The sequence below is a fragment of the Equus przewalskii genome, chromosome 1 (assembly GCF_037783145.1).
Source record: "Equus przewalskii isolate Varuska chromosome 1, EquPr2, whole genome shotgun sequence".
Classification (NCBI taxonomy): domain Eukaryota; kingdom Metazoa; phylum Chordata; class Mammalia; order Perissodactyla; family Equidae; genus Equus; species Equus przewalskii.
The window spans coordinates 58,984,819-59,128,389 of record NC_091831.1 but is presented as its reverse complement, the minus strand read 5'-3'; the positions used below and the strand labels follow the sequence as shown (position 1 = coordinate 59,128,389).

Below are 143,571 nucleotides of genomic sequence, written 5' to 3'. Positions count from 1 at the left end.
GACTGACCTTCATCAATGGACATTGACTAGTGCCCAGGCTCACCCTGGGTCCCGTTGGGACATAGAGAAGTCTAAGGCATGGTCTCTGCCCTCGGTTCCCTTAAGAAACAAAGCCACGTCTAATCACAAAGACGGGGGATTATCTTTGGGTTTGGTTGAATCTATCACTTAGTTTGCGTAAAGAGCCCCACTGCTTCCTGGGAGTAGCCAGATGTGATTAGAAGAGTCGCTAACCTTCGGGTGTTGGGGCATGGCCAGCGTAGAAAAGTCCTTTTCTCTCTTCTCTGGGGTTGGGTCGGAGTGAGCCCAGTGGAGATGAGAGCAGGGAAGAGAGGGCTCCGTCAGCTTACAAGGATGCGGGTAAAGTAGTCCTTGGGTGTGTCCTGAGAGATGCTTGCCTTCCCTCTAACTGAGCTCCCACCAATGGGGGCAGCTTCCCTTCAGTGGTACCAGGGGCCTAGAGAGACAGGTCCACCGGCCTGATACGTGGGAAGGGCCCTGGGCCACCCGGCACCAGCACAGAGCAGTCTTCGTGGGTTTAACAGATCCTGACTTGCAGACTCAGGATGTTGAGTTACCCCTGTGGGGCCTCCTGCCTCCCTGACTCATGGGGCTTCCGGGTGGGCAGTGAAACCTTCCAGACAGGGTGGATCCTCAGGGCAGGAGAAATCTGCCAAGCCCTACACTAGCCCTTCGTGCTACAGTTGTATTGACGTCGGTTTCTGGAATCGAGCATGTGTGGTGCTCAGGCTCCAGGTGTTGAAAGAAGAGAGATCCCTGGGAGTTAGAACTGTCATGGGTGGCCGTCCAGTTATCTATTTCTGCATAACAAACTAACCTAAAACTTAGTGACTTAAGACAACAAGTTATTATTATTGCTATATCTCACTATACTGTGGGTCAGGGATTTGAACAGGGTACAGTGGGGCTGACTTGTCTTTGCTCCATGATGTCTGTGGCCCCAGCTAGGATGACCGAAATGGCTAGGAGCTGGAACTGGCTTGGCATCTCTCTATCACCACATGGCTAGCTTGGGCTTCCTCACAACATGTCAGTCTCAGTACAGTCAAATTTCTTACATGGCAACTCATGCCTCCAGGAAACTGAGGTGGGAGAAGCCAGTGCTTTTAAAGGCTGGGCCTGGATCTGGCAAGCTTCATTTCTGCTGCCCTCCTTAAACAAAGCAGTCACAGGCCAGCCAAGATTCAAGGGAGGGGAAACACACTCATCACTCAACAGGAAGAGGGTCGAGGACTCCGTGGCCTTATTTAATCTACCCAAATGGTGTACTAGCTTTCTATTGCTCCTGTAACAAATTATCACAATTTAGTGGCTTAAGATCACAGCATTCTCTCACAATTCTGCAGGTCGGGAGTCCAGGCACAACACGGCTCAGCTGGTTCTCTGCTCTGGGACTCACAACACCAAAATCGACGTGTCGCCAGGGCTGTGTTCCTCTCTTGAGGTTATGGAGATGAAACTGCTGTGAAGCTCACAGCTTCAGATTTCAGTTCTATGTGCTCATAGGATTGAGGTCCCCGTTTTCTTTCCAGCTGTTTTCGCCTTCCAGAGGCTGCCCGCATCCTTTGGCTCACGGCCCCCTTCCTCTGTCTTGAAAGCCAACAACAGAGGGTCAAATACCTCTTGTGTTTTGAATCCCTCTGACCTCTCCTTCTGCTCCATCTCTCCACTGCTCTCCTCCTCCACCACATCTCTCTGACTGTCCTTTCTGCCTTCCTCTTCTGCTTTCAACAGCTTACGTGATTACGCTGGACCCATCCAGGTAATCCAGGATAATTTCTCTATTTCAAGGTGAGCTGGTGAGTAACTTTAATTCCATGCAAAGTCCCTTCATAGCAGTGACCAGATTCGTATTTGAGTGAACAGCCAGGGGCTTGGGTTTCACAGAGGGCATGATATGAATTCAGAATGTCGTAAAGCTTCTTGGAAAATACTATCTGTACATGCATCCATGCATTTTTCTAGGGAGAAGCTTTCATCATATTCTCCAAGAAGTCCATGACCTACAAAAGGTACAGATCATTGAACTTTCATTCTACTAATTCTTTTCAGAGGCCATCTCTGAGGCAGGCACCGGGGAGACCAAGAGGAACAAGAAAGTGTCAGTTCTTGCCCGTTCGTGGACTTAGAGTCACGTGGGTGTGGACAGGTGACTGGGCATTGACAATTCCAAGGGACGCTTGCTGAGACAGGGATGCACAGAGTATCCGGGGAGTGTGCGGAAGGCACGCTCAGCTGAGGCTCAGGGTTGGGGAGGGGGCTTCCTGGAGGAAATGAGACCTGCGGGATGAAAGAAGTCAGCCAGGCGTGAGGTGGCAGGTTGAGGGCAACAGAAGCGTATTCCAGGTAAAAGGTCGCAAAGGCTTAGAGCTGCAGAAGAACACGGTGCCCTGGGGGAATGCAGCCATCCCGCTCCTCTCCTGGGCATTCCTGAGCCCTTCCTCCCATAGCTCCCAATCCATACGAGTCCTGGCTGTGCATCGTTCCATTAGTCCATCCCCACTCTCCAGGCCTGGCATGTTAGGAAAGATAGCACATTTCACTTGTGTTTTGTGACCTTGTGCAAATCAGTAACCCAATCTGGACCTTGGTTCCCACTAGTTGAATAAAGCAGTCAGAAAGTTCTTGAAGGCCCTGGAACTCAGTCTATGACCTTGTTCAGCCAGGTGAGCCCTCTTTTGGGATGCCCTTGCCCTGTTCTAATCCTGCTGGAAGAGCAGAACAAGACAAGCTGGGCTTGTGGAGGGAGAGGGGAAGCCAGGCTGTGACCTGGTGGGCTGGAGGGGTGGGGTGGCAGAGGCAGCCTGCTCCCCACCTTCCAGCCCAAACCTGCCACTAATGAGGCCTGTCTTCAGAGTAATTAGCTGCAATCATGGTGCAGTGCATTAGGCAGACACGGCCTTGGTGCGGCGGTGGTGGCTTTCAGGACGCAGGAGCCCAGGGCTTTGAACACTGTGTTACGGTGGGGGATGCGTCCTAATGTCACTTAATTACCCCAGACGGCCTCGGATGTGATGGAGCTGGAGGTGCTGGCAGGAGTGTGCAAACACCCAGAGGAGGCTGATGTGTTTATAATGATGCCACTTTTCAAGACAAATCTGGCCTTGGTGGAGGGTGAGGAGGATGAAGTGGCAGTAGGAGGGAGCAGGCTGTGGTGGCATCCAGACAAGGGGCCCCCATTCCCCCAACCCTAGGAGATCTTGACCCCAGATTGTCCGGATGTCTCCATTCATCTGCCTGAGGCAGCAGGAAATTGTGGGGAGGGGAGGTGTTTTACTTCCCACCCCTCCTCCAAGAGGCTGTAGGGGTCAAGGTTTTCCGCTTGGTTCTTCCATCTCCTTTCCTGCCAATGGTGAATGATGGGTAAAGGAGGAGCATGGCAGGTGGGGAGCTGAAGACAGAGCATTGTAGATGGATGCTGTAGATGAGTTTGAGAGAAGGCCTCAGAGGCAGGAGGAAGAGCTCTGAGGTACAAATCTGGACACGGTGTTTCAAGGGCAGACTCTCAAGACAGTGCTCCTGTCAATGCACATCCCTCCAGAGGCCAGGGGCCCAGAGATGCAGGAACCTAGGTTCTCTGAAGGCCCTTGAAGGCAGGGACCACGTCTGCCTTACTTACCTTCATATTCCCAGCACCTAGCATGGTGCCTGCTCATAGTAGGTGCTCAAAAAATATTGACTGACATGAATAAGTAAAGGACTGCTATCCCACTTATCCCCCTGGGCTAGTCATTTCCCTCGCTTGACATCAGTGTCCTCGCCTGGGAAATAGAGCTAATGATTCCCAGCTCACCTCCCAGGGCTGTGATGGCACCTGAGCTGTGATGGCAGGTGAGCCCATGACTGGTTATGAGCCCCTAACAGAGATGAAGGGAGCAACCACATCGGGGGTCTATTCTTTCTCCTGTCTCCTCAGGAAAATCCCCAGGCCCACCCCAGGCCAGAATAACCACCTGGACCAGTGGGAAGTGAAGATCTCGTGGCCAGGACTGAGGCAACACTGCTCTAGGCTTAGAGGGGCCAAGGACTTGCTAGCCCTTTCCTCTTCAATCCCTCTCTCCCTTTAGGGCCTGACTTGTTCCCCGCACACCAGGAAAGCAGGCCTCTGGCATTGCAGTACCGGTACCACCAATAATTTCAGAAATGGCTGCCATGGAAGAGAAAGTCTTTGGGGAGTTTCCCCCTGAATAATAACGGAGGGGCATCAACTGTGTGACATGGTGATGGAACACCGCTCAGGTGGGGGCTGACGCAGAGGTCACTTCAAAACGCCAGGTAGAATATGTGACTAAGAAGGCACTGGGGCTGATGCTTCCCACAGATTATCAGACAGACAGGTGGGAGGGGCTCGGAAGACAACCTGTCCCCATGGGGCATGAGCTAAGGCTCAGGGGCTGGGGAGGTGGGCAGACGGCCTGGACGGCAGAATGAGGAGGAAGAGAAGATACAGACGGATCATCAAGGCCTTGAAAGCAAGTCAAGAAGTTGGGACCATACTCTCCCACCCCCCCAGGGGGTGAGAACAGTGATACAGTGATGCATCCTGAGGGCTCTCTTTCTCCTCTCCCTCTCCTGGACAACCTAGGATCTTTTAAGGAATCTCTACCCCTAGCTTGCTGTGTGACCTTGGTTAATTCACTACCCTTCTCTGTGCCTGTGCCTCTGCACTTGGGCAATGAGCCGGCTGGACTATGTGGTTGCCATGTCCCTTCTAACTTTGACATTCATCTGCCTGTCACACAAAGGGGGCTATGGGAGGCACTGGCTCTCCTTGGGATCCCTGTCAGTGGACCCCAGAGCCCACACACCCCTTCCTTGGGGGCCCAGCAGTCATTGTGACACACAGTGACATTCAGGGACATGCTATCCTTTATCCTGCCCAATGGGCCGTGTGCCAACACCTGCCTTCTCCCCATGAGCCATCCGTCACTGTCTCAGCGTGTCGGTGCGAAGACAGCTTCATTAGCTCCTCCTGAGCCATCCGTTCCCTGGTGCAGAGATGAATGAAGCCCTTCCACCCCATCAACCTGGGAGGGCTCAGAGCCCTAAGGGAAGTTTCTAAAGGATCATCTCCAGTTTCTGCTACCTGTATAGTTCTCCCGCCTGAGGTCATAGGCCCTCTCTGCAAGGCAGGAGGCACGAGCCCCTCAAGATGTATCCCCAACAGCCCCCTCACCACCTGTCACCATGCCTGGAGTCCCACCATTAGAGGAGTCCCTCCACAAGCCAACTACAACGCAAACAGCTTCTGCATAAGGAGGAAGACCACGGGACAGGAGCCAAGAGTCGAAGGCTTTCCTTTCTCTGCTGTGTGACCTGGGGCAACTGGTTTCCCCTTCCTGGGCCTCAGTTTCCCCATCTTTAAATGAAAGAGTTCATCTAGAACCTAGATCATCTCCAAGCCCCTTGATCTCCTATAGAGTGAGGTTCTATGGGGAAACTCTGGGGTTCTGAGAAGATGCCAGTACATCTGGGGGAAAAGAAGTGCTCTGTAGCCCACTTCCTCTGAGGCCACCAAGCACATGGCTCAGCTTTGTGAGACACAACCAGAGCAGATAATGAACATGACTCTCCCTCTCTAAATCACTTCTTGAAAAATAGTCCCCATTTTGGAACTTCTAGTGACCAGCCACAGCCTCAGGGGCTCTGTCAAGCCACAAGGAGTGGGCAGAGTTGAATCCAAGCCCTGTCTTGGTGTCTGGGCTGATAACAAGCCCAGGAAAGAGGGAGATTTCTTCACAAGGGTTCTGCTAGACCCCTGAGAAATGACTCTACCTCCTGTGCTGAGATGAAGAAGGGAAGCATAACGCCCACCTCTGGGCCATCTTGAGTTCTCCGTGGGTTTGATGGCAAAAAAAAGTCACCCTCTCCCCACCTGCTTGTTCACTCCAACAGCTTGAAGCCTCTTGGTTTTGAGAGCACAGAGGGTGAGGCAATTCACCCATATTGTAACAGTGTGCAAGGGAGCTCCCCTATCTCCACTAATGAAATCGTGTTGGATCTTCCAAGGTCGAGCTCTGAGAGAAAACCTCTCCATGGAACACGCTGGGTTCTAGTGGGGTGAGTGAATGGGAAGGCCCCTGAAAGGTCCATAAAATTGAAGCTGAGGCAGCCATGTACCTGTGCAAAGAGGATGTTGGGTCAACTCCCAAAGGCTCCGAGCAAACAGGGAGATGGAGGCTTGTGTACCTGATCTGGCATGTCTTGGCCACTCCAAGGGAAGATGAGGCAGGGCCCTGTGTCTACATAAATGTTGACCTTGCCTACTAATGCTAGTGTGGAGTGGGAGCCCAGAAGATTCTCTCTCAGAGAGGGGGCCACAAGCCTAAGCTAACCTCCTCTGGGAGTAACTCTTTCTTCACTGATAATCTTGAAAGAGTGATAGTGGTTTTATTAGAAGAGCTTGATGGATCAAAATACCACAGTATTCACCCATGCCCCATACACATAGAAACTCTGGTGAGCCACCGATCCATGACTCATCACGACTCCAGCCCTCAAAGCCATAGACCTTCTCTCAAGACTCTGGCACAAGAAGCTGGAATCACACTGAGCGTAGGGCCGCTGTTGTCCAATGAGAGGCCCAGATGGTCAGTTCCCTTAGACGTTAGGAGTGGAGAGAGTCAGAGGAGAGAATTGGGCAGTGGGGATGGCAAAGGCTCAGGGCTGAGAAAGAAGAGTGTGTCTGTGACTGGAGAGGAAGTTCTTCTGGCTGGAATGAGAATAGTGTGAGGAAGTGGAGAGGGATCAGAGAAGGCTTTCAAGGCCTGGTTAAGGAATTTAGAAATTGATCCTATAAGCAAAGGGAATTTATTAGAGTCTTTCGGTAACAGAAAGGGCTAGAGTTTGGAGGGCCCTGAAAGAACATCTAATCCAACCCTTCATATTATAGGTGGGAAGCCTGACACCTAGAGTGGGGAAAGGATGCACTGGAAGTCATCTAGGGTTTTTAGAACCAGGGTCAGACCTAGTAAATTTAAGCTGCTGTTCACTCCATACCAGAACTAATTGTGTTCTATGTGGAGGAGGTGCACTCCTGTCGCTCCAACCCTGGGATCTCTGTCCCTTCTGGGGCTGGTAGATGCTTTCAGTATACTCATGTTGTGAACAGCTCCCAGTCACCCAGCTTCACCGGTGGAGCCAGAGAGAGGGTGGGATGTAGTGGCTTTCAGCACCAGTCATGTTATGGACAGTTCCTACTGACTCAGCTTCCCTCTCAGAGGGGGGTTGTAGGTGCTTTCCGCACCACACAAGGACAGCTCCTGGCCACCCTGCCGGGAAGCCTTAGAGAAGGGATGAAGGAGCAGCGGGGAGAGGGGCTGGTGTGTTGACTTCTATAATCAGGGGGCCCAGATGTAAAATGAATGCCTGTGATATTTATCCCTGTCATCGCTAATAATAAATGGCCTGATTTGTTAACTGGGGACAAATTCAAAGATGTCAATTAAGAAAAGAAAAAAGCCCAGTTAAACTATATTTATCTGCTGTTCAGATGCTTGATGGAAGAAAGGAATCCAGAGCTTGGAGATCCATGCCCCAGCCCCCACCCTGCTCCCATCTTCCTTCTACCTCGCCTCCGGTGCCTCACCTTCTTTATCTCTCTTGCCTGCCTCCTCTCTCTCTTTTCCCTCATGTTTTGTCCCCTCATCTTACTGCACATGAGTCTCCCTTTCTCCTCTTTTCTCCACTATTCCCTCTCCTTTTTTCTTTCTCCTCTCTACTCTCACCTCCTACTCTCTCCTAGCCTACTGGATGATCCACCTTTCACTGTCACTCTTTGGCTTGCCATACCTTCTCTTTGCCTCCCCCACTGCATTCCTGTATCTCCCTTCCCAGGTTCCCCTCCCCAGATCTCTGGCTGCTATGACTCTTGTCTTTCTAAACAGGCCTCCTCTGTTATCTCAGTTCACAAAGCGTATTCTGGATTCAGAGTGTTAAGTGAATGTAAGCCATTGAAGGAAAATTGGAAAAACTACAAATCTGAAGGTTTTTAGTTAAACTTCAAACTAAACTATTACTTCAGAAGTTTTTGCTTTGAAAATTAAAGTAAGATCCCAGGGAATAAGTTTGACTAGGTCCATGAATATAGATTAAAATTGAAACTAGCACCTGACCCTAAGCACGAACTTCTCAATACTGCCTTCCCAGGCCCTGATCAATGAGGTCTGAGACCTGCGGTCCCCTCTGCAGGGCTTTCTTGGGCAGCTGAGGGCTTCTAAATAGCATTAAGAATCCTCCTTCTACAACTTACATTTCTCCAATCAAGAAGCCACAGAGAAATGTAGCCAGGGTGGAAACCAGCTCTACAAGGACCATTGTACTCTAAGTAGGGTCCAGGAAGGACAAGGACATGGGATTTGTCCATTTGGGTACCTTTTATGGAGCCAAGGTAGCTCAGAGAGGGCGACAATGCATCAGCCTGGTGTTCTCCACCCACTGGCATTGTGGGAAATAGTTGGCCTCTTCTACAGCATACATCCCACCCAGACAGCCCAAGCTGGGGTCTGCACTCTTTCCTGTCTCTGCTCCACTAAAGCCATGACTTTCCTTCTCTGGGAAACAGTGAAAATGGTTCCCTGAATTATAAGATTATGAACTATAAGAGCTGCTTGTGTAAGCAGACACCCCTCTTTCTTGGCGTCCAGCCCCAGCCCCACACCCTCTCCAGTCCACTATGACTTCACATTGCAGAGCATCAAGACTGACCATTGAGATGAGGCTAACTCTGGATTCACTCTGGCTTGGGTCAAAGACTAGATCCAAGCTGATCCCAGGGTGGGTCAATCTATGTTCAAGGAGAAGGGAAAGCCACAAGGCCTCCAGGAGACTATGGGTATTGCCAACCTGGCCAGAGTCAGCTTCCCAGGCCCCACCAACGGGGTGTGGACAGGAAACCCTTTAGCCATATCCTGAGATGTCCCTATAAGAAAATGATGAAACCTGTCCCCAACTGATTATAATGCTTCTCAGATGACCACCTTACCTCTTGGTTTAATAGATGCCCAACTCCATCCTCCTCTGCCTCTGCCCCCCCTCCAGGAGCCAGCTGAGAGAGTCCCCACTGATGTCTCTGAGCAAGAACTTCGGGCCTCCCTTCCAAGGACCAGGGTTCCCCAGGTACTTTCTTTTTCCCAGGCTGCCTGTCTCAGAGGCCTGGCTGAGCCATCCTTGGTGTGGATGATGGCCTCTCTGACTTCCCCAATGGCCATGATTACTTAGACTCTTTGAAAAGAGCCTCTTTCAGAAATCAAGCCACCTGGCTCTAGCCCCAGCTCTCTGCCACTGGTGAAAATTTTGGATGGTGATTTGTAGTTTTCAAAGCAGTCCCACACTCATGACCTTTTTCCCCCCCTCATGATCTTATTTGATTCTCAAACAGCCCTAGGAAGTGATGGAGATGATGTGGTTTTATCCCCACCTTCCAGATGAGGAATTTGACATTCATTCTGGAGCCCAAATTAGAATCCAGACTCCTTGCCCACTGTTCCTGCCTCTGTTCCACATCTTCAAAATCTATTCCAGGGACAGTCTGAGGATGATAAGAGGGTGACAAGATAATGTCTGAAATTGATCTTTGAGTTCTTGGGGAGACAGATGTTAGACAAAGGAGTGGTTTTCATAGTCAGTAGCCATGTGAACAGATATATGAAGTCACTTGCTGATGGCTCAATTTGAGCTCATGAAGTCCAGAAATGCTATAGAGTCTGTTCTTTAACTTCTGAGAACACAGCTGGCCACTGAAAATTACTCTGGGCTGATCACTTGGCAGTGTTTTCTGCAAGCCTCTATCTTGCCCGTCTTTTCTTATGTATCACTGGAATAATAATAATAATAATAAACTCTTATTGGGCATATAATGTATTCAAGGCACTGGGCTAATATGTCCCATGCATTATTTTGCTTATTGTTCACAATAATCCCATAGTATATGTATTATCTCCCCTTTTTCAGAGAAGACTGAAGTTCAAGGATGTCAAATAATTTGCCCAAAGACACAGCTTATAAGTGGAAATCAGCGCTTTAACTCAGATCTGTGTTTCTCCAAAGGTGGAGCTTAGGACCAGATTTTTCCCTTCCTCCTGTCTTCAGGCCCAGCCCCCAGGCTGAGGCCTTGGAGAAGATGCACATGAAGGTGATTCTTCCATCAGCAGCTGACCCCAGGGTCTGTTCAACCACGTGGTTGATGACTGAGGCTTGGTGGAAACTGACCTCTGCTCTCCTTTCTGGGGAGTCCTCCCTGCTCTGTCGCTGCCGCAGATGCTATTGGTGCTCCTCCCAAGCCCCTCACCCTTTCAGAGCCACTGGCCCACCACCAACTTCTAGTATCTTCATTTCTTTGCCTGAGGATTTTCTCTGATTGCTGGGGAACTCTTTGCTGACTATGCAGGGAAGACCAGAAGTACCAGGGAATTAATACCTCTTGGGAGCAGCCTTCAACCAATGGCTGATGGGAGTTGGTGAATAAACACCCCGGCTCCCTTGCTCCTTGAGTGGTCCAAGTCTGGAGCATGTTCCACCCCAGCTCTCAGAGCTCCCCAGCAGGGCTGGGCTCCACTCACCACCACACTAATAATACTCCATAATAGCCCTGCTGCCTTTCTCTCCCTACTAGTGTTCTTGTACATCCACGTCTCAGGGTAGGATTCTGGAGAAATCCAAACTAACCCCACCCTCCTCCCTCTCAGCAGGGCATCAGTACCCAGAGCAGGACAGTGGCGGAGGTGATCTGATCAGGGTACAGATGGCTCCCCAGGGCCCTCCAGATGGGGTCCAGAGTCTCTAAGCTGATGAATGAGGCCCGCGTGCTCTGGCCCCTGCCCACCTTGTCTCTGGGTGCCCCTCTTTCATTAGGCTCAGCCATCAGGTAGTTTCACACCTCTAGGATTCTGTCGCACAGCTCCCTCCACCTAGAAGGCCCACCTCACAGCCCCACCCCTCTACCTGGTGAATATCTACTTCCCTTTCAAGACTCCAGGCAAAGGTCACTTCCTCTAGGGAAATCATCCCTGACCACCCCCCTCCTGCCCAGGAGCCCCCGACAGACCTGAGCCTGCTGCTATCCCAGCCCCTGTGACCCATCGTGGGACATAGGTTTGTGGGACCACCTCTCCCCCTAAATGCTGAGTCCCTTGAGGGTAGGGGCCAGTCTGATTCATCTTTAGTTGTCAGGCCAGTCGCCTAATAAATGGCTGCTGAGTGAATGACAGTCTGTCTGTGAAATGAGAGGAGCCAGCTCAGGCAGGCGGCTGCTGGAGCTCACAGTGTGGGCTGTTTGGTTCTATGATGGTCTCAGACCCTGTCCCTGCCATGCTCCATTAGCCTGATGGCTGGGCACCATTGGTCACACGGGGTTCTCTGTCCCCCTTCCCCTCAACCCTGCCTGCCCTGGTCAGTCAGCCAACATTCAAACTTGGGTCTCCTCTGTAGCCATCCCATCCCGAGTGATTGATGGAGATGGCCCGACAGTCTGGAAAGAGCGCCGACCTAGATTTAAGCCCACTTGGGACCTTGAGCAAGTTACTTAGCCTCTGTTTGCCCACCTGACCCTCAGTTTTCCCAATAGTAATAAGGGGGTAATATGAGGATCTCCCTCCCAGGGGTGTTGTAAGCATTCAAGATCATCCCTAAAAGGGCCCGTCATCCTTCTAGAATGTGATTGGTGCTCTCCACAAGTGATTTACAGGATATGGGAGATGTGCATGCATTAGAAGGGACTTTTGCCAATTTTAGCCCAGTCACTCCATTTCACAGATGAGCAAACTAAGACCCAGAGAGTGGTCATCCTCCCAAGGTCATAGAGCCTATCAGGGACAGACCTGAGGGTCTGAGCTCCTCGGCTATGTTCTTTCCATTGCACCAAGTGGCTTCCTTGCAGCCATCCTCGCTTAGCTAAAATAGTTTGCAATTCCTTCTTTTCCCACCCATCCACATGGCAGGTCCTTGTTCAGAGTTGACCCAAGTTTACTCCATCCACTTCCCTGACCCTGGCAAGCCTTCCCCACACCTGGCTGCCCACACCTGCGCATACGCCCCACCTTTGTCAGCAGAGACCTATCCACTGCCCAGGCATGGAACTCCAGGGCTACAAGGCTAAGGGGGCTGAGAGGGCCTGGGGACTGGGTGGCTGGGGGAGTCTCTCTCCCATGGCTCACCCCACAGACATCAAGGTCTCTCACCAGGAAGGCCAGACCTGGAGACTGGCTCGGGACAGCACAATCCCTTATCCATTCTGCAAATGTCTGCTGACCTTCCACCATGCCCCAAGCTCTGTGCAAGGCTTTGGGGATCCAGAGCTAACCCAAACACTATCTGTACCCCAAGATGCTCAAGGTCAGGGTAAGAGGAGCAAGCAAGCAAAGAAAGACCTCCTTGTGTGAGAGCAAACACTCCTCAAGGCAAACGCCAGGAATGTGGGGGCAGCAGCAGTGTGACTCCCTCTAGCGCCCACAGTCCGCTCATCACCTCTGCGTAAGTCTTATCTCCACCAACAAATCTGAATCACAGGGCCTGGTAGTGAACCCCACAACCCCCAGAGAACGTCTGCAATTGGATCCACTTGCAGAGGGGAGCCCACTCCCTTGGCCTTCTCTCTCTTTCCCATCCCCCACAGCCCCAGCTCCTTCCCCCTCCCCCTCTTGAATTGTCCTATTAATAACTTGTGATACCATTAGCTTTTGCTGTCACCAGCACTGACAACTCAGAAGCCCCCGAGAGCTGTCTGCAAAGACACAATAAATGAGAACTCTTAATTAACACCTTCCTTAACTAAATAAATTAATTTTATGCAGTCGTGATGTCAGCGATGTGACTTGCTGATGACTGAGGCAACTTGGACAGACTTGGCTAGGGCTGCAGGACAGCTCGGCTTGTTCCCTCTGCAGGGTGTCCGTGGCCGCAGGGCCCTGCGTGGGAGTGCCTGGGGACAGCATCTCCGGCAGGGCGCCCAGGACCAGGCAGCCGTTGGGCAGCTGTGCGGCAGGGCACCAGACGGAGTCAGAGACTCTCAGCTTGGCCTCTGCCTCCGCCTCCTGAGTGGCCCTGGGCAAGCTTCTTTGCTTCTCTGGGCCTCTGTTTTCCTCATCTGTGAAACAGGCACCACCTCTTGTCATGCCTGTTTCTCAGGACTGTGGAGAAGATTAAAAGATGTTGGATAGGAAGAGGTTTTATAAACCACAGAGTGCTGTGCACACGTGAGAAAGGATGATGACACACACACCCTTCAGGTGCTGGAGAGTCAGTGCTAGCTGGGTGGTTCTCCTGCTCGTCCCCTCACTGCACACATAGAGGAAGACATGGCCCCTGGGTCCCTGGGCAGCCCTGAGGTTCTGCCAGGAACCCTTGGGGACGAGGAGGACAGCTCCAAGTCCAATGCCCTCAGAAAGCCTCCAGCATCCACCCACTCAGTGGCTGGTGCTTAGAGCAAATGAGGCCAGGATGGCAGAGCTGCTCCCAATGGCTCCATCAGAGAGAAAACCTGCCCGGGCCCCAGGCTGACCCTGCCAGACCTGAGGGAATCTCTGCTCCAGCCCCAGGGTGAGGTCCTGAGATCAGCCCCAGGCCCTGACCCCACCCCGACCCTGTCTGAGAACTTAGCGCTGGCTCTGCCGGCCCCGACCAAGTCCTGCATTCAGGGTCCAGTGTGAACCCCCAGCCATTGCTGGAGTCAGCCCCTGACCACAACCCTTGGCCAAGCCACCAACCAGCCTGCTCTGGCACCCCTAAGCCCCAGTGCCAGCCCACATGCCAGTCCTGGGCCCCACCCAGGACATCTTCCTGCCCAGCCCCTCAGGACCACGCTGTGCGCCAGCCCACATCAGCCTCACCCTGCAGGAGGTGAGAGGCCCCACTTGCCCGGCACCTCACACTGCAGGCACCTTCCTCAGAAGGCAGCAGCTCCTCCCTACTCTACCTCCCAACACTGCATGTCATCAGCCATGCTCCCAGTTAGCACCACTCCCAGGGACCTGAGCACAGAGTCATCAAGCAACTCACCAAGGGCCACACAGGACAGCTGTGGCCCAGCCAGGACTGAGATGGTCTCCCTCTGAGAGGGAGGAAGCGTTCACTGTCCTCACCCTGCTGAGGGACGGGAGAAGGAGTTCTAATTCATTCACTCAGCCATCATTCACTCTACAAATATTTACTGAGTACCCGCCATGTGCCAGGCACCCCGGGGGCTCAAAACAGACACGGCCCCTGCTCTCGGGGGTTCACGGGCTAGACAAAGATATGTTCTGTGGTAACTGCACTGAACGTTTCACAGTTGCTGCTTCACTTCCTCCCAACACACACACTCACACACACACGCACACACACAGACACACACACACACGCACGCGCCAGGCAAAAATACCTTGAAAGAACATGGCAAGGGGAGGAAGCTGACCTCAGGGAGCCCTGCCAGCCCCAGCAATGGGAACAGGGGTGGGCGGAGGTTCCAGGATCTCTCTGTCCATCTGTGATGCCACCAGGAAAGAGGCCCTTGTTGGTGGCTGTGAGAACACAGAGTGCCGCATTAGCATTCAGGGCCAAACGGGGAGGGGATGAACAACGATGGCATTGTGTCCCAAGTACAGGGCTGAGCCACAGTGACCCTGCCCAGAGCCACACCTCTACAGCCTTGGCGGAGCAGCTGTGCAGAGAAGTGAGGCTGGGGCTGCAGAAGAAGTGCCACCAGCCCTCTCCACGCATGGGACTCTGAGCCCAGGCAGCATGTCAGAGAGGCTGAGGCCAGAAGCCCAGCACTGGGTGTGCCTGGCTTGTCACATCACTGGATGGTAGAACCCTACTGCCTTGGCTCGTTGGCATCGTGGACTGCCTGAGCTCAGCTCCCCTTTCAGCATGGCCCCCCATCCAGCCCTCCTGACTTCCTGGACGCCTCTTTCAGTCTTGAAGTAATTCCAATCAGAGTCTGGAGCCCTCTGCCTGGGAGGCAGCAGACGCAAGCTCAAATCCCAGTTGTGCACGAGCAGCTGTGTGACCTTGGACAGGTCACCGACTCATGCACTTTAGTGTCCCCATCTAAGAAATGGGACTAATAGCCCCTTTCTCACAAGGCTGTGGTGACATTAGAGACTGTGACTGTGCTTGGCTCAGAACTGGGGACACAGCGGGTGCCCGGGCTTTGGGAGTTCCCCCATCGTTCCACCTCCCTCTGCCACGAAGCCAACCTTCTGGCCCCAGAGCCCCAGGACACAGCCCCCTGAGTGGGAAATGCCCTCGGTGCCTGCCGTTCCTCACCCAGACCCCTCCAGAGCCTCCTCTTCAGGTGGGTCTTGGCGGCAGCTCGTACACCACAAGAGACGAGTGCTCACTCGACCCAGGGCAGACACGGGGAGACGGCTCTGCCTGACGGAGGGCTTTCCTGCTCAGCTGGCACGTGCCTCCTCGGAGCATCCACATGTCCCAAGTAGCTGTACCCTGCCTGGCTCCTGGTGACCCTCTGCACCTGTGGCCGCCACCACTGTCCAAGCCTGAGCTCAGCTTTCTCTGGGCTTCCAATTAGGGTGCCTTGGGGAAAGTGAACCAGAGGACCAAGTCAACTCAGGGGGCTGCTCTCCTTCCCCACGCCCTGATCTCACCCCCTCCTCCCTAGCCCTCCCCTAGAGCTCTCCTGATGCCCGAGGCCTCCAACACCCTCACTCACTCGGATCTGAAAAGTTACAGCCCTCACGAGGGTTCCTTCTCCTGTGCCTCCATATTTTGGAAGCTGTTGACCTAAATTCACCTAAAGGAATGACTTCCTAATGGTGGAATTACGGACATGAGAGCATCTTGGTAGGAGGGAGATTTGGGGTAAGAGCCTTCTTAACACCCCTCCAATCACACCCCACGGGCTGCTATGCTTCCCTCCAGGGTAAGGTTTTCTCTAAACAGAGACAAGCACATCTCGAAGGGGGTCACCAGCCCCCACAAGCCCTGGGCACGCTGTGGAACCCAAAGCCCACTCTTCAACAGGAGGGCTTAGCAAAGCAGCTGGGGCAGCTGCAGCTTTAAGAATAACTCTGGAGCCCAGGGAAGGCAGGAGTGGAGGGGATGGATTTTGGGTCCTCCTGGAGACTCCAATCTGAAATCAATCTGGCAATTAACACAAGGTGTGGAGCGGCCGCTGGACTTCAGGCTCCCCACAGCCCCAGGGTGGTCTCCCTTCCTGGAGGAGGGTTCTGCGGCCTCTGTGGTACCTCTGCCCCTGCCTTCTGGCCCTGGTGACAGCTCCTGAGGAGTCTAGCTGGCTCTACCTCTGCCAGGGCCCTGTCACCTGTGCAGGGTGGGCTGGGAGGAGGGGGCCTGGCTGGTAGGGCTGGACGAGGAAGCAGGAGGACCCTCCCCGGGCCCACAGCATAGCAGCTGGGGCAGTCTGAGCTCGTGGGCAGAGAAGGGGCAGCCTCTAGGAGGCTTTTCCAGCCCTGCCACCTCCACCTCCATGTCCCAGGTAGGGAGGAGGACGAGCAGGGGCTCCCAAGGACTCTGAATTTCCTGAGGGAAATTCACTGGGAGCAGAGATCTGTCTGTCCTACATTCTCAACCTGCCCTGCTGACCAAGCCTAGGGGATGCTGGCAACTGGGACGGTTTAGCTCAGCATCCCCATAACCAACCCCCACTCCACTCTCGTACACACACCTGGAGAAGGGAGTGGCTCATGGGGACTGCCCAAAGGAGGGGCGGATGGGGTTTCAGAGAAGTGAGGGCTATCCCAAGAGAGCCATGGCACTGCCTTGAGAAAGCTCAGGAAAATGGGACTCCATTTGTCCCTTCTGCCCCTCTCCAGTGCTGTGTGATCTTGGATGATTCTCCTCCCCTCTCTGAGCCTCCAGGCTCCATCTGTACCATGAGAGTGGGACCAGAGGACCTGAGTAGGTGGGTGGGGCAGGGTGAGGGTACTCTCAGGGCCTGGACCGTGGCACCATTTAGGGTTTTCCAAAGAGAGCCATGGGGTTTGCCAAATTCAGCATCCCAGAGGCCCCAGGAGAAACAGGCTGGCTGCTGGGGACGTCTGCAGACAGGTCCCCAGTGGGTAAGGACTCATTTGGGGACTTGCACCTCAACTCCCAGGCTCCAGCTCTCTCCGCTCCCTGCTAGACCTGGCTGAAGTGGGGGCCCAGACCTGGAGGGGTTCAGCTCAGCCCTGGGCTGCTGTACACCAGGACCCAGGGCCACAGCAGTGAGGGGCTGTGGAGCTTTCGGGCTTTGGGGCCTGCTGGAGCCACCAGAGCAGGGGGCTTCTCTTGAGACTACTCTGTCTCCCCAGGCTTCATGGGCCACTCCTCCAGGCTGAAGTCCAGGCTGGTGGCAGCAGTCTCCACCCATATGCAGCCACACAGGGGCTCAGAGGTTCAAATGCAGGCCCTGCCACCTCTTCTGCCCCTCGATGGACTCCCTGAGCTACCTGCAAACACAAGATCTGGGGAACCCCTGGCTAAGAGCCCCACCTTCTCCTAGAACTTAGTCACCTCCTGGCAGAGGCCAATGGTGAAAGCCCAGGGGACTTGGCCCGGGAGGAGGCAGGAAGGGCACCTTCCTCTTCTTTAGCAACCCAGCAGCTCACATCTAAGCTGGAAGCAACTGTTTCCTCTCCCTCCTGCCTTACCTCCTTCCTGTCGTCTTCTTTCTCTCTCTGTCCACCCTCGCCACCCAGTGAAGCATAGAATCACTCTAACACAGCTAACTGTGTCCTTTGCCAGATGGCATACAGGTGGTCAGATAGAATATACTCACCTATCTGTCCATCCATCCATTCATTCACCGACCCACCCAACCACCCACCTATCCATCTATCCACCCATCCACCCACTCATTCTCCATTCAGCATGCCCTTTGCCCATGGAGTCAGACCAGGAGCCGTGCAGATCAGAGAGGAATCCAACAGAGCCCTTGTCCCCGAGGAGCCCCAGACCACCTCCTCTGGGGCAGAGCAGGGTGGCCAAGGCAGCTAGTCACCAGCATTTACTCTTCCCAAAGAGACAAGGGTGAAGGCACCCAGTCACCCAGGGAGTGACTCGGGCAGCCCCGATACCCACCATTCAAGGGGCCCCAAAGTGGCTGAACAGAAGGACCCTTAGAGGTCATCTAGGACCAGCCTCCATTGGACAGGAAAAAAGTGGCAGGCCAAATGAAGAGAATAGCGTGAGCAGAAGTCGGAGGGGGATGAGCAAGTCAGAGTACAATGCCTGCGGTGGGGCAGGGGACAGAAAGGCCCAGCCGAAAGGCTGGAGCCCAAGAGTCTTCCCTGCAGGAGGTGGTCACCCCCATTGCTGTCACCCACATTCCATCGCCAACTCCTCTTTGCCCTGCGTGGCACGCGGGGGTCACCCCAGACCCACTGATCTGCATCTCTTCTTTGCTGTCCAGGAGGCCCCTCTCTCTGGCCAATTGGCTGCCAGTCGACAGACGCATTCACAGTCTCCATTACATCTGCTTTGCCCAAATTTCTTTCCCTCATTTTTCTTGCTAAGAGACAGTTTTTAAAAACAAGGCCCTGAGCTCAGCCCTTTCCAGCCTCGTTAATTTCATGCCCCACCTCGGTTGTTCAGGGGACCTACTTTCCCCTCACCCGCTGCCACCTGCCTCCTGCCAGCCTCCCGCCTGCTATATCGGGATCTCTGCTCCGTCCTCGGTAACCTTGTGTGCTGCTCAGAGTTCTGCGGGTGTATTTCTCTGCCAAGGAATTCTGGACTCAAAGGAACCGCAGAGGTCATGTGTTCATATCCAACCCCCTCGGCCCGCCCGAAGCTGAAATCCCTTTTCCTCCACCCCCTGCCCAAGGATATCTGGTCCCAGTTGCATTCCTCCAAGGACAGGCTGTTCACTGTCCACAAGACAGCCTGTGCCACTGCAGGGAGCTCTAACTGGGCCCAAGTTCTTCCAGAAAGGTGGAACCAACCTGAGACTCCTTGCCATTCCTGTGCCTCTCATGGCTCCCTCTGTGTGCTTTGTCTGAGTCAAGCTTCCCAGACAATACTGCCAGCCCGCAAGAGCGGGGAATCATGTCATGTGTTTCTTGGGTGTTCCTTGGACCACATGTTCTTTGGGTACCCTGGGTGTGCAAGACATATGGCAAAGCATCATCCTTTGCTTGCATTACTGTCAGTGATGGGACTCTCACACCTGTCCCAGTGCCTCCGGCAGCCGTTGGGGTCAGTGTGACCTAGAAACTTCTTCAGCATTTGAGCTGAAAATTGCCTCTTGTCCTTCCCCATCTGGAGCTAGCTCTGCCTTCAGGAGGCGCCCAGGGCAAGCAGAATTCCTCTTCTCTGGGACAGACCTTCAGACAGTTGAGAAGCACCATCACAGTCCCTCCAAGTCCCTCCAAGGAATTCCAGAATTCCTTCAGTCATCCTGCCTGGCCTGGTCTGTGTGGCCCAGGCACCACCCACTCCTCTCCGGGAGACACATGGCCATTTATTGACTTTGGTCCAAGGGTGAAGTTCCTTGGGATGTGGTCTGAGCAGAGCAGGACAGATGTCACCTGTTACTGCATCGTGAGCTTGCATAGTTGGGCTGCTCACACTGTTGGCTCATGTGTTCTCCCTCCCGCCTCCCCCAGGAGAGCCAGGCATTGAGCAGTGCCACCCGCCATCCATTTCAGGTGGACAGGCATGCAGCGGTCAGGACCCTTTCTCACTATAACCCCCCAAAGGAGTCCACCCTTTCTGTCTCCACCCCTCACTTTCCTCTCACTCCTCACCCCTGCGGTCATGTCAGGCCTCTATACATCACAGAAGCTACTTTGACCAGCATCACCACCAGCCTCCAAATTGTCATCCTGGGCCCCTTTACAGCAGCTGACAATTCCAGCCACTCCTCTTTGTTTGGGGACGCACAGCCCAATTCCAGTCCTCCTAGTTCCCAAGCCACTCTTGCCCAGCCAGCTGCTCTGGTTCCCACTTCACTCCTTCAGTGCAGACCTTTCACGGATTCGCACCCTCAACCCGCCCCCCTTCTCACCCTGCACCCACTCTGACTCATTCTATGGTTGCAAAGACCCTCTAGGTGGGCCATTCCCCAGTCCAGCTTTCTAGCGTCCCCTGAGCTAAGAACAGAACTTTCACCACTCTGAAACTCTGCTTCTCCTTCACGATCGACCTCTGGCTCCCCTCTTCCAGGAAGCCTTGCACAATGTTCCCATGTATCGTCACATCACTCAGGGTACCTGCCCTGCCATGTCCCTTTCAAGCTCTAACGGTCCCACCCACACCCTCCAGATGATGCTGCCTGTACCTCTGTAGGCAGCCTGGGGCGGCTCCTGTGGCCTAGTACCAAGGGCTCTGCACAGAGTGGGTAGACCATCAGACAGGGCTCTCTGGGATTTGGAATGAGGATATGGCCAGAATTAGAGCCAGAGTCCAGAGCAAGGAGGGCAAGCAGGCAGGCAGAAAGAGAGGCAGACCCGGGAGACAGAGGAGGGGAGGAAGATGGAGAGACCAACGAGAGAGAAGCAGCCCTGAGCTGCTGGCCCTGGCACCCCCTGACGTTCCTCCGATGACCCTGGATCGCACAGCCCCTTGGATGGACCTCTGGCCTTCAGGAGTCAAATGTTCTGGAGCCCAGGCAGATGAAAGCCCTTATTCCTGCAGGCTCGTACGCAAGCTTTTCAGGTCATCGCCTATAACGTAGGACCCTTGGAGCTCCTGAGCTGCTCGTGGGGGCTTCCTCCCCCTGTTGACCCAGGGCCCTCTATGGGGAAAGAGCACTGAGGAGACAGGCAACCCAAGAACCCCAGACAGGGGAGGTGGCAGACCTCAGTACATGCACTCTCACAGGCCCGTTCCTGCTCTGGGGGCCATCAGGAGGACCTGCATGTCCCTTGCACCCAAGGGGCCCCTCCCAGCCCACACCCAGGTACAACACAGGAGGCCTGGCTATGGCTGGGGGTGATGCTGAAGATTTCTTGGGGGTGGTGAGGCAGGAAAAAGGTTGAAAAGCATAGCCTGGCTAGACTCCATTGTTGACAAAGGAGGAAACTGAGGCCCAGAGAGGGTAGCTGCGGCCAAGGGTGGAGAGGGCTGGGCAGGGCAGGAACAAACGCCGGCTCCTGACAGAGGCTCGCTGTTTCCAGAGCATCTCGCAGCCTCTCTGGGGAGATCTGGTTTCTTCCTGATTTCTACATGACCTTGGGCCACTCACCTCTGCTCTCCCCACCTCATTTCCTCTTGAGTTTTAAAGCTCAGTGTCAGGGATGTGGAGCTCGGAGTGTGAGCCGCTGCCTGGAACCAGGCTGTGCAGGAGAAGCAGGGCAGGTGACCTTCCAGGGCCAGAGTCCCACCGGCACCCCTGCAGGGCTCCTGTCGGAGGAGAGAGAGCCTAACTCCCTCAGGGCTCCTCACCTACAGGGTGAGGGTGCCCGCTCACCTGCCTCCCCCCACCTGCTGCTCCCAAAGTCTCTGAGTCCCAGCGGTGCTCCAGAGCAAGCCTCTCCAGCAATTTTTCATCCTGACGTATCATCTCTCTTTGTCGTTCCATCGCTCTCCCTCGGAAGGTAGTTCTGGGGTTGGAGGCGTGTGTGTGTGAGGCTGTGAAGGCACGGGGGGATATGATGGTGCTCGAAGGAATGTATATGTGGATGCAGGTGGGTGTGGGTGGATGAAGGGCTGTGTGTGCGTGCATACTCAGGTGGGGGGTTTGCATATTGCTCAGGGTCTGTGTGACAAACAACAGGACCGGGGGCCCACTCCATTGGTAAGCTGAGCAAGAACTAGTCCTGTGGTAGGGTTTTCCTGTTGAGAATCAGCCCCTGCCTTTATCTGAGGTGTCAGAGCTACAGGTCCCGCCATCTCAGCCACACAGCAAATGGCAGGAAGGGAGGGCTTGCTGCCTCGCGAGGACCCCAAGGCTCAGAGAGGGGCAGTGGTTTGCTCAAGGTCAGGGGTGAGGTCAGCATGGGGCCTGAGCTTCCTGGCTCCTAGGCTGATGCTGCCCCTTCCTTGGGCCGTCTGTTCCTGTCCCGATGAATATGTTCAGCGACAGTCAGCACCCAGGGCCGAAGGCCAACTATGCTGGGCTCTGGGACCCCAGCCCAGGCCCTCCGAGGACTAATGTCTGATGAGGAAGCTCTGTGCCTTCAGAGGGGCCCGGGCCTTCCACACTCCCAGCCTGCCCTCTCACTGTGAAGAGCAGCCTGGGGAGGAGGAGGCCCCCACGTCAGCCCACCCCACTCGCCAGCCCTCCCTTGCTCTTCCTTCCTGAGAAGCAGGGAAGTTGGGGCAGGAGGAAGCAGGTGGGGTGACAGACAGTGGCCAGGGCCTGGCTGAGGACAGCCTGACAGACAGCTGGGTTGGGCAGCCCACAGGAAACTGGTGGAGGGAAGGCCCCTTGTCCCTCTGCCCACCTGCCAGAGAAAGAGGGAGGGGAAGAGCCCTGTGACTCTGGCTTTCACCACATCTGCCCTCTACCCACCCCGACACCAGCAAGAACAAGGCTAGCAGTTGGCCTTGGACCAGGGAGAAGACAGCAGGGGCGATGCTCCTATGTCAGAGGGTGAGAGACAACTATGGGCACAACCTCTCCAGCTGCCCATCCACTCATGTCCCCATTTTACAGAAAGGGAAAGAGAGGCCCAGAGAAGGGAGGCAAGTGAGAAGGGCCTCTAGCTGGCCTGGCCTATCGCCATGGAGAATTCCCCACCCAGGGGGCTCCATGTCTGCCCCTCCCAGCTAGACAACCTACCTTCCTGGGAGGAGCGTTCCAGAGCATTTCTGCCAGCCTCAGAGCTCGCTGTGAGCAGCAGAGCTATGCCAGCTTGGGAGAGGCACATTCCCACGAGACACTCTGCTAGGGGGACCATCCTGTGCCAGCTTGCCCAAGACTTTCCTGGTGTTAGTACTGACAGTCCCACATCCCGGGAAATCCCTCAGTCTGCGCACACCAGGACAGCCGGCCAGCCTGCTCTGAGCTCCTGGCAGAGCCTCCCAGTGACTTCCATCCAGAGCAAGGCCAGGCTGGAACCAAAGAGGGGGAGGCAGAGTCTCAGAGGCCACCCAGCCTAACCGTCTCACCCCTCAGCTTGTTCTCACCAGCCTCTGCTTGAATGTCCCCAGCTCCCGGGAGCTCACCACCACATCAGACAGCTTGTTTGTTATGGAATATCTCTAAGTGCTAGAAAGTTCTTCTCTCAGCAAGCTGACAGCAGCCTTCCTGTGGCTGCTTCTCCCCTTCCCTTCATCCCACCCGTGAGAGCACCCAGAACACACGGGCCTGCTCCTTCATCTAGGTCACTGCCCTTCAGACACTTGAAGGCTCAGCTCACACTCCCGGGGGTCTCTTGGGCATGGCTTCTCCAGCAAGTGATTTCCAGGCCCCTCCGCTTTGTCCAGCCTGGACGTACTGATGACAAGCAGAGTGGACACCAGGGCCCACATCTCAGCCCCTCTCCCACCCTGCTGTCCTCATGCCCTCCCCCCTCCACACCCTCCCAGGGCTCCCAGTTGCAGCCAGCCTCTCTGTCTGCGAGCTCCATCCAGCAGCCCCCTCATGCAAGCTTACACGTTAATTGAGCACCTACTGTGTGCTGACCTATGTCCTGGATGCCGGGGATACAACACTGAACCGGGTGGACACCATTCCTGACCTCGCAGAGCCGTGGTCTCCCACACTCAGAACACAGCCTCATGAAGTGGGGTTAGGAGACGGGGGGAGGTCTGGGGACTGTGAGGCCCTCACAGGGTGGGCATCCAATCCGTCTCCGGGCTCAGTGTCACCCTGACCCAGGTGAGAGAGGAAGAGAGGGCTCCAGGGAGGGGAGCAGAGCCGGAGCTGGAGGCAGGGTGAGTGGGGAGAGTGCCTAAGTGCAACGGGACCCTTTTGGGAGTGGCAAGACCTGGTTTGTGGGAAAATGTTTGCTCTGGTCACTGCCACTGGGAGGCAGGGATGGAGGCAGGGACAGAGGAGGCACCGCTGTCATCCAGAGAGAGACCACTGTGGCTCAGAGCAGGGTCATGGCAGAGTGATGGAGAGAGGTACAGATGCTAGATAGCTCTAGGAGGTAAACACTGTAGGATTCGGCAGTGGATTAAACATGGGAAAAGAGGAGAAGAAGGTGCGCAGGGGGGCGGGTCTCTGGCCCCCAGGGCCGCTCCACGCTCACCTGACGTCGCTTGATGCTGAGCATACCTCTGTGCCTTCCACAGTGCACCTCCCTGCCCCTACTTTACCTGGGCCGCAGGTGACTCTGGGAGCCAGGCGTGCAGGGGATGCCTAGGGGTTGCCCATGTTTTCAGCAGGTGGGGTTTCAGGCAAGCAGGGGACCCCAGACAGTGCTGCAGCCTCCTGATCTCACCAGTCAACTGGGCCACGGCCCTCCGAGATCCTCAGTGGTTCTCAGCTCTGGGCTGCCCAGCAGAATCATAGCAGACCCCTCACCAGGTCCCCTAGATCTACTGAATGAGATCCCCTAGGGTTGGAAGGGCAGCGCTTCCGTTCAGAGCCCCCAGTTTGGTCTGATGCACAGTAGGGTCTGAGAACCACCACTCTAAGTCCAACCCACTTGCCCTATGGATGGAGAAACTGAGGCCCAGAGAGGGAGAGTAATTTGCCCCAAGCCAAGTGTGTGTCTGCCACAAAACCAAGGCACAGACCAAGGTTTCTGGCGCTCCCCCTGCAATGTCCCAGCCCTCAGAAGCCCCAGGCATGGGTGGGTGGGCATGGCGTGGACCCCAGCCCCTGGGAGAGGGGCAGGGGCTGTCCTCCCAGACTTCACCTGCTGGTCCGTCATCCTCCTGCCTGAGCCCCAGACGGAGGCAGCGCTCTCCCTCCTGCCCTGTGTCTCCGGTCTCCTCCATGCCGTAAACCTGCCTTGTAAAAGCTGGTGAAAGGCCTGGCTGTCAGCCACAAACGTCTTCTTGGGCCTCCTCTCCGGTCGCGTGTGGTTCTTGGAGGAAGCAGGAGGGGGCAAGACGCTGGCATTCGGCTGCTCCGTAAATCTATCGCAGATATTTTTTATCACTTCCCGACATTCCACTGTAAAAGCCACTCAGCTGCGTTTACAAATTATAGAATTCATTGGATGTCAGAGACCTGGCCAACAGCCTGGGTAAATCCAGCAGGAACAGCGGGGGCCCTCCCAGCTCAGCTCCTGTCTGGCTGTGCAACCTTTGGCAACCGAGTCACAGTGTTTCAGCCTCTGCCCCCTGTCTGTAAAATGGGGATGCAGGTGGCTGTGAGGATTGATGAGACACAGATGTACATGCCCGGCTGGAGGCCTGGCACAGAGCGGGCCCTCAGCAAAGGATGGTGGCAATGATGTGTATTGGAGCCTGTTTGGGGCCAAGGGTTGGGGAAGGGCAACAGGTACAGAAGACAGGACCTGGGGTTCCCAGCCCCCAACTTGCACCTCCCTGCCAGGCAGGCCCTCCTATACCTCAGGGCGTCCTTGGGGTGACGATGCTCTGGAAATAACAAGGCTTATGCAAACGGGGGGTTATCAACTTCCTCCTCCTCCTCCTCCCCATCTTCTTCCTCCTCTTCTCACACAGAAAGCTTTAGATCCTCTCCCCATGTAGAATCCACCTCAAGACTGTCCCAGCCCTTAGAAGTTCAAGCCCTCCATGAACTGATTGGTTGAGGTTCCCTAGATCCTGGGTTAAGAAGGATTCTGAGGCTGCTTCAAGTTGATTAATGATGTCTGCCATTGGCCTGGGAGAGTGTGGTATGGCCCCAAGTATGGCCTCATGCTTTGCCATTCTTCCAAGTTCTGACCCCCTTACCCTATAGATAAGGAGGCTGAAATTCAAGAAGGGGAAGGCTTTGGACTAGGGAGTGAAGAAAGTGGGGCCTGATATTTCCTCAGCATCCGCTGTGTGCTCCATGCCACCACCACGTCCACACATAGACCTTCCCAACAGCTCCAGCCCTTTGATGGGGCTCTGAGGCTGGAGGAGTCACCAGCCAGCCGGCAGCATCACGGCTCCCAGGAGCCGCTGCGCTGGGTCTCCAGGAGCAGAGGAAACAAAGGACCAGCTCCTCAGAGCAGAGGGGGCCAGAGGGGCAGGGGAAGCTGGAAGGGGGCAGCAGGAGGCCCAGGAACCTCAGAGAGAGGGGCTGAATCACTTCAGGCTGGAGCTTCCTCTGGCAGGACTTTCTTCCTTATCCCCTGAGAGGTGAAACCGAGTAAAGCATTAGTAGTCCTGGAAACGTCCATCTTCCCCCGACTTGAGCAATGCCGGGGAATTCAGAGAGCTTTCGCATCTGTGACATTGTTTGAGCTGCTAGAAGGCCTTGGAAAGGTGGATGAGGATAGCTCGGCCCATCCGATTCCATAAAGCAGGACAGTGAGGCTCAGGGAGGCGGCCTCACTGAGGTCCTGCAACCCTACATCTCTGACTCCTCGTCTAGCATGAGGTGACACGCACCACTTGCCTCTAAGGTGGGAAAGATGGGACCACAAACTGTCAGGGACATTTTCCCATCCCTTAGCTTATCTTCCGGAGGAAGGGAGTCACTAAGTCTCCCCTCAGTCCGCCTCCTCCTCACCACCTCTTACCCTGACCCACTCTGTGCCGGCCTTGTACTGGGGCTTCACACGTACCATCTCACTTAACCCCACAGAAGCCCCATTATACAGATGAGGAAACTGAGGCTTATGGCAGTTGAGGTTTCAGTGCCAAGACTGTGACTCCAACAGTTTGCTCTTTCAGCTACAAGCCTCTTGCCTTCGGATTTCCTGCCCTGGTATCAAGTCAAGGAAGTTTCAGCCAAGTTCTGGCACAGAAACACGCCTGGTCAGAGAAAGGCATCACTCAGTCTCCTCAGCTGAAATGGGGGTAATAAGAAAAGCAGCTCCGTCCTCGGGCCATTGAGTCAAATGAGATCATAGGCACGAAAACGAGCAGGACACAAATGAGCAGCTTCATCATCTCGCCACCCTTCCTGCCCCTGCTTCTGCTGTGTTGATGTCACACAAGACGACAAGCAGGGTCTTGAGAACCTTGAACATGCTGTCCCCAAGACAGGGACCAAGGGGGCTGGGCTGCCGCTGCCAGGGTCTGGGGGCTCGAGGACTCAGGGGAGGCAGGCAGATGAAGGACGGCTGAGGTTTACACTTCAGCCAGCGGTTTGTGAGAGTGGAGCCTGCGAGGGGTGGCTCAGGGCTGGGACCAGACCGAGGCTGGATTCGAAGCATCCCGGTGCAGGCCCAAGTGGCCCTGCCTCCGAGCCTGGGTCCAGGGCAGCCCCGCAGGACCCCATCTCCCCGCACTGTCGTCCCCTTGGTTCGCTAACTCAGTTGATCCTCAGGCATTGATCAAGCTCTGCTGGGGTGCTCACTTCCACACAGGAGGAGCACAGGGAGAAGGAAGGCCTGCAGCACGGCCAAACCCAGGCCTCGCCCAGCTGGGCTGAGACCCAGGCTGGCCCCTCGCTCCCTGGCACACAGTGGGCTCAGAACACAGTGGGCCCTCCGTGAAGATTCCGATGAATGCACAACTGAATGACTGAACACAGGACTGACTGAGTGAAGCACTGGCCCCTGTTCCTTCATCTGCGAAACGGGATAATAACGACGGCCCCGCAAGTTGTTGTAAGGTTCAGGATCAGTGTACATAACAACACTTCCCACAGAGGGCCTGCGGTGTGCCCCATAAGCGGGAGCTTTCATTGTAAGGAGCGATCTTTGCCCTCTGAGAGATCACAAGCTAACTGCCTCTCCGGGGTCCACCTTCCCCCCAACTCCTGGATGAACCACAGGTCAGCCCACAGCCGCTAAAACTCAGTCACTGTCTAATAAAGTCCGGGGCTTTGTGTGCACGTGCGCACGTGCACACGCACACACACACACACACACACACACACATACACTATTGGGAGCAGATGTTATAGAAAATCAGGATGGCCTGGATTGGAAAAATTTTGCATATATTTCTGAGTTTTGTTTCAGAAAATGAAGTCATCGTGTGTGACACAAATCAATATAAATATAAATGTCCACCCACCTGGCCAGCCCACAGTGTCAAGGAGGTCACAGGGGTGTCAGCTCCCAGATTGCACCAGCTCACCTTCTCCACCTGAGTAATTGCAGCCCCACCCCACCCCAGGAAGACCTGGGAAGCCCAGGAGTGGGTGGGGGCTCTCCCATGTGCTTGTGCCCAGTCCACTCTTGTGGCCTCATGCGAAAGGAACTGGGGTGACAGATCTGATCCCTCCCAAGGGCCAATCTGGCTGGTCCTCTGCATCACGAGACCCTCTGTGTTCTGGGCAGGAGTGGGCTGGGGGATGCGTCTCCCCAGGCGTGGGCCACGCTGGGTCACCAGGGACCAGCAGGCCCACGTGGGAGCTCTATGTCTCCAAAGTCCCTTCAGTGTGGCCCACTACCCTCCCTCCCTCTTCTTTTCCCTTGGCAAACATTTGCTGAGGGGCTGCCGTGCACCAGGCAGAGGGGCCCAGCCGTGAACTGACAGGACAGTTCTGCCCCGTGGTACTGACGGCCCCAAAGGGGAGCCTGCCCCTCCAGGTCATGACATGAATCAACTCCAGCTGTGCTCAGGGCGTGGGAGGGCACTGAGCAGGGACTGGCCTCATTGCCTCACTGGGGCGGTGTGGTGTAAGCTGAGATGGATGGATGGCTCCAGGGGACACGAGGGGGAGGGAGACGGGGGAAGAGCCTGTGCAAAGGCCTGGAAGTGGAAGCAAACAAGACAGATTCAAGAAAAGGAAGGGAAGTCGTGTTTGGGGACACAGAGAGTCAGCCATAGGCCCTGTCCTGGGGAGCAGGGGCCGAATCTCATCTCGGGTTCCCAGTTCCCCGGACCGACCCCTCACCCCATCTCTGTCCATCACGACCACGCACAGAATTCTTCTCACACACACTCCCCTTGCAGATCAACTCCTGCAAACGGGCATCCGGGGCTGCTCCTGGCCTCCTCATCCAGCAGGGTCAGCGTGGTTCCGAGTCCCAGTTTAGACTCCCTTGGGACCTCCACATGCAACTTCCCCAGTGACATCCCTGCCTGCCCCATGTACACACAGCAGCCACAATCAGAGGGAGCCTGCTGTCCCTGCCAGCACCTATGACCCAAAGCAGTACTGCACAAACACAGTGACCCCTCCAAAGCCGTGGACACTTGTGGTGTGACTAGCAACTTGCTGAACTGGGCAGTGGGCACAGGACCAGGATGGGAAGAGTTGGTCAAGAGCTGAGTCTCAGCACCTCATATTTCACCCCCAAAAGAGACACGACAGGCACTTGAGGCCTAGGGTTTAAGACCTGCTTCGGCTCCTTCTGGAGCCAGAGCAGGGCAGGTAGTGCTCCAGGCTCAAGAACTCTGCAGTCTCACCTGAGTCTCCGTCGCCGCCTCCTCCAGGCAGGCTGTCCTCCCCTCTCCAAGCCCCTGGTTGCCCTTGTCAACCTTAGAGGCTGAACTGGGGACTTCATTAATTCTCAAGGGCCTGGGGACCTGGACTGAGACCTCCTTGGCCCCTAAGAAGCTGGCCAGGGGAGATTCACAGTGAACAACCCAAGACGAGCTCAAAGGCCACTATCTCCAGTAAGCAATCCCGTCTCCCATTAGGAAAGAAGGCTGCACTTCCCTGATTTGAGAGACAGAGAGAGACAGAGAAAGACAGAGCGGTGCAGGGAGGCGAAGAGATAAAGAGACTTGGCGGCAGAGAGAAATAAGCCTGGTGTCACCTCTCACTCCTTGTCTGTACCCCAAAAGGCATCCCATCTGCCTTCACTGGGCCCGACACCCAGAACAGAGAAGGACCCAGAGCAGGGGCCAATGAAGTCTTGTTAAATGAAGAAAGGCGGAAAATCAGAAAGCAAAGAAGGAAAATGAGATTAAAAGGCCAGTAGCAGTTCTGGGGAGGAGCTAAGTGAGTCAGTCCCTCTCTCTCTCCTCCTGTATCTGCATATTTTGGGTGGGAGTGGAGGGTGGCTATGTGACAGCCTGGCCTTCCCAACCAGGACAGCAGCTGTCTCTGCTGAAAGGGGCATCCAGAGGCCGCGTTCCTTTCTCCCCACTCCCCACCCACCCAGGCTACCTCTCACCTGCAGCTCCAGCCAAACCTCTGCCCAGCAGGGACCACGCCTGCAGACCCCTCCTCCTCCAGGTCTGGCCGCAGGTGGCCCCACTGACGCCAGGGCAGCGCCGTGACCCCGCCTCCCATATGCAGAGAAAACGAAGCGTCCACGTGGGCATGTATGACTTATGGTTTTAATCTCCCTGATAGAAGGCCCTTAAAGATTATTTCAGGGATGAAAAAAAATAATCCTGGGTAATGAATCACGGCCTTAAGAAGCTGATAAGCAGCAGGGAAGCCTGAGTTCCTGATTTAATTAAAGTCTTACAGATACTCCCTGAAACAAAATCCATTGTAGCCGTCAAGGTGATAAAAAGACTGCAGGTCCCTTTAAACCAACTCACCTGCCTCGTGAATCGTCTCTGGTGAAGAGGGCCAATGAGGCTGCGTCTTCAGGCCCCGGCTGCATCACCGAAGATGGCCCAGTCTGCAGTCTGCTGGGGACCCCTGGGGACAGCAGGTACCTCACGGAGACCGAGAGGTAGAGCCAGTCAGAGCAGGGGAATAAGCTCAGACAAGGAATAGGACACCGTGTGTCCTTGAGTCACTCTCTGCCCCTCTCTGGGACTCAGTTTCCACATCTAGCATCTGGGGAGCGAGAGATGAGGCCATCTGGTCTCCAGGAGGTCATCTGGGAGACTGGCCTTCTAGGTCCTGAGCCCCATGTTCCCCAAGAAGTTGAGGAGAGATGGATGGCGTCTTGATGTGGAAGGCCCTCTCCTCTGCACCCTGCCCGCAGCACTGGTTTCCCCTAGCCCTGGTTTCCTCTTCCCTTCCCCATCCTTCCTGGTCCTACTCATGCACCTGACTACCTGGCAAATGTGCAACTGCTGACCCTTTTGGGGACACTGAGCCACCCTGACCTCCTGAGCACCTCTGGTCCAATAAGGGGACAAATGGAGAGTATGTGTCTAGCCAGAACGCACCACAGAGGGTAGGGCCCTCAGAGCAGGCAGGAGCTATGGATTCCATCTGGCTCCACTACCAGGCTCTCCAAAGCTCCAGAGAGAAGCTGGGTGGGCTGGACCTGGCAGGACAGAAATAGAGTACATGAGAATGTGAGGACAGTGGCCAGCAGTCTCTAAAACCTCAGAGCATACCCAGTCCTCAAGGAGAAAATCAGAGAGGTGGGTAGATGGGTGGATGGATGGTTAGAAAGATGAGATAGATGGATAGGTGAGTAGATGGATTGATAGGTGGGTGGATGGGTAGATAGAAGGATTGATGGGTAGGTAGGTGGGTGGATGGATGGATGGATGGTTAGAAAGATGATATAGATAGATAGGTGAGTAGATGGATTTACGAGTGGGTAGATGGGTGGATGGATGGTTAGAAAGATGAGATAGATGGATAGGTGAGTAGATGGATTGATAGGTGGGTGGATGGGTAGATAGATGGATTGATGGGTAAGTAGGTGGGCGGATGGATGGATGGGAGGGTAGATGGGTGAGTGGATTGATAGATGGGTGGACAAATGGATGAATGGATGAATGGATGGGTGGGTGGGTGGATGGGTGGATGGATGCATGAACAGATGGACAGACAGATGGACAAGCATCCAGGGGAGGTGACTGTTGAGTTCAGACTGAGCTGAAGTTGAGTTCAGTCTGCTCTGTACCAGCTTCCCCTCTAACAGCTCTCAGACCTGGTGGCCTGGGCCAGTGTCCCATGCTCAGTGCAGACGTGTGGATGACTAGTCTTGTCCCCCCTGAGGGCCAGCACCACAGCGTCAGGGTTGCCAGATAACACTGAATTTCAGATTTATGATGAATAATTCTTAGCGTAACTATATCCCAAATATTGTATTTATCTGCTACACCTGGGAACCCTACACAAGGTGTTCCCTGAGCCCTATGCGTGGCACAGAGCCACCCCGGAGGGAGGTGGGCAAGGTCAGTGTACAGGTGAGTCCCTCTTTCATGGCCTCCCTTCTGAACTCGGAGGCCCCTGGAGCCTCTGGCTGGACTGGCGCTGGTGGGTGGATAAGGAGAGAAGATTTCGCCAGGGAACTGGAGGCTGGGATGGGGCAGCGCTCTGCCTGGTCCCTTCACAGCGACCTCCTAGCCCAGTACGGGGCTACAGGCGGGGCTGCGGGGGCTGGCTGCCACCTAGTGGCCAGCATGAGAATGGCATGCTATGGCGCCCAGAAAAACAGGGCCGGTCAATGCCCCAGAAAACAGCTCCTTATGTGAGGTTAGGATTATTAGCCACTTGACAGGAAAAGAAATTGAAGCCCAAGGTCACCCAAAAACTTAAATCCACGTCCAGACCCTAACAAGGGGGCCCGCCATTCACGTTCACCAAACGGGCGCAAGGCCGAGGCCAGGGGCGGCTCTCGTGTCCACGTCACCTCACCCGGACCAACACACAGGCCTCCCGGGGGCCTCCCCGCTTCCACTCTTGTCTCACACATTCATTCATTCATTCATTCAAGGACAGGCAAGGCCCTGGCTGTGACGGAGCTTCCATGGTGGGGAGCTGCATGAGACAGACACTAAACAGCCAATGAGACAGTGCCTTATTCCCCGGAATCAAGACCACTGCTCCAAGGCACGGGAGGGAGCCACGGAAGGAAACGGGCGGGGGAACTGCTGCGGGCCGAGGTGCGGGAGAGGCGCTTCCCTGAGGAGGGGCATTGAACCTATGCCCCAAGTAGGAGTCTGTGTCATCTAGATGAAGGAGGGGGCGGGGGGGACTCCAGGAGAAGGAGGCGCCTAGGGTAGCCTAAGGTGTGGGGGAAGGAGGGGGCAGCTGAAACTGGAGGATCAGGTCGGGGTAAGAACCTTCTGGCATTGCGGGCATTGGGAGGTGCTCCCGGGTTTATCCTAAGGGCCACCAGGAGCCCCTCCGCTGGGGGGTGGGGAGTAGGGGGCCCGGGAGGGGGAGTGCCAGATCCATCCTTCAGGATCCTGGGCCCCTGCAAACAGGCTTGCCCACCCATCCATAATTGTGGCCAAACAGAGGCAGTGGGAGGTGAGGGAGACACCAGAGACAGACACACTAGGTCAGGCTGCTGACTTTGGTACAAAAATCCCAAAGCTCAGCCATAAACTGGAAGCTCAGAGTCCCCATATACCACCTGTCCTGAGCTCTTGGGGGCGTGGAGAACCCTGCCAGCCCCCACCAGCCCAGACAACACAGAAGAAGGGCCCTTGCTGTGGACTTGATGGCAGTGCTGGCCTTCCTGGAGGCAGGGGTGGATCTAAGGACCTCAGCTGTCCCACTGGCCAGAAGAGTTCCCAGGCCCACCCATCCGGGGGAGTGATCTGGGGTTGCAAGGGCACCCGGGACCTGAGGGAGCAGCCTTCAACGGAGCCAAGGGCTTCCCAGGGAAGTCACAGGCTGACCCACAGGGCCGTGTGGGGAATCAGCAGAGGTTCCCTGGAGGAGGGGATGGGGAGAAAGTGCATGTAGAAGTGGCAGGAGTAAATCTTAGGGGGATTCAGGACCAGCAAGACGCAGGAGGACGGGGGCACATCTGCCTGGCGTGTGCACCACCCACCCTCAGGAGGGGCTCGGGAATTAGATATTGAAGGATGGACCAAGTGAGTCGGGTTTGACTGTCAGGGGGAGAGGCAGGTGGGAAGGACAGGTGTGGCTAGATGGGGAAGGTGGCTGAGGGTCCCCTAACTCGGGGTGTGGGAGGCACTTTGAGATCAGCTGGCCTTCTCAGTGGGGATGGAGGGATGACGTCGTCGTCACTGCGTCTGTCCAGCACAGTGTGGCTGCACCCGTGGGCACACATATCGAGAGGAGCTCTCTCCCCAGCAGGCCCAGCAGATCCCCAAGAAACCAGGTGATCGGTCTGGGCAGAGGGGAGATCACCAGGGCCCCGAAGAGGTTGGGGCTACAATAGGTCTTGCCTCAGTGCTCCCTGGGGAGACAGCAGACAATGGACTAAGGGCAGAGGGAGGGCACCTGGATGGGGTTCTGAGAGGTGACAGAGCCTAGGAAGCAACGTCAGAGCTGGAGGCACCTGGGATTCCGCCCTGGCTCTTCACCGCTCGGAGCCTCGTCTGCCACTGGGTCGATGACCCTCCTTCCCCGAAGACCATGGAGGGCGGGGGGATGTTGGCAGATAGAGCTGCGCAGGAATGCCAGGCCGCTCTGAGGGAGGGCTTCCTGATGAGGCTGGGGACGGAGTCAAGTCTTAAATAAGGCCTCTGCCTTCCTTCTCTAAGGAGAACCAGGAGGGCAGGGAGCCCTTCTATTGCCTGGCCTCCTCCCAGAACCCACAATGGCCCCATTGTCCCTCACCCGTCCACCCAGGCCTGCCTGACCCAGGCAAGAGCTGGTTGTGTCTTCCTCCTCCCCCAGCCACCCAGCAGGAGGCTGGATCTGGGCCTCTGAGGCTGGCCGGCCCAGGTGCTTCTTCCCAAAGGAGTTCCAAGTGCTTTGGTAGCTTCTGGTCGTTCTCATTTAGCAGGAGGAAAACTGAGAGTCTCTGTCCCACCCCTGGACCAGAGCTCTGATCCTTGGCTTGCCTCCAGGGGAGGAACAGGGAGCTCCCACAGGCTCTGGGGTAGCCCAGAACCTGCAAATCATCTTAGAACACACACGCTGTCTCACAACACGTAGGGTAGCCCAGGCTAGCCAAAAACTCTCTTGCAGTTTAGCCCAGACTCACCCATTAATTCTGAACACACACATTAGCCAAAGTTAGCCGAGGTTAGCCCAGAGACACATGGTATCCCAGAATACTTGGGTTAGCTTGGAATCCCTGCTAGCCCAGGATAGCCCAGAACTCAGAGGTCAGTTCAGAATACACAAGTTAGCCCAGGTTAGTCCGTAACACATAGGTTTCCTTGGTGCACCCAGGATAGATTGAAACAAATAGATGGATCCAAAAACAATGATTTTTCAAATTTATCTAAAGCAATAGAATGCTCCTTCAAAGGTAATCTGGCCCACAACCCAACGTATAAAACAGATAAAGTGGAGCTGCCGTAGTTGGAGGGGGACAGGGCCCAGGCAGCTGTGGGAGGGGGATGGGGCCCAGGCAATAGTTGGAGGGGGACAGGGCCCGGGCAGTGGCATGCTGGTAAATGCACCACACCCAGCATCCAGGAGAAAAGCCTCTGCCTTGTAGCACTTGCCGATTTCGGATTTCTGCAATGTAAATCCTCCCACTGAGGCTGGTTTCAGGCTAACAACCTCTAGTGGCTGCCCGGAAGCTGGAAAGAGATGTGCATAACTGACTCCATGAGCAGGCAGCCAGGGCCAGCACCGGAGCTGCCCGTGGCCTCCTGGGCTCTTCGGAGGACTTCCCAGGCCTCTGAGGACCTCCACGTGCAGAGGGCCAGCCAAGTCGGGGGTTTCCTAGGCAGCTTCAGGCTTCTGAAACCTGAGGGACTCAGAAAAATGCTTCCCGACCCCTGGCGAGCATGTGCAGGCCGAGTGAAGTTAGTGGAGAGGTCTGGACCCAAGCACTTCCCAGGTGACTTTGACCAGGCCCTCTCTGCCCTCTGGTCTCAGTCCGCCATCTGTCCATCCACCCTGTGAGAGACCTAAAGGCTGTGCGCCGGCAGGGCCCCACCAGGACCTCCGGAGGCCAGCCAGCTCACTGCTATCACTTCCCACTCTCACCCCTGCCCTCGGCAGGGCCCAGGGACTCAGCCAGCCCCTCTCACACCTGTCCTCAGCCAGCTGGCCCTGAGGGCAGGGGTGCGCAGCTAGTCACACGGGCCGTGTGTCCTCAGTCAGGGCTGAGTCCCACGTGCCAGGCAGGGGCAGCATGCACAGGCGGGCCGGTCCACATGCGATGCCTGGGTGGCCCTCACAAGCAACCTAGAGTACTGGAAGAGCCCCATCTGTGCTTTTATTTTTTAATTAAAAAAAAAATTAAGTTGTGAAATATTTTGAATGTTCAGTAAAGGCCATTTAGCCACCACCTGGGCTTAGCCGATGTTAGTATTCAGCCAGGTTTCCTGCATTGAGACAGGCTGTTCCCTCCTCTGAGCCTGCTCAGTGCCCCCTCCTAGGCCCCTCTGTTCTCGTCCTGGACGGTGGCAGGCCTCCTGTGTCAGACATCTCCCCTTGCAGACAGAGGCGCCGGGAGCACAGGAGGGGCTTCTCTGTGCCTCTGCATTGTGCTCCTGTCGCATGCTCATCGGGCGTCTCATTTACCCTTGTAACCACCTGGTAGGACACAGCTGAACAAAGATTTACTCTTCCCGTTTCAGAGAAGAGAAAACTGAGGCATAGAAGGTGAGGGATCATGGGAGAGAAACACCATGGTGGCAGGTCAGTGCTAGACCAAGTCTGTCCCTGAAACTAATGTTCTCTCCCCAGTCAATCCCTTGGTGCCTTCTCCTGCTCGCCTCCCCTCGGCCTCCCAGAGGGGCTGTTAATAACCGTGCTGTGTCAACAGGTATAAATTGGGACTCTCCCAGGCAAAGTGGGCCAGCATCAGCCCTCCCTGTGAAAATCCACCACAGAGCGGATTGAGAACCAGCACCGTGTGACCTACCGGGCAGCTGTGGTGAAGAGAAGACCCTGTCTGCCCCAGAGGTACGTACAGAAGGCAAGTCACCCGCTCCTTGTTGTTAGTGCCATCAAGTCAACTCCAACTCTCAGCCACCCTGTGGACAGCAGAGCGGAACCCTGCCAGGTCACCTTCCAGCACTATATCAGACATAAGTTCCCCTGCTACTCATAGGGTTTTCGTGGCCAATTTCTTCTGAAGTGGGTGGCCAGGTCCTTCTTTCTATCTGTCTTAGAGTAGAAGCTCCACTGAAACCTGTCCACCACGGATGACCCTGCTGGTATTGAAATAGCCTGGGCATAGCTTTCAGCATCACAGCAATATGCAGCTGCCACAGTATGACAACCGACAGACGGGTGGTGTGGTTCTCTGGCCGGGAAATGAACCCCAGGCAGCAGCAGTGACAGCACCGAATCTTAACCACTGGACCACCAGGGCTGGCCAAGATGGCCCCGCAGCGTCTGTTTCTTGCATCCAATGGGCTACCTCCCCTGACGCATACAAAACACAGCCAACGCCAACTATGGAGCAGGGAGCAGGAAGGGCTGACTTCCTCGAGGAGGTGGAATTTGAGCTCGATCTTGAAAAGCAAGCCCTGGAGAGGTGGGTAAGAGGGTCAATACCACGTGGCAGAGGGCACCCTGCATTCGAAGGCTGACCGGTGGGAAACTGCACTGTCCACTGGGAAGAGTGAGGGGTCCCGAGAGGCTGGGAACGTGGGTGATGAAGGTGGAAAAGCACATTGCCAATACACACATCCAGTAGATGAATCAAATCCAGAACATGGAAAAAGGGAAAAAACCTCCAAATCAAGAAGAAAAACTGACAACCAGACAAAAAACATTGGCAAAGCTTGAACAGGCCCTCTACAAAAGATATCCAGCTGCCAATAGGTGTGTGAAAAATTCTCAGTCATTAGGGAAATGCAAATTAAAATCACAGTGAGATCCCACTATACTCTCACCAAAATTAAAAAGCAGTGATAACTCCCAGTGTTGATGAGAATGTGAAGCTACTAGAATGCTCGCAGGTTGCCGGTGGGAGTGTTAATTGGTTCAACCACTTGGGAAACTCTTTGGCAGTATTTACTGAAACTACACACACACCTGTGTTATGATCCAGCTATTCCACTTACATGTATTGACTCAAGAGAAATGAAAGCAAATGACTGCCCAAGGACAGGTACAAAATTGGTCATTGCCCCTTCAGTCATAATAGCCTAAACCTGAAAACAACTCTAGTGCCCATCTACTGTAGAGAGGATAAATAAGTGATGACACATTCATTTGATGAAATACTACACGGCAAGGAAAAAGAACAAATTCCTGATACCGGCAACCATGTGGATGGATGTCACAGACACGGTGCTGAATGTAAGAAGGCAGACAGGAACGAGCACATGCTGTATGCTTCCATTTCGATGAAGCTCAAGGGGAGATGAAATTAACTTTGGGGGTTAAGGTCTAAATTGTGGGGCCCTCTGGGGAGATTATTGACCGGAAAGGGGCACATGAGAACCTCCTGGGCTGTTGGAATTGTTCTGTATCATGATGTATGAGGCATTTACATGGGTTTCTACACATGTAGAAACCCATTGAGCTGTACACTTAAGATCTGAGCTCTTTATACTAAGAAATATTCCAATAAAATGTTTTTTTAAAATCCCTCCAGATGAAGATTGAGATGGAGTGGGGAGGACCAGGGAGGGACAGGACAACCACTTGCAGGCGTTTGCAACACCCCAGGTGAAAGAGGATGAGCAAACCAGCAGGAAACAGGTGCCAGGTGTGGGCTCAGCCAGTCACGCTGCAGGAGGCCAGAGGAGGATGTCAGCAGTGTGGGCAGGTGGGGGAGGCTTCTGGAAGGAGAAAGAGGGACTGGATGAGCAGGTAGAGGCGAGGACTCCTTGGGGCACTGAAGCGTTTCAACATGCCAAGGTGTCATCTAAAATGGGCACCCCTGCTATCCTGTCCCGACACCCTGAGCAGCCTCAGAGGGGGTGAGGGCCCATCCCCGGCAGAGTTTAGCAAGAATAGTCAGCCCACTTGTGGAGCCCGTCTGACATCCCTGGAAGCCCTGTGCCAAGAGCTTTACGGGAGCTCTCTCATCAAATCTGTGAAGGAGGGCTTATTCTTCCCATTTTACAGATGCGCGTGCAAACTGAAGCTCGAAGAGCGGAGCGGTGGCGCCGGGATCCTAATCTGTTAACCCATCCTGTTAAGGATCATGACACACCAGAGGTGGATGACCACTTGGCAGGGACAACTTGGTAGGGATACAGCATGGTCAAGCCACGTGGGCAGAAGAGAGCTGGGAGAGTGGGACTCGGGGATCTGCAGCTTCTTGGGGCTGCCCAGGAGTCCTAGGCATGTCCAGGTTTGGGACTGGGCAGGTCGGATGACAGTGATGTGAACTCTGAACCTGGGCAGGTTGGATGACAGTGGTGTGTCATCATCTGAACCTGGGTGTGGAAAAGAGGGAGGCTTGGAAGGTGCCAGGCACTGTCCTCAGCCCCCGCTCACGCCCACCATGGCAGGTGAGGACTGTTATCCCCATTGTACAGATGAGGAGCTGGAGGCTGGGATGGGTCAGCCAGGGAATGGCAAAGGCCCAGCCTGCAGTCCTCAAGCCCAGCCTGTCACACTCGACACCTCCCCCTGGGTCCTGGGCACTGGAGGGTTTGGCACTGCCCAGTGGATGGGGCAGAGATGACCACTTCTAAGAGACCCAGAGAATGAGAGAGGGAGGAGAGAGAAAGAAACAGATGCAAAGCAGCTGAGCAAAGCAGTAGGCAGAGTGGGAGGGGACCTGGGGTGGAGGGGTACGGGGAGGCAGGTGGTACCAATTTGGGAGACGGAGCAGATGTTGGCCAGCAGCTGTGAGCTCATGAGACAGACGCTGCTAACACAGTCTTGGGGGGCAGGTCCCTGCTGCCGCCTGCCCTCCTGCACCCACTCGGGGCCCACCTGGGGTCCAGGTGCCTAGGGGTGTAAATGGGGGATGGTGCAGAGGACCAGGCAGACCCTCCCAAGGAGATCACCACCCACACTGTGTGACCTTAGGCTTCAGTGTTCTCATGGGGCAATGGGCCTCAAGGACCCTGCCAGCTCTCTCAGGCTCCGAGCCACCAAGGCATATCCCCTACACCCAGCCTCACTCCTGCACAGATGCCACTCTGCAGCGCTCCACCCCACTCACCCAGCCTCCTGGCTTCCTACGGAAGGTGTGGTCAACTCGTCACCACCAACCAGGGGCCTCCATCTTCTTCTTCAAAGGACAGGGCCAAAGACCGTCCGTCCCCTGGGGTCCTCCCCACCCCCCAGAGGCAGACCTTTTTTTTTATGAGGTCTGGGGAGGAGGGAGGTGCCTTATGACTGACTGGAGGGGGTGATGCAGAGTTAGGATGGGGAGGATGCCAGGGGAAATCCATCAACATCATTGTTACCCCTCCTAGAACTGGCTGGGCTCAAACCAAGATTTGCTGCTTAAGAGCTGAGTTACCTGAGGCAGGTCACTCAACCTCTCTGAATTGCTCATCTCTAACTGCTCTTTGCAGAGCAGGTATTGAGGCCTAGCTGACCCTAGGGCTATGAGAATCACCCCATCCTAGTGCCTAGCACTCCGTGGCATAAGAACGTCTCCCCAGGCATGAGAGGAAAGATGAGCAAGGAGCAGAAGGAAGCTTCGACAATGCTGACTCCAACCCTTACTTACATCCAGAAAGACAGAGGCCCAGAGAGGGCAGGAGGGAGGCAGGCCACACAGCCCTCAGGGCTAGGACGACCGTAGCCCAAATCTCTGTCTCCCAGGCCGGTGCTCCCTGGTCTGGGAGTGGGTGGGGAGCGCGGAGGTCGCCTAAAGTCATCCTGCCTCTTCTGCAGATGCAGCACATGCCTGTCCCGTGATGGCATCTGGACATGCCAGGAAGAGTGGGCATGGAGAGCGCACCACAGGCCTCTGGAACTGCAGCTCTCGTTGAGGACAAAAGAACAACCTTCTGAGCGCTGGGCGGGGCGCCTGCAGGAGGCGGGGCACTGAGGTGGGACCCGGGCTGGTGGGGCCGGGGCTGTCTCCTTCCCTTGTCCACTGAGGTCCCATCTCCCTGCCAGAGGCTCCGGGCTTAATTAAGCTGCCACTACCACTTGCAATGTCACTTCTGATAGACTCCAAGAGGGACCAAGGGACGAAGGTCACAGGAACCACAGCTCCCTGAAACAGGCTGCCCCTGATGTCAGCGGCCTCCTAGGGTCTTTAATGCCAGCCAGCTGCCCTTCGAATGCCCGGCCCAGCCCCTGCCCGCCTCACACCGAGAAGGGGGGCACTGTTTACAGCCCCTGCTTAATTAAATCAATAAACCACCAATGCAAATCTGGCCGAGGGCCAGCTCTTTAGGGCGCTCCAGGCCGAGGAGAGGACTGAGTTAACAGCTGCTGCAGGAGAACGAGAAGAGGAGAGAAGGAGAGACAGGAGGAAAGGAGGGAGAAGAGAACAGCCAGCCTGGGCGGGGGCTCCGAAGCAGGTCGAGTGTCACGGCCCCCAGACCCCCTCTCTGGACCACATCACAACCTATATCTGCAGCCCCCCTAGCATCCTGTGCCCACCTTCAGGCTCTCCTTCTTCCTTCAGGACTCCTTCTGACTTCAGGAAAGGTTCTACTGTCAGTCATGTACACCATGGTGAGACCGTGAAGCTGAACAAGACTGCAGAGATGCCCTGCTCTCACTTCATTTTGGGGATGAGGCAGCTGCGGCTCAGAGGGCTAACTGCCCCAGGGCGTCAGTGGCCGAGCCGAACACTTCCAAGTCCCAGGCCTGGGCCATGGCCTTCCCCCTGCACAGCCTCCCCCTCCCTTACTGTCCTCACTCTCACAGGATGGATGGGAAGTCAAAGTGTCTCACTTGGTGGAAAAGAAAGGCGTGTGCTAGTGCCATGCTGGCCAGGGCAGGCTGCCAGAGCAGGGGTCCTGTGGGGTCCCTGTCCTCAGTGTCTTTGGACCCAGGAAGAGTGGGCCCCACAAGGGCCCAGACAAGCAGCCCAGCTTGCCCTCTCTTCTGCGTTCCTCAGGGACCTGGGTATCAGGAAGCCTGTCCATTAGGGGAGGCTGTGTGGCCTGGGGCCAGCCCCTGGCCCTTTCTGGGCCTCATTTTCTCCATCTGAATCATAAGGGGCTCAGAAATGACAACTGCAAGTGACTTTCCAGCTCAGATGCTCCCTGCACCAGGGTCCAGAGGGGAGACCTGCCACTCTACCCGGCCTGGGGCCTGGCCTGAGCTGAGACAGCCCATGCATGAAGCCAGAGCCATCCCAGCTGCCGCCACCCTGCTGGGTGGGCCCCAGGGTCTGGCCGTGAACCCCGAATCCCCTCCCTTTCCCCAGCTGTGAAATGGGGACAATGACAGGTGTGGATCCCACCTGTGGGAGGACAGTGCACTAATGAATGCTCTCAGAGCCTCAGCTGGCTCTGACAGTGCACTAATGAATGCTCTCAGACCCTCAGCCTGGAAGAAGGGGGGCCGCTGTGGGGCCAGGGGGGTAGCCTAGGGACTCCTGAGGCCAGGCTGGAGGCAGGCCCTGCCCACCAGTCTGAGAAATGGCCCCCAGCAACTCAGCAGCCTCCAGTCCCCGCAGAGGCCTTCCCAGCACTCACCCCCTCTGGGACCTTGAGGAAACGTTCCCCCCACCAGGGGTCCCCCAAGTCCCTCCTCTGTAAATGACTCTGAAGCCTTATGTCCCTCAACTCCTTGTGATAGCAAGTGACAGCATTTTCCTCACTGCCCGCCTTCCACCACCTGACTACAGTCTGTGGAGTCTTCACACGTGCCCAGCACCATGAGGGATAGAGGAGGCTCGGGCAGGCTGCCTGCCATCAGGAGGCTACATCTCCCCAGGGCAGACAGTGGGTAAAGAAACAAGAGCTTAGCATCAACACGAGCACAGATGTGAAGATAAATGGCCATGTGGTCCAGATGCCTCAGCAGGGAAAACAATGTAAGGCACAAGGCACACAGTCTTCCCTTCCCTGACCCTGGCAGACATCACTAATCGATCATGCAACTCTTCCAACCGAGCCTCAATGCAGCCTTCCTGGTCCTTCTGTGTCCATGATCCAGGCAGCCCCCAGCCTGATCTCTGGAGTTAGCAAGCAAATGGGGCTCACCTGCCCCCAGAGGTCTAAGGATTATGGCTGAGCCAGCTATAGGAGGCTTCCTGGAGGCAGAAATCTACACCTAGGCCTTAAAAGAAGAATCTGGACAGTTGGAGGGAGAGGAGAGGGTGTTGTGGGTCTCAGGAGCAGTGTGAGCAGAGACGTGGAGAGGAAAATCTGCACAGCATATTCAAGGACAGTGGGATCAGCTGCCAGAGGGGAGAGATGCCCATGGGAGGAGGGGGAGGTAAAGTTGGAGGTAGGCAGGGTACCCAAAGCCAGGGGCCAGTTCTACCCCTCTCCCCAGTCTGGAGGATTGGACCCACAGCCCCATCACCTTCTCCACTCACTCCTCAGCCTGGGGAGGCCCTGGTGTGAGCGAGGTGGCTTTGCCATGCCTGTCAACCTCCTGGGTGACAAGGAAATTTGCAACCTCATTAAAATGACATGTTGCTGCCTGTTCTGAGTTGCAGGGTAGGTGCCCGGGATGCATAAACCATCTCCACCAGCCCGGCTTCGGGGTGATTTACAGCCCTGTCCAGCCCAGGGCAGCTGCTGGCCCAGGGGAGAGGTGGCCTCCATCACTGCACACCAGGGACCAAGTGCAGAGTGGCCAACTCAGACCCTGGCCCTTGCCCAGCCTTCCAGAGCCCCAGGATACAGGAGACACAGGGGCCAAGGACAGGTGCACAATCCAGCCCCTTTCCTTTCCCCTGGGCCCCTCCGCAGAAGGCAACGCTCCATTCTCTCTTTCCTTCTTTTAGCTTTCTTCTCTATCGAGAGTCCACCAGGATTTATCCCCAAGACCCAACCAACTGCACAGAGTGGCAGGAGAGGTGTTTATAGTTCCAACCTAATGCTAACACACCGAGGGACTCGGGCAAGCCGTCCCTCCTCCTAAGCCTTGGGTTCTCTGTCACTCATGTACTGGACAAGAGAGCCTACAGGCCTCCAGCAATAAGAACTCTCCGATTATTTCTGGATGGAGGAGTCCACTTGCCTGGCTGGCCTTGGGCCATGGGTGTGTCATCTGGAGTCCATCCACCTCATCCTGCGGCACTCAGAGCCTAGCCCGGGTGCTGACCAGCAACCTGAGGAGGGTCAAAGGCCCAGAAGCTCAGACCACCACAGCTGGAGGGGCCTTCAAAGACCATACAAGCCAAACCTTGCCTTTCCAAGATAGGTAGTAGAGGCCCAGAGAGGGCAATGCCTTGCCCAAGGCTGCACAGCAAGCCACCCACAGCCAGGACTCATACTTTAGTCCAGTCTTGCTTGGTGATGTGGCTCATGGGTACAAAGGCTGTGCTTACTGTGCCATCTGTGCCACTCACAGGGAGTTTCCCAAGGCAAGGTGGGGGGGCTCAGTGGACCTGACTTAGGGGGACACAGAAGAAATCCCCCCACCCCACCAAGAGTATCCAGTTAAGGCAAACAGACATTTCAGTGAGGAATGGGAGCCAGAGAGGTACCCTCTCCCCTAAGTCCCTCCCCACCAGCTCCCATTGCCGGTCATTCCACCTTAAGTGAGGCATCGCCTTGGGTTAAAAACCGCCCTCTTTAGAGGAAGTTACAAATTAATTTCCTAGCATCTCAGTATAAATGAATTTGTCAGGAATCCTTCTCTGGGGCAATAGGGGCCTGAGGTCAAGCAAAGGACTCAAAGAGAAACACCCCTGCTTCCTTTCGGGGTGCAGAGAAAAGTTCCCAGAATTCCCTCCTCACAGGCAACCCTGCGGCCTCATATGCTGGCTTACAGCTTACCCAGCGCACAGACACACACACGCACACACGCACACGCACCCTGCAGCCAAGGCCGGAGTGAAAGCATCAGCTAGCAAAGACCTGCTCAGCCTCAGAGCAGGCTTTCTCAGGGTTGGGGAGCTGCCCAGCCCTGGGGGCATCCAAGCCGAGGCAGTGGAAGGGTGAGAGGGGATTTCTCCACCCCAGAGAGACGCAGACGTTGGTCACTTGCCCTCTCCTTTTCCTCCATTAGTCCTCAAGGCCTGATGGCCTGAATACAAGTCCACGAACGTCCCTGCCCTGCCCCGCCTCAGCCCTGCCACCAGGGCTCTGGCACTCAGAGGTGCTCGCTAAACGGCCAGAGGCCACGGCCACTGCAGGGGTGGCCCCTCTCAGGGGCTGCTAGCCCCCAGCGGCCCCATCCATCAGGCCATTGCCCATTCCTCGGCTGCTGGCCCCAGGCCGCAGGACCCCTGGCCAGCACTCATGGGGCACGAGTGGACATGGCCTGTGACCAGGAATCCACAGCCCCAACAGCCCTTTGCTCAGAAGGAAGTCTCCCCACTGTCCTGTGGAGAGTCATTCAGTCAGGGCACAGGGACCCTGCCTGCATCCCGTGCTTGCTTTCTCTCCATTTCCTGAACTTGCATGCTCTCTCCTGGTCTCTCCCTCTCTGAATAGTCTAAATTTCTCTCCATCTTTTGTCTCTGTTCCTCTCTCTCTGCCAGTCTCTCCCTTGGGCCTCTTTCCACGTCTCTGACCTCCTCTCTTTCAGTCTCCATCCCTCCTTGTGTCTCTCTGTCTTCTTTCCCCTCATTCCCACTGCCGCCTCGCCCCCATCTCTCCCTCTCTGCACCCCAGCCTCTCAGCCCCGCAGAGTTTCGCACTCGGAAGCGAGTGCTGAATGTGTGTTTCTGAGCTGGTTGTGAGCTGATAACTATCGCTGTCTCCCACAGAGCCGCCCAGGCAGCCTCCTCCGCTATTTCCCATATTTCGTTCAACACCTGGGTTTATACTTCTCCTGGTCTCAGCCCTGAGCCAGACCCTCAGGCAGGGAGGAGAGGAGAGGGGCCACTCAGTGGGATAGGGAGAGCCAAGCTGAGCCACGCAATGTCCAGGCATTTTCCATCCATTTTCCCCAGTCATGCTCAAATATCCGAGGTGGGTTTTAATTTCCCCATTTTACATGCAAGGGAACTGAGGCCCAGAGACATGAAGAGACCACCCCAGCCAAGCTGCTGTTCACACCCACGCCTGCCTGACTCTGAGGCCCCTGGGCTTTCTGCTCTGCATTTCCCTGAGCCCAGGAAGCTGGGACACCTGGGCGAGCAGCGCAGTGGGATTTGAACCTCCAGCCTTCTGTGCGCTTATGGTCTAGTTCCGAGGAAGGAGATGCTCACCGAGCGCACAGCTGCAGGCAGCACTGTGCCAGGCGCCAAACAAGAAGTCGAAGCCGAGTGCTAAGGGAAGTCAGGAGGCAGGCTTGCTGGGCTGGGGCCAGGCAGGCCTTCGCAGAGATGGCAGTGTCGCCTGCAAGAGGAGAGGGCCCTCCAGGCAGGGCGAGGGAGCGACTAAAGGCTTCAGGTGGGCCTGTGAGAACCAGGTCAGCAGAGCTAGAAGGGGCAGTGAGGGCTGGGGTGGGGCACCCCCAGAAGTGTCTCACAGAGGAGTCTAAGGCCATGGGTTGAGGAGGGAGATGCTGGGGCCCACTGCCCTTCCCTGCGCAGCTCATGGGCCTTGGAGCAAGGGCCCTTTGATTTGGTTTGAGACCCCAGGGACTTGCCGAGCCAGGTTAGAAGAGCCCAGGACAGGCCATCACAAAACCACTGTCCTGGATTAGCCTGCATCAGACCTACAGTGTGGCTTCAGGCAAGTTGCTTAACCTCTCTGGGCCTCTCTGTAAATTTAAGTAGTGGAGCCAGAGAGTCTCCAAATGTTCTCCTGCCCCGACATCCTGCCAATGCCACAAAGGCTCAGGACACTCTGGAAGGTGATGATCCAGGAAAACCCCAGTGGAGCTCTGGCCGGCAAGGGCCCAGGCAGTGGCCCAGACCAGACAAGCACACACTTGCCAACAGAGAGGCCGAGTCAGGGCCAGGGCTGAGCATGGGTGCTCAGGCTTTCCAAGAACTGTCTCCAAGAACCTCTTCCGTGCTGGACTTGGAGATGCTGCTGAGCGAAGCTCCATCTGTCTCTGGCAGCATCTCCCACTAGACACACCTGCCAGTGCTCTGGGTGGCGCTGGAGCCCCTAGGATCTTGGCAGGACCATCCCTTCCTAAGGCTGACTGGGCCATTTGGGGTCCTCCAAGAAATACCTCTGACTGATGAAGTAGGGAGGACAGGGAGAGTCGGTCTGCTCCCTGTGAAAGGATCAGGGAAGGAAGGAGGACTGGGAGGAAGAAGGCTCTTCTGAGGGAGAAGAGCCCCAGACTCAGGCAGCTCTGGGAAAGTGTTGGCCGGGCTGAAGGGGACCCCAAGCAAGGACCAGCCGTGCAAAGGGTCCTGTGCTGGGCACCCGGGCTCCAGTGCCCCGCTGTGCTCAGCCAGTAGCCAGGGGCAGCCTGTGGGGAGAAGGGGCTGGGGAGAATGCCACAGAGGTCCTGAGGGGCAGTGTCTGGGGGTGGTCAGCCAGCCGCGTCCCCTGGGGTAGCTTCTTTTGAAGGGACATCTGAGAGGTGCACCTCTGCGGCCACCACGCTTACCTCTTGGGGTCAGAGCCCTTCCAGGCAGTGGCAGATCCACCCCACACAGGAAGGGGTCCTCCTCCTTCATCTCCACCCCTCCTGGGGCAGCCCCAGCACTGCTCAGCACCCTCGTCTCCTCCCCAGGGATGGGACAGTGATGTTGTCCCAAAGGCAGTGCTGCTGGCTGGGGCTGGGACAGCCTGGCCTCAGAGCGGACCGCGGGCTCCGAGCCTGCCCCATGCCTCAGGCGCGTGCTCCCACGGGCCTCAGCGGGAGCCCTGGGCCCACCAGATGCCCAGAGACACATCACTGTGCACCACGAGGTGGGCTCCGCACCCCTGCTCACCCAAATCACCCCCAGCCGTGGCTTCCTGTTTTGCATCCACATATGGCCCCTGACCTGGGGGCAGCCACCTGGGGTGAGGGGAGAGGGCAGGCACCGAGAACTCACAGCTCCCCCAGCTCCAGGCTCTCTGCCTATAAGTCGTCAAGGAGAGAGTGGCGGTGGGGGATTCAAACTCGCGGGGAGTGGGTGGATAGAGGTGTGTAGCTCAACAAAGGCCCTCAGACAGTTGAACATGTCTGACCTGCCCCTCACCCACCATCACGAACTTCTGCTCAGATGTCTGGAGCCGTCCCAGAATGGAATGGACTTAAAGGAGTGAGCGCCCCATGACTGGAGGCATTCATCATACCAAGGGGACACTTCATCCTGAAAACCAGTGGCCACCTCCAAGAGTACTCAGGCCCCTTGGGTGGCTCCTAAGCCGTCTTTCATGCCTCATTTCATTCAACAACCCTTCATAAGTGCCTGTCTGAGGCAGGCGCTGAGCTGAGCCCCAGGGATGTGGTGATGAAAGGCCAGATGCAGCCTCAGCCCCTGCAGCATGTAGACGCATTCGCAATGAGGTTCACCTGCCAGCCTGTGGACTCATGGAGGATGGCCCGGCAGGCGCAGCTGCCCTGACTGAGCAGGGATGGGGATGGGGTACAGCGGGGAATCAGAGAATAAAGGCTGGTGCTAGAATCTCAGAAAGACATGGAGGCACCCGGAGTTAGGCCAGTTTGACAGCAACTCTGGAGGCAGAGTCAACAGGATGTGGTAACTCTCTGATCAGGAAGAGTGGGGATGTGCAGGACAACTCCCAGGACTCTGGCTTGAGCAACACGGAATCCTGGCTGTCCACTTCCTCACTGTAAATTACTTAACCCCTCTGTGACTCAGTTTCCTCTTCTCTAAGATGGTGATAATAATACTACCTATGTCCTAAGCTGGGGTTTGAGGATTAAGTGAGTATGTATACATTGATTAGAATGGTACCTGGAACCAAATAAGCCCTCAATAAACATAGGCTATTGTTATCATCCTTGCTGTTGTTATGAGGGATGGATGGATGGATGGGTGGATGAATGGATGGAGGGATAGAAGGAACGATAGATGAATGGAAAGAAAAAAGGAAGGAAAGGAGGGAGAGAGGGAGGAAGGAGGGAAGGAGAAAATAAGGAAGGAAGGATGGATGGGTGGATGGATGGGTGGATGAATGGGTGGATGGATGGGATGATGGGTGGATGATGGGTGGATGGATGGGTGGATGAATGGGTGGATGGATGGGTAGATGGATGGGTGGATGATGGGTGGATGATGGGTGGATGGATGTGTGGATGATGGGTGGATGGATGGGTAGATGAATGGGTGGATGATGTGTGGATGATGGGTGGATGGATGGGTAGATGAATGGGTGGATGATGGGTGGATGATGGGTGGATGGATGTGTGGATGATGGGTGGATGGATGGGTGGATGATGGGTGGATGGATGGGTAGATGAATGGGTGGATGATGTGTGGATGATGGGTGGATGGATGGGTAGATGAATGGGTGGATGATGTGTGGATGATGGGTGGATGGATGGGTAGATGAATGGGTGGATGATGGGTGGATGATGGGTGGATGGATGTGTGGATGATGGGTGGATGGATGGGTGGATGGGTGAGAGGATGGATGGATAGACAAATAGATGGAATAAAGGAAGAATTAATCCCCAAGTCAGACAACCTTGGAAGACAAAAGACATAGGATGACTCCAGTCTGGAACACGTTGCATTTCGAGTGCCTCTGCAAGTCATCCCATCAAAAGTGTCAGAGGCAGCTGTATCTACAGGCCTGAAGCTCAGAAGTGTGGGCTGGGCTGGGGATTAGGGGATTCTCAGCCATAGGAAAGGAGGAACTATAAGAAAGGGTGGGGGAGTCGGGCGGGAGTGGACTAGGAAGGGAAGCCAGGATTGAACCCTAGTGGGCCAATCAGGACTCTTGCAGTTACAGGTGTCAAAAAACAAACTCCAGGTGGCTCAAGGAAAAAAATACATTGGCTCATGTAACCGCAACATCAGAAACAGGTGGGTCCAGGTGCTCAGTTGGGGGCTTGGGACTCTCCTCCTTCCGTCTTGTGGTTCTATTTTCCTCCCTGTTGACCTCTTCCTCAAGCGGGCTCTCCCTGCGGCCAAGAAGGGCTGGCAGCTCTAACTTGACATCCCACCATCCTACCAAGAGGAAAGACTACCTTTCCTAATCCAGCAAAGACCCAGATGGGCTCCCAAGGGCCAGGCCTGGTCACATACACACATCTCTGAAGCTAGGACATGGGTCGGCCCCACTCAAACAACAGGGACAGAGCCGAGGTGGGTGGGTGGGAAGGGGGTCTGAGGAGAATCCAGTGTTGGAAGCCGAAGAAGGTGGAGGGGCACTGGCAGGCCTCCCCGCAGCTGCCTGCTTCCCAGATCACCACCAGCAGTTAATGGAAGACCAGCTGGCACCCCTAAAGGCTTGTCTAGCAAGGTGGAAGGAGACCCTGAAGAGTTCAAACTCGGGGAAAAGAAAAGATCAGGTTTCCAGAAAGAGGGAGTGGTCACCGTGTCAGCTGCCAACACAAAGGGTCCGGGCACCAGCAGTCAAGAGTGACTATGGCAAGAACCGCATGACCCATGATCTGCTTCCGCCAGGGGAAGCCCTCCCAGGCGGGGGTGGGGTGTGGAGCGGGAGGTGGGGGGTGGGTCCTAGGAGAGGGCAGCAACGAGAGAGGGGGATGTGGGACAAGCACAAGGAGCCAGGAGGCAGAGGGGAGGAGAGGAACAGGGGAGGAGAGGTTGGCAGTACAGGAGGGCTGCAAGGAGCCGCAGGGAGGGCAAGACAGCAGGAGGACCCCAGAGGAGGGCCAGAAAAAGAAGTGAGACAGAGGGAAAGGAGAGGGGAAAACCACTGCCTGGCGCCCTTCCTCTCCTCCCTCAACACCAAAAGTTAAAAATAGGTTGTGCGGTGAAAGGGAGACAGAATGAGAGCAGTCGTGTAAAGAGAGAGGAGGCACGGAGCTGGGGACGGGAGGAAGGTCCCCGCAGGCCTCAGGAGGAGGAGAAACGACAGGCAGAGACAGGTCTCTTGCCCGGGCAGCGCCGGGGGTCATGTGTGGGCACAACGGGCTGAGCCCCCCCGGAGGGCTGTGGACTACCAGCCCCACCGTGCAGGGCTTGGCGGCTCACTGAGCCGGGTGTCTGGGCACCAGGACCCAGTCAGGTGGGACTTATAGCCCCACCATACAGATGAGGAAGCTGAGGCTCAGAGAGTCCCACGACAGGCCTACTGACTCCTAGGCGCCACCAAGGGGACTTGGCCTCGGAGAGGATGCCCCGTGGGCTTCCCCAGGCTTGGAATTAAGTCACAGGGGCACACTGAGTCTGGCACCGAGCATCAAGGTGGCAGAGAGGAAAGGGCGAGAGGGAAAGTTTAAGGTGATCGCACCACACATCCCATGATGCCTCACCACCTGCGTGCACTGGCACCTATGGTGGGGAAACTGAGGCCCAGAGAGGGCAGGCTGTCTGCCAGGTGTTCACAACAGCAGCAGAAATAGGCGCTGGGAACCAGGAGAACTTTCTGTTCCCAGCCCCACCCCGTCCCACGCCTGCTGGGTAGCTGAGCTAGACCCCCCTTCCTGGAGCTTCAGCTCTCTCATCGCCCCGTGCCCTTCCTGCCTACCCCAGGGATGCCTGTGGAGGAGCTAATCAGTAGCTGGTTTGCAGAGGCAGAGCCCCACATGAACACAGTGGCTTATTAGCCCTCAGAGCCTGAGAGGAAACCCAGCTAGGAGCTGCCGCCATGCAGACAGGGCCAGTTTCCCTGCCCAACTTTAGGGCGTCATTACTTTTGTTAGCAGACAGCACGATTATTGGATGCTGTTAATAATCTCTTACGTTTATAGACGGCTTTCTTCCAAGGATCTTAAAGCTTTTCCGCATTGAGCTTCCCCTTGTTGCCAGGAGGTCAATACTACAGCATGGAGAAGCATTTATCCCTGTGCTTTTATGAGGCACAGAGAGGTTAGGCCACTTGCCCAGGCCCACACAGCAAATCAGCAATAGAGCTGGAGTCAGTGTTCACAGTCTTCTGGGGCCCAGAAAGGACCCATGTTCTGGACACTGGCCGGTTCTCTCAGCCTCTCTCTGGCCGTCTGAGGACAGACCCACCCCTTGCACTTGTCCAGTGTTTTCTTTCAGGTGTGACCCCATCTGATGAGGGCACAGCTGGTGGAATCATTACCATTGTGCAGGCAAGGACACAGAAGCTCAGAGAAGTGAAGTGACTTCCTCAAGATCATACAGCAATGGGCAGGGAGGGGACTTGAAGCCAGGTGTCTGGACTCCACATCCAGTGCTCTAACCCCCATCCACCCCAAAGCTGAGTTGGGGAAGCTCTGGGAGGGACCCTGAGGTGGGTTCAGTACCTATGGGAGAGAGGGAGACCCTGTCCTATTAGTCCTTCCTGCAGCGGGCGGGCGAGGGGGCTGAGCCAGGGGCAGCAGGGGTGGCCGTCTCCGTCCCTCGGCCCACAGGTGGTTCTGAAGGAGGAAAGTGAGGAGGAATGGGGTGGCCCAGCCGGAGGGGAGATCCTCAGTGGCCTGAGTGACAAGGCAGAGGGGTTCCCTCTCCGTGCCTCCATTTCCACAATTGCCCTATGAGGATGGGCTGGCAAGGGCAGCCCTAAGCTTCCCTCTGGTTCTGAGGTAGCCGAGGTCTCTAAGAGCCCGACGTCTGCCAGCAGAGTCCAGCCCACCACAGCCTCTCCAGGATCTTTGAGGGGCAGAGGGCAAGCCCTGCCCAGCCCCTCACTTGTCTGGGCAGCCTACTGCAGAGGAAAAAACCCAGCCAGTAAGGCAGGAGAAGAGATGTGGGCCCTGGCCTGCTGGGCCACAGTGGGCAGTGACCTTGGGGAAGTCCCTCACCCTCTGGTCATCTGTCTCCTCACCTGTCGAATGAGGGACTGCCCTAATGTCTCTCTGGCCCTGGGGTGGCCGTGACAGAGGCTCCTGGGGAGCAGCCCTCACAGTCCAGGCTGGTTTGGGTGTACAGGAGTCTGACTCAGACATCAAGGCACACTGATCGCCCAGCCTTCCCTGCCCACCGGGCTACAGAGAGACACACATTAGGCTGTGTTCACCTTCCTTCAAAGCCGCTGGCCCCAGAGCTCCAGAGGAGGGTGCCCGGGGTGCCCCGGCCTCGAGAGGCTGAGACGGGAAGGGCTGGCTCCGCCCAGGCCCCAGCTCTGGACCATGCAGGCAATCCAAATCTCTGGTTAATGAAGACGGATGGGCTCGCCTGGGCTGTAGGGGAGGTCGGAGGTGGGCAAGGCTGAGACCAATGGTAACTATTAAATGGGCAGGGGCTGGAGGGGAGAGGTGATTAATTATGGAGAAAGATGAAGGAACTAATTCAGGGAGGAGGGTCCCAAAGCCACCTCCTGAGAAGCCTGGCCCTGGGGTTCACGGGGCTGCAGCCCCAGAGGGCAGCTTTACAGAGTCGCAGGAGGAGGGGCCCATCCCCCTCTGCCCTCTGACTTGGGACGGGAAGGAACAGCAGATGGGACCTCAGCAAAAGGGCCAGAAGCAGTGGGGGAACAAAGCTAGCCGTGACCCCCCCCACGTCACCAGGCATGGCACTTCAGAGTTCACCCGCGACTTTCCAGAGATGATCTCCCTGGAGCCTCGCAGCCACTCCACGAGGCAGGTACGGCCACTCCTACAGCTGGAGAAACCAAGGCCAGAAAGGGCCTGAGACTCGCACCACGTCACCCAGCATGGGCCTGAGCCTGACCATGGACTCCCCAACTCCCAGCCCACAAGGCTCCACCACGCCTGGCTCCAGATCTGCAATCTGAGCAAGCAGGTCTGTGTGCCCACTGCGCCCAACAGCATCCACTCCCCTGGCTGCTGGCCCCGAGAAGAGGGAGGTTCCCTCAAAGCACCAATGTCCAGGAGAGTCGGCCAGCCATCTGCCGCCCACCTGATGACAGAGCGGGGAATCTGTGGAGGGTCGAGGGGAGGTGAAGCATGGGGCGAAGCACGATCTTCTCCTCAGGATGCATCACAAGGTCAACCAAAAGTGACAGTGTCAGCCCTGGGTCGACTAAGCCAGCCCAGTCTAAGCTGGGCTCTGAGCAGTGGGCCCTGCGTCTAAGGGACCCACCTTGCTCGCTCCCCCCTTCATTCGGAGCATGGGGCGGCCGGTCCCCTGGGATCCTTGTGGTCCCGCCTTGCCCTGGGAGGGCAGGCTGGGCCTCCAGCGGGAGAGGGAAGGGGAGCGTTGATTGGAATCCTTGCTGTGTTGCTGGCACAGGTCAGTAAGGGGACCCACGCCACCACCCCCGCCTCCACTCCCCGTGGGCACCCATGGGAGTTGCGAAAGCAGACAGCTCTGTCCCTACCCCTCACATCCAAGAAGCTCCCCATCCTGTGGCCCACGGGCTGCAGGGAGGCGGTGGCTGCTGAGGTGAGGAGCGGGCTTCCGACAGGAACGCACAGCTCTGCGACATCCTAGCTCTGCCTCCCTGAGCAGTTCTACCCCTCCGAGCCAATCCCCTCCCCCGTGAACGCAGAGATGACAAGACCTCCTCCCCGGGGGCTGCGAGGATTGATGAAGACGATGTGGGTCATGTCTGACACTTGCCTCCCACCTTCAGGGCTCTGCCTTAGCCAAATTCAAGTCCTCGTTGCTTTTCTCCCAAACTCTCCTAAGTCCCCTGGCTGATGTCCCGACTCCAGCCCCTAGTCCCATCCTCCTCCTCCCCCATGCGCTGCCGGGGTGACCTTCCTGAAGTGCTAGTCTGACCCTGGCCTTCCCTGGACTGAAAAACTGTCAGTCCTGGATACGGGATGAAATTAAAGAAGGGCTGTTAACTTTGTTCAGGTGTGAGCCTGATAGTGCGATGACGTATTTTTTAAAGAGTCCCTAAACTTTTAGAGATATATACTAAAACACTGACATATAAAATGTTGTGTAATTTGCTTCAGAATAATCTGAGGGTGGGGAGGGCAGGTCCGGGTGGAACTAAAATGAGCCTGGCAAACTGTTCGTTGCTGGGCTGGGCGGTGGGAGTCTGTGAGGATCATCGCACGAGCTGCCCGCTTCTGCATGCGTTTGACATTTTCTATAATAGAAACTTTTTAAACTGTGGAGGGAGAATGGATGAAAACATGGCAGAACGTGCTCATTGTTGGGGGCACTCGTGAGTTCATTATACTGCATACGTTGGTGTATATTTGAAAGTTTTCATAACGGAAAGGTTTTTTGTTTTTGCTTTTTTTAAAGGAAATTCTGCCTGTCCCTCCTGATGCCCCAGGGTGGTGCTCCTTAGCACAGACCCAGGGTCCTCGTGAGCTGTTCCCACAGCCCCACTGCACTTCTCCGGGTCCCGGCACCCATGTCCCTCACGCTCAGCACTCTTGGATCCCGGCTGCAGCCAGCAGCCAGACACTGCAGTCCTTGTCACGCCTCCATGCACTGTGCTCGGTCCCCTCGGGGTGGCTGAGAGCTAGAGGGCTGTCTTGGTTGAGCTCAAGAATCACCTTCTCTCGGAAGCTGGAAGCTGGTCCTGCTTCTCCTCTGACCTCCACCCTGAGGGAACGGACCACCGCTTCCTTGCAGTCCCCACAATCCACACGGCCTGGGACACAGGCTGCAAGGGGTGGGGTCCGTCTTAGGGCACCCAGAGCCCAGCACAAAGTCTGAGGCTCAGTACAGGCCCACCGAGTATTGAAAGGTCTCACCTACTGCAGCACTTCGTCCGCCTGTCCAAACCCCAAAGAACGGGTATCATTTCCCGAGGCCTCCCTGTCCCCTGTTGGTGGAAAGAGGCATTGCAGAGATGGCTAGAAGCAGAACTGGATTCCCCAACCCCATGTCCAGCCATTGAGGAGAGCTCTGAACCAGGCTTCAGGGCAGAAGCCCTCCGCAGAAACATGCAGAGCCATCACCACCAGCCTCTTCCAGCCCCTCCAGGCCCAGCACTGACAAGGCTCCCAGGGCAACCCACTGAGGACTTGCCCTAGGAAGAGGCCACACCCGCCCTCAGGCCCCCTGACCTTTGCTCAGGCTGCCTTCTCCGCCCAGAGTGCCCAGTGTCCCCCGCACCCTGGCTCTGCCTGGCCAATTCCTAGTGGAGCTTCAAGCCTTCACCAAACATCCCCTCCATGTGGACACATCACTGTCGCCCGCATGTAGAGTTCCTCTGTGTTGCTCTTTTGCAGCCTGACCACACCCCTCTGTGACAGCACGGACACCTGCACTCTCGGTGTCGCTGTCTCCTTCCCTAGAGCGGAGGGTCCTGGAGAGAAGGCACCAGTTCTCAGCAGGGCAGAGACCCACTGAGCACTGAGCTTGTGTGTCCGGCTTCTACCACTACTGCCACACGCTCCCGTCTGTCCTTGGGAAGGAAGGCTGACCCATCAGAAAGGAGGAGATGGCAGTTTTTGTCCCCCTAAGGCAGAATCTAAGACTCAATTTCTAGTGTCTAGACCTGTGCTGTTCGACATGGGAGCCACTTGTCACATGTGGCCCTCAGACAGTAGAACGTGTCTGACCTACTGCTCATCCACCATCAAGAACTTCTGCTCAGCTGGCGGGGGCCATCCCAAAATGGAGCAGACTTAAGGGACTGAGCGCCCTATGACTGGAGGCATTCCTCATACCATGGGGACACTTTATCCTGAAAACCAGTGGCCTGGTTGCTGAGGGAAAGGGGCTCTCCTTTGGGGCGTCCTCAGGGAAGGCCAGTTGCTGGAACAGGAGCTTCAGCAACAGAGCAGAGGCCCAGGACCCCAGAGCAGCACCCTCTGCAGCGAATGCACAGACAGCAGCCTGGGAAAGGAAACAGGACTCTTGGCTCGTGGAGATTGGAAGCCTTCCTTGGGGACAGTGTGACCCTGGGGTTCACGAATCCCTCAGGGAGAGGGGTGGAAGAGGAGCCCCAGAGTATATACTGCCCTTCCAACCATTTTGGGGGGTGGGTCTCTACCCCACTCTAATTTAATTTGAGAATATTTCAAGTGACACTACTTGCATCGCAAGGGTGTAACTCTCACCTCAACATCTCCATCCCCTCCTTCCTGCCACTTGGCACTGTGCTTGGCATGTGGAAACCAAACAAGAACAGATGAGGAAGGAAAGGAGGGAGGGGGGAGGGAACAGTGCACGAAGACACACACGCGACCAGAATTATGAACTCGGAGAAGCTTAGAATCAGAAGGGATCTAGGGGCCAGCTGGTCGAAAGCTCTGCCCCACACAGCAGGCCTAGCCTAGTCGGTGCCGTCAGCTACCGCTGCCCAGGTGCGATGGAGCTCTCCGCTCTCGAGGGAGGCCCATCCCACTTGGGACAGGCATGGCTGGTTCAAAGTTCTTCTAATCTGCCGAAAAATATGAGAACTAGAGAGTTCATCAGCGTGACTAGAGACAAGACGACATCAAAATTCATACCTCTCCTATGAGCCCAACAATAGCCAACTAGAAATGTAATGGGAAAAATGTCCCATGCACAATGGCCAACTCAGACTATAAAATACCTAAGAATAAACTTAATGAGAAACGTCCAAGTCCTCTATGAGGACACAATAAAACCTTACTGAAGGACATAAAGGAGGCCTGAATAAATGAAGAGATAAATCATGCTCCAGGATGGGCAGACGCAATAATACAAAGACGTCAATTCTTCCCAAATGAAATCTATAAATTCAATGCATTCACAGTCAGAATCCTAAAGGGATCTTTATAGAAGTTGACAAGGTGATTTGAAAGCTCATCTGAAAGAGTAAACAAGTAAGAATAGCCATTTTCAAAAAGAAGAAAAATGAGATGACATTTGACCTACTGGGTATCAAAACACACTCTAAAGCGAGAGTAATTAAAACAGGGCGGGGCTGAGGGGTCAAAGGAACAGAACGAAGAGTCCAGAAACCAAGCTACGGGGCTGCGGCAACTCGGTGTAATACAGAAGTAGCATTCCAGTCAGTGGGGGACAGACAGACTAGTCAAGCTGTTTACAAATAGTGTGGGATGAAAACTGGAAAATAAAATAAGTGCTGTCATTGTTATTATTATGTCTCTCATGATGCCCAAAAGTAAATTCCAGAGGATTTAAAAATCTGAACACTTCTTACCAACTGTCAAAGTATTATGAAGGCAATAAAGACAAACGTTTGTTAATCTTGGGGTGAGGAAGTCTTTCTAAGCAAGACATGAAATCCAGAAACTGTGAAGGAAAAGTCAGACAGATCTGACCATCTAAAAATGAAACGTTTCTCTATGTCATTAAGCTAAAAAGCAAATGAGATTTGGGGAAAACGCTTACAACATATGTAATAAACGAGGGGCTATTATCTTACAAATCAACAAGAAAAGGACCGTCTTGAATTAAGAAAAATAAAAGATGACAGCAGGTGGCTTAGTCGGGGAGGGAGGAAAGCCAAGGACGTGTGTGTGAGAGAGCAGGATACCATTGAGGGCAACGGCTGACCCCACTGTGGACCCCTGAGAGACTGCGTAGAATATTCCAGAACTGTTCCACGCAGGGGCAAGGAAGCGGATATTTACCCACCAAGCCCTGGCCCCCATTGGTCAGGAGAGGGCTATTAACCCTCTTACGTCTGTCTAGCACACAGTGTGGTCTTCGGGCAGAGAATGTGCTCAGGTGTCGGAGGTGGAAAGGTCTGAGCCGGAAGAGAAACCATGCGCAGGTGACCTTCAGCATGGGGTTGAGAGCACACAGGTGGCAATGGTAGGCTCTTGACATGGACCATCTCATTTACTAATTACAAAAACCCTACAAGGCAACTAATATTATCCCCATTTTATAGCTGAGGAAACTGAGGCTCCAAAAGATTAAGCAACTTCCTTAGGACCTCCCACTTAGGCAAGTGGAGGAGCCAGACCTCAGAGCAGACGCCGCCCCCAGGGCCGTGGTTGCCTCTGCGTGGTGACCCGGGCACATGCAGGGCTGGGCAGGGGGAGGAAGGTGGTTTGATCTTTCTCCTTCTGCCCAGCCACATTATCCCTGCTCTTTTTGTTGGTTTTATTTTTTTTTAACAATGAGCATGTGTTCTTTCTATTAATTGTAAAAAAGTTGTTTTCTTTGAACTTTTTAGATCCTTAGCCCAGGAACTGGCAAAAAGAAAATTAGTTCTCTGTAAATATGAGAGTCTCAGAGTTGTCATTGTTAGACTGCACTTCCTGAGACCGTTTAGACGTTGCTCATGGGCCATCTCAGCTCAGAACATACACAGCAGGGATCTGGGAAATGTTGGTCGAGCGGGTGTTAAGTACAGGGCAGAGTTCCAGACACACTGGGGGACTCAGCAATGCCATTTTGCATGCTTCAGGAGCAGGGAAAAGAAAGGAAGTGCACTGAGGAAAGAGACAAAGTAAAGGTTGGTCAAGAACTGGCTGGCTCCTCAGGGAAGGCTCCCTGGCAGAGGCAGACTTCTGGGGAAGTGAATGGAGGCTGGGCCTCAGTGCCCTCCACTTGAGTGGGACCCATTCAGGAAGCCATACGGTCAGGTTTCAGCAAAATTTGCAAAAGAAGGATATTTTTAGTGCAACAGATTACGCCTCTTCCTTGTCCTTTGTTACTGCAACTTTCCCTATGTCGCAGCCCTCACGTTGGGGAGTGTTAGAGTAAACGGTGGGCATGTTTGAGGATCAGGCTAAGGACAAGGTGAGTTGGGGGTACACTTTACTTGGGTTTACAGGGATCGGTGCATGTGGTTCCCAGTCACTGCCAAGTCTAGACTAGTTATTGCTGGCGCTCTGTTTATAGGAATGCCTTCCAGAAATATGCCCACCTCCCACTGTGCCGACTCCCCAGTGTTGTGACATAAAGTTGTAGGGCTAGACATTGTAAGTGATCAGAATGTGTCCCTCGGCCCCTGGCAGAGAAGCATGTGTGTGATGCAGGAGAAACAAGGCTCCATACGTACAGAGCCAGCATCTAACCTCTGGAAAATTCTCCCAGTCGTCAGATGTGTAATATTTGTAAGCAGATGATTTCATGTTCATCAACATCTGATCAAAAAAGATAGTCTCTGCTTGTTGGGAATATTCTCAATAGTATAACACATTCAATTATGAATAATACCCTGTCATTTTTTCCTTTTGTATTCCACCAATAGAATTTCTCTGAATCTCATCATTCATCAAGTCCAGCCAACAAGCATGTATGTGTGAGGTCAGTTTACGCATCTGAATGATCAAAAAAATAATCGGTCGTCTAGCATGGTTATCGAAATTTATCTTCCTATTCTCACTTTAGAAATTGTTAATGAAAAATTATCATTGTATGAAAAGGCAATCAAAACGTAGACAAAATTGTAGTAAATAAAAACTATTATAGATGTGTGTCAGGCACCTATTAAAATATTATATTATTTTCTGAACTTTGTGATATTTATAGTAGTTCTTCTAAATTTGCAATTTGTTGTAACTATCCTTCTCCTTCCAAATACTCATTTGTACTTAAATCTTTTCTCTTTTTTTGTAATTTGTGTTCATTTTCTTAAAGAAGGCCTCCAAAATTGTATGAGCACCAGGCTGGTGCAAAATTGTTCACCTGCCCTGCTCCTTGGAAGGGTAACTGCAAAGTGTTTTTTTAAATTTTTTTGAGGAAGATTAGCCCTGAGCTGACATCTGCTGCCAATCCTCCTCTTTTTGCTGAGGAAGACTGGCCCTGAGCTAACATCCATGCCCATCTTCCCCTACTTTATATGTGGGACACCTACCACAGCATGGCTTGCCAAGCAGTGCCATGTCTGCACCCAGGATCCAAACCGGTGAACCCTGGGCTAGCGAAGCAGAACATGCAAACTTAACCGCTGTGCCACCGGGCCGGGCCCCATAAAGGCATTTTAATGGAAGGGTGAAATTCTAAGGGTAGACTGGGATGATCAGGAGATGGCTCAAACCAATCCAGACATTACGAAACGCCAGTCTCAACTACAGGGCCTCAGAAGTTTCCTTAGACCAGACCACACCCCTGGAGCCTCACACATTCCTGACGCCCAGTCCCAGTCTGTGTAGCCTAATGGACAACCTCTCTTTCCACCTGGGCTAGCATCCAACTTCTCTAGGCGCTGCCTCACAGGGGTAGTGGACCCTATGGGAGTCCTTCATGTGGTTCATCAAATATTTCCAGGGTTGCTCCCCAGGGACATGGTAGAATTGCACTTCCCCACCCCCTTTTTTCACAGGCATATCCCTGTGAGCTAAAACCTAAGATCCAGCCCTAACCCCCCACATCCCCATCCCACCCTTGCAGTGACTGTGGAAACATATAAGACATGAAACCTCCATCAGCCTCGGTCCCTGTGTGACTACAGTGGATAGAGTCCCCCTGTCAACCTGCATCGGACGTGTTGTGAGGAAAAGAAAGTTTTGTTGTGCTGGGCCACTGAGATTGGGGGTTATTTGTTGCTGCAGCATGACCCAGCCCATCCTGACAGACAGAGGCATCACACAGAGGAATGGAGGCTGCTTCAGCCCAACATGGGCCCCCAACTGTGTGTCAGTTCATCTATGCATATTCCACCCCCAGAGAGCAGAGCTCATGAGTCAAAGGATGCCCCGCTGGGGCAAAAAGGGCTCACAAGGGAATGGAAATTCCTGCAGGAAGATGACAAGGCATTTTCACTCTCACCGGAGCCATTGCCATATTTAAAACTTGCCCTCTTAACCTTCCCACACCCAACATATAATGATTGGGACAGGATAACTACAACAAACATTCCTGTTCAAAAGAGGGGAAGCAGAAGGAGGCACAGAGCAGTTACTGGGATACAGCAATCCTGAAATCCAGCAGGGCTCATGTCACCAGCTCCTGGATCATAGCCCAGTCCTGCTCCCAGAAGTGACTCCTCATAACTTTCTGCTCAGAACATTGAGCTCTTGCCTCTAAAACCTGACTTATTTTTTTCTTTTTGATAGGAAATGCTCATGTTTGAAATGGAGTAGCTTTTTCAGTCTGATTCCTACCCATAGAAGGAAGGAGGTAGAGTGGACTCTCCATTTTGGATTATCCTGTCCTTTTCCATATAAGTTAGTAGTGCTATTACCAATATAATTCTCTTAAAAATTTTGAGTTTCCTATGGATCTTATTGGGGGAGGGGGTTCTCTTTTTTTTTTTTTTTTTTTTTTTGCTGAGGAAGATTCGCCCTGAGCTAACATCTGTGCCAATCTTCCTCTATTTTGTATGTGGGTTGCCACCACAGCATGACTGACAAGTGGTGTAGGTCCATGCCTGGGATCCAAACCTATGAACCCGGGCTGCCAAAGTAGAGTGTGCCAAACTTAACCACTAGGCAATGGGGCCAGCCCCTGAGGTTCATGCTATTAGACAAAAATTACAGCCACAAGAGAGTGACATCACCATCATGGCAGAGTGAACCTACCCGAGACTCTCTCCCCTCCAACATACAACCAAATGGGCATCCATACTCCAACAGAAGACACCCTAACAACACAGAAACCTCGGAGAGACACACAGCCACACAACGGAGGGCGGATAGGCTGAAGCCCCACTCGGAGGAGCTGGAACGGGGTAAGAGAAAACTTTGCTCCCTCCCCTAAAGACTGCGATCTATGACCCTGGGAGGATCTATGAGAGAAGGAGTAGGGGAGGGGTTGCTCGTTCGTGGGATCACCAAGAAATCCCTAGGGCCCTTGCAGCCTAGAGGGAAGCCCTCTAACGCAGTGAAAGCTTTCACAGGCAGTGACCTCATCAAGCCAAGACCACAGGAGACCAGAGAGTGAGAGCTGATCAAGAAATCCTGGAGTGCACGCAGGAAAAGGCGCCACTCCCGGCACCCGCCCAGTGCCCCCATGCTCCAGTGCCTGGGATCTCTGCTGAAGGCAGAGGGCTCAGAATAAGCGGCTCTAGACCCCCACCCAGTGGCAATAGGCTGTAACTGCAACCAAATAATATCAGAATGAGCAAGAGCCAACCTTCCAACATCAGACACTACATCAAATCTCCAGACCAGAAAGAAAATGACAAGCACCCAGAACTCAGTCCTGAGGACACAGAAATATGTAAGCTAAATGGCTATGAATTCAAAACAGCTATCATCAAAAAACTCAACGAGGTAAAAGAGAATATAGAGAAATAATTCAACGAGTTCAGAAGCTACTTCACAAAAGAGATTGAAACTATGAAGAAAAATCAATCAGAAATACTAGAGATGAAAGATGAAAGGTAAAGATGAAAGGAAGAGGTAAAACAAAATACAGATTCCCTGAACACTCGAGTAGACATCACAGAGGAGGGTATCAGCATAATTAAAGACAGACAAGTTGAAATGCTCCAGTTAGAGGAGGAGAGAGAACTAAGACTAAAAAGAAATGAAGAAAGTCTCTGAGAAATATCTGACTCAATGAGAAAATGCAACATAAGAATTATAGGTCTTCAGAAGGTGAAGAGAAGGAGAATGGAGCAGAAAGCATGTTCAAAGAAATAATAGCACAGAACTTCCCAAATCTAGGGAAGGAGAGTGAAATACGTGTGTAAGAGGCTTCCAGATCTCCCAGATTTGTCAATGTAAAAAGACCTACTGCAAGGCAAATAGTAGTAAAACTGGCAAAAATGAATGACAAAGAAAGAATACTAAGGACAGCAAAGCAGAAGAAAATAACCTACAAAGGAACCCCTATCAGGCTTTCAGAGGATTTCTCTGCAGAAACCTTACAAGATAGGAGAGAATGGAACAACATAGTCAAAACTTCAAGAGACAAGAATCTTCAGCCAAGAATAGTCTATCCAGTAAAAATATCCTTCAGATATGAGAGAGAAAGTAAATCTTTCCCAGACAAACAAAAGCTAAGGGACTTCATAGCCATGAGACCACCCCCGCAAGAAATTCTCAAGAAGGCCCTCATACATGAAAAAATTGAAAAAGGGAGAAAGGGGTCATGAAACACAGAGTAAGGAGACAAATAGGTAGACAGAATCAGAATAGGATATCAAAAGGCTAAAGGGAAGGAAAACATCAAAAACAAAGACAATTTTGTCACTTTAACCACAAAATCACAACACAAGTGGGAACAAAATAGGAGAAAAACAACTTAGGAAGGGAGGAGGAAAGGGACTGAATTGGTTTAGACTAAGGAAATAAGAGGCCATCAGAAAATGGAGTATTTTATACATGAGATTCTAGATACAAACCTCAGGGTAACCACTAAACAAAAAAAGCAGAACAGAGACACAAAAAATAAATATGGAAAAAACAAAGAAACACATCATAAAAAAACTACATAATTCAACAGGTAGACCAAAACACATGGGACAAGAAACAAAAGAAATGCAGGAAAATCAGAAAACAAGAGATATAATGACAGCATTAAGCCCTCACTCCTCAATAATCACCCTAAATGTAAATGGATTGAATTCTCCAATAAAAAGGCAAATAGTGGTGAGATAGATTAAAGAACAAGATCCAACAATTTGCTACCTCCAGGAAACACATCTAAGCTCCAATGACAAACACAGGCTCAGAGTGAAAGGGTAGAAGACAGATGATACTCCAAGCTAATGGCAAACAAAAGAAAGCAGGTGTTGAAATACTTATTTCAGACAAAGTAGACTTCAAGATAAGGCAGGTAAAGAGAGACAAAGAGAGGCAGTATATAATGATCAGAGGGACATTCCATCAAGAAGAAATAACACTTATAAATATCCATGCACCCAACTCAGGAGCACCAAAGTTCATAAAGCAACTATTAACAAACCTAAAAGAAGATATTAAAAATAACACAATAATAGTAGGGGACCTCAACATGCCACTCACATCAATGGGTAGATCATACAGACAGAAGATCAACAAGGAAATAGAGGAATTAAATGAAAAGCTAAACCAGTTGGACTTAATAGGCATATATAGAACACTCCATCCAAAAACAGCAGAATACACATTCTTCTCAAGCGCACATGGAACATTCTCAAGGATAGACCATATGTTGGGAAACGAAGCAAGCCTCAATAAATTTAAAAAATTGAAATAATAACAAGCATCTTTTCTGATCACAATGCTATAGTATTCATCCTTTTTGGCAAAGGCATCCAGTCATGTGCCCACAGCACAATCTAGATACAGAATGTTTTGATTACCCCGGTGAGTTCCCTTGGGCCCCTCTGTAGTCAGTTCCCTTCCCTCCAGCCCCCTGCAATTGCTGATCTTTTCTTTCCCTATAGTTTTGCGCTTTTCAGAAAGTTATATAAATGGAATAATACGGTAGGTAGCCTTTTGATTGCAGCTTTTGTCACTTAGTAATGCTTTTAGGATTCACCCCCTTTGTTGAATGGGTCGCCAATTTGTTGTTCTATATTACTCAGTAGTATTCCAATGTATGAATGGACCACATTTGTACATTCATCTGTTAGTGGACATTTGGATTATTTCCAACTACAGCTGCTATGCATGTTTGCATATGGGCTTTTTGCATGGACACATTTTCGTTTCTGTAGGAGTGGGATTGCTGATTCATACGGTAAATGTATGTTTAACTTCACAAGGAATTGCCAAAGTGTTTTCAAAGGGGCTGAACCATTTTGTATTTCAACTAGGAACATATGAGAGTCCCAGTGACCCCACATTCCTCTCCAGTACATGGTACTGTCAGGGGGCCTTGTTTACTGGGAGCTCTAAGAGGGGTGTAGCGGTATCTCATTGTGGAACCAATTGGCATTTCCCTACGGATCCCACCGGAAGAGGGTGTCACTGCATACGCTCTTGCCCTTCACCCAGTGTTAGCCTACTACTGCTGTGGCCAGGGCTAGGGGAGGGGGTGCTCTCCGTTGCCCCGACAGGAGCTTTCCCAGCATTCCTGCCCATCCTCTGTGGCAGCCAGGCTGTCTCATGTTGTCTGGAGTTTCCAGCTCCTCCCCTGCGGTTGCCCACCTCTAGTGGTACTGGTACAGGATCCCGGGCCCAGGATGGTTTCCTGCACCTCCCCCAGGGGCAGAGGGATTTTTTTCTCCTACAGAAAATGAAGCCACAGTGGGTCTTTATCTGGGCCCTGGGAGTAACAGGATTTGTTGGCCCTCTCCTAGTGACTTAAGGCTTTTGCTCCTTTGAGACTAGGGTCTGAAGAGGAGGGCGGGGTTGGCCACTGCTCCCACAGCAGCAGTCAGTCCCCTGCAGCCCCTGCTCCCTCGTCCTTCTCCTACTCTTTCTCTGGAGTACCCAGAGGAGGCCGGTAAATAAAAGCTGTCAGTGCGTGCAGACTCTGCCAGTGTCTGGGGCCCCCAGCTATTCCAGACTCACATGCCAGCACACACCTGGCCTCCAACAATTTGTTAAAATGTTAGCTGATTTCTTCTCACCCACTGTTATGGAGGCTGTGTGTCTGCCCCCTCCGTCCCCGAACGCTGGCCTGGGGTGAGCCAGGCTACAAGCCTACGTCTCCTCAGAGGTCCCCTTGGAATTCAGGCTACTCGGTTGCCTGTGAACTCATCTCCCTGGCGAGCTGAAGGAAAGTGATGGTTCTGTAGTACTTCCAGGCTCTTCTCATTGTTAGTGTGGGAGCCACGCTCTTTCCAGCTTTCTAAATCCTAGTGGAAGCCCCCGGTCTCCTTACTGTCTTTGAAACCTTCTCTCCACCGTCCCCTCACCACTATTTCCAGGCTACTGCTACAGGTTTTGGGTTGGTCTTAACACTCCACTGCCAGGGAGCAGTTTTTGTTCACGAATCTATTTGTCCTGTTATCCTTGCTGTATAACAAACCATCTCAAAATTTTATGGCTTAAAATAAAAATGTACTAGTATTTCTCATAGTTCTGTGGATTACATGGTTTCTGCTGGGCAGTGTTCTCACTTGGGGTCTTGTATGTGATTGAGGGCAGAGGTTTGCTAGGGCTGAAGTCATCTGAAGGCCTGGGTGGCCAGGAAGCCCCGGTCCTGTGACCGGCCAATGATCAGCAGAAGTCATAAGGTGTGAACACCAGGAGTCAGGTTTCACTGGAGGCCATCTCTGGAGACCAGCCAACATCCTGCCTCACACTGCATACCAACAGGACCTTTCACATTAGGTCTTAAATTTATCTAACTGTAAAGATAAGAGAAGAAAGAATATTTTTATGGCAGGGGCGGGAGGGGACCTTCCAAATAAATCTTCAAAAGCATAAATTATGAAGTACAGAAAAAAAGATAAATCTTATTACATCAACATATAAGATTTCTGCCAACAAAGGACATCAGGGGAGAAGTTGGTATATGGATGGCTGAATAGGAGGAGACATTGTGGCATCCAAAACTGACAAACAATTAATGTCAAGATATAAACTACAAATCAACTTAAAAAAAGAGCACTGTAAGTTCTGAAAAATTGACAAAGGATCTTAAAAAGCAATTTACAAACAGTAAGCCCCAAGCGCTAACAAGGTATGAAGAAGTGCTCAGAATCCTTAGCAATCAGCAATGCAAAGCAAAACAGTAAGCTATCATTTTATACCTATTAACTTGGGAAAAATGAAAAAGCCAGATAATGCCAAGGGCGAGGCTGTGCGTGAGGAACACAGGGAAATAGGAGCCCTCACACACTGCAGGTGAGACGAGAACAAGTGCAGCCCTTCTGGCCAGCAGCTGGAAGTATTGGGGATACACACCCACAAGGAGGATTGCTGGATTTACAGGATATGCATATATTTAAGTTGTCTAAGACACTTCTCACAGGCCAGGGGGCTATTGAGTTGGAAGAGATGTTCACTGCACTATCACTTTGTTGCTTTGCCCTGTGTGTGTGTGTCACACACTCGTGTGTTTGGGGTGGTGGCAGTAGTGGTGGGAGTTGGAAGCAACCTGAGCATCCATCACTGTGAAACGATAAACCCACGGGGATTCTCGCCACGGAATAGTGAGCAGCAGTTAGAAGCTACAGATTAAGCATGCATATAGCAACATGGATGCATATTAATTGTCCACTAACTAGTCTGTTTTGAAAGAAAAAGAATAAGATATGGCATACACTACTATCTACAAAAACAAAAACTCATACAGATGAAACAACACACATTTTTGCAAGAACACGTAGAAACAAAAATACACATTAACACATTACAATGGTCACTATTGGGAGGAGAGGAATAGAAGTGGAGTATAGGGAGAAAGGTTTATAAAAAAAGAAATGTTTTGATTGAGGGGGCGGAGCAAAATGGCGGGGTGAGCTGACCCGGGATTCTCTCCCCTCCAAAATACAACAAAAGATTGGAAGAACTGAATTTCAGAGAATAAACATAATGCCAGCTCGTTAGAGACCTACAATACCAAGAAGGCAGAGATCATAAACCCTACTTACACCTTCGGAGGCGCCGGAACGGTAGGAGAGAACATTGCTCCCTCCCCTAGAGTGTGCGATCCCTGCGGCGCGGGTTGGGAAGGAGCGGGGGAGGGGCCGCACGACCGGGGAATCATCCAGGACTCCTGCCCTGGTTCAGTGGAAACCCGCTGACGGGGGGGGGGGGGGGGGGGGGTGGGGGCGGGCAAGCTTCCGTCTGCAGGGACCCTATAAATCAAGGGCCTTGGGAGACCAGAGAACAGAACTGATCTGAACCCAGACCGGCACCTGTGAGTAACAGCCCCTCCCCCTCCCCCTTCCCCGCCCCCAAAGCCAGTGGGCGCAGCCATCTTTCCCCGAAGGTGGAGAGCTCATAAACCGCCGCTCTCGACCCCCATCTAGTGGCGACAGGCTGTAACTGCAACCGAATTCTACCACCATGTGGAAAAACCGCTCCTCTACCATCCAGCAATTTATAAAAGCCCCAGACCAGAAGGAAAACAATAAAAACATAGAATTAAGTCCTGAGGACTTGGAATTAGGTAAACTAAGTGATAATGAGTTCAGAGCAGCTATAATCAAAAAACTCAATGAGGTAGAGAGAAAGATAGAGAAACAAGCCGAGTTCTGGAGTTACTTCACAAAAGAGATTGAAATCATAAAGAAGAATCAAACAGAATTACTTGAGATGAAAAACACAATGGACCAGATAAAACAGTATACGGATTCCCTGAATGCCTGTGTAGACAACATAGAGGAGAAAATTAGCATAATCGAAGATAGACAGGCTGAATGGCGCCAGACAGAGGAAGAAAGAGAACTAAGAATTAAAAAAAAATGAGGAAAATCTCCGAGAGATAATGGATTCAATGAGGAGTAAGAATATAAGGATCATAGAAATTCCCGAGACTATGGAAAAGGAAAATGGAGCAGAAAGTGTGCTTAACGAAATTATTGAAGAGAACTTCCCAAATCTAGGGATCAATAGAGAAATGTGTGTAGAGGAGGGTTTTAGATCTCCTAGATTTGTCAATGTAAAAAGACCTACTGCAAGGCACATAGTAGTAAAGTTGGCAAAAAGGAAAGATAAGGAAAGAATACTCAGGGAAGAAAGAAATAAAAAGAGAATAACCTATAAAGGAGCCCCTATCAGACTGTCAGCGGATTTCTCTACAGAAACCCTACAAGCTAGGAGAGAATGGAGAGACATATTCAAAGCATTAAAGGATAAAAATCTTCAGCCAAGAATACTCTATCCAGCAAGAATTTCCTTCAGACATGAGGGAGAAATTAAATCTTTTCCAGACAAACAAAAGTTAAGGGAATTTGTAACCAAAAGCCCTCCATTACAAGAAATCCTCAAGAAGGCTCTCATACCTGAAAAAAGAAAAAAGGGAGAAAGGGGACACAATCCAGAGACTAGGGAGACCGATGGATAGAACCAGAACAGGATAGCAAATATTCAACTATAGCATTAGGGTAAAGGTAAGGAAACTACCAAAACAAGGACGATCTTAGCACTCTAACTACCAATTAATAAGATGAGTTGGAATAAAAAATGAAAATAATTATTTAGGAGGGGAAGAGCAAAGGGTCCAAATCAGTATTGGTCAAGTAAGTAAGAGACCACCAGAGAATAGACTATATTATACACGAGATTCTAAACCCAAACTTCAAGGTAGACACTAAAATAAAGTACAGAACAGAGTCACAAGTCATAAATAAGGAAAAATCTAAGAAACCCAGCATAAGAAATTGCAGTATTAAATGGGTAGTCTAAAGCAAACAGGAAAAGAAACGCAGGAAAACAAGATAATGAGCGACAGATTAACAGCACTAAGTCCACATACATCAATAATCACTCTCAATGTGAACGGATTGAACTCTCCAATAAAAAGACACAGAGTGGCAAAATGGATTAAAGAACATGATCCAACAATTTGTTGCCTCCAGGAAACACACCTCAGCCTCAAGGACAAACACAGACTCAGGGTGAAGGGGTGGAGGACAATACTTCAAGCAAATAGCAAGGAAAAAAAGGCAGGTGTTGCAATTCTCATATCAGACCAAGTGGATTTCAAAATAACACAGGTAAAGAGAGACACAGAGGGACAATATATAATGATCAAAGGGACACTTCATCAAGAAGAAATAACGCTTATAAATATCTATGCACCCAACACAGGAGCACCAAGATTCATAAAGCAACTATTAACAGACCTAAAGGAAGATGTTAAAAACAACACAATAATAGTAGGGGACCTCAACACCCCACTCACATCAATGGACAGATCATCCAGACAGAAAATCAACAGGGAAATAGTGGAGCTGAATGAAAAACTAAAACAATTGGACTTAATAGACATATATAGATCACTCCACCCTGAAGGAGCTGAATACACATTCTTTCAAGTGCACACGGAACATTCTCTAGGATAGACCATATGTTGGGAAACAAGGCAAGCCTCTACAAATTTTAAAAAATTGAAATAATAACAAGCATCTTCTCAGATCATAGGGCTATAAGGCTAGAAATTAATTACAAGAAAAAAGCTGAGAAAGGCACAAAGATGTGGAGACTAAACAACACACTACTGAACAAGCAATGGATCATTGAAGAAATTAAAGAAGAAATAAAAAAATACCTGGAAACAAATGAAAATGATAGCATGCCATACCAACTCGTATGGGATACAGCAAAAGCTGTATTAAGAGGAAAACTCATCGCAATACAGGCACATCTTAACAAACAAGAAAAATCCCAAATAAGCAACCTTAAAGCACACCTAACTGAACTAGAGAAAAAAGAACAAATGAAGCCCAAAGTCAGCAGAAGGAGAGAAATAATAAAAATCAGAGCAGAAACAAATACTATTGAAACGAAAAAGGCAGTAGAAAGGATCAATGAGACAAAGAGCTGGTTTTTTGAGAAGATAAATAAAATTGACAAACCACTAGCCAGACTTACAAAGAAAAAAGGGAGAAAGCTCAAATAAACAAAATCAGAAATGAGCGAGGAGAAATAACAACAGACTCTGCAGAAATACAACAGATTATAAGAGAATACTACAAAAAACTATATGCCAACAGAATGGATAACCTAGAGGAAATGGATAAATTCTTGGACTCCTACAATCTCCCAAAGCTCACTCAAGAAGAGGCAGACAAGTTGAACAGACCAATCACAAGGAAAGAGATTGAAACAGCAATCAAAAACATCCCAAAGAATAAAACTCCAGGACCAGATGGCTTTCCTGGGGAATTTTACCAAACTTTCAGAGAGGATTTAATACCTATCCTTTTCAAGCTATTCCAAAAAATTAGGGAAGATGGAACACTTCCTAACACATTCTATGAGGCCAACATCACGCTGATACCAAAACCTGACAAGGACACCACGAAAAAAGAGAACTACAGGCCAATATCACTGATGAACATAGATGCAAAAATTCTAAACAAAATTTTGGCAACCAGAATTCAGCAATTCATCAAAAGAATCATACATCATGATCAGGTGGGATTCATACCAGGGACACAGGGATGGTTCAACATCCGCAAATCAATCAACATGATGCACCACATCAACAAACTGAGGAATAAAAACCACATGATCATCTCAATAGATGCAGAGAAGGCATTTCACAAGATCCAACAGCCATTTATGATAAAAACTCTGAACAAAATGGGCATAGAAGGAAACTACCTCAACATAATAAAGGCCATATATGACAAACCCATAGCCAACATCATACTCAATGGGCAAAAACTGAACACCATCCCCCTGAAAACAGGAACGAGACAAGGATGCCCTCTATCACCACTCTTATTTAACATAGTACTGGAGGTCCTGGCCAGAACAATCAGGCAAGAAAAAGGAATAAAAGGAATCCAAATAGGGAGGGAAGAAGTGAAACTCTCGCTGTTTGCAGACGACATGATCTTATATATAGAAAACCCCAAAGAATCCATTGGAAAACTGTTAGAAGTAATCAACAACTACAGCAAAGTTTCAGGGTATAAAATCAATTTGCATAAATCAGTAGCATTTCTATACTCCAGTAATGAACCAACAGAAAAAGAACTCAAGAATACAATACCATTCACAATCACAACAAAAAGAATAAAATACCTTGGGGTAAATTTAACTAAGGAAGTGAAGGACCTATATAATGAAAATTACAAGGCCTTTCTGAGAGAAGTGGATGACGACATAAGGAGATGGAAAGACATTCCATGTACATGGATTGGAAGAATAAACATAGTTAAAATGTCCATTCTACCTAAAGCAATCTACAGATTCAACGCCATCCCAATGACATTCTTTACAGAATTAGAACAAAGAATCCTAAAATTCATATGGGGCAACAAAAGACCCCGAATTTCTAAAGCAATCCTGAGAAAAAAGAACAAAACGGGAGGCATCACAATCCCTGACTTCAAGACATACTACAAAGCTACAGTAATCAAAACAGCATGGTACTGGTACAAAAACAGGTGCACAGATCAATGGAACAGAATTGAAAGCCCAGAAATAAAACCACACATCTATGGACAGCTTATCTTTGACAAAGGAGCTGAGGGCATACAATGGAGAAAAGAAAGTCTTTTCAAGAAATGGTGCTGGGAAAACTGGAAATCCACATGTAAAAGAATGAAAATTGACCATTCTTTTTCACCATTCACCAAAATAAACTCAAAATGGATCAAAGACCTAAAAGTGAGACCTCAAACCATAAGGCTTCTGGAAGAAAACATAGGCAGTACACTCTTTGACATCAGTATTAAAAGGATCTTTTCAGACACCATGCCTTCTCAGAGAAGGGAAACAACAGAAAGAATAAACAAATGGGACTTCATCAGATTAAAGAGCTTCTTCAAGGCAAATGAAAACAGGATTGAAACAAAAAAACAACCCACTAACTGGGAAAAAATATTTGCAAGTCATATATCTGACAAAGGCTTAATATCCACAATATATAAAGAACTCTCGCAACTCAACAACAAAACATCAAACAACCCAATCAAAAAATGGGCTGGAGACATGAACAGACATTTCTCCAAAGAAGATATACGGATGGCCAATAGGCACATGAAAAGATGCTCATCATCGCTGATCATCAGGGAAATGCAAATCAAAACTACACTAAGATATCACCTTACACACGTTAGAATGACAAAAATATCTAAAACTAACAGCAACAAATGTTGGAGAGGTTGCTGAGAAAAAGGAACCCTCATACACTGCTGGTGGGAATGCAAACTGGTGCAGCCACTATGGAAAACAGTATGGAGATTCCTCAGAAAATTAAAAATAGAACTACCATATGATCCAGCCATCCCACTACTGGGTATTTATCCAAAGAGCTTGAAGTCAGCAATCCCAAAAGTCCTATGCACCCCAATGTTTATTGCAGCACTGTTTACAATAGCCAAGACATGGAAGCAACCTAAGTGTCCAGCAACAGACGAATGGATAAAGATGTGGTACATATATACAATGGAATACTACTCAGCTGCAAAACAGAACAAAATCATTCCATTTGCAATAACATGGATGGACCTTGAGAGAATTATGTTAAGTGAAATAAGCCAGTGAGAGAAGGATAATCTGTGTATGACTCCACTCATATGAGGAATTTAAAATTACGGACTAAGAACAGTTTAGTGGATACCAGGGGAAAGGTGGGGTGGGGGTGGGCACAAAGGGTGAAGTGGTGCACCTACAACACAAATGACAAACATTAATGTACAACTGAAATTTCACAAGATTGTAACCTATCAATAACTCAATTAAAAAAAAAAGAAACTAAAAAAAAAAAAAGAAATGTTTTTTAATGTTAGAGGACTTATATTACCTGACTGTCAAGATGGACAAATAGATCAATGGAACATAATAGAGAATCCACAAATAAACCTAGACATTTTTAGTCAAAGATTTCTTAGTTACAACACCAGAATATCAATCTACAAAAGAAACATTTGTTAAATTGGAGTTCATCAAAATTAAGAACATTTGCTCTTTGAAAGACACTGCGAGAATGCAAAGAAAATGTTTGCAAACCATGTATCTGATAAAGTGCTTGTGTCCAGAGCAAAGAACTCTCAAAAACCAATAAGAAAATAACTCAAAATGGGCAGGGAATTTGAACAGGCAATTTATCAAAGACATACCAATGGCAAATAAGCACATGACAAGGTGTTTAATATCATTAGTCATTAAGGAAACTCAAATTAAAACCACAGTGAGATACTACTACACACCAATTAGAATGGGTGAAATTTAAAAAGGTGATCACACCCAGTAGGGGGATGCCTGTATGTTGGGGGGCGGGGGGGGGGGGACGATGGACGGACAGACGGACGACGGGGACTGGCCCTCTCCTCCCCAGCTGGTAGGAATTCAAAACGGTACAACCGCTTTGGGAAGCAGTTTGGCAGTTTCCTAACCAGTTTTAAGCACACACCTGCCATATGACCCAGCCATTCCACTCCTCGGCATTTACCCAAGAAAAATGAAAGTATGTATCTACACAAAACCTTGTATGCAAAAGTTCATAGCACACCGTAATTATGTTGAGTGAAAGAAGTCAGACACAAAAGGAGTACGTACTGTATGATTTCCATTTACACAGAATTCTGGAAAATGCAATCCAATCTGGAGTGACCAGAAGCAGATCAATGGCTGGCTGAGGACGGAGAAGGAAACTTTTAGGGGTGATGGATATGTTCATGATCGTGATAGTGGTGACGGTGGCAGGGGAGCACACATGTCAAAACGTAGCAAATTGTACACTTTAAATACGTGCGGTTTATTGTAGGTCAATACCTCGATAAGGTAAAACACTTTATCGAAAAAAAGAAAAGAAAATGGTAATCTCGCGCCCAGGGTCACGCAGCCGGCAGCGGCAGAGCACGATTCAAATGCAAGAAGCCCGCATTTGGAGCCCGCGTACTTAACCCGCGCGCCCTGTGACAACCGCACCGGCACCGAGAAAAGTGCTGGAAGAGGGCAGAGGCCGAGCGCGTCGGCCGGGGTTAAACATTACCGGTGGGCGGCCCCTCCCCCGCCGCGCTCCCCGCCCCGGGGCGGCCCGAGCGCAGCCCCGCCCGGCGGCTGCCCAGTGCGCGAGGCGCCGCGCCCGCCCCCGCCGCCGCCGCCGCCGCCGCCACCTGCCGCCCGCCCGCGTCTGCGCCCCGACATGGTGAGGGGGCTCGCGTGCCGCCGCGATCGGAGCAGCCCCGTTAGGAACGGGTGCGCGGGAGGGGCGGAGGAGAGGAAGGGGCCCGCGCAGGGTCCCGCCCAGGCCGGCGGCGAGGGCGGGGCGGGGGGGCAGGGGAAGGCCCCTCCGAGCCCATCGCAGAGCAGCCGCGCCCCTGGCGCGGAGAGTCGGGGTGTCCCCCGCTCCCACCCCCTGGTGGCGCCCCAGGGAAGGCTGAGGCTGAGAGAGGGGCGAAGGCAGGCCCGGGTAACAGCGAGGCGGGAGCCCAGGCCTGGCCCTGCTCCCAGGCCGGTGCCCCCCTCGGCGCCTGAGTGCTGCGGACGGGGGTGGGGCGGTGGGCCCGGGGCCAGGGTGGGGAGGGGCAGCATAGTGAGCCCGCAGATATCGTCCCCTTCGGTGGCACAGTTCTGCTCCATATTGGAGGTGAGGGGAAGGCTGTGTGTGTGAGTGAGAGGAGGAGATAGTGTGTGTGTTCCTCTGCGTGTCTGTGTACTGCCCCTCGCTTGCACTTCTGGGCATGGGGGCTGGCCAAGCCTTCTGTGCACCCTGTGCTGGCCCCCACCTCAGAGCCGGCCCCTGGCGCCTAGTTTGAGACCTGTGCCCAGCCACGGGGACATGATTGCTCAGGACGACGCCTCCTCCCCGCTGAGCTTCCCCCCAGGAGGGTCTCGGGCCCTGTGTGCTCAGCTCTTCTTCAACCCTGCCCCCCCGCTGCTCTCAGCTAGGGAGGTGAAGGTGAGCCCCTAGGCAACAGGCAGAGGAGCTGCTAGACCCAGGTAACTCGACTAAATTGCCCATTTCTGGCCCAAAAGCATTAGGAACAGTTGGGACTGTGGTGACACCTGGGAGGGCATTTTGAAGGCTGTGGCTTGGAGGGAGGGGGTGTGGTGACTGAAGCTGACTGTGAGGGGCACTGAGGCCCCAAGGATGGGTAATCAGTAACCCCTCTGCACACTCTCCCAGGGGCGGAGGCCGTCCAGGCCTGACCTGTGATTTACTAAGCAAACACCACCCCTCCCCCTCTCTGATCCCAGATCTCAGAGGGGCTTGTCAGTTCAGCCCCCAGCAATGAAACTTGGGAGATTCCAGAAGACTCTAAAGAGAAAGAGGGGGGCTTCCTAGGAGCTCACTGGTACCCACCCACTCCTTTCAGAGCCAGAGAACTAAGTGGGTTCTGATGCTTTGGCTGACATCTGGTCATCTGGTTGCCTGGATACATGGACCAGGCTTCTCAGCCACTGAGAAAGGGCCAGCTGTGGAACAGAGATGGGGTGGGTGCGTGATGCAGATCTCTACTGCCGGCTCCAGCCTTCCAGAGCCGAGGAGATGGACCAAGCCAGATCAGTCCCGAGGGAGCTTTTCCAGTCCTACCCCAGCCTGCAAGGCCCCTCAGAAGCTGCTTGCCCGAGGGAATCTCTTTTTAAAAATACAGATGACATTCCTTAATAACAGTGTTCACCAAAGTGTCCCATTGGCTCCTCCTGCTGATCTCTGGAGTGGAAGTTCTTGTCCCCTTGAGTGCCACCAGGCCACCTGGCTGGAGAGTGGCAGAACCCAGGCCTGGACCAGTGCTGCCAGCTCACCCCACGGCTTCCAGTCTGCGGGCTGCCTCCTGAAAGCTACACTAACCTCCCTCACGGACTCTCCCAGACCTGACTGACTGATTTTTAATGTAGCCCTCTACAGTTTGTCTTGAGTAGTTCTATTTCAGGAGCCTAAATTCTGGGATCCCTTTAAGCTCCTAGGCCTGCATCCTTCCAGAGGATGGAACTGACCTTTGCCTCCCTCTTCTCTGAGGGCTCCGCTCATGGCCTCAGCTGTGCCAGTGGCTGCCTAGAGGGCACTTTGCACAATAGGTAAATAGGATGAGGCACTAGTTTTGCCAGAAGGCCAAATTACTTCCACTTTTGGGACTGAGCTATGTGGCTTGGGCTTCCCAAGTGGACAGACTAGAAAAGAATGCAGAAATCTGAGAAGCCTAGGCCTGGCAGCTGGGAACCAGAGGCTGCATGGGAGCGTGACAGAGGACCCACTGGGAGGTAGTGCCAGTAGTTGTTAACTGCAGTGTGGCTAAGAATTGCCTGGAACATGTTTTAAGTGCTAATTCCTTTGCCCGGCCCCAGGCATGCAGATGCACAGACCCACGTTGAGAACGATGCCTGTGCTCTCACTGACAGGTTGCGGGGGGGGGGGGGGAGGGGAGGGTGAGAGAAGAGTGGTCATTTCCCCTCTCTGGGCCTCAGTTTCCTCTTCCATACACCTGACGGTAACAGTAGAGGCATGGGGTGGACTGGAAAAGGAAGGTTGGACCATCACGGGACTCTTTCTGAAAGGTTGTGTTGTAACACAAACACATCTGGGCTTGATTTTGCTTTTCCTCCCTCTAACGTAAGAGACCTGGGGTTTTTTTTGGGAGGGGGCGGTTCATCTGTAAGGCTTTGGGGGCAGGGGTTGGGGAGGAGTGTTTCTCAGTCCCAGTGTTTGCATTATTCCTCAGGATTTTCTGTCCTGTGAGTGGAGTGTAAAATCTAAGAACCTATCAGTGTGTGAGCCAGGGCCCCACCTCCAGGGCAGGGCGCCACCCTCACACCTCCCAGTCTATTGCATTATACCAGCTGCCCTTTGAGGGTGTCAGTGGAGGCTGGCTAGATTTCCCCGAAGGTCTGGGGCCCTTTCTTTTGTCCTGTGAAAAAGAAATGCCCTTGGGCTCTGTTCTTTTTCCTCTCCTAGGCTGGCAAAGCACACAGGCTAAGTGCTGAGGAGAGGGAGCAGCTGCTGCCAAACCTGAGAGCTGTGGGGTGGAACGAGTTGGAAGGTCGAGATGCTATCTTCAAGCAGTTCCATTTCAAAGACTTCAATAGGGTATGGCACCAGAGTTTTCTGAGACTGGGCTGATGGGGTCACATTCCAGAATGTGTTTTCTCCCTTAAAGTCCTATTGGCCAAGACTCTGAGAAATGATACTAATCCAGTTTCCTTGGCAGGTGTCATCCTTGGGGATTGGTGTGTGGGGAGATGGGTCTTAGGCTCTCCATACCTAGAACTTTGAGAAAAAATCCTTAAAAGAGATAGTTCAAGTAGGAAACACGTACATCTGAAGACGTTTTAGTGGATAGCCAGAAGATTGGCCAAGACTAGAAACCTCTCAGGTGTCTCCACCTCCTTAGTGATCCTAGTAACAAGACTTTCTTCCTACTGCAGAAAGATCACCTCCAACTCTGGCCTTAGAACCAGTGGCAGGATGCCAGGGGGAGTGATGAAAGTTAGAGGGCTCTGTTTGTAGGGCGCTTGTGCACCCTCCTCATGGAGGCCTCACACTGGCCATGAGAAGGTGCCCAGAAGTCTCTCAGAACACTAACCTGAGTCTCACCTCACCAAACAGGCGTTCGGCTTCATGACCAGAGTGGCCCTGCAGGCCGAGAAACTGGACCACCACCCCGAATGGTTTAACGTGTACAACAAGGTGAGTGGCGCATGCCTGCTGCGCTGGGCCCACCCACCCGGGATCTGAGGATTCTGGCTCATTCTGAAGGCCCCTTCCTTGGACGTCCCATGAGCCCTCCTCACCCACAGGTTAACTGTCCACTCCTCCTGTTCCATTCATCTCCTTCCTAGAATCAACACAAACTACTCCCCTCTCACTACAAATTAAAGAACTGCAAATTAAAACACTTGTGAGATAACCTGTGGTTAAAGTAGACCTTAAGAAGGCAAAACCCAAGGAAGGAAGGGCTGTGGCAGTCAGGCCTAGTGACTGTTAAGAGCTCTAAATGGCTTCCAGCTTTCTGGAGATATGGAAGAATGAAAAAGTAATAAACTTGAGCTAAGAACACCCATGCACAGCAAACACAGATTGTCTGCTGAATGAATTGAGACAGTCGTTCAGTGCCTGCCATGTGCCAAGTGCCATGCTGGACTCCCTAAGAACACTGCAGGCTGGAAGAGATGGGCTGCAGATGGACAGCATTCGGGGCTGGAGTTGGTTTGGGTCTGGTCTTTAGCTTTTAGGTTGCTCATGCTACTTCGATATTTCTTTTTTATCCTATAGCTGAAGTCTCCATTGTTTCTGGAGGTGTAATAGAAGACAGTTTTGCATTGTTGTTACAGACACGTCAGGCAGGCAGCCCCCGGACAGACTGTGGACACCGGCCACTGCTCTGGAGCTCTCAGGGTGGCTGAGCCCCATAGCTAGTGCTTCTCCTGCTCTTAGGTGAAGTCAGTGGAATCGGCTGGCCCTGAATCTCTGGTTTTGTTTCAGGTCCACATCACCCTGAGTACCCATGAGTGTGCAGGCCTTTCAGAGCGGGACATAAACCTGGCCAGCTTCATCGAACAAGTAGCAGTGTCCATGACATAGACCCTGCCCTTCCTCTTGGAATTCTTCAGGGGACAGGGGTTACTGAACTGGGAATCTAGAGAGGGAACTGGGGAGCCTCGAGATGTTGATGCAGTCAGAGTTGCCAAGGCGACCCTGCTGCCTCCATTTAGGGGTGAGCTCTTGCTGGGAAAACGGGAGATGCCAGCACATGGGCCAACACCAGGAACTCTTCCCCACACCACTCTCTTCATCCTTGGGGCTCTGTTACATGTACACTAAGTGAAGTAAGATCTTCCCTTTCTTTGTAACTTTCCAGCAACAGTACTGTTTTTTCAGTAATTTTCTTTCCAGGCTGTGTCTTGATCCCTTTTTAGTTTATTTCCCAAGAAGCTGTGACAGCTGTGTCTACGATAGAAACCAAGATCCTAAAGTCAAGCCTATCCTGTGTGACAGAAACATATGTGCTTTTATGCCTCAAATAAAACTATGGTTTTACTTGGCCTCAGGCTCTAGAATCTTCTTTTCCACAGGTCAATCCAAATTGGAGTCAATATGCATTTAAAGCACTTCCTCTGGGCAATGCAGTGTTCAAGGCACTGGGGGGAAAAGGCCACCAGACCACCCTGCCTTGAAGGAGTTCATCATCATCCTGGGAAATTAAGCAAGAAAACAGTTAACTAGGCAGGATGAATTAATGCTAGATGCAAGGATAAGAAATGAAATGGGAACACACAGCGATTAAGAAGGGGAATCTGGAAGCTTGATTTGAGATGTGCCTTCAAGACCTGAATAGGATTCTGGAGGCAGAGAAGGCTCAGGGAGCATCACGAACAAAGATGAAGGTGTGCAGGACAGTATTATATGCATGGTGTGACCTATGACTAGCCAGGGTGTCATGGGCTGTATATCTTCTTCTGGTCTACAACATCCAATGGTGAGATTTCTAATCCTCATGGTTTCTACAGTTTCTTAGAAACTTAGCCAAAGTCTCAAGGGTCACCTGCTTTTACTCTATAAGGAAGATAAGAAAAGGCCCAGCTTAGGAGGTGACAGGCTATCTACCATCTGAGCAGTTAAGCAGCTGATTCACACAGATCACTCCTCCAGCTCAGTAACTCTAGGGCAGAATGCTCCCACTGATGCGCCGTGACTAGAAGGGCCAAGAGCAGTCTCATCTCTACCCCTGTGTGCATGCCATGTGGGTATTGTCCCACGTATGCCATTATGCAAGAGTGGGAAGCCCTTCTCCGGACGGGCTCTCACCTATGACCTGAACCTGAAGCTGCCTGGGTACTAAGCCAAATGCCAGGGTCACTGGGACCAGGGATCTAGCAGTGTCAACCCAGTCACCCTGGATGAGTTGGTCCTGCAACAAGGGTGAGAAAAGAGGCAGAGGGTGGTGGTTGAGAAATAAGCGTATTTTTGGTAAGATGGACTAGCAGGACTCCCTTCCCAGCCTACATGCCAGTAAGGATTATCAGTACCTACGTTACTAGCATGTTCTCAGCAAAGCTTAATTTCAAAACCAACAAGGTTCAGACAGCAGTCCCCCATGTGCTCCATGTCTGACATAAATTTTTCTAAGTGTGCTTTGACCTGATGACTGTGTGTTAGGGGACAGAAGCCACCAGACACGGAGGTATGGACCATGTGTACGTCACCTCCCTGCCTCTGCTTACTGTCATGGATGAGAGGTTGAAAAATGCCAACCTAGAGGTCATTCCAGTTGTATGAAGCATCTTTGTGTTAGACAAAGACACAGGAATACTTTTTAGAAATAAATATATTTATTCTAAAATTAATGGAAATAATTGAAATTATAGGGGAGAATGTTAAGGAAAGACTATGAAAAAGAAGAAAGCACAAGTAAGGCAATTAAGACTCCAATTCAAGAAAGAGCTCTCAAACACCTGACTTTTGCTGACCAGGCTCGAGTTGCTGGCTATCAAATTAGGCTCCGTCCTTACTTCCGTCACTACTGGGTCTAGCTAAAAGCGGCTTGTTGCCACTGAGAATCCAGAGAAGGCAAAGGGGCTCCCAGCCGTGAGGAGCATGTACAAGCATCTGGACCCCACTTCTTGGACAGGACAGGCCTCCTAACCAAGCATATCTGGCCCCTCTTTCTCCAGGGTTTACCTCAAAGCAAGTAGGTGCTCAGGAGCCGAGTCATTTGGCAGAAACTATAGCAAAGGTGGCATTCCTTCGCTTGATTCTGGCAAAGTCTGAAAGGGCTGAAAGCCAGAATGCAAAGCTGGGTTATCTGAATAACAGTCTTCAGAACCTGAGTGACCCTTTGGAAAGACTTCTCATTTGTTATTCATAAAGGAACAAGATGCCCAGCGGTGACATGTGCAAAGATCATCTGAGGGGTTCCATTAGCCCCCAAACCAAAGGCAGGGCTTGAAGTCAGTGTCCTCTGGTTAGACAGAGCCACACTGCCCAGGTGGCCGAGACTACCGCAGAGAGCTTAAGGCGTCATTAAGGTGTAAGCAGAAGTGGATGATGATGACAGAACACTTAAGGCAGGGCCCTGGCCCTGGGGAACTAAAGACCTGAGTTCCAAACCACTTTAAAACAGGTATGACCACCCCTTCAGTGGAGCTACCTATGAAAGTGCTTGGAATTGTGCGGGATTGCTGCTCATCATCTCTGCCCGCTGGCCCCAATATCAGTGGTCACAGAACATTTCACCACAAGGGGGCAATGTCTCACCAGCAGGCAGTTCGCCAGCTGCCACCACCCCATCTGGGATCTCCTTTGTGCCGCAATAAACAAATGAATGCAACCCACAGTGATTAAGATTTGGGACATTTAATTACTTAATTGCTTTTTAAGAAATTATTGCTGCAATTAGGAAGGGAGCTTTGAGATGGGAAGGGGGAGGTTAAAGACGAAAGATTTAAAAAGAGGCAAGTACCATCTTCCAAATATAAAATTGGTAATGTTAAGAGTGACATGGCAGTGTATTCACAGGACTACTTACTTCTAGTGCAGAAACAAGACGGCAGAGTTTTGCAGAGGCCAGTGTGACATCTGCTACATGGTATCATGAAGACATCCCGCCCCCCCCGCCAGACTAGGTGTTACTACACGTAGATACACAGAATGGAAAGTCCACAACTGTTAGTCAAACTCAGGCTTATGATCAGAAATTCAAGTGGCTACAGTAGGTCCCTTTGAAAAACACCACTGCCCCCAGCAGCAGTGTTGCCACAGCACAGGAGAAGGTCCTGGAGAGACACTGGAAGCAGCAGCACACTCTGTAGGGCACATGCTTCTCCATTTTAGCAGCTGACAAACCACAGTGGTGCCTGCTGGGTGGTTCTGGGTCCTTGGACTTCCTCCAACATAATGAATGCACTAGAGACCCAAGACAATTCACACACAGCTCCCACCACAGGTCCTCTCTCTGGGGGTGCCGACCAGTTCAGCAACTGGAGGGAATGACTCCCATATCCTCGTCTCTCCCCCTCCTTCTCTCTCTCACTCTCTCTCTCACACACACATACACACACGCACACACACAGCCCAGCCCTCCAATGAGATGACCAGCCAGTCAGAGCTGTTGTGTAGGAAGTACGGTGCTAAGAACACTTCAGACAAACATGCTAAGGAGCTTGGGGAAAGTCTGGTCATTCTGGCTCTCCCAGCCAGCATTCTCAGGGAGGGAGGCAAGAGGCTACCAGCCTGAAGAGGCTGAATGTTCAGGAGTCCCTGAGAAGGGTAATGGAACAGAGGAAAGTTTCTCCTGACTTACCTACGTACTCCCCTACCCAAATAAAACCCTCAAAGACTGATCCGTTTCCTCTAGGGCCTAGGTCAGGAATAGCCCAGTGCTGCTCACTGCCGAGGAAAAGGCACACAGTATGTCTTCAGCAGAGTAGGGCAGTGGCTCAACCTAGATCAGGGCCCATGCAGGGAAGAGGAGGGTAGGAAGTGGGTGCAGGGTTTGGTCCTGTCCCTGCACCACCCTGAGCAACTAGTCTTACGAAGGGATCTCGGGCCCTAGACCACAACTGACACTTGCCATCGTGTTCGCCTACTCCAAAAAGTTTCTCTCGTCCTAGACAGGGCTGAGAAGCAGTCAGTACCAGAGGCTAAGCTGCCATAGTACCTTTGGGAGCAGACTAAAGGAGGAAGAGGCAGGAAGAACATACTATGGGGAGAGAAAACTTTCCTTGCCTTGGGGCTCTCTCACCCTAGGTGGGTGCGAGGAGGGTGTAAGTCAAGGCAACTTGTGAAGGTGCTCTGAGCTGTTCCTTCAAGCGAACACATTCTCATACAAGGTGGCTTAAAGCAATAGGGGAGGGGAGGACCACCATGAACTTTGGTGACACTCATTTGAGTTTGGGTGCTCATCCTACTCTGATACTCAGAAAAGGCTGGAAAAGGGTCTGGTTTCATCACCAGCCCAGGAGAGAGTTCAGGTGGGTTCTGAACACTGCCAATTCAGAGGCAGCACCAGGGCCAGAAAGTCCTAGATTCTCTAGAAACCACATTCTCTTCCCAGTCCATGGAAACAAGAACAAACTAATGGGAGCATAACTTCAAACAAGAATCTCAAAAGATGGTGGCAATCAAGTATCAAATGGGGACTGCAATTGCACAACAGGACCAATGGACCACTCCAAACCCTGCCTTGTAGACTGAGCAGATAAGCTTGACCACTCCAATCCTGAATGGTAGGCACAACAGCCTGGTCAATCTGTGTCCTAGAAAAATAAAATAAGTTGCAATAAAAGTGACTCTAAGAGAGACAACTAAACTACTCAGCGAGGAGGCATGAAAACGCCTCCTGCTTAAAGCATACCCAAGACCCACCTGGGAGACAGCGGTTCGCTCAAAGCTTCCTATCCAACCCATCCGCCTGAGATCCCCGAGAAAGCCTTTTTCTATCTCATCAACTGAACTCGGCTTCCCTAAGGAGTCAGGTCAGGTCAGAGCTGCCCCACAAGGATCAAGTGAAGCTGAAAGCCAGAGAGGTTAGAGAAGGAAATGGTTAAAACAACTGCTAGGGTAACATTTAGAACAAGGGCAAAATAATTACATAATGGAATTATTTATCCCTTTATCAAGGGAGGAACAAGAATCCTGAGGATCAAGCTGTCTCGTGGTCTGTCTTGCTGTGCTCTATTGAGCGAGAGCAGATGGTGAAACTGTACGTGGCCTGTTCCACAGCCAGAGAATCGTCTGGAGGCCAGAAGTCCCTCAGGGGCAGAAAGGGGTCAGGTTCAGCGGGGTTTTGGAGAACCATTCATCTGGCTGCCTTGAGTTACAGTATCTGTGCTGAAAAGGCTGTCCAAGAAGACCGAGGACAATTCTGCCACCAGGTTCCTGTCAACGGTTGTCTGGGCCATGCCGTAGATCGCACCCTACAAATCCAGTCAAAGCATGTAATTAGAGATGAGGGGTACGGGAACAAAAACGAAGCTATGCTTATGCCCTCCTGCTCCCTGTCCCCCACGTGCTCTCCTCTCCCCTCCATGCCCATCCAGGCACAACTCTATCAGGAGACAGCTGGCACAGTAAATTTCTCATGGGTACTTGCCAGTCTGCCTTTCTTCCCAAAGGAACTATCCTATGGATTTTGCTATAGAAAATTCAAGAGAAAACAGGTTTATTGCCTTTCCTGTGTCAAACTTTTCCTTTCAAATGGATACCACCACCACCACCACCTGCCTTTGTACAGCACTTTCAAATTTACAAGGTGCTTTATATATAGTATATCTCATTTGAGACTAAAAAACCCTAGGATTGGGTGAAGCAGAGACCATCAGCTCCAATTAAATAAGGAAAGAGGTTTGTGGATACAGGGCAGAGGCAGGAACAGATTCGAGGTCATATGATTCTTTCAAATCCCCACCAATACCTAAACTTCCACAGGAAGAAAAAACCCAAAGTGTCCCTACCATTCCTGTGGTCTTTGCTTTAGGATTCTTCATGATTTGAGTGACAGATTCCCGGATGTCCTTTAGGAACTGTATGGCTACTCGCTTCCGGGTGTGTACTAACGTGATGCAGAAATGAATACTACGGGAGAAGAAAAGAGACAGAGAGAGATGAACTTTGGAAAAAGGAAAAAAAAGTCATAAAATAAAGCAGCCCCAAATACAGGAATTTATTGGTTGCTTCTTCATGTTATTTGTGAAAAGTGTAGGCATCCAAGTTGTTCCCAGTCCTGGGACCCAGGGCTCTCAAATACATGTGTTGTCAAGTATGGGCCAGCAGGAGGGCTTCTCAGCGTGATCAAGAACCATCTGGATAGAATGAATACAGCTGGCTGTTCTGGCCCACCCCTCCCTCCAAAACTGTCAACAGCTATTCCTTCAACCACCAATGGGATGCTTCTCTCTTAGATGATAAACCCTCACGGGGACAGGGCCGTAAGGCTGGGGTCCTGAAGGACTTCAGGGCAAAGAAGAAACTGTAACTCTCCCTGGAGGGAGACAGAGGGATTGTGAAGAGGAAAGAGAAGAGTCCAGCGGGGGCTGGCAATGGCACCAACATGTGAAAGGATCATGGGTACATGAAGGACATGGGGAGACCTAGTCCACTGGAGTGGAGTGTGTATTTAAAGGCATCATGGAAGATTAGGTTAGAAAAGCATGTTAAAGAAGACAGTCGTGGCCCTGAATGCTTAAAGGCCCTCTGGAAGGTTCTAAGTTGACTATTACTCAGGTACCAAGTCAGTTTATAAGAGCAATCTGATGGCTGTGTACAAGATGGATCAGCGAGTATGGAGCCTAGAAAGAGAGTGGAGTGGGGGATCTCATTACCAACCACTGGTCTCAAGAGGCTGCCATCTTATTTTGCCAGAGTTTAAAACTAATGGTCTCATTCTTGATACTGAATAACGCCAGGTGGCAAGACAGAAATCCTGTAGATACCACAGTTGCCACTAATGTGCTGGGCTCTAGCAGTCAATCTCTGTATTTCAGGTCTCCTTGCCTCCCAAGTTCTTCAAGTCATGATGTAAAGAAAGCGAAAGAGGCTTCTTCAAGCTTACCTGGGTGGGAACTGCAACTGGTTCAAGTTCCACCCCTTAGCAGTCATCAGGTTAAATAGTCGGTAGATGTCAAAATCACGGGAGCCCAGAGCAATGACTGACAATTGAGGATTCCCAAAAACAAAGATGCCTTTGATTTTTTCCAGTCTTAAGACAAACAAACAAAGGAACAAAAAGGAAATTCAGCCACATATATTCCTCTGGTCATCATCTCTTTAATCCCCCAGGGGCCTCTGAGGCATAAAAGATGTACTTTAAAAAAAATCTTGGAAAGATAATCCCTCCATCTCTACAGTTTAAAATGTCACTATGTAATCCCTACAGCAAGAAATGGTCCAGCACTTCTCAACAGATGGGTCTATCAGAACCATACGCGGGCCTTTTTCAAATGAGACATGCCTACTGGCCACTTTCCTTCACCCTCAAGATCCTGAAAAAGCATCCCCAATCCCAGTGACATGCAGAGACACAGGCAGGGAATACACAAACGGATATGTGAAATGAAGCATGCAGCCAATTCCAGCCTTAGCTTAGCCCCAGATTTCATCACCCCCGCTCCCCTACTCATTCTGTCCCATCTCTAATTCTTTTCTCATTCCAGTGACTCTCCAAGTGTGATTCCCAGACCAGCAGCATCAGTATCTACTGGGAACTTCCTGGAAATGCAAATCCTCAAACTCAACCCACTGAATCAGCTTTCCAGGAGTGGGGCCCAGCAATGTGCATTTTAACACGGCCTGCAGGTGATTAGGATGCAGGCTCTATTGAGAACCACTGCCTTAACCATTACACTGGACATTAGCACTTGGTAAGAGCTGCCAATTATTAAAGACACCCTCAGAGATGACCTGACCCTCCAAGTCACAGTGGAGCGAGGGAGCTCATCCTCCCAGGCCAGCAACACACTCCTAAGCTGCTGTCCTAAATCCTTGGTCTCTCAGTGGACGGCAAATGGGCTGTGCTATGGGTGCTTGGCCAGGCAGATGCCTTGAGCCTACTCTACTAGCAGACAAAGCAAGAGACAAGGCAGAACCACATCTTCCACACATACTCTGACTTGAGGAAGCGAGCAGTTTTGATGATCTGTTTGGTAGCTTCGACATAGCCGCTCTCACCGAAGTGCATCAAGGCGGCCCAACAGGCTGCACTGATGCCACCAGGCCGTGAGCCTGCCATGGTCGGGGAAGCGTAGATGCCACCCTGCCAATCCGTGTCAACGAAGAACTGGTAGCTCCTATACTTCTTGTCACTGTACAACACCACTGAAGAGCCTTTGGGGGCGTAGCCATACTGAGGGGGAGAAGCAGACAGGTGAGGGTACCGTTCCAGACAGAGGCCTGTCCCAGAACACGTATCATGCACACTTCCTCGTGTGTCAGTTTGTTTCCCACTCACACCAAGAATTCAAAGGTAGATTGTTAAAGGGCAGAGGGAACTGAAAGGATGGAGTTTAAATCTCTATTTTAGGGATGAGGAATCTGAGGCCTAGGAAGAAGAATGTCTTGTCCAGCTAATGCCTTTACTTTCTCTCTCGCTCAGCATGTGCTTTTCCTTATTTAAAACATTACGCCAGGGTGGTATGTCAGGATGGAAGCAAAGATAAATTTCCACTTCCACTGGAAGCCAGGAAAGGATGAAATTCAAGTCACCTGGAGCAACTAAAATCATGCTCTGACTCCCTTCTCATCTTTTTTGCTTAGTATTCCACTTCCTTTTTAAGAACACTATGGTGCTCAGGATCTAGAAGCTACTTAACCTAACTCTGAAATAAACTAGGTACTTGGTTTCCTTATAGCAAACAGGCCATCCTACTTAACTCACACTGAAGTAACAGGGAACTGATCTCACTCCCTGACCCACGTGAGGATGGGTAGTGAGAAGAGGGCACAGGAGCTGTCTGGGTGCCATGGCCAAATGAAGTCATACCCCGACTGAAGATCTCATGCTGATGATTTAGAGTCTGAAAAACAGGTCTTTACTACACTCTAAAATAAGCTCGGAAACTGCAATCAAAACAAGGCATACATTCCCGAGGCTGCTACTTCTTCCACATCTGGATACAGTTTAAAAGAGTTCCTGACTGATCTAGATTTTGTCTCAGTCCACCAGGGGTGGCAGGCATGGACTTTTCAAACATTACAAGCTGAACATTCCTGAGCACGCAAGTTCTTTTTTTCCAAGGACTCGTCCGTCAACACAGTCCTGTCACTCAGTGCGGAGCCCAGCAGCGTGGGAACTGCAGCATTAGCACACCTCCGCTCAGGAATTCCAACATCAACCCCACCTCCGCCCTCCAGCCCGCACAACCTCGAGGATTCAGGGAATTTTTATATAAGGGCCACTACACTAGCACATCCCAGTTGCACAGTCAGTGGACACAGAAATTCTCTTAGCCATGTGACACGCAGATAGCAGGTCTCTTTTCACTAGTGCTTGTCTCCTCCATCACTACACTTTGTCAACTGAATCAGATGTCCTGGTGAGAGCAGAGTCAGATTTAATTTTATATTTTTGGGGGGGGCTCATGCTTTACCCAATTTATTTTGTTGATAATAGTCAAAATAATCAATTGTCTACTCTGATAACATCTGATCTCTTCCCTCACTCACCTTATGGGTATCAGCTGAAATGCTGGTCACACCTTTCACCCGGAAATCAAATGGTTGCTCCAGTGGGTATCCTGCTTTCTCCATAAAGACGATGAGGAAGCCCCCCAGACAAGCGTCTACATGAAGAGGTATTTTGTATTTGACAGCCAGCTAGTTCCAAAAAAACAAAGACCATGAGAGAATTTCATTTATCGCGTCTAATAAAGACTTTGCAAGACGTGGGTGGAGAGGTGGGCTAGAACCACAGGCCATTACATACTCTCTCTTCCATGTTTAAAAAACTGGCTATTTTTGACACTCCTAATACTGCTCATCTTTCAAATGTATTTAGCATTCAAAATAATTTCTCTGAAATATGCTATTTTATATTTAAAAATGCAAGGGCGTCAAACTCTCTGCAAAGGCAGGCAGGCCAGGCACAGCACTCAGACTCAGGCTGCCTCTGGAGGGGAAGGTCCTGCTTTAACAACCGCAGGCAGGGAAGCGAGGTGCGATGGGGCAGCACGCTGAAGACCACCCTCTGGTATGCCTGCCTCTAAACGCAGATTATTTTCTGATCTGAATGAAAAGTCAGGACTCTGTCAGAGTATCCAATTTAAACAAAGCTTCTTCCTTGTGTTACCCCTCCCCCATAGAGAAGCTGGTAACTTTCAGAGGCTCCAAACAGAGCTGCAGGGCTTCCTACAGGGCTGATGTGCTGAAGTCTAAACTCAGGATGGCTTTAGCTGCCAAGCACTGCACCATTAGATTCTACGGCAGAACCTCAGCTGACTGCCCAGCAGCCCATTCCTCTCCGTACCTTGGCCACTTCAGGGACAGGATCTATGACGCCATGAGGAAACTGGGGGGTAGAGCAGACGAGCATGGCAGTGTTCTTGGAGATGGCTCTTCTCATTGCCTAGGGGTTCAAAGTTTAGAGGAAAATGAGAAGCCACGTCACAATTGCTCTTCTCTTCTGCTGCCAAGAGCAACCTAGGCTACTATTTGAGTTTCAGTCCACTGTGCACCCTCCTTCACCTCTCCAACCCAGGAGAAGACCGCCTCCCCACCACAGGGGCAGAACACAAACAAGGCCAGATGGGTCCATGTGGGGAAAACAGTCTGAGAGCACAATGTAAAAAGAACAAAATCACTGTGAGGGTAAAAAGAATACTGGGCTAAAAGGCAAAAGAGCCACATGTGCGGCCCAGCCCCTCTTACTAGCAGTGGCACCTGGAGGAAACTACTTCACCTCACCCAGTCTGTGTCCTCATCAGTGAACTGCAAGAACACTAATAACTTCTACAACCTCCCTGGGCTGTCATGAGGCTCAAATGCGATTCTGACAGCACTCTGAAAACTGGAAAGTCCTACACAAATGCAAGGTATAAAAATAATTACTAGAGGGATATTATTCAGCCTTAAAAAAGAAAGCCTGCCATTTGCAGCAACATGCATGAACGTAGAGGACATTATGCTACGTTAAATAAGCCAGGAACAGAAAGACAAATACCGTATGATCTCACTTATATGTGAAATTTAAAACAGAAGCAAAGGGTAAATAGGTGGTTGCCAGGGGCTGGAGGATGAAGGAAATGGGGAAACGTTGGTCAAAGGGTACGAAGTTTCAGTTATGCAACGTGAGTAAGTTCTGGAGATGTAACGTATGGCCATGTGACTATACTTAACCATACTGCACTGTATACTTGAAATCTGTGTAGAGATCTAGAAGGTATCTTAAGTAGTCTAACCGTGAAAAAAGAAGAAAGAAAATAGTAACTATGTGTGGCGATGGATATGTTAAACAACTTGATTGTGGTGATTATTTCACAATGTATATGTATATCAAAACATCAAGTTGTACACCTTAACTACATACAATTTTTTATTTGTTAATTAATTATCAGTTAACACCTCAATAAAGATGGGAAGTGGAAATAATGCTAGTGCTAGTAAATTAGATAGTTTACTTCTGAAAAACATAATTACTATTTTAACGGCAACAGTACTCATCAAGCCAATCAAAATCAGAGTGAGTCTTAATGATAATTTTACAAACCAAGAAGAGCAAGTGATGGTGCTGAAGCAAAGCCCAGGTCTTTAAAGTCTCAAGTTAGCAACCAGCTCACCCTCCTATGAGAACTCTTGAGTCTATGAAGAGACTGCAGCTACAATCCACCACCCCTGCCAACGGCAGTTTTCACAACTCAGGCTGCTACAATCAAAGGCATTTTGAGCCCATCAGTGTGTGACATGGAAAAGCTAGTCAATCAGGTAAACTTCCTGCTTCTCACAGCCCAAGGCAGACAAGAGCCCTTCCGAGGAACTCACCCGAACATCCACCTCCATCATTTTGTTCAGTGGAACCCGAATAATCTTCATCCCAAAATAATTGGCTGCTTTGTCAAATGCAGCATGGGCACTTTGGGGGGCCACACTAAATGACAGGGAAGAAGAGAATAACGAAATTCAGATCAAAATAGGGTTCCAGAGAAAGCAGAGCTAGCAGCTAATCTAAATTACCAGGAGTGAACCTCTGATTATTTTTCCTCAGATTTTTAAAAGTGCTTATATTATTTTAATTTTCTGTTTAAGCAGAAACAAGAAGTAGTCAACTGATTTTCTATAGAAATTTTCTCCCTACTATTTAGGAAATCATTTTGGCAACAGGAAGAACGCAAAAGTAATCCCACATCAGGGGATCCACAGCATAAATTACGGCTGGCAGATGAAAGATGCGGGGCAGGGAATACGGATCAGTTCCACACAAGGCAGAGCCTTCTATGGCCGGCTACCTGAAGACAGTACCTCGACGGGAAGCAAGCTTCTGATGTGACACATGTTCTAGCAGAAAATGTAAGACTGCTCGGCAGGGACGTCAGAGCAGCAGTCAAGCATCAGATCAGTGGTCCCCTCCATCTCTGAAAGACCATGATCCTATGAGAAACTAAAATCCCTATTTTTCCTACACACTTGGAAGCAGCACTTTAAATAGTATCGAAAAAGGAAACTTCTCACAGTAAAAGAGTACTTGCTTTCAGACTTCTCTCAGTTACTGCACTCATTTTACAACTGATCTGTTCCCTTTAAGGGAGAAGAATCGCTATTACCGAGTAAGCACAGAGCACTGCAGGTTGACGCACGAAGCAAGATGGTGGCCTGATTTATTCTCTTAGGCTAAGTATGAATCACAGCATGAGATCATGTGTGGCAAAACCCTTAGTCACTGACACTTGTAGGAAAAACATTAACCCAAGAGATGTGGTATAAACACACTGTACGAGGAAAGGGTCAAGACAAAAAAATGCAACTAGATACCAAAATTAGGTCCATGGGATGGCAATATGGGTAAATCTCCAAAAGAGTTTTCAAATTTTTCCCCCCAGAAAACAGCCCTCAGGCTTCTTTAGGGAGCACCCTGAGGCAGCATATTCATATTTTAACTTTCACTGAACTAAGACAAGTAGAGAGCTTTCCTTAGGCTCCAGATAATTTATAATAAATATCACAGGATTTTAAAGATGTAGTCCTATAACTGTCACTTGTAGAAAAAGAATCTCACTCTGCTTACAGTATACACCGGGTATAAACCTGGGGGCTGGCAAAGGGAACGATCTTTAAAGTTAACTGGCTGACCCACTCAGGCTTTTGCTGAATGTCAAGGGATAAGCGTCCAGGGCATAGAACAGGAGGAAAGAGGACCAGAACTGCCAGAGGAAGAGAAGAAGCGGAAAACAGACTGTCAGGCCATTTCACAGAGCAGTACTCCAACGAGACAAATCTAAAAGGGGAAAAGGACAGCCACACATACATACATTTCTGGAGTTTTGATCCCATTCTCGAAGGCCAGGTCCCGATAGGCTTTGCAGGCCATCAATATGCTTTCTGTGCCCCCAGAGGTTACCTGTAACAAAGAAGAGATGCTATCTATGGAGGGGAGTTAGAGCTGTGGGCACGCACTTCCTGCCTTGATCTTGTCACTGTCTGACGGAGGAACAGATCAGGTCTTGGATGCTGCGGAGCAGACACTGCCACGTCTTCCAGAAGGAGAGTCTGGCTTTGTTGCTAAGCCCAATTTTGGTTCAGAAACAGAGTAAAAACTACTAAGTAAGAATGGGCAGAGGCTCCACACTGTGTGGACAAACAGACATCCGCCCAGACCCACCTGTGCAGCCTCCACTTCCCTTTCCGCAATTCGTCCACTTGCAGGTAGGACAGAGCATTTTACACCACTCAAAACCATCAGGGCTACTGACTTTGCTGTAAATTTTCAATACCCACTGAAGAATGTGAAATTATAAAGCTATAATTCTAGTAAGCTATGCAATACATTACAAGACCAAGAGACATTCATACATTCCAAAGTGAACTTGTGGTTTTGACAAGCTTGAAAGACAAAGAAAAGTAGAAGCCTCTACTTAGACAGAAGTTTATCTTACTTATCTGAAATCAAAAAAAAGCTCCTGTTTTAAATAAAACAAAACTCCTGCAGCTAGGCCTGGCCCCTCTGCTACAGGCGAACTTACTTACCAGAGATGAAACAAACACACTCGGGGGTAGTTTCATCTATCCTCTTTTCCTCACTGGACTACAAACTCACGCAGGTGGGGACCAATCTGTTCATGACAGCATTCCAAGCACCCAGCCTCATGGCTGACGCCCAAGACTTTCCATTAATATTTCTTAATGCCCAAGGTCACTCTCAGTAAACCATGACCAACACAGGCACATCATACCCATCTGGCTATCCTTCGATAACATCTAAGAACGAATCATTTCAAAATGAACAGAAAAGCAAAGCTGGGGCAATATTTTCTTAGATTTATCATCTCCAAAGATTCACATAATCTTAGATAGCTTTTTCATTTTACAGGTGAGAAAATGGAGCCCCTGAGAGACTAAAGGGATTCACCCAATATCATCCATTAGCATCCGCTGATAAGAAGTAAAACTTTCTAAGTTTTCATATTTAGTGTAGCTTACTATGAGATGGAATGAGAGAGTGACTACTGAAATTTCCTAAAATAACATCCACATATAGGACAAAAATACCATTGGATAGACAATCCCAGTGGTCAAGAGTTACATGGCAGATTAGCTGAGCAAAGTCAGTCATTTTTTGATTCAGGAAGTCTTTATGAAACATGTGACCGTCATCCACAAGATAACACACTGTCTTGGACATCGGACCCTTCTCTGCATTTCTATGCTAGAGAAGACAAAATGCTCACAGTTGAGATCAGCTCTGCAGATCAGCAGCATGTCCTGTGGTCTAGCAGAAAACCTCAGAATGTCACATGTGGAACCAAACCAGTTGTGAAGAAAGTCAGGAAAGGACGAGCAAAGTCCAAGCGTGCAGTGCATCAATCTCTTACTAAGGCCCAGGAATGACCTAAGCAAAAATATTTCCAAACCCCCTAGTCACCCACTTCACATGTCCTATTTTCAGTCCTGTTAACTCATCAAATCAACATCATTATGTGTTAGGCAAACAACAGTGTACTTTTGACTATAAAAGCAGGAACGCCTAAATTCTACTTATAATTTTTATTTCTGATGGCCAAATTCTGTGTTCAAATATGCTACTACTCTCCCATTTCCCTCCATCCTCTGTACCCAAAGAAAAACAGAAATTTAATTGTGAATTAACAAGATAGAAACCTCAATGACTACTTGTTATATTAATCATCTTCTTTCAACGTTTATAAAAACTCACTCTTACATAGGATATGGATGTGAGAAAACAAGGGTAGAACATGACCTATTTGGAAAACTTTCTTTTAGATGCTGTTTGGACCCAATGGCATTTGCACAAGCCAAGACTGTTTTCTGTGGTAACCTAATTTCTTTCAGTATATGAAGCTACCTCCCACCCATTCTAACTAAGGCAAATGAAGTTAACAAAAGGAAAGCTAGTTTAAGGTTGAAGAACAATGAACAAGAAGAGCTTAAGACCTTAGCTGCGAACAGGCTGAAGGCTGCTCAGCCATCTGGCTGTCTTCCTGTTTCCCACCTGTAAACTGAACTTTCTTCACCGAAAGTGGCTCATCAAGAGAGACAGAGGCGGAGAGATTTACAGAGAGAGACAGATTCAAGAGAAAGAGAGAAACTTGAATAATCCCAGAGGTAATTAGTTCTCTTACAAAAGTCTAAGCATTCGAAGGGACTGGGGATTTTTGACTTTATCCTCCTCCTGATCCCTGACACATCCACTAGAAAGGAGCAGAATGCGAGAGGCATGGTCCAAATGCAGCAATACAAAAAACCCCCACAGGCTGGATTTCTGGATTAAGACAGACTGAAGCTACTTTACAGATTTTTTTCTCCCCCAATAACCGTAAGAATGAAGGAAAAAAGCAGTAATTATCTGCCATAACAACCACCAAACAAGAAAAGAGAGAATCTAATGCAATAAACTTCAAATACCGGCAAAACTTTGAAGAAACAAAAAAGAAAAGAAAAAAAGGAACAAGTTTCTAAAGCAGAACCGAGAGCAAAACACAACTCCTAACCCCTCCTCCAAGCCCCGGAGATTGTCCGGTGAGTCAGCAAAATCCTGGGAATTCTCATTAATACCCCTAATCAATTAATAATCATTAATACTCCTAATCTTCAGAGAAGCAAGCGGAAGGAGCTTCCTTATTTTCTTTCCTTGGCTTCAGATCAGTGAGTGGTAGCCATGGCCACTAGGCAGAAACAAGCAAAACAGAGAGAGAGAACATCAGGACTGGTTCTTAAAGTGAAGACTTGAGGGACACAGGATGGGCTAAATCACCACAGCCCAAAGGGAATTACTTTCTTCCAACTAGGCAGAGTGAACTCTGGTAGATAACCTTTAACACATTCTCGAAAGACACCTAGAGAGTCTAGGACAGACGGAACAAAGCTTTAGCTGAGCCCTGCCCTCAATCAAACGCTCTCAGACAAGAAAATCACCCACCATGCGTCAGAACAAACAGAATGTCTAGAGAATCACCCAAGCATGAGCCAAGATGAAAGAAAATAGCATGGTAACTATGCAAACATATAAAAAGAAAAAAGTAGTTTGCAAAATAAAGGCACAACTCAGAAGGTACCAACCTAAGGACAGAAGGAAAATCCTCATGACTGTTGTCCCCTACTGGACAATATCATGAGAACATGAATCCAAGAAAACAAGAGTTGAAACACTGGACACTGAAACAACACAATGAGACTGCAGACCTAAAAAACAAAGTACCAAACAGCATCAATACAGAATTAATAAATATATCAGGAACAGAATAAACACCGCTGAGAACAAAAATACTGACTTAGAGGAAAGGTTTAAGATAAGTTTAGTGAACCCAGATAAAAAAGAGAGAGATTGAAAGATCAATGTCATTCCACACTTGGAGAACTATGTCCATCTGGCTGGTCAGAGAGAACCAAAGGAGAATGATGGAGATGGCTGGACATCTGTGAAACCATGTTCTCTAAGGACAGCTGAGTGTCCTAGGAAATACGTGGGAAAGAGAAGATTCGGGGGAAAGGATTTCAAGTATACAAAGGTCTCTCGCGTGGAAAAAAACAATTATGGAACTTCTGTTTCCAGCAACATAGAACATTTGCCTTGGGCGACCCTCCTACCTGAGACAACCAGAAAGCCTGATAAAACACTTAAAAATTTTTTTACATCCACCACTAAGCTAACATAAAGGAATATACTGAATGCCCAAACAAAGCAAAATCAAGAATCCTACAAGATAAGTAAGTACCAAAGCCGGCTTTACCTTCGAGGGTTGCTGCCAACCCCTAGAGACCTCAAACTCTCACTCAGACAAATGGACAGCAGCTAAATTCCAGGCCCGCCCAAGGGAAGAGGTCTAACAGGAGACAGCTGAAAACACTGGGACTACACCCACATTCTCAGGGGTACAGGAAATAAACCCCACTGGTGCCAAAGAGGACAGAAGGAAAAACTGCTTTTCTCAACCCTGATGCACAGGTAAAGAAAAATACATCTCCCAAGAAGTTATGGGGAGACAGATTTTTGTGAGTTTGTGGTCTGAATTCACATCACACCTCTGCTGTACAAAACTACATGCTGAGAACTGGACTTAAACTGGTTCCAATGTGGTAGCACTTCCCAGCAATGCCCCAGCAACTGGCAGAAGTAATTACAAATCTTTCTGGAAGAACTTAACCTCAGTCTAGGCCTCACAGTTAAGTTCCCAGGAAAATGAGTGGCTCATAGTGAAAAAAAAAAACAAAAAAAAAAACAAAAACGACAATTATAAAGATACAAGACAACATGAGTGAAACCAGCAGAGACAGACGGGTAAGGCTCATGGATCACCCAGCTCCAACGATTATCAATTCATAGCTTACCATTCATCACCCCCAACTGCTCCAGCCACTGCTGCTACTGGGAATATCAGATGTTCTAACAGTTATAGGTTACAGGGTCTCTATTTTTTCTGGCTGCTTTTAAACACCAATTAGATGTGTGTTAGCCCTTCTCACTCTGCATGTCTCCTAACCTCTCTTGTACTTTCTACTTGTCTCTCTGGATTTTATTCTGGTAAAGTTTTTTTATCTGTCTTACTCCATAAATTTGACTTATGAACCATGTAAATATTTTATATAGTTATAAATGAACCAAGACTCCTTGGACAAATGGCTAATTCTGGGTCTGGAGCAGGAAATGTACAAGGCGAACCTGGAATATTTCATCAAATAAAAATAATTTGTCAAAAAAAAGGAAAGACATGGCTGGCCCGGTGGCATAGTACTTAAGTTTGCATGCTCAGCTTCAGTGGCCAGGGGTTCACAGGTTCGGATCCTGGGCACAGACCTATACACTGCTCATCAAGCCATGCTGTGGCAGCATCCCACATACAAACAATAGAGGAAGACTGGCACAGATGTTAACTCAAGGACAATCTTCCTCAAGCAAAAAAGACGGAGACTGGCAATGGTTGTTCGCTCAGAGTCAATCTTCCTCACCAAGAAAAAAAAAAAGAAAGGAAAGAAAGGAAACTTTCAAAGACTACTTGAGTCATGCAAAATGACCCAGGAGCCAAAATTAAGAAGCTCCCACTGGCCAAAAATGGGGTAATTTGAGCATCAACCTGAGTAACAACTACAGTGGACTGAAGCATACATAGTATTCTACAATTTACCTACCCTACTGTTGACAGACATTTGAATTAACACTTTTCAACTATCATGAACATGGCTGCTATAAATACACATCCATCCTGATATACACTAGTTTTTCTAGGATATATCCCGAGTAGCAGAATTTCAGGGTCCAAAGATTCGTGTATCTTCAACTTTACTGGATAAGGCCAAACCATTTTGTGTTTAACCTATGGTGTCTTAAAAGGTCATGAAGAGTCTAATAGCACAGGAGAGCACCTATGAACACTAAGTATACTGTCATCTCCCCTCCATGTCACCCCAGCCATCTAAATGGCATAAGGGAATCCATTGCTAGATTATGGTTGGTTCAACTTTTAATACTTTTGGATTGTTTTTGGAGAAATGAATGCCAGGAATACCAGTTTTATTAGCTACTGAATATATGAACATGTTGATTTTTCATGGTGCCAAGACAAAATAAAAACAATACTGCTTACTGGAAAAAACAAAAAGGAACTATAAAATATTCTTATCTTTGGATGGGCCCTTCACTAATTAAATTTGCAGACTATAAAGATTATATGAAAGTATCTGATAGGATTAGCACCTTTAGGTTACCATTACAGCATACTGGGTTAAATCTAACTATTCCACACAAGCTGAGATTTAGTTTTTTCTAGAGAAGGCATTATCAGTTTGTTGTAAAAAATCTAGGCAGAAATTTATGAATCACACTTTAGGAAAACTAACAAACATCTACTGGAAAGAATAGCTGAAACAAGGAATCCTCATATGTCTCTTTAAATATAATGATACCCTCTTCCTTTATTCCTAAATCAACTAAATGGGATTCAACTTATATCAAAATAATAAACTTCCAGCTGAAGTAAAACAAGAAGTATATTCAAAAAACTATAAGATGGTTTGACAAAGTTATATAGATAAATGGGTAGGTAGGTGGATGTATAGGGGGTTGAAAGAGAGGGAGGGAGGGAGGGAGAGAAAGGAGCAAAGAGAGCAGACGCAGCAAAATACTTCTATTTAGCTAACGAGAGTATTCTTTAAACTATTCTAGCAACTTGATGTAAGTTTGCTTTTCAAAGTAAAAAACTGAAAAGAAAAAATATCTAGAAGAACATATATTAAAATGTTGAGGGGCCAGCCCCATGGCCAAGTGGTTACGTTTGAGCACTCCGCTTCAGCAGCCCAGGGCTTCACCAGTTTGAATCCTGAGCGCAGACGTAGCACTGCTCATCAGGTCATGCTGAGGCGGCGTCCCACATGGCACAACTGAAGGACCTAAAACTAGAACGTACAACTATGTACTGGGGGCTTTGGGGAGAAGAAGGAAAAAAAAAATGAAGATTGGCAACAGACGTTAGCTCAGGTGCCAATCTTTAAAAAAGAACAAAAATTTTGATACTCTAGATTACAAATTACAAGTAATATTTTAGAACTGTTGTTAATCTGGTTCTTTCTACAAAAATCACATATTACTTGTGTAATAAAATGTCTTGAATAAAATCTTCTATGTTAAGCTACCATAGATAAGATTATTGGATGCCACTTGCATACACTTACACATCCACAGGAATCTGGTCCCCCATTGAACAGGGAACAAGCTATCCTCACAATCTCTGCCTCGATCTTCCGCAGTCCCGGGAAGATATCTGGATGCAGAGGATTACTCCAGGCAAAATTGCCATAGGCCTGCAAAGAAATGCAAGCAGACAGGAAGTAAGACAATCATACTGTATGGGACAAAGAATCACACACTAAACAAGTTTCTAGGTATTAGGAACAACACTACAAACTGGAAAAATGGTAAGATATGTTCCCCAAACTAAAGAAGATCAAAATATAGTAGAGGAGACAGACGTGCAAATAAATTATTTTACAATGTGGTAAGAGAAGTATAAATGTGGTTAAAAGCACAGACTAAAACACCAAACAAACCCAGTTTGAAATCTAGGCTTTGCTTATCACTTCTAGCTATGTAATCTTGGGTCAAATAGCCTCTCTGAGGTTCAGTTCCTCATATGCTAAAGGGGATAATTATGGTATCTATCTGATAGGGTTCTAGCGATATGTCAACAACAGAAGGCATGCAAAGCACTAGTAGAGTGTCTGGCACAAAGGAGCTGTTGCTGTGAGTACAATACCAGATGTATGGACATGATGGTAAGGGGCCTTAAAGAGGGAATAATGGACATCTTAGGTGTTCTGGAGCTGTCTGTTGAATGGAACCTTGAGTGATAAATACGAATTCATCATTTAGAACAGGTGGAATGAAGGAGGGAAAGGAAAACAACATAAGAGCAAGGTGTATACTCGGTCAAGAGAAAAGGCAGGAGTTAGTGTGTACGTGGGAAATTAAAAGGAGTGGTTGAAAAAATAGGTGGGAGTTGGCTTATGACAGGACTTGTATTTTCTGTTACATAAGCAGCTTGCCTTTTATCCTGAAGATAATGGGAAGCCAGTAACAGATCTTTTAAGCATAGGTGTAAGATCAGAATTACGCAAAGATATAGCTGAGCAACACATGTAATATTCAGTGAGGTGTGAGCAGCTTCACAGTTATAATAATCAAACACAAAGACCTGAGAGACCATCGGTCCAATACTAATTTTATATGACAAAGTGGGGTTTAAAAAATAAATTTGATTAGAAACGGAAAAAGCTAAAGCCAATTCTAAAGTCAACCAAAAACGAGAATTATTTGAATTATTGGTGAGACTACTGCTCATTCTCAGATCATTTGATTTGAGATTCTGGCAGCAAAAGAAATTATTACCGCATTTCCAACCCTTGTCTCCTGCTATCAGACAAAATTGGTCTTGGCATTAATAACCTCAAATGATGGAACTACCTTCCCTAGTAATCTGCCTCCTACACAGGGTGTCTGTAAGACCTGGAGACGTAAATAATATCTTTCTTTTTTACAGACTGAAGATGTCTTTGACAATATTATGCATATTCACCTGTGTCTGGATAAAGAAAAACTTTCTAAACTTGTTTAGTTTTATTTTAAAAATAAACTTTCCTTAAGTAATTTTTTTTTTAATTATAAAAGTAAGGAGGCAAAAGTGAGATCCTATAAACCAATACAGAGCACACACACTCCCACTGAGGGCTGGACACTCACCTTCACGAGGAGTTCCGTGAGCTCCTCTTCCCCACTGTACACAGCTCCGGAGGCTTTCCCTTCCTGCCACAAGACATCTGCAGAGAAAGGTACGACCACTGGGTCAGCACGCAGCAACCTTTGGGAAGACAGGTTCTGATAAAGGCGAAATAGGAAGAAACTCCTCTGGGTACAAAAGGAAAAAAAGTTTGAGTGGAAACCCAAAGGCATTGGGATATCAGATTGAGAAAAAGAATCCCAATAAAGAGCTATCACAGCAAAATAAAGACATAAGATCAATTCCTATCAACAGTGAGAAAAAGACATTAACAGCATCTAGGTACAACAAAGCTAGCACAACAATAACGTTGTCATCATCCCCAACTGCCTTCTAACAGCAGAAAAATTTTCCTTGATCCATATTCATTTCCTGTTCTCTGTATGGCTTAGGCTTGACCTTATTCTGCAAGTGCTTCCTTCTTCTCTCCCTTCCTACCCAAAGGAAGTGATATGAGCAGAAAAAAGCAACACAAAAGTGTGAAATTTCAATATACTATCATCAGAGTTGGAGCCAGGGAACTGAATCCCTGACTAAACAAACCATGACGAGATATGAACCCTCGGCATCCTGGTCTCAGGAGCCCCTCCTTCAGAGGAGCGTGGAAACCCACACAGAATTAGCCACCTGCTTCCAGCAACACAGGCTGCGGCACTCAGGATCAGGAACGCAGTCACATGCGGATAAAGCTCGGAGGAAAGGCTCCTGACCAGAATATAAGGTCCAACTTTCCACGTCCTGTCTGAGGTGCTTCCCCAGAGACATTCTACATCATACCAACAAATCTATTGATATGGGCGTCTCCTTTTGCTACGGCATGGCTGAGCCCTACTGAAAGCGAGTAGTGAGAAACCTATCACAGAAACACAGTAACTTAAAACTACATCCATGGGCTCTAGAAATCCAAAATCTTCAGCTCCAACAAGAGAGCAGAACACTGAGCAGTGACTATCCAAACCAACCCCTCATTTTCACCCAATCTGCCCAGCTCTGGCTTGCTGCCAGTGTTACTTTCCCTCTTTCCTTAGAGGACACTGGTCTGTACCATGCATCTCTTCCGACCAGAGGTCTCCAGCCTTTCAAAAGCAGGACACAGTTTCATTTCCTGCTCTTTTACTGGTGCTACAGAGCATGGCAATGGACACTGACTTAAAAAGGGAAGGGAAGGAAATACGGTGGCAGCAATCATGTAAATAATCATAATCATGTAAATCTTTAATATACAGGCCTCCCAGTACTAAACCCTGCTTCCTATCATTTATAAATCCCAGACTGTACCTAATTTTGTACCATCCAATGTCAAAAACTCAACATATGTCAATTAGAAATTTCAAAATGCATTTGTTGAAATGTAATGTGGTATCCTGAATTGGATCCTAGAACAGAAAAAAGGACATTAGTGGAAAAACCGGTGGGATAGGACCAGAATTTGTAGTTAATAGTACTGTACCAACATGAATTTTGAGTTTTGACAAATTAACATCAGGAGAAGCTGGGTAAAGGGTACACGGGAAATCTCTGTATTACCTTTGCAAATTTTGTATAAATCTAAATCATACCAAACGAAAAAGCCAATTTTAAAAAAGTATTTGTAATATGATCTTACTGTGCTTGTGTTAATAATAGCTAACATTTATTGAGCACATACTGTATGCCAGGTATTATATATACCTGTATGATCTCATTTAATCTCTATGATCATTCTTTCAGGTGAGTACTATTATTATTATCCCCATTGTAGAGAGAGAAAAACCAAGGCATAGAGAAGTAACTCACCCAAAGTCACACTTTAAGTGGCAGAACCAGGATGTGAATCCAGGCTGATTCCATGGGCTGTACTCGCAAACATTAAGCTGCATTTATCCTTCTCATATGTGCTCATGCATACGTGTACGTGTGTGTGTTTATCACACAAAACACTAACAACATTTTGTTACGTACATATGTATCTCTCATCTGTGTTTATCTTTCCATGACGGAATTACAGGGACTTTTTATTTTCTTTTGTGCCTTCATGCAGATTTCACAATTTTCATAATGAATCTGTATTTCATTTTTATTATATATATTCTTTTTTAAAAAACAAATGTTTCTTTTTTATTCAGGCTTAGAAAAGGAAACAGAACCAAGTTCCACTGTTTCTGAGATTGCTTTGCTTTCTGAATAAAGGATGAATCTAAACATAATTTTTAAAATACGAAATTCAGCCTCTGAGAAAGGGAGCAGGCCCTCCTGAAAGTATATGTACCAGGGATAAACTATTCTTAACCTATGCAAACAGAAACAATGAGCAAACTAGCACCGTTAAGAAAGGAGAGAGCACACATTTGCAGAGAACCATACCCAGACGGCTGTAGTCCTTGAGCTTGTCCAGAACTGCAGACGTGCTCAGACCTTGAGAGGGTAGAGCTCTCACATACTCTTTATCCACTTTGAGGAACGACATGTTCTTGCTAATATCATCCTTGGTCTTGTTCAACTTATCCTGGATCTCCAAAGGTAAGAAAGACAAAGTTAAAAAGGAGACAGAGGAATACAGGAGAGAGAGTAGAGGAACCAGATATGACACCAAGTCAACTGCTTGAGGCTGGGCACCACACAAGTGCTACAAAACAAGGGACGCTATTTTTTCATAAAGAGATGCGACATTTTAACTGTTCAGCTGTTTTCTGGCATGTCCAACAGTCTCTTAGAAGTCTGAAAAGTCAACTTGCTCTGAAAGTCAAAGATGCACTCAATCCCCCCCATTCCTCTGCCATGCTGACATCACCACCGCTTTGTTTGGTTTGCATTTGCTAGAGGCAGCACTTCTCTGACGGCAGTATTTGGACCTTGTTCCCACCCCAGCAGCAGCTACAGTGTGTGCGCTAAAGAAACAAAGTTAGGGCCACGGACAGTAGCCAGAAAAGAGGCCACGCAGCAGTCAAAGGGATTCCGGTGTCTGTGCAAGTGATGAGCTCCTTCCACAGACATGCACAGAGAAACTGGAGGCCCCACACAACTCCCCACAGATAAGCCCAAGCCACACCAGGAAGTGCCAGGAAGCCTGTATTTTCTGTCCTCAGGTTGTCCACAGCCTGGACTGACTGACCCTAAGTGCTACGAGGAGCAAGGTCCTTTCTGCCACCTAATTTATCAACTATGGTTACTTCTCTTCCATCCTCACAGCAACAGCTTCTGAGACCTTTCCTTTCATTCACTCACTTACTCACATACTCAGTAAGTATCTCTTGAACTACTACCATGGGCCCAGGATACACAGTGAACAAAATACAGTTAAGCAGTATACAGTGACAACAACTCCTTTTCTCATGAAGCTTCTTTTAGCAGCAGAGACAGAAAATAAAAGTCAGGTCATGAAAAGTGCTGGGAAATAAAAACAAACCTCGAACAGAGTAAGGAGGTAGAATGGCAGGGGCTGCCGACTGTGATAAGAGGGTCTTGGTGGTAGGGTCTGGGGAAGAACAGCAATGTGTCACAAGTTTTGTGTGTCACAGTGATACGGTCTCAGCAACATCTGTTAAAGTTTGGTGCCCAAGAGCTCACTCCAAACTTTAGATTCCCTCATCTCTAGCTGTGCATGACAAGCACACAGGAGGAGCTTCTTAGCTGTGGCCCTCAATGAAACCACAGGGAAGCCACTCCTTCAAAACATGTCTCCAGCAGTGTGACAGGCAGGTGCTGGCAGGGAGTAGAGACCACACGCGTGGGCAATGCTATGGGCATGTGACGGACATGAAGATAGTTTTAAAGTTGTAAATAAAGAATTACGCTGCATAAACGGCAACCATGCAACAGGAACAAACTTTGAAAGCTGAGCTTCATGCATAGACTCTGCTGTTGGAATAAAATAAAAGACAAAAAATGATAGTAAGAGGGCTATCAGAAAGCACGGCAAGTACTTCCCCATTCCCAACTGTTGCCTCAGAGCCTCTATCACGTTTTAATTTCTTCACAGCATTTATTTCAAAATGAAATTCTTACGTATTTGTTTACTTATTTACTTTCAGTCTTTTCTACTAAAATATAAGTTTCACAGAGGAAGGACTTGGTCTTGTTCCCACAATACCCTCAGCACCTAGACCAGCACCTGACACGGAACAGGTGCTCAGTACTAACACGTGTGAACACGTGAACGTAAGTGATGAATGAGAGGGGGACACATACTCACTCAAAACAAGTAACTTTTGTCTCTCAGCTTCAAAATCTGCTTCTAAAAATGAAAGGTGACTATATAGTTTCTAAGTACCTTCCAATTCTGTTATTTTATAAATTTAAGAATAAGTTCTGGAACCCTAGTATTTGTCTCAAAATCTGAAACTGAAGAAGAAAAGCGTGAAGAACACGGGCAGAAAAAATACCAGCAATGATAAGGGGAAATGCTATCATCCTTGGTAATCCAGTCCGTCCTTCGTATCTTCCCTCCCCTCTACCCTTCACTCGAGAAGGACGGAGGGGGTTTAATTTTAGGGCTTCATAAGATTTGGAGTCAAATGAAAGCCCATTGAGTCTCATTCCCCTTTTCCACCCGTTATTGTTTCCACTGCTCCACAGGAAATGAATCCGAAAATACATAGTTCCAGGAGGGTTAGCAAAGTGGTCTGAATGGATTTTAGTCAATGGCCAGAGATAACTGACATCTTCTTTGGTTTGGCCAGGAATGGGGAAAGCGAACTGAAAGCCAAGAGTGAAACAGAGCTTGCAGGAAAGTTGAGGGCGGGGCAGGGACTAAGGGAGATGAAGACCTCAAGGACTCATCTGCTTAGAGCTTGCAGTGGAGCCTGTTTATCTGCACTTGTGATAAAGAACTTGCGGGAAGGGCAGAGGGGTGACTGTCTCCTCCTCAGCGGGGGGAGGGCAGAGAGGAAGCAGTGAAGGGAACACACACTACACTATAGATCGGTACAAACGGCAGGAGAGCTCTGTTCCTCCCTAAGTTTCTAAACCTGGGATCAGTGAAGTATAGCCCAAATCTGACCTATGCCTGTTTTTCAAGGAAAGGTTCACTGGAACACAGCCTAATTCTGTTACCTATCGTCCTGTCGCTGCTTTGCCTCCACAAAGGCAGAGCTGAAGAGTGTGACAGACACGGTAAGGTCTGCAAAGCCTAAAAAGTTCCATACCTAGCCCTTTACAGAAAAAATCTGCCAACTCTGATCTAAACCATCTAAGCACCCAACCCCCAGATATTTAAATTCAGCCCAGTCAATACTGTCCCAAAGCATCCTGTCACTCCTGTCAAGTTTTCTAATTTTAAATTCTTCCTTAACAGACATCTCCTTTCTCCTTTGGTCAAGTACATTGGAGAAAGGGTTAGGTCAGGTTTCTCAATCTTGGCCCTTCTGACATTCGGAGCCAGATAATTCTCTGTTGTGGGGTATGTCCTGTGCAGTGCAGGATGCTTAGCAGCATCCCTGGCCTCTCCCTATCTACTAGATGCCAACAGAACTCCCCTCCAGCCGTGATAATAAAAATGTCTCCAAACATTGTCAAATGTTCCTTGGAGGTGGGTGACAAGATTACCCCTCCCCATTGAGAACACTAGGGTCAGTAAATAGAAAGAAAGAGGGATGATCATGGGGGCAGAAGGGGAAAGAAGATCTACAAAGATTCCACTTACCTTGCGACCAATAATAGGCATCTTCCTGATGAGCTTAAAACATCTCTTTTTAAACCTTGACCATAAACCTAAAAGAAAAAATGGTTCTATTACCCAAATAAATTTCCATGAATATGACTTGCTAGCCCTAATGTCTGAACTATTCAGTATGTCCTCTGCAATCTTACTTGCCTTCAGATCGCAAAGGTAGAGTTTCTTTCCTTTCAAAAAAAAACCTTTTAAATTTAATTTTTTGAATAAGTAATATATTCACATGATCCAAACAAACAAATAAATAAATAAACACAGAGTTAAAAGTTTCCCTCTCATCTATCCCCCAGAACCTATCCTACCCTCAGGCAAACACCACTATTAAGTTTCTGGAATACCCTTCTCGAATTTCTTTATGCATATAGAAGCAGGAATAAAGATATATTCTTATTTGTCTCTCTTTTTACACAAAAGGTAGCATATTCTAACACTGTACTAGACCTTGTTTTTCTACGTAGGAATATTCTCTTAAAGACCAGTGCTTTTCATTCATTTTTACAGCTGTAGAGTAGTCCACTATATGGATATACCATAATTTATTTAACCTGCTCCTTCCTCACAAACATTTAGATTGCTTCTAATATTTGCTATTACAAACCATGCTGAAATAACCTTGTAACACACACCATACTGCATTCATGAGAGTATACCTACAGGATAAATTCCCAGAAACAGAATTGCCAGGTCACATGACATGTATTCCAGAGTTCTTTACCTTCCCAATGTTTCCAGATGTCCAACATTTCTCTTCCCTCCTCCAAAACAAATGACCAACCCATGCTTTTTTTCAGGATCTATGCTCCAGTAACTCAATCAACACATATCCTAGCAACATTTTCTGGACCTAAAAAGGCCTTCAGTATCATGAATACCAATCAGACTCCATTCTGTCAGGTGGTACATAGGACAAATACGGAATTCTGATTCTGTCAATTACAATAATTATAAGTACAGGGCATCTAAATAGACCACTATACCTTTTTGTTTTCTTTAGACTTTTTTTTTTGGTGAGGAAGATTGACCCTGAGCTAACATCTGTGCCAATCTTCCTCTATTTTGTATGTGGGATGCCACCACAGCATGGCTTGACAAGCAGTGTGTAGATCTGTGCCTGGGATCCAAACCCACAAACCCTGGGGCCACCGAGGCAGAGCATGCAAACTTCACCACCACACCACTGGGTCAGCCCCCTATTCTACCTTTCAAAGAATCCACATTCAATATATCTCAACTGCCTCCAACAACAAGACTTTGAGGTTGGCATAGAAGACACTACATACTATCCACAAGCAGCTGAAGATCAAAGCATTAATAACTTGCTCAAGGTGACAGATCAAATCAGTGACGGAGCAGGGATTTAACTGAAGTCTGTTTTTTCAGTCCTAGACCCCCAGGACTCTACACTGCTTCAAATGCACAATAGGAATTTTCTGTTATCCCAAAGAGTCTGTAAGGATTCTAGACCAGCTTCTATGCAAGGCATGTACTGCATATGAACTTTTACTGCATTCCTGGGAGATCTGGTCATTCCAATTTCCCTGGACTGAAGGTGCCCTCTCTCAGCAACCAGAACGTGTCTGGACCTCCTTTTGGCATTGTATGATGCCTGCGTTTCTACCAGTGATTTGTGCTTAGGCTGCCCCCGCGCCTACTTCACTCTCCAGTGCCTACCACTGTGGTCAACACTGTAAATGTCTAGGACAAAACCAGGTAACCAAGACACAGACAGAATAAGAAGGCAAAGGAATTGAAATCAATTGTTTGTAGTTACTTTTTTGTTTACATTTTGGGTATTTCCTTTTGGTTCTATGTTCTACACATTGTAACACACAGCTGAGATCTTGCTGTATGTACAATACGGTGTCCTCTTCTCACTTACAGCATTTTCTACATTATTAAAAATTCTTCCTAAACATGTTTTTCAATGTTACCACAACAGTCCATCAAATGAGAATAACAATGTTGCATACTTAAGTTGCTTGTTATTTGACTATGTCTAACAACGTCAAAGCTGTAAAGATTCGGAACCACTCCTTATTTAATAGATCAAGTAATTAATTAATAAGAGAGGTCTAAAAATCAGCAAACTGAGGCAGGTGTCCAAAAGAACAGTTATGTGACTAGGTGGAGGAGAAAAGAATAGACTAATTTTGTGAAAGTTGTGAGATAAAATGGTATGGGGTAAAAAGAACAGAATACAGGATTAGAGACGGTAAAAATGAAAAGATTATGTTGTCATGACCTAAAAAGACTATCTCAAAAGTAAAAGTCCCCAGAGGTACAGAAAGAAAAGTAATTATTATGTTTTAAGGTAATAAAATAGGAAATGCCAGTGTAAGAAAAACAACGCATGGCTCTTTCCAGGTCACAAATGACGCCACTCAACCCTCATATCACCCTATAACTAGGTGAGGCAGGTGTGATTATGCCCATTTTATTGTGAGGAAACATGCTAAGAGAGCTTAAGGGTGTTGCCCACAGTGCCATGGCTGGAAACTGGAGTTTACTGCCTCTTCCTACCACATAAGTCTGATTTCTGTTGGTGAACTACGGACAGCCCCACAGTTAAAATCAACGTCAAGTAGTAGCACACTAGCTGATAATCGGGGAGCAGAATTAAAGCAGAGAGAACACTTTAGAGAGCGACCCTCTGCCCGCCCCTCCATGCCCCAACGTCCTGCCCCTTCCAGTTCTTAATTACTCCAGTGTCTACCCGGTGTTCCAGCATGACCCTCTCCCCCTCAGAAGGGTATTCAGAGTTTGAAAAACAGCAAAATTTATCACTAGTCCAGACTTTAGACTCCTCAGGCAATAAACTAAAAACAACTCAATTGTTCAGTGACACAGAGAATACTCCTAACACGAGCAAGGTGCTGAAAAAAATGGCAATTCTACCAAAATTATCTCTGATCTCTAGAGGGAAGATATTTTCATTTGTGTCTAAAATTCAAGCTGGAAGTTACAAAATAAAAAGTACGTTATGCGTGCATATGTGATAAACTGTATGAAATTGCCAATATTCAACAATTTTTGACCTATAAAAACTATATTTTGTATAGTCCAACCTGATTCAGATTTAAAAAGAGATATAGATACATAAATAGTGGTTATCTCTAGGTAGCAAGATTTTAATTTTTTTCTTACGGCTTATCTATATTGTCTAATTTTCTACAATGAGCACGCACTACTTCTGTAACAAGAAAAAAATGTTATTAAAAATGAAACAACCAAAATGGCCTGGAGTTGAGCTCACAGAGATTCAGACGGCATGCAGCATTAACACACTGCCACTGCTAACTTCTCACGGAATGCTCAGAGGCCAGCATGCTCTTGTTGAACACTAAAGGCAGATGAGTAAGTACCAGGACCTAAGACAGCTCTGCTTCTGCTACCAGTTAAACAAAACACACGCGGGCACTGCAGGCCACAGAACTGAAAACCCAAGTAAATACCTAAAGCGAACACTAACCAGAGAAAAGAAATATCAATCTCAAGATCTCTAAACATAGTCCAGTTTACAAATACACTACCTTAAAGGGAAAGGCACAGAGAACGGTGGCTGTCAGGAGTCGGGGGGGGGGGTGGGGTGTAATGGGGAGTTAGTGTTTGATGGGGACAGAGTTCGAGTTTAGGATGACGAGAATGTTCTAGAGATGGATGGCAGTGATGGTTAGACAATAATGTGAATATACTTAATGCCAGTGAACTTAAATGTACTTAAAAATGGGTAAAATGGTAAATTTTGTGCTATGTACATTTCATCACAATAAAAAACAAAGGAGGAAAAGTACATTTATTGCTACTCCTTAGAGTCCTCTGCAATAGGTCACTTCACTTGGAAGGACAGGATGGTGGGCACCACTGAAACCAATGCTTCCCGGGAAAGAAATAAGCCTGAGCAGCAAGACAAGGGTTGGGTCCACTTCCAAACCAGAGAGCAGATGCAGCAGAAGGGCGGTCCATCTAATCTGTCAGAATTTATGAGGGAATCTTTCAAGGTGCAGGAGCAGAAACTAAGGACAGGGTTTTCAAAGCTGGAGTGTACTAAAACGTAGACAGGGCAGTCATGTCTCCTTTCCACTTTAATTAAGTGCAATGTTTACTACGCCATAACTCTGCAATTTTACTAAAATGGCTCAATGGCTATCTGCATGCAAACAGATAAAACAGAATCTGGACTTTCTCGAGGGAAGAGGAAGAAAAGCAGAAAAAGTACAGCTAAAGAGCCCCTTCACACCGATGTTATCAGGGAAGCAAATAGTTACGGAAATTTTAAACAAAAGAGAAACGACAAGCGATTCTCTTCAATGTTACTGGTTTCTTATCCCAAGGAAATGAACTCAGATACCCTATAAGAGTGGGGAAGGGGCGCGGCAGAGTCACAGAACACCCACCACCACTCCTACCATTTGTATTTAGATGAAATCAAGCAAAACATACCAAGCACAGCCTGCAGGGGGATAAGAATTCACAAGGAAGTAACAGGAAACCAGATCTCCAGGTTGGGGAAGAGGGGTGGCAGGAGAGGAGCTTACACCTTAGGAAGGATGGAGGATTTATAAGTTGATCACTAAGAGGCTTTCCTTCTGTATTTCCTGAGAAGTGGCCTCTTTCTTCCCCATGTCAATCTGGCTCATTGAATCACTATCCAGGAAGCTCAAGGTGCACTGTTCCCTGATGACAGAAGTCAACTCCAAAAGGACACGGACCTTGTATTACTTGTGTACTTACTCCCCAGAGCCTAGCACAGTGCCCGTCACATAGCAGGCACTCATACTATCACTGCATGAGTCCTGTTCCAATTTCACATAATCTTTATTGAAAAGGATGGCCTAAAAAGAAAGCAATAAATTCCTGCTTGGGAAATTCCAAGTGATACAATTACATTCTAGGCAAGAAACTGGAACTAAAGAAGGTTTAAGCCACACTCTGAGGTATCTGCGGATCCTTAAAATGACTAATTTCTCAGGAGTTTTTATGGAAGCTGCAAATCTAGAAAAATCAACAGTATAGGTAAGCAGTAACAGTTACACAAGAGATAACTTTACCAGTTAGAAGACAATGTCCACTTCCCATTTAAATAAATTTAAAAAATCAGAACCAAACCAAAGGCAAGAAATGAGTCCAATCTGTCAGCCATAAGTTCCCAGGCTAGTAAACTCCGCTCTATCTTTACAGAGGGGACAGCATACTTACTTTCGGGCTGGAAGACAAACTCATAGACCCAGACTATCAGCAGTGTCCACACGACACTCCATGCAATCAGCTGCCAGGGCTCATACTTGGTGCAATGCCCATTCACATAATTCTTGGCTTTTGTGGAATATACTTCCAAAATCTCGAAGTAGGGTTCAAAGGCCTTCTAGAAATACAAGAGAAAAAAGAAATATTACATTAGAGAGAGAAAAGAAGTCTGTGCTTAGGTCTTCAACTCTCATGTTTCAAGGGCAAGGCCATCCACCACCCAGCCCTACCCCAACAATAATCTTATCCTCCTCGAAAGCCCTCAAGCTTCTGCTCCAGTCACTCCAGCACACACATCCCTTACGAGTCACGTGGACTCTGACAAGATTTGTGATCTTCTGCCCATTCTGTAAAATAAAAGGTTAAGCTAGGTCATAATTTCAGCTCTAAAGCTTCTATAAGACTGCAGTACTCATTGTCCCACTCTCTTAACTCAAACTACTACTCTCAGTACGAATGTCCTTCTCTCTACTTTATCAGAATCTCCCATCCTCTCAAGCCGGGGGGTCAGGGAACTGTTTCTCTTAAGGGCCAGAGAGTAAATATTTTAGGTGTTGCAGGCCAAACGGTCTCTGTTACAACCACTCAACACTGCTGTGGGAGCACCAACAGTCAGAGAGAGCCACTCACCAAATGAACAGGGCTGTGTCCCAATAAACTTTAATTACAGATGCTGAAATTATATGATTTCACATAGCACAAAATAGTCTTCTTCTTTTTTAACAATTTAAAAATGTAAAATATCATTCTTAGCTCAGGGGCTGTACAAAAACAGGCAGCAGACCAGATTTAGCCCATCGGCCAAAGTCTGCCAATCTCTGCTCAAAGGCCCTATTTGACTAAAAATTCTTAAAGCCAGGCTTGTCACTATGTGTATCCCTCATAATACCTGGCACAAGCAAGAAAAATCCTCTCATCTGAAAATTTACCAGCATCTCTCACTCATGAGAATTGCCTCCCCCATCAAATTCTCTTCTGGAGTTTATCTGCACCTCTACACAGAGCTTATCACAATCTGCCTCGCAGTCCGCTCCTCCCCACGACTGCACAGGTAGGTCTTTGAAGAGACCAGATCTTAGTCATATTTACAAGCCTCAGCGTGCCCTGCACAAAATAAGTTCATCTGATAGCTGGTTACTCACTCACTTATTCAACATTTATCAAGCATCCAGTGTGTAAGGCATCAAGCTGGGGGAGCATTAAGGTAAATACCATAGGTTCTTGCCCCTAATGAGTTTCCAATCTGACAAGAGAGGTCTCTACAGGTATGTGTGTGCATATGCACATACGCATACACACACACACATATATAAACGAGTAAATAAAACTCTTGAGGATAAAGACTATAAAATGGCTGTAAGTTAAGTGTTAAGAGAGACCACTGAGGAAGGCTTATCTAACTTAACCTGAGGGGAGATGGGGAAGATATGACAGAAGATAAAACCTAAGTTGGTTAAAGGGCAAAAGAATGATCAAAGAAAATTCTCCAGGCAGAAAAGCTGAAAGAAAAAAAAGTCATACCAGGAAGAGAGAAGAGCAGCTGCAATTGCATAAAGAGTCTGGGAAGGGCAGAGAGTGGTGTGTGCAGGAGTGTGAGCCAGGTGAGGGCAGGGAGCGAACCCACGGGAGCCAGCGCTACATCTCCAACACACAGCAGAGGGCCTGGCGCACCCCTGTGCTGAGCAAAACGTGGACAGTGGCTGACAGCGACCAAGGAAATGACTGAATACGTCCATCAAGAATTGAGGCTGGGAAAAGCGCACCAGGTCCAGATTAAAAACAGCCTTGGGAAGAAAAAAAGGGGGCATGGAGAGTGGGAGTGTAAACTGATAGGCACTTTTTGTAATATGATTTATTGGTTATCTATTAACATTTTAAATGTATGTTCATTTTGAACCAGAAATTCTACTTTTTGGTATCTACACACTTGTACAAAGAGACATGTTCAAGGACAATCAGGGGTCAGCCTGGTAGCGCAAGGGTTAAGTTTGTGTGACCCACTTTCGCAGCCCAGGGTTCGTAGGTTCAGATCCTGGGCACAGACCTACTCACTGCTCGTCAAGCCATTCTGTGGTGGCATCCCACGTATAAAACAGAGGAAGACTGGCACAGAGGTTAGTTCAGTGACAATCTTCCTCAAGCACAAAAAGGAAGACTGGCAATAGATGTTAGCTTCAGGTCAATCTTCTCCACCAAAAAAAAAGGACATCATTTCCGTATTCTTTGTAAAAATCAGCAAAAGAAAAAACATAAATAACATAAATGTCCATTTATAGAGGAATGGTTAAATAAACTATAATATGCACATTTTATATACCCATCCTATGCACCACTAAAAAGATAGATCTATGTGAACTACATGGAAAATTTCCAGAATAGGATGTTGACTTAAAAAAAAGCAAATTCCATGGGGCCAGCTCAGTAGCGTAGTGGTTAAGTTTGCACGCTCTGCTTTGGCAGCCCAGGGTTCGCGGGTTTGGATCTCAGGCCTGGACCTATACATCACTCATCAAGCCATGCTGTGGCAGTGTCCCACATATAAAAGAGAGGAAGACTGGCAGAGACGTTAGCTCAGGACCAATCTTCCTCAAGCAAAAAGAGGAAGGTTGGCAACAGATGTTAGCTCAGGACCAATCTTCCTCACAAAAAAAAGAAAAGGCAAATTGCAGAACAACAAAACAAAAGACATAGGTTTTGCATCAAGAGAGCAATTTTTTTTTTTTAGGATAATTTGGTGGGAGATGAGTACAAGGAGGACAGAGATTAGAGACAAAAATTTTAGTTGAGAGGACTGCTGATAGTCCAGGGGAGAAATAAACTGGGTTTGACCTTCAGCAGTATGACACTAGGGAAGAAAAAGCAGTATGGATTTGAAAAACACTTTTGGACGTGGAACAAACAGGGTTTGATAACATTAGATCTAGGAAGTACCGAGTGGGAAGAGTAGAGATAATTCCAAATTTTCAAGTTCAAGTTTGAGAGACTGGGGAAATGGTCTCACTATTAACCATAGTAGACTAGAAATGGAATGGAAGTTGAAAAAGCCAGAGGAGATTTTGAGAAAAAAATAATATTGGTCTGAATTATGTTCCTATTGGATATCTAGATGCAATTTTCTAGTAGGAGCATGAAAGCTACAAGGAGGACAGGTGTTCAACACAGGTTTGCTGCAAACATTTATACTCTTAGCAATTAGGCTGTGGTATAGGTAATTAACATTAGGCAAGTACCGGGTTCCCTAGAGGGCTATCCATGGAAAATCCAGGCAGTTTAGCTGCAACCTCCTCACAGTTCTTGGTCACCACTCCCCAGAGCCCTATGTTGCTATCAACAACCTAAATCCTGAAGAGCAGAAGCAGTGCTAAACAAGGGCTGGCAAAGGCCAGAGGAGTCTATTATCATCAAAGGTACTTCATGATTTCCCTCATTATAAAGATTATAATCTTCTAGTGTTAAAGCTGTGATCAAATCAAATGCCTAAATAGTGTGTATCAATGGGATAACGGAAGAACAATCATTCAGATCAGCTTTTCCTGTGGTGATACTAGTTCCTAATTCATCCAGAAAAGAGAGGTTACCAACATTAAAAGAGGACTGTAGATATTATCAACTCTCCACAGCATGGAACAAAAAAGTCATAACCAGTATTAGGGAGAGAGCAAAGAATCAGCAAACCCAAACTAATTTAATTTTTTAAAAGCCTATTAGGATATGAAGGCATTCCATGCTAACATTTATAAAATTATTTTCAGCAAGAATATATTTCCTTGGTAATTGCTATAGGAAGATAATGGGAATCCTTGAATTCAAAGCCCTTGAATATATCTCCTTAACAGGAGATATGTTTCTATACTCTCTTACTCCAAAGACAGAATGATATCGTACGTCAATGGGTCCTAGCAAACTTTTGAGTAGGCAACTAGTTGGTTACAGAAATTACATCTCCTGGCCTCATTCCAAGATCCTTGTACGTTACTATAAACAACCCAGGCTCAGTCCCCAACGAAGAAGCACCTCCCAACACTACAGCTCACTGCATTATTGGGCTCTGTGGGATAATATACGCTATCTCCTCGGAAAAAAGGATGAGGCAGTTCCCCGGGGGCCTTGCAAATAGCACAAACCCCAGGCTGGATCCTGATGCAATACTCCAGCCCCTGGGAACCCTACAGTCTAAATACTGAAAGGAACTTTAGACACCAAGGCCACATTTTCACTTTACAAAGAGAGGCCCCAAAGTGAAACAGCATGCGTAAGTTCACATGGATAGACTTGTGTCAGAGTGCAGACCAGGAACTCAAGCCTCCTGACTCAGTATTCAGTACTCTTTCAATTTTTCAGTCTCAGTGTTCATGGGTAGAGGGTCACAACATTACAATCCAGTGCCATCCTCAGAGTTTTCTTTTTACAATTTATTTTCTTGGCAGAATCCTCCTTGGCTATACAGTACAGTTTATAACAAACTAAAACTGTATGGCTAGGTGATGACTACAGATAGACATCTAGATAGAGACAGCACAAGAACTTAATAAAACTATAATGATTATTTCCCACCATGCTTTTTTGCTCACAGTAATACATGTTTTGTCTATATACATCTGCATATATATACTTATGATTATAATATGTAGGCTTGTGCTTCTTTCAGCTTAATCAACTTATTCTGTCTCTGGAAACACAAGAACTATGAACAGTCACCTAGGAAGGCCTCTAGCTTACTGCGCAACTCCGGGCAAATTATCTCACCAATCTGTGCCTCCATTTCTTTATCTAGGAGAGACACAGAATAATAGTCGTAAAACAAATCAACCGTGTCTATGTAAACGTGCACCTGTGAGTGTGGGTGCCCCGATTAACAGAACATAGTCCTGGTAACATTTCTGCAAGTAAAACATTCCTTCCTTCACACTTTGTTCTAAAAGTGGAAATGTATTCCTCCAGAGGAAAAAAACAGAAAAAACAAAATACTCTGCCCAATGAATGTGCATAAAATGATAAAGAATACCATAAATCTTCTAAAAGTATAATATTAAAGGAAAAAAGATAAACCTTAGTAGTATGAAGATTCAAAATATTAACTACTTTAAGAAGCTACTGTCAAATTATGAGTCGTCAATTAACCAGGCTTTCTCTTCTTATCAATTCCATTTCCAATCTAACGATTTAGGTTTTAGCTGATGCCTGAAAGACATCAAAATAGTTTTCAGTGATACTAATCGGGGCCGACCCGGTGGCGCAGCAGTTAAGTTTGCACGTTCCGCTTCTCAGCTGCCTGGGGTTTGCCACTTCGGATTCTGGGTGTGGACATGGCACCGCTTGGCATGCCATGGTGTGGCAGGCATCCCACGTATAAAGTAGAGCAAGATGGGCACGGATGTTAGCTCAGGGCCAGGCTTCCTCAGCAAAAAGAGGAGGACTGGCAGTAGTTAGCTCTAATCGTCATTAGACAAAAGGCAGCTGCTAGAATTTAGGGGCGTTTAGCAGCCTACTATTCCCAATCATATTTAATTCTTTCAGCCCAAATCACTTCAAGGGAGCAAGACACTTCTGTGAATACAAAATGATAGTAGAAATCTACAAATTTTGTAAATTTGTGGCATGTTAGTTGTTAAATCAATGAGTTTCAAACTTTTCCAATACAGTCCCACAGAAATGTATTCTACAACAAAATCTAGTACACACAGAAACACAGAAAACCAAACCAAAAGATTCTAAAATAATACCTCACCCCTCATTACTTGTGATGCACTTACATTTCTTTCCTATTTCTTCCTTGTTTTGTAAATGTTTGACCCACTAAGTTGATTTGGCATCCTTCTAAATGGATCATGACCTTTCAGTTTAAGACCAGTGCCTGAGGGGCTGGCCCGGCAGCATGGTGGTTAAGTTCACACACTCTGCTTCAGCAGCCCAGAGTTCGTGGGTTCAGATCCCAGGCCTACACACTGCTCATCAAGCCATGCTGTGGCAGCATCCCATAGGCAAAATAGAGGAAGACTGGCAAAGATGTTAGCTCAGGGCCAATCTTCCTTACAAAAAGAGAAAAAAAAACAGTGCCTGAGAGTGATTTTACTCCTGGCTTCCTTATATTTAAATATGGTTGTGTAATGCAGTGAAGGGAGTTAACACGAAGGTTATTTTCTGCTCTACACAGTCTCAGTGCTTTTTATACTTCATGATTTATTCCCTTAACACGTTTGTGAGGCAAGGATTATGATCTGACCAAGTAACTAAGTCCAGGAGATTCAGGATTCTTCAGTCAGAAGTTACTTTCCTGTCGGTACTAGCCCACAGCTATCCCCAATGACATTAAATTCTTTCCGTCCCCAAATCACTTCAAGAGAAGCAAACTTCCCACAGTGGCACTATCCACCCCCCCCCACCAGCACAAAAACTTCTTTGAGAACTAGTACTGCGCTTGACCAACTGCCAATTAGGCAGTGACATTTTTTCCCCATTAAACTTCTTAATTACCAATTTATACCAGAAGAAACATACTAAAAATGAATATCACTGAAAGAGAAAAGCTGACTGGCAGACATTTCCAGACCCACACTGGACCCATTTCTTTCCTTGGAGCTAACACAAATAGTAACAATCCTTTTTCCCGTATTTAACAGGGACCAACCATCTGTATCTGTTTTATTCAAGAGCAATGGCATCTCCATTCGGGCAGCCCCTGGAGCTGCCTACCACACTGTCCTAAGACGAGATCTGCCCTGCAATGCTGCCACTGCTCTAGGCACACTTACTGCAGTTTAAGGGTCTCCATCATTTGATGGTTATTTTCTGAGTGCCTACTATGTGCATGGCACTGTTTTACAGGCAGCAGAGTTCACCCGTTTGTTTCACTTAAAGCTTCCTCTTCCCTTTACAACTCAAATATTAGGTGACCACCTGACTAAAGAGTGGGTAGAACTAATTAAGAAAGAGAAGGTCAAGGAGGCCATGACAACATACACAGGAAAGGGTGAAGCACTTAAAAGCATTAACTTATTTATAAAGAAGATATGAATATTTATACAACTTAAAATTGTAAACATCTTTTCATGTTAATTTATTGTACTTTATCACCTTATGAGGTTCTTATGTTAAGAAGGAACAGTTTCACTTTACTGGTGGGGAAAACTGAAGTCAAGAAAGGTTAATTGACTTGTTCTACAGCAAACAGATAGTATGTGGCAGACTCTGGACTGAAATCCAGGACTGCACACTCAGAGTTGAATTCCAAGATGTCTGCAACCATCTCTCAGAGCTTCACAACATTATAATATCGAAACATTGGGGCTGGCCCGGTGGCCGAGTGGTTAAGTTCGCGCGCTCCGCTGCAGGCGGCCCAGTGTTTCGTTGGTTCGAATCCTGGGCGCAAACACGGCACTGCTCATCAAACCACGCTGAGGCAGCGTCCGACATGCCACAACTAGAAGGACCCACAACGAAGAATATACAACTATGTACCGGGGGGTTTTGGGGAGAAAAAGGAAAAAATAAAATCTTTTAAAAAGAAGAAAAATAAAAAATAAATAAATATTGAAACATTAACTGGAGGAGTATGACTTAAAAGAGGAGTATCAAAGAGAAGTAAAGAGCTGCAACGCCAAGCAGAGGAACCAGTGAGACATTCCAACATCCTCTCTTCTTCCTGCTCCTCTCACCCTAAAGGAATCAGGCTAAAGATCAAAGAAAAACATTCCCGCTGTCAGACTGATCCATTCTACTGATAATTTCTGAACAGCCACAAAGACACACATTCCCTGCCAAAGAAAATGGAGTAATTCTGCTCAGCTGATTATTACACAGCACAAAGTCCGCTAAAGGTGTATGGTCAACACTAAAGTGCGCACAGGCCAGTTTCCTCCGGCTCCAATGACAGCGTGTACCTCTCACACTTCCTGCTTGTCCAAATGTGGACTGCTGGCCACAACACAGACCTGGGCTCCAAGTGTAAGTCTGTCACTCACTAGAGGAAAAATTCAAGACAGTAATGCCTAATAATGTTACTGTAGAGTTACTGTAAAATCAGGATTCTGGGAACACTACTTCCCTACAAAAGGTTAATCTTCCTATCACAGCACAACGTCTTCCTTGCTTTTCTAATATGCCAAACATCCAATCTGCCTCAATTCAGGCTATTTCTCAAGAGTCAATCAGGGCCAAACTGCATTTGCCAATCGCACTGTGAGTTTATTTGTCCTAGAGGCATAGAACCCTGAGGGAGAATCACCAAATAATTGTTTTAACATCTGACAATGTTGAACACCTTTAACTCTCTTATGGTACTAGGTGCTGATAAGAATACAAATAAGAGAGAAGACATAATTTTTCTATCTCCTATGCTATGTAGAAGAGCAATTTCCACATGGTAAGAACTCAATTTATCAACTAAAGTGAAATAATTTCAATACTACATATACTTATGACAGTTTGTTTCATAAGATCCTAGGAAGTTTCTGCCTCCCGCCTCCCCCATCTCTCCTGGTACCCGCAGAAGAGAATGACTGGTAATTTGTAACCAACTCTGCACACTGGCACACTTCTGATGAGCTCACAAGATACATCATGTCATAGGCCATCAGAACTGAAAGGGAGGTTAAAGATCAGTTTAAGACTGCTCTCCGTCCTTCACAGATGAAGACACTGGGGCCCAAAGGTCACACAGCTCAGAAATGGCAAAGCCAGGTCAAGCCTTCTGGCCCAAAATGCATTGCTTTTTCTACTAGATTTTCCACTGCCCAGTTTTCCAGAGTCAAACTATCAGTGGCACAAACTAGCAGAAGACCAACGGGTTTAAAATGGACAATTCTCATCGTCACATCATCTAGTTTACCCCAGGAGCTAAATTAAGAGCCCACAGCTTTACTACTCTCCCAAATGAGAAAGACAACACTGCCAAATGACCTGAACGCCGTCCTTCAGCAGCTGAGTGCTTTCGGGCTGTGGACTGCTAGTCAATGGCTTTCTCAAACTGCAAACCTCATTCTTCTCTCAACTACAGACTTACACCACTTATCTGTTTCCAAAAGAAAGACTGAAAGAAATCAGTTTGAAAAGTACTTTAGGAGAGGGCCGGCCCAGTGGCGCAGCGGTTAAGTTTGCACGTTCCGCTTCTCAGCAGCCCAGGGTTCACCGGTTCGAATCCTGGGTGCGGACATGACACCGCTTGGCATGCCATGCTGTGGTAGGCATCCCATGTATAAAGTAGAGGAAGATGGGCTCGGATGTTAGCTCAAGGCCAGGCTTCCTCAACAAAAAAGAGGAGGACTGGCAGTAGTTAGCTCAGGGCTAATCTTCCTCAAAAAAAAAAAAATAATAAAAACATTATCCTTTAAAAAAAAAAAAAGTACTTTAGGAGAGTTAGCTTCAAAATCATAGGGGCTGGCCCCATGGCCAAGTGGTTAAGTTCGCGTACTCTGCTTCGGTGGCCTAGGGTTTCACTGGTTCGGATGCTGGGCACGGACATGGCACCGCTCATCAAGCCATGCTGAAGCGGCGCCCCACATGCCACAACCAGAAGGACCTACAACTAGAGCAAATACCCATGTACTGGGGGCTTTAGGGTGAAGAAGAAGAAAGAAAAAAAGACTGGCAACAGATGTTAGCTCAGGTGCCAATCTAAAAAAAAATCATAACATGTGGCTGTTTGAAGGAACCTTAGAGACCATCCTGTCTAACCCATTCCAATGATGAAGAAATTGAAAACTGAGGCTCCAAGACTAATACTACTGTGTCTTCTCTGGGGTCAATCTAGAGGCAGAGTCCCCATCAGAATCTAACTTCTTGTTCAATACTCTTTCCATTTAACCAGTGGAGTATATCAAAGTCATCCAAGGAGCGTTTTCAGAATCCCCCATCCAGAGGTTGAGTAAGTACAAAAATAGAGTGGAGCCCAGAAATACGTATTTTGGAAAACCTCCCCCAGGTGACTGATAGGCATCCCTGGTTAAGAACCATTTCTCTACACTGTAACATGCTCCCTTCTCTCCCCATCCCCTTCTTTTATAAAATAATTACCTGGCAGTTGACTGAACATATTACTGACACCCAATCACCAAACTTAGTGGTGATCTCTCTCTTAACAGGGGATAAAAAGACATCGGCCCAGCTTCCTTGAAGTGTTAAAGTCAGGACCCAGCCATGCCAAGCAACAAGATCAACTCACTGCTCCTGGCTAATGTTTATTCTTTGGCCAGACACTAAAGAAAACTAAGTCACAATCTTCCACCTGGCAATGCTGTAGAGAAGAAAGGACTTGTTTTCCTCCTCCTTCCACCTTCTTCACCTCTAACACAACTGCACGGCTCAACACTCAAAAGTTTTCCCAGAAGAGCCAGAAATACGAGCTTTACAGCAGTAATGGGCTGTTGAGGAAAAGAAAAACCTGTTTTACCCAATTCACTCACTGCTTTAACGTCTAGAGAGCAAATATACTCTAAAGACTAAGACTCAGGCAGAGAGTGAAGTTAAAACACAGAAGAGAGCCAAGGAATTGATGCAGGTATTCTTACTCTACTTCCGCCCTAAAACACTGACATCAAAGCTAACTGAATCCCATATTCTTTCATAGCAGATTCTGCAGAACTTCAAAGCGCAAAGTAAACAGGTAAGAAAACACTACTGTCTTTAGAGCCTCAAAAGGCATTACAGTTTATCAGCCAAAAGAGATCACAAGCCCAAAGGGAAAACTCCCTTGGGTCATTAAAAAAGTAAGAATTGAGCAACAAAACCAGACAGCCACTCCAACCAACCAGTAACGACTGTGATGCAGAAATTTTGTTGTTGTTGTTTTTGTACTGAGGTAACACTGGCTTATAACATTATATAAATTTCAGGTGTACATCACTATATTTTAATTTCTGTGTAGATTACATCATGTTCACCACTCGAAGTCTCATTACCATCCATCGCTGCACACATGTGCCCTTTTACCCCTTTCACCCTCCCCCCGCCCTCCTTCCCTTCTGGTAACCACCAAAATGTTCTCTGTATCCACTGGCTCATTTGTTGAGGGGTTTTTTAATCTTCCACATGAATCATCATTTCTTAGAGGGTAAAGAGCAAACCGAAATTCCACTATGTGAGGCAAGAGATCCAGGATCTGAGAAGTTCATTTCAAAAAGCTTCACGGTCCACATTTTCCCTTCTAGCCATGCCTCAAGCGTCAGATATACATGCTCAGGACTATTCCACAAGCAAGTACAAACCGAATTGCTCTACACTTAGCACTGAGTATGTAGGCAAAGTACATCACACAGGTACAATCTTGGCCTCAAAAAGGAGACAGACACGCAATATCCTCAAGCCATGAGGAGTGCACTCACAGAAAATCAAAGCTTCTGAGCTCATAAAAGCTAATGGCCCTAACCATGCCAAAGGGTCATTTTAAAAATTTTATTCATTTACTTGTATTTACATGCAAAATCTGCCATGCGCAGTAAAAGTTCAAATGACTTCCCTCTCCACTATGGAAGAAACTAGTTTTCCCTCTATATGCACATTCATTTTAACATACCTGATATTATATGATTCCATTTATACGAAATGCTCTGAATAACGAAATCTATAGACAAAAGTACTCTGATGTTTGCCTAGGGCTAGTGGACCGGGAGGACACAAGGCAGCGACTGCTAATGAGAACGGGGTTTCTTCTGAAAATGTTCTCAAATTGATTGTGTGATGGTTGCCTAACTCTAAATATACTAATAACCACTGAATTGTATACTTAAAAAAAAAAAAAAAAAGCACATTATGCCCCAGCAATTCCATTAAATGTTCTCTCAGTTAAGATTCTTTGGATTCATAGGCTTTAAAAAAAAAAGCAGCCCTTTCTGAAAAAAGTTTCCAAACAGGCCAAAGACAGCAGAAACTTTGCAATTTCGGAAACAGAGAGTAAAGCTTTGGACTCCAAACAAAATCAACCAAAAGTATCTAATAATAACTTAGAAATTCGCAGAGCAATTATGTATAAACTAGACAAAGAGGGTCATTATTGTCTAAAGGTGTATTTTTTAAAGAGTCTATAAACAGAACTACCAAGTGCTAAAATGATGAAACTTTTAAAAAACACTATTTCCCCTTTGGCAATTCATAAACACAGACTGCAGCCACTACCCAGGATATCCGAAAAGGACAGCCACCTCTGGGTATTGTTCTGAACTGACAGCTCATCACGACTCCCGTGGACTCTCCGAGAGTCATGTTAACGGTGTTCTACTGACTGCTGAGGTGTCCTAGAAAGTCTGGACTGGTAATCAAAGCCTTCGACTCTAATTTTAGCTCTCACTTATAAGCTATGTGACCTTTGGCACATTACTGAACTTCTAAACAACTGGATTTTGCTCATCTGCAAAAATAGATGCCATTGTAATAATTCAACAAAAAGTTCACAAGATAAAAAAGACACCACCATCCACTCACAGGGCTGTTGTGAATATAAATGAGGTAAGGTAATAAGAAAATGACTGCAGATAATAAACACTAAATATTTGGTAACTCTGAATTTCTGATGATAAACATTTCCTCTCCTCTTCAGTAAGCTGCAGGGGAAAACCACCTTGACCACGTCCAAGGCAAAGTCACAGGGGGCTGGGAGAAGCTTTCAGTAGTTTGATTTCCAGGCCTATGCTGTATTTTCTTACAGATAATGATAATAAAACACATGTTAACAGTTAGCTGCTCCTCAGTTTTATAAGACGGATGTTAACTCTTAGCCCTCAACAATAGAATTCAATCAGAAGGTTGCACGTGCGCCCTCACCTACCTACAGAACAGGATTACATCACTTACCTACTATGTTTACAGGTCATAAACCTGGTTTCAGTCATCCAGATAGACTGCTGTTGACTGCTACAGTCATGAGTCTTGGGAAACTATTTGAAATCTTAAATTTATCCAAGAAGGCTAGGAAATACAATCCTAGGCTTTCTCCCACCCTGGCTGTAATACAGCTAGACAAGGAGCAGGTCCACTGTAGCATTCTCATATTTATCCCAGATTCCTTCCTATTAACAGTTTCAAAAGAGAACTTTCTGCTTGCCTCAACTGTCTCAAAGACAGCACCATTAATACTGGAACTCAAGACAGGACTGATGTGTTCCTTTTTAGACCCACCTGCCAAAATACATTTCACAGGAGTGAATTTAAATGCTTTTGGAAAAAACAAAGTTCAAAAATCAGCAAAACTTACCTATAGTGACAACGATAACCTTTGGTGGGCATGAACTGGGAGGGATACAAGGAGCTTGCTGGTATGCTGGACATTTTTCACATCTTAATCTGGGCAGGGAGTACAGTGTACCCATATGCAAATATTTATTGACCTGTACAATTAAGATTTGTGCCCTTTACTGCACGCAAGTTATCCCTAAAAAAAAAGCTATGTTCTTTTTCTAGTCCAAAAGTGATTTATTCACTTCACAGGATAATAGGACACAAATAACAGTGACCAGAAGAACAGGCTGGGAGGACTGAGCTGTACAAGAGGCAGGTCACTCCGTCATCACATTTACAGTTTGCCTATTTCATGACAAAAAGCTCATGTAGCTATATATATATTAAGTCAAAAAGCATTATTAAAAAGTGCAACTTACTAGGTAAGATATAACAATTTTAAATCTGTACGAACCTAGTAACTAAATCTCAAAATATATACAACAGAATCTAACAGAACTACAAGGAGAAACAGACAAATAATTGGTAACGCAAAGATGTGAAGAGGCAGCCATAAAACAGGAAATCCAAATAGTCAATAAACGTTTAAAAGGACACCACCTCATCAGTAATCAGGGAAATACTTACAGAAATCAATCAGATTTCACCCCTACTGGGTTGGCAAAAAATAAAAAGCCTTATAAATATCAAGTTTGTCAAGCTGTGTATGAACACGAACTCTCACATACTGTTGCTGAGAGTATAAACTGTATCAATCTCTTTAGAAAAGTATGGCACTACTGAATGAAGTTAAGGATTATACCCTTTACAATCTAGCAATTCCACACCTCGGAATAAATCCCAGAAAAACGCTTATAACTGGATCACTTGTCATATACAAGAAAGCTCATAACTATAATATTCAGAAAAGCCCCAAATTGGAAACAACCCAGATGTCCATCGTCAGTAGAATGGATAAATTGTGGCAGTCACATGAAATACTATACAGCAATGAAAACAAGTGAACTAAACTACATGCAACAAGATGCATGAATCTCACAAATAGTGAGCAACACAGGAAAAATCACACAAAATATATATAAACCCATTTATATCAAGTTAAAAAACTAAAATGAGGGTTGCATCTATAGGTGGTAACACAATTTTTTTTTTAAACAGCAAGGGAACAACTATTCCAAAAATCAGGATAGTAGTTATTCCTAGAGGGAAGGGAAGGAGATGTAATCAGGGTGGGGCACAAGGGTTTAGAGGTAAATATTCTATTTCTTAACCTGGTGGTAGATATGTAACTTTTGTTTATTATTATTCTTTAAAATGTAGATGTGTGCTTTACACATTTCGTTTGTATAATAAATTTCACATGAAAATATTTATAAATAAGAAGGCAGGCAAGCCCTTCTCCTTTCCTTTCCTCTTCCTGCCGAATGAAACATGAACCTGACAGCTCGAGCTCAAAGCAGCTACCCTGGACGAGGAGGGGATGCACTATGAGTGGTGGAACTTCCTCAAAGACCTAGGAATGGCCATATCTACTAGGAACTGTCTACTCTGGATTTCTCTTACTTTAGAGCATATATTTCTATCTTTTAAAAATCTCTATTACTTTAGATTTTTCTCTTATATACAGTCACGTGCCACTTAAGGATAGGGATACGTTCTGAGAAATGTGTCATTAGGTGATTTCGTCATTGTGCAAACGTCACAGAGTGTACTTACACAACCTAGATGGTAAAGCCTCCTACACACCCAGGCTATTTGGCACTAATCTTATGGGTCCACCGTCATATACGCAGTCTGTTGTTGAACAAAACATCATCATGCAGTGCATGACTGTAAAGCCAAACCTAATCTTGATTCATTCAGTGATCTGGACAAAGGAAAAACTTTCCAAAAATTAAAGCTGTCCAGCAATGCAAAGAACTCCTTGAGAAGGTATTCTGCACCCACTCCTGGTAGTGTGCTGCGGAAGGGATTCCTACAGCAAGGGAAGCCAGACTGCAGGATTTCTAAAGGCCCTTCAGGCAATTAGGATATAAGACTACGAGGGAAAAGCAGCTCCCGGCTTGCCAAAGCTACAGTGACACTTCGCCTCTGAATTTATCTTTCTGTTATCAGTGAGAACATTCCTTTTCTATAACATGCCATGTCCTATCCATTCTTCAAGACTGCTCAAACACTATCTTCTCATTGTGCCTCTCAAAACTAACTTGACCTTGACTTCAGCATGCTGCATCTCCTCCCTTTGCTCCTCCACATCCTCTACTACCCAACCTCCTCCAACTCTGCTAGGTGCCTCATGGGACTGCCCTCCGTGAATTAAATCACCCAGCCTCCCTTATCCTCTGGTTTCAGTTGGGTTTGACCAATGAGAGGCTCCAGCAGGAGATTAGAGGGTGGGAAAAGAAAGAGTCTGAGGTATTTATTCCCCAATTCCCCTCCAGAGAAGCCACTGGTTGGCAATGGCTGCATATTCCTACAGGTTATCCTCTTCTTCAGCTAAGCTCTCTCGAGGTTCTAGAAACTACTCCCTCTCTTGCCCCTTCAGGCCTAAGATTGATAATGGCTCTTAGCCCTGAGGTGTGTCACCAACCTGTTGGTCTTTCTATGTCCTGCCCAGCTTTGTAAACAGTCCTCCATCTCCTCAATCACACTGTTGAAGTGTGCCAGGAGACAACTGATATACCCAACAAACTACTTTCTGCCTGCACTATTCCATCTTCCCAGATGGCTCCCATATCCCCTTACCCCATAGCACGGTTTTTCTCGCAGTAATTGGGTTCTGTATGTTTCCACATATGAACTGATGCACTGAAAATCAATCCTCTACGGGAAATTCTTAATCCCAGGCTGATTCTCTATTCTGCCACTAATGTGTGTACAAACTGTATGTAATATTAGATTGTGGGCAAAGCCCAATTAAGAAGGTAAAGGTTACTAAAAATTCCTGACACACAGACTGCAAAGCCAAGTTAAATACTGGGATTTGGGGTTTATCTTCTTATAACTGTACTTTCCTTTAGACCAAAGGCTGGAGAAATTATCATACTTGTTATTATGGTTCTGCTTTACTTATAAGATTGGAACAATGCCAAATAGAGTTCCTCCTACAAGCACCACTCAAACTGTCAACAAAATTTTAAACATCCTACCAGTCCCAATGAATTTTCCCTTTCTCTAGACAATCCTACAAAGAAGACACCAGATTCAAATAACAGAAATGAGCTTTTAGTGTTGATATTCCAGTTTATTGCTTAAATCCCATTTGAGATTCAGAAGGAAAGCCTCCCTGAAAAAGATTCAAGGGTCAAAGAGAAAGCTCTAAGATCTGGACCGAAAAACAAAACGAGGGGTTTGCTGTTTCCCAATAAGAAAAGAGTGCTGCACAAACACTGCTGAGAAAGCAGTTCTTAAGAATTTCCTGCACTGCAGAAGATCCTGCTATATGATCTCCTATATTCTAAAGCAGCAGGACTTGATCCATGGGCAAAACAACCCAAAGTAACACTGTAACAGACCCATTTAACTCAAAGAAAAGACTCATCCCCCACCTACATGAACGCATGGGCTACAGATACCCTTATCTGTATTAAGGAACCCGAGACCACAGTTTCTCAACCTGGGCACTACTGACATTTTAGGCCTGATAATTCTTGGTTGAGGGGACTGTGTATATAGTAGGACGTTCAGTCGCACCCATGACCTCAAGTACTCAAGCGTGACAACGAAAAATGTCTCCAGACATTGCCAAAGGTCCCTAGGGGGCAAAATTGCCTCTGGTTGAGAACCATGGCTCTAGATAAACAATTTTCACTCAAACTCCACCCAGCACTACCAGAGCACATATGATGACCTTGATTCATCTATTTGGATGGGAAAAGAGGAAAGTCACCTAAGAAAGGAGACTTATCTTTACAAAGTACCTTTGTCTGAAAAGCTACAAGTATTTGGCAACTTACAAAGTGATACCCGACCCTGGCACTGGGAAGGACAAGAATATGGATGAAAAGGATGGTTGCCAAAAATGGAAAAGGATTGCTAAAAAATTGCCCAACTTGAATTCCCTCTGAAAGGATCGCAATCCTCAGATGAATACTCCTCATTTTATTCTCTCTGCAACATAGGTGGAAAGTCTTACAGTCCATGACATACGAGCAAATGAAAAAAGGCAGGCAAACCACCCTCACTGAATGAGGACAAAATTAAGGTCAGGAAGGGACTGGGGGCTGACAGTCCAAGCACATTAGTCTGGAATACAAGGTTTGTCATATACAGACTCCAGCTGATCTTCAAGTATTATTTTCATAGCATGCTACCAATACAAATGTTTTCAATCTTATCAGACCCAATGCCCTCTATTTATAACAAATATTTTGTAATGCAATGCCCCTTTATTATTCTCAAGTGAAGATCAGTGATTACAACATGATACCTATAGACATCACTTTTTAAATTTCAAAATAATGTGTTAACTGCAGTGTAAGAAGATTTGTATAATAAAACATGTATTTTCAGACAACACTATACTAGAAGAAAAAAAGCAAGCGCACGGGCGTGCGCGCGCGAGCACACGCACACACACACACACACACACACACACACACAGAGATTTCCACAGCGCCCCCTAGAGAGCGGAGCTATCCCATCCCCTCTGCTCTACACAAGCCCTCTCCCATCAGTGCGAGGTCAGCAACCTCTGTCCCTTATGGTGAACGTGACCCAGAGGCAGAGTCACAAAGTAGGGAAGAGGAAGAGATCTGAAGTCACCAACCGTGGCTAAAAACATGGGTACACCACTTCACTACTGTTGGACCCTCTCTGAGTCTAGTTTTTCACCTATAAAAGGAGGATGTGGCATACTTTTCAAAGGGTTTTTGTGAAAACTAAATGACTATGTAGAGTATCTATTTTTCTACCCAACATGTAAAATATGCTCAATAAATGTCAGCCATCAGACAATTCAGCTATCCTGAATCCATTGTGTACTCTGTCCTCGCTTATGCCCGTCTTACGGCCCCAGCAGAAAGGATGGATGACAGGACATCCCTTTGTCAGAGATGCTCTAAACAGGACTCATATAGACAATACAAGCAAGAAGTTGCATCACATGACTTCTAAGATCGTTTCTAATTCTGAGATTGTGCAACGTGCTGCCCTGCTTTGAGGTTATTTTTTATTAACTGAGGTCCTTTCTTCCCCATTAGAGGGCCAATAACATGTCTTACGCACATATAAAGTAGCTGGAGAAACACCTTGAACTCAAATCATGACGGCAGAGCGCCCCCACTGAACACCCAGGCCTGGGTCACTGGTTCTCTAGCGCTCAGCCTCAAAGAGCACAGGTACAGTCAAGGAAGGAATAACACCTTTTCCAGTGAAAACACCTCAAGCAACACGTATAGTGTCTTCAGAGAGTGATAATTCTCGAGGGCCAGTTGTTATCCACGTGAATTAATTTGAGGAAGTGAAAAGCAGTGGCAACAGCTAGAGAAACACTTCAAAACAAAACTGATTCCAAAGTCAATATTCTGAATAAAAGCACTCACCGCTCCAATTGTTAAAGGGAAAACACAGGCCCAAGCACCATAAGCACATCTCCAGGCATGGAGGAACATCCTACCTGCATATAGGAATCTGAACCTACATAAACATACTGATCTATAAGAGGAAACCAGAAATTGCCAATTGTTACAAATCATTCTGCGTTAACCTTCCAAGGTGCTAACAAGTGCTTATCTTTGAGAAGTAGAATTACTGGGGGTTGCCCTTTTGCTTATAGTTTCCAATTTTTCTAACATATTGCTCTTGTAATAAAAATTTAAAATTACATAAGGCTATTTATTATCTACTGACAATTCATGAAATTGGAGGAAAGAAACTATTTTAGGTGAACTCTTCACCATGATCTGTGGGTAAACCAAGGATTTATCTATGTCTCCAAAATCATCCTTGCTCCCCACCGCAAACCAGAACTAATCTCGACTTAGTTCCCCTCTCTATCCTTCCCGGAGACCTCACGGGTTCTGCCACTACAGGAAGTCAGCACTGGGTTTAAAAAAAAACTGCCTATTAGTTTTGCAAATTTCCCAGCAAGAGCTACCAACTCTCTGGGACAGTGAGATAAAGAGAGGGAAAGGAATAGTTTTTAAATCAATGTTACACAAAGAGACATCAGACCCAGAGAAGTGACTTATTAACAACTAAACAGACATTTTCACTATATAGCTATTTGAAAACCATGGGCTCCCCACAATTCTCACACTAAAGAGCCTCTATAGAATCATAAACGTCCCAAGAATAAAACGTCGTTTTGGTAAATACTCATTTGGCAATAAATGAGTATTTATTTCTCCTTGCTCAGTAAAAAATAACACAGAAAGATCTCAGAAGGAGAGAAAGCAACAGCCTCTACCAAAGCAGGCATACTCCTCGCCCAAAAAAAAGAAAAATTCAAAGTACTTCAATTCAAAAAGCATTTGATAAGCACTTGCTGTATACAAAACACCATGATAGGTATTTATTCATCTCTAAACAAATAAGACATGATATCTGCCGACTGGGGAATTATAACTCTAGTCTGGGAAACATACACTTATAAACTAACATAGGGCAGATCCACACAAACTGTAACAGCAGCTTTAAAATTGCTCTGGTAGTATGGGAAGGGAGAGATTAAAATCAACTGCAAGAACTCTGAAAAAGATTCTTCATATATATTTCACATATTTAATTCAGTCATTTATCCATCTTAATCATTGAACCCAAAATAAAACGTGGCAGAAATGCTCAGCTACCAAAAGCAACCATCAGAGGGGAAATCCACACACTCAGATCCCTGGGACTAAAAATAAAACTTAAGGGACAAGTGCCCTATAACCAGGCCGGCGTGTGGGAAAGACTCACCGACATCAGAAGGTCGGTACCCGGCATCTTCCTCTTCAGCCGTCCTCTCAGCGCCCCCGCTCTGCAAAAGGGAACCGGCTTTGTTTACTTCTAAAGCTTTAAACTGTCTCGTCGGCCCGCCTAGACTCCACAGAGCAGTCAAGAAACAGTTCTCTCCCTCCTTCGAGACCTCAGATTTCACTCCCAGATATCACACTCCACCCCCGCACCCCAACCCAGCGAATCAGAATCCTGCTGCCACTGTACTTCCCTCCCACGGCGGAGCAAACACATCCAGACCCAGCCTCCCACAAAGCAATCCACCCAGGTGGATACCCCGGGGGACGCCCAACCCGCCCCCGACCAGGCCCGGGCCCCCAAAGCCCAGACTATTCAACCCAACGGGGCGGAGGATCGGACGCGACAGGCAGCCCAGTCCCAGGGTCCAGCCTCCCTGGACTCCCTTTAGAAACCACAGGGCCTCGCTCGACTTCATTCCTCCCTGCCCAGAACCCCTTCTTCTCTGGCGAAGGGTCAGAAGTCCTGCCCGCCCCAGGTGCACTCCTACCCGCCGTGGGAGTGGGCTTTCAGACCCCGCCCCACTCCGCCCTGCGCCCTCCCCCACCCGCTCGCGAACCTGCCACTCACTCGGACCTCGGGGGTCGGCGCCCGCCCCGCACCCCGACTCGGCATCCGCCAGCCCCTAAGTCCCGCGCGGCCCTTCCTCCCCTGTTCGCCCACTACAACCAGGACGCCCGCCACCCAGTGCGGACCCGCCTCCCACTCAGTCTCGACTCTCCCCCACCCCAACCCGAATCCCTCCTCCCTGCTCCCCAGCCGCTGCGGCCACTCCACCTCCTGAGCCCAGACCCAGCTTCCCCGCGCCTTCCCTCGGGCACTATTTCGCCGGCCCGGCTCCACCTCAACACGCGACAGCCTTGCGGGCGGCGGGCCGCGAGCTCCCCCTGGCGCCGCCGCCGAGGAGATTGGAGGTCCGGCCGCCGCGGCCCCGCCCCTCCCGCCCGCCCGGAAATGGCTCCCCAGCGCCGGCGTGCGCCGCCCCGCCGCCGGCCGCGCGCACGCCCCGGCCCGGGAGCGAGGCCGTTTCCCCTCCGGGCCCCACGGCGCGTGCGCGCCGCCCTCAGCCCTGGCAAGGGCGGGTGTACGGGCGCTCCTGTGAAGCGTGCACCGGCCCACGCCGGTGGTCACCAGCTTCTCCTTCAGGCTGCTTTCTAAAAAGCCTAGTTGCTGGTCACATTTGGTCGCTTGGAACTCCTGAGAGAGTCGGCCTGCAGAGCTCTGTACAAAGTGATCCAAAATAACAACTCAAGGTGGGTCTCTAGAGAGCCCTTTGGGATTTTAATGGGTGACTTAGAGATTTGCCCCTTGTCTCTTTCCTGGAGACTTCCATCGAGGTCAGTGATGCTTGAAGAAAAATGACATGAAAACTCCCTTAGTGAAAATACGTCCGCAGCCTCCTCTCCTCCCACAAAATTGGAGAACAGAAACTACAGGTGTTGGGCAAAAATGCTACCAATCCTGCTTTATTTTCTTGAGCAATGTTGGGAATCATCACCAGGAACATAAAGGTCACCCTTCATTTCCAGATGAAATAACAAAATCTCAAATACATTTTTCATGACTTGCCCGTGTCAACATGGCACAAATTTAGCAGAAGTGGAAGGCAGCATAGTTGCATGTAACTGATCAGTGATCTGCATACAGTATTTTTTTCACCAGATTTTTAAAATGACACCAAGATGGAATCTTGAAATCTTAGCAAAAATGACGCTAATGAGAGTACCCAATTCCATCCCTTTGCAAAATATTGTCATGACACTAATTTAGGCTGTCATGACTACCGTTATTATCTTCATCTGGTGCTCCTAGGATGAAATTCTTTGTTATCACTGCTGCCCTCCTCTGAACACCCTCTCAGCACTTCCACATTTCCAAGCCATAATGGTTATACCCTGAAAGAGTCGAGCAGGTTCTCTCTGGGCTGCCTCACCCTCCCCCCATCACAAGTTGCAGACATCTCTACCATCTAGAGCTCCTGAATCAGGCACCGACACCCCATACCCTTACCCCGCTTGCTGCTGTTCCCATAGACATGCATTCTCAGTGTTGAAGGGTCAGAAAATGTTCCAGGGCCTCCTGCCAATGCCTACTCATCAAGAGCTACTTTGGGATTCCAGGCGTGTCCTCCCCCTTCCCCATCTTCCACCCCTCTGCTCTCTTTCTTCTTCAGATCCTGGGATCTGGTATCACTGCTCTCCTTCTTAGCTGCCACCTCTCATCCTAATCATGTAGATTAATCTAGAATCTCTGTACCCACCAACTGGAGAGCAAGATACACGTCTGACTCCTCCCTACACTCTACAGTACAACTTCACTCGTCCTCCACACACAGTAGGAGTCTGTTCATTCTTCCAAGATGAACGAACCAATTCAACCATATCAACTAATCTTTATTGTTATAAACTGAATGTTTCTCCCCCCAAAATTCATGGTTGAAGCTCTAACCCCCAGTGTGATGGTGGAGGCCTCTGGAAAGTAATTAGGTTTAGATGAGGTCATGAGGGTGGAGCCCCCATAATAGGATTAGTGTCCTCACAAGAAGAGAAAGAGAGATCAGAGTTCTCTCTCTCCACGCATGCACAAAGGGGAGATCATATGAGCACACAATGAAATGGCAGCCATTTGCAGGCTAGGAAGAGGCCCTCACCACAAAATGAATCTGCCAGCACCTCGATCTTGGACTTCCCAGCCAGCATAACTGTGATAAATAAATGTCTATTGTTTAAGCCACTCAGTGTATGACGTATTCATTATAGCAGTCCAAGCTGACTAAGATACTTACTTTGCCAACAACTACACTAGACACCTTTACATCTAAGGCCCTGTTTATGTCCCAACTTGCCCAGATCAGGTGACTCATTATCTCCCAACTTATCAACAAGGACACTAGGGCCCAGAGAAGGTAAAAGGTTATCCCAAAGAAATACAGGAGGAGGCAGTAGAGTTCAGATGGGAAGTTAAGGCTTCAGATTTTGCAGGGAGGACCTAAAATATGCTTGTTGATTAATTAGAATCAAAGACTGTTAGAGCTAGAGAAGTCTTCAGCTATTCTCCAGCTGAATCCCATAGTAGATACAGGAAGAAACTGAGGCCAAGAGAGGAATGTGACTCCTGGTAGTTCCTGGCAGAGCCCGGAAGCCGAATGTGCGGTGTGTGTGTGTGTGTGTGTGTGTGTGTGTGTGTGTGACTTCAGGCTCCTCTGCACCTCTGCCCCACACTCCCCCTGACTGCAGAATAACGTCAAGGATCACAAGAGGATCATCAAGTAGGAAACAGCCAGAGACAAAGGATGCATGAGGATTAAGGGAGAAAACTTCAGCCTTCACAGGAGAATCACATTGTACCAAAATGGAACAAAATCCCCACTGACTCTCGGTCCTACATGTCCTGGCTATATTGGTGGGCCCCTGGGGGAAAGCAAGAGAAAAGAGAGTAAAGAGGATATAAATAAAAGAGGGAATTATAGATCAGAGAGAAGAGGAATAGGAAAAAGCAAGAAGTATGGGCTAAAGAGGCCCATGCCAACCTTCTTCTCTCCTGCAGACACTCCCACAGTAGGGGCTTCAGAAATTCTGCAAAGGAGGGGCTCAGCTGGCTGGTGGGAGGCAGAAGTGGGGTCATCTGGGGCTTCGACGCTCAGAGTGTGGTTTCCCGATCGGGAGCACTGGCATCACCTGGGAACATTAGAAATGCAGGTTCTTGGAGCCCCACCCCAGACCTACTCAATCTGAATCTACATTTTAACAAGATCTCAGGTGATGTCTATGTACAGTAACGTTGAGGAGTACATCCCTGGACATCCTGCTTGTAGAGAAAGCACAGTGTCTTTACAAGATTTTGTGTCTGTCTGGGAGAGTTTAAGGAGGTTGATGAAGAAAACATATGGGGGACAAGGAGGAGAACTAATGCTCCCCAAGTGGCCTTCGGTGCCATTGTGGTGCCTTCCAGGATAACAAAAGATGAGAGAGATTAGAAATGCCTGTGGGGAGCCCGTGAGAGACTGAAAGTCCTGCTGATGACAAAGGCTTTGCAGTGGCGGGGGTGGGGCAGAGCACAGAAGAAGATGGTCTGGGATTTTTTTCCCCATATGGCTTCTTTTAAAACAATTCATGCCAGCATATCTGGTTCTGCTTAAAATGGCAGCTATCCAGCTATAAGTACTGACACCGCTCCCCCCATACCTGAGCACACACTCCCCACTCTAAGAAGCAGGAGCACGCTACCCATGCCTCCATTCCTGTCCCTGACACCCCCACCCAACTGGGGACCCTCTGTGGAAGCTCAGCTCAGGGCAGAGCTGTGGGCAGGTCTTAGGGAGTTTGTAGCTTCTGAACCCCTGAACCCTTCCTGGAAAGGAATGGCCCACAGGAAAGCCCCCTGAGGACCTCCACTCACAGAGCCTAGAATGCCCTGCCCAAGGAGGGCCAGGAAACCAGCCAAGAGCAGCCGGCTGGGATGGTCACAACAGAATGGCCACCAGGGAAGGAGAGCTAAGGGCCAAGAAGACATGGGAGTACTGGGGACAGGGAGCATGTGCCAAGAGGTTGCCACCATGGGATGAACAGCAAGGCACAGTGGGTCACTGAGGTACAAATCCAAGGTGCCAATTCAGCCAAAAGTCAGAGTGGCCAAGCCCTGAGAAACAAGAGTTCTTTCCCAAGGAAGCCCAGCTTTCCTGAGGAAGCCCCCCGTTGCTATCCAGGCTGCACAATCACTCCCAGCAAAGCATCAAAACCGGAGAGTGACTGCTCATTGAAAACCAAATAAATACAGACTTCCTCGGGCAGAAGGAAACTGGCTGGGGCCGGCAATGACAGAACAGCTTTGAAGGTGGACAGGCCGGCCTCCACCTAGAGATCACTGGGTGGCCTCAGGCAAGTTGGTTTAACTGTCTGAGCCTGGGCTACCTTGGTTATAAAACAAAGGTTAATAGCATCTACCCTAGGACTGTGGTATCAATTGCAGGAAACGGATGCATGTACCCGACACAGGGTCCAACCCCAGTAGGCACTCAGAACTATTAGTCTAACCCCTCCGTGCATGTCCAGGGGGAGCCCAGGTAAGACTCCAGCCTGCACTCTGTGACTGGCTAAACCAAGTCCAGCCCTCTCACCTTGTTGCTCTAGGCCTGGCTTTAATCCCCATCAGGCCCTGATCTGGATAGGTTGATTAGTCCTTCCAATGTGCCCCTTACCCCATCTAGGGAAACCTGGGCCTTTTCAAGGCATGTCCAAGAGCTACAGATCTACTGTTTTCCTGCAGGTTTTGTTGTTTGTACATCAGTAAGTCCCAAACCAACCTCAACACCCAACACCCAAACCAGACCCCGCACCCCCTGTTTGCAACAAATATATTTTGTAACTCCCTTTTACTATTCTGAAATCAAATTCTTATGTGCCTACCTACACATATAATTATTTTACAAATATAGTACCCTAACTTTAAAAGTGAAAGGCATGATAATAAAATCATACATGAAGTTGGCAGATGCACGAACTTAAAATGGGTAAATATGCATTTAAGAGAAGGCAGTATTTGTCTTTTTCCTCTATATTTGACATTTTGAATAAGGGCTAAATTAGGATCTCTATAGAACCACATAAAATCATCATGAAAGGGAAAGCTACAAATGCAGACTTGCGGAGAGGTGTCTTGGTGACCCAACTACTATGTGAGCCACGTTGCCAAAGGCGATGTGATTTTCCAGAACAGTGCATTAAAAGTTGATGAAGTCCCAAACAAAATGAAGGATAACTGACATGCAACTTTCAACAAGGTAGTTGTGCTCCAGTAAGGGTGTATAATAAAACCACATTTCTAAAGAAACCCAATTCTTGTATGTTAAGTGAAACTGAGTTTTTGACTCGTGTGCTTATGAGCTGTCTTTTCACCCATGTGAATGTTCTGGCAAGACATTCAAAAGATGTGCAGGACTCAGGACAATTCCTCACTGTTAAGGGCTGCCCTTGTAATATCTGCATTGCAAGACATTTAGCATCCATCAATGAACGCCAGAGGAACTACCCCCAACGCTGTGACAACCAAAACTTTTTAAATTTTCGAGATGCCCTCCAGGGAGCTGAGACCCCACATTGTGGACTGATAATAGGAATGGAGTCTAGCACAAGCCTCATCTTATAGTTAAATATCTGTCAAGCATCCAGGCCAGTGCTTCCCAGCTAGCATCAAACATCAGAATCTCCAAGGAGCTTTTCAAAATCCATGTCAGGGCTCTTCTACAGACCTAGTGAGTGAAAAGTAGGGCCCACACATCTGTATTTTGAACACCCCTGGGTAGAAGCTGCTAAATTCTGTTCATTTCCACCCATTTCTATGCCTTGGTCCAACAGCTGGTGGAGATTGAACCTAGAATTCCTGGCATTCCAGCCCAGAAGGCCAGGCCCCAAACTGCAGTGAAAGCTATGGCTTCTTGTTCTGGTTCTGGGACTCACACACTGTGTAGCTCTGGATGCACCATTTACCCTCTCTGGGTTCAATTTCCTCACCTCAAAATTGAGCAGAGAGGAGAAGCTGTTCTCCAGCTTCTGTCAGTCCAGAATTCTCTATGCTCCACTTGAGTTACACTACCTGTAAGCCTCTGTTTGGAAACTCTACCTCTCTGTCCCCAGGTTCCCAGGAAGGGCCCCTGATCACATGGTTGTTTGGTTGGGGAGGGTGTCGTCCTGGTGGTCCTGCTCTGAGGATGAGCAGTGTGGCCAGAATGCCCTGGGAGGCCAGGTCCCTCTCTCCCTCCTGCTCAGTGTTGACACAGATGGGACACAACAAAGAGGCCCAGCATAATGTAAGTCTTGGGTAAGCAGAGGAGCAAGAAGATAATTAGGAACCTTTGCCCATGGTAACTTCTTACCAAGCCCTGCAGAACTGGTTTCCAGGGCTGACTCACTCAAAGAGGCTGGGCTTTGGATGGCTGGGTAGCTCAGGGGTCAGGGTAGGAGGAGAGGGCGTGCATCTCCACAAAGGGATGAAAAAGCTTTTATGTATGTCTTTAAAAATGGAATTAACGTAATTTTCTCTAGTAAGTTTTTTAAAAACTAAGGGCAGTTATTCCCCATGCTCAGGGAAACTGACCTAGGCAGGGGGATCAAGGGCAGCTCGAGCTGGGAGTGCAGAATGACCAGGAGTTAACCAGGCAGAGAGGGGCAGAAAGAGCATTCTGGCTGAGGGAATTGTATATGCCAAGTCTCAGTGTTGGGTGCAGGAAGGCCAGTGTGGCCCGGAAGAGACAAGATTAAAGGGAAGGAGAGGGAGAGGCTGATGTGCAGGTCAGTAGGGACATATGTGTAGGGCAGGTGTCCAAATGCACGTGCCTTCAGGGGCCCAGGCAGGTAATGTGACTGCTACCATTTGGGAACGTAGGCCTTAGGTTCATTCGTTCACTCATTGAATGAATGATGCTAGGTTGCAATATCATGGGCAGGGAATGCATCATTGAGCAAACATAGATCCCTGCCCTCATGCAACTTACATTCTAGTGGAAAGAGACAGACAAATAAACATGATAAGCAAACTACATGGTAACTTAGAAGGCGCCAAGAGCTATGGAAAAAGAAGCAGCAAAGCTGAGTATGGGAGATAGAAAGTGTGGGGCCTGGGACAGATGTCATGGGTGCTAGAGGGGTTGCTCACAGCCGCCTGCTTGCCCAAGCTCTGTTGGAAGACAGGGCCATTGCTGCAGAGGGGAGTGATGCACTCCCTAGAGCAGAAATGATACACAGTGCTGACGCCCAATCACATCTCCTCACATCCTCTGGGCACTGGGAGGCAGATGCAATGTGCTGATGGCTCTCTATTCTTAGTTAGCAACAGGAAACAGCAAACCAGCATAATTTCTGGACAAAAAGAGCTCAAAAATGTTGTAGGACCATGTTGTTTTCTTGTTGCAATCTGCATAATTAATCTTGTGGCCATGACGTAATTCGCTGAGTCGCCCCTTTTTGTTAATTCCATCTTTATTTCCCCAAGATGGAGCAAAAATCTCTACTTGTATGGTGATTATCAAGAGATCTAAAAGGTCACAAAGGGGAATATGACCAAGGAACTCCCAGAACTTTAAGCAACTCATTCAATTGTTTTGAGGTTTTGTTTTTTAATTGAAATATACCGTACATACAGACAAGCCCACAAATCAAACAGTAGAGCTTGATGAATATTCACAGGGTAAGTACCAGTGTTCAGCACCCAGATCAAGAAACAGAGCATTGCCAGTTCAATTTTATTTTTTAAAAAATGCAACTAAGGACTAGATGAAGATGGTAAGCCTCCTGTTGGAGACCTCAGGGCCTTGTAGGACATAGCGTGTTGATCTTTATCTCGAGAGCAGCAAGCAGCCATTGAGGTCGTTTCCATCAAGTTGCTGACTGTATCACATTTGTGTTTTAAAACAATCCCTCTGCATAGTGTGGAGAACGGCTGGAGAAGAACCAAATGGGCAGACTGGTTACAAGGTTTTTGCATTCATCTCAGAGAGAACGAAGATAGTTGGTTCTAGGGTAGAATAATGGCATAAGATTGAAGATGAACTCTTGGAAAATCAGGTAACAGATTAAAACAAGGTTTCCAGAGCCACAGGCTACTCTGTACCCTGGTGAGCAGGGTCCCGTGTGTGCCCTCAAGTAAGGAGCCTCTGGGGAGAAGTCACATGCAAAGCTCAAGGCAAACTGACCCACATCTACGGGCTATACCTTTGACTTGTTACAGCAGGATCGAGGTATGTCTCCCCTAGCCATGGGATTCTTTCTGAGTTGATGGTTTCCCAAAAAGTAGAGTTGGTTGCAGTCGTAATCAATAGTAATGCATCTATGCTGTCACTGTTTCTGTCTACCCCAGTCTTAGGGGTGGAATTGTGTCCTCCAATAAGTCCTATGTTGAAGTGCTAACCCCTAGTATCAGAATGTGACTTTGCTTGGAAATGGGGTCACTAAAGATGTAATTAGTTAAGATGAGGCCATTCTGGAGTAGGGTAGGTCCCTAATCCAATTTAACTGTGTCCTTATAAAAAGATAAAATTTGGACACAGACGTGCATAGGGAGAATGCCAGGTGAAGATGAAGGCAAAGATCAGGTGATACTTTTAAAAGCCAAAGAACAACAAATATTGCCAGGAAACCACCAGTCTCAGGGAGAGGCGTGGAACAGATTCTCCCTCACAGCTCTCAGAAGGGCTCCTTACAAGTCCCTCCAATACGCAGATCATGCCAGTCCTTTAAAGCAAGTTGTTTATAGCTAATGGATCTACTCCTGACCCCAGCTAGCCTCCTCCTGGGAAGCCTTACAAAGTTTCTAGCTGGGAACCAGTCCTGTCGACACCTTCATTTCAGACTTCTAGTCTCCAGAACTGTGAGACAATAAATTTCTGTTGTTCAACCTACGCAGTTTGTGGTACCTCGTTTCAGCAGCCCTGGCAAATTTATATACCTAGATCCACAAACTAGCCCCAAACATTAATAGGTTGACAAAGGACAAATGAGAAGGGTGGGTTGACATGACCGTTCCTAGTAGACTCATATTTCCTTGCAGCATCCAAGTGTGGCTGGGATGGGGGAGCCTCTAGAAGCCCTGAGGTCCACTATCACCTGGCTTCCTGGTGGGCAAAAGCAGCCTGAAGCTAGCCGTTGCAGAACTGCTCTAGCGGACGGCTACATTCAGTTTGGGGTACAAACCAACACTTGCCACTGAGGGACAGATGTCGCAGGGGGCACTACGGACAAAATCATTCACTCAGACATATTTCAAATGCCCATTCTTGGGGCCAGCCCCGTGGCTGAGTGGTTAAGTTCGCACGCTCCACTTCAATGGCTCAGGGTTTTGCCAGTTCGAATCCTGGGCGCAGACATGGCACCGCTCATCGAGCCATGCTGAGACCACGTGCCATATGCCACAACTAAAAGGACCCACAACTAAAAAAATATACACAACTATGTACCAGGGGGCTTTGGGAGAAAAAGGAAAAAAATAAATAAATAAAATCTCAAATGCCCATTCTTACTATCCACTTTCCATGTAATTCAAGTATTTCTTACATTTAAACCATTTCCCCTGGCTGCCTGTTCAAATATCTAACTCCACATTACTTGGTTATTGCATCATCTGAGAGCCAAATAAACTCATTCATTCGAATATTCTTCAGGTCCCTCCAATATACAAATCATGCCAGTCCTTTAAAACAAATTGCTTGTAGATAATAAGCCTACTCCTGACCCTAGCTATCCCCCTCCAGGAAAGCCTTACAAAGTTTCTAGTTGGAAACAGAAGGCCCTGAGGGGATTGCCTAATGTTGACTCAGGACACAATCTTACAATCATAAAAACAAGTCAAAATCAAGACCCAATGGTAGACAAGCAGTTACAGGACATACCTGAACCAGGGTCAGCAGAGGGGCAGCTCACCGCACCCCAGGCTATGCGGGAAGTGCTTACCTGGTAAGTCTTCCATAAATGGTAACCAGTAGCAACCATCATCTTCAATAGATGTACTTATCTATCTATGAGTTAGATTATACATGGAGAAGATGACTTCAAAGGGAAGACACCATACAAAATCCAGTTAACTGAATGTTTTTGTAAACTTGGCCCACAAGGCCCCTGTGATCAGCATCTGCCTCCCTCTGCCTTCATTTCCCCCATTTCCACTTCACCCTTAGACTGTATGTCCCAGGCATACTTAGAATGACCATATAATTTATTATCCAATCTAGGCCACTTTTGAGACTGAGGACATACTAAACGTTTTCTGGGACAACAGGCACAAACTGGACTGTTCTGAGCAAGCTGGGACTTGCGGTCTTCCTAGCCATATGGAACTACTGAAAGTTCTCTTTCCATGCCATGGACTCTTATATTGCCAGATTTTTGTGTATGCTCTCCCTTCCTCTTGGAACATCCTCTCCTCCCTGGCCTGCTTGGAGCATATTCTATAGCCCACTCCTCTGTGGAGGCTTCCTCAAGGGTCTCCTTGAGTGGGCTTGGGCTCTCTTTCCCCTGTGTCTCCACCATCCCTAGCACTTATCACATTCTCTCTTAAATTTCTCTGGCTCCCCAAGACTGGAGACCTCAGGACAGGTATTATATCTTTTCATCTTTGTGTTCTCTAGCCTATTCCTTTCGTAGGTACTCAACAAATATGCGTCTCATCAATGATTTTGTGATTAGCTTGGAGAAGAGGTGGGTGTGAGAACTAACTTCAAATGTCTAAAAGGTTGTCGTCACAAAGAGGGCGTAGGCTTGATTTATGTGATCATAAGGATAGAACAAGAAACTGACTGGAAGCCTCAAGGAGATATATTTCAGCTCCATATTAAGAAGAACTTTCTAGCCAACAGAACTACACAAAAAATAAACAGGCAGCCTTGGGCAGTAGAGAGCTCCTTGTCACTAGAGCTGTTTTGTTGGCAAATAAT

General features: G+C 48.6%; 2 protein-coding genes and 1 long non-coding RNA gene across 14 annotated transcripts; 1 reads left to right on the top strand and 2 right to left on the bottom strand.

Moving 5' to 3' along the window:
• Window positions 1-10,025: 10,025 nt before the first annotated feature.
• Window positions 10,026-14,151, bottom strand: LOC139082211 (uncharacterized). The gene is made up of 2 exons (XR_011537987.1): window positions 14,014-14,151; window positions 10,026-13,145 (listed from the first exon to the last, which is right to left on the bottom strand). It is a non-coding gene; the product is annotated as an uncharacterized lncRNA (long non-coding RNA).
• Window positions 14,152-74,646: 60,495 nt separating this feature from the next.
• Window positions 74,647-79,753, top strand: PCBD1 (pterin-4 alpha-carbinolamine dehydratase 1). 9 transcript variants are annotated; one of them, XM_070612285.1, is made up of 6 exons: window positions 74,897-74,918; window positions 75,658-75,712; window positions 76,675-76,792; window positions 77,667-77,798; window positions 78,318-78,398; window positions 79,194-79,753. In XM_070612285.1, the coding sequence occupies exons 5-6, from the start codon at window positions 78,330-78,332 to the stop codon at window positions 79,290-79,292; spliced, it is 168 nt and encodes a 55-aa protein (XP_070468386.1). In that variant the 5' UTR covers window positions 74,897-74,918; window positions 75,658-75,712; window positions 76,675-76,792; window positions 77,667-77,798; window positions 78,318-78,329; the 3' UTR covers window positions 79,293-79,753. The 9 variants fall into 9 exon arrangements, with proteins under 9 accessions (XP_070468418.1, XP_070468353.1, XP_070468342.1 ...); XM_070612252.1 differs by lacking the exon at window positions 75,658-75,712 and having other exon boundaries at window positions 74,800-74,918; XM_070612241.1 differs by lacking the exon at window positions 76,675-76,792 and having other exon boundaries at window positions 74,805-74,918.
• A 2,295-nt stretch (window positions 79,754-82,048) lies between these two features.
• On the bottom strand, window positions 82,049-133,102 carry SGPL1 (sphingosine-1-phosphate lyase 1). 4 transcript variants are annotated; one of them, XM_070612231.1, is made up of 15 exons: window positions 132,996-133,102; window positions 132,096-132,156; window positions 111,981-112,146; window positions 106,755-106,822; window positions 103,478-103,625; window positions 101,098-101,174; window positions 99,534-99,662; window positions 92,663-92,751; window positions 91,179-91,284; window positions 89,668-89,766; window positions 88,869-89,018; window positions 87,311-87,549; window positions 86,260-86,406; window positions 85,163-85,283; window positions 82,049-84,625 (listed from the first exon to the last, which is right to left on the bottom strand). In XM_070612231.1, the coding sequence occupies exons 2-15, from the start codon at window positions 132,120-132,122 to the stop codon at window positions 84,485-84,487; spliced, it is 1,707 nt and encodes a 568-aa protein (XP_070468332.1). In that variant the 5' UTR covers window positions 132,123-132,156; window positions 132,996-133,102; the 3' UTR covers window positions 82,049-84,484. The 4 variants fall into 4 exon arrangements, with proteins under 4 accessions (XP_070468332.1, XP_070468321.1, XP_070468324.1 ...); XM_070612220.1 differs by having other exon boundaries at window positions 132,930-133,092; XM_070612223.1 differs by having other exon boundaries at window positions 132,096-132,158; window positions 132,967-133,045.
• Window positions 133,103-143,571: the final 10,469 nt, after the last annotated feature.

Coding starts and splice junctions, on each gene's coding strand:
- PCBD1 (XM_070612317.1), top strand. Junction 77,799..78,317: donor ATTTCAAAGACTTCAATAGG/GTATGGCACCAG, acceptor CTCACCAAACAG/GCGTTCGGCTTCATGACCAG. Junction 78,399..79,193: donor GGTTTAACGTGTACAACAAG/GTGAGTGGCGCA, acceptor GTTTTGTTTCAG/GTCCACATCACCCTGAGTAC.
- SGPL1 (XM_070612210.1), bottom strand. CDS start 132,767: ATGCCGAGTCGGGGTGCGGGGCGGGCGCCGACCCCCGAGGTCCGAGTG. Junction 112,147..132,095: donor GTACCGACCTTCTGATGTCG/GTGAGTCTTTCC, acceptor TTGTATTTCTAG/AAGGCCTTTGAACCCTACTT. Junction 85,284..86,259: donor CAGTTGCAGTTCCCACCCAG/GTAAGCTTGAAG, acceptor CTTCTCCCGTAG/TATTCATTTCTGCATCACGT.